General features: G+C 36.0%; 1 protein-coding gene, 1 long non-coding RNA gene and 1 other non-coding gene across 3 annotated transcripts; 2 read left to right on the top strand and 1 right to left on the bottom strand.

Moving 5' to 3' along the window:
• Nucleotides 1–7,930: 7,930 nt before the first annotated feature.
• Nucleotides 7,931–76,736, bottom strand: WDR44 (WD repeat domain 44). The gene is made up of 20 exons (XM_032475575.1): nt 76,249–76,736; nt 53,364–53,397; nt 47,535–47,609; nt 42,864–43,500; nt 42,248–42,378; nt 41,052–41,147; nt 39,638–39,774; nt 38,525–38,608; nt 34,974–35,080; nt 34,046–34,197; nt 32,360–32,498; nt 31,011–31,075; nt 20,211–20,324; nt 16,790–16,912; nt 13,939–14,130; nt 13,632–13,733; nt 13,304–13,419; nt 12,189–12,316; nt 11,665–11,799; nt 7,931–8,999 (listed from the first exon to the last, which is right to left on the bottom strand). The coding sequence occupies exons 1-20, from the start codon at nt 76,323–76,325 to the stop codon at nt 8,905–8,907; spliced, it is 2,739 nt and encodes a 912-aa protein (XP_032331466.1). The 5' UTR covers nt 76,326–76,736; the 3' UTR covers nt 7,931–8,904.
• On the top strand, nt 75,790–82,044 carry LOC116662165. Its single transcript, XR_004318158.1, has 3 exons — nt 75,790–75,841; nt 78,360–78,502; nt 81,608–82,044. It is a non-coding gene; the product is annotated as an uncharacterized LOC116662165 (long non-coding RNA).
• On the top strand, nt 80,888–80,959 carry TRNAV-AAC. Its single transcript has one exon. It is a non-coding gene; the product is annotated as a tRNA-Val (tRNA).
• Nucleotides 82,045–128,490: the final 46,446 nt, after the last annotated feature.

Raw genomic sequence — 128,490 nt, 5'->3', positions numbered from 1 at the left:
GAAACTACCCATGTATAGCTGATGAATATTATTCAAGTTATCTTGTATAATTATATAAGCTCTTAAAAATATATGCATAAAAATAGTTAAATACTCTAAAATATTAATATCGGTTATCTCTGAATTACAGTATTATGGGTGACTATTTCTTATACTTTTTGGTATGTGTCAAGTTTTCTACAATGAACAAATATTAAAGTAAAATAAATAATATTTTAAATTAAAAATGACTTCTTATGAATTTGTGTCAGCTTATAGATCAGGTATGCTAGCAACCAAATCCTCTCTACCGCCTAAGCATTGCTATTAGTCCCAGCCAGCAATCAGCATATATAACCCAACTCTGTTTCTCATGAATGCTTCTCTGAGGATTGCATTTTACTTTATCTTTAAGTCATGGTTTCTTTATAGGATTTGGCAAAAAGCTATAGATTTAGGTTTCTCACAAAACTAGAAATTGAATAGATGTGTAACAGATCTTCCTGTTGGTTATGCTCTTGTACTAATCTGAAGAGGCTTTATTAACAAGTTTTAATAGTGGGAAAAGCTTTCTATTAATGAAGGGTGTTCTGATGTGAACTTTCAAGGAAAGGGCAATACCTTATTATCTTTTATTTTTTATAGTTACTCATGGAGTAGGAACTCAGAAAACATGCAATAAAATGATTGAAATAATAATTGTAATTCCTTCATGAATTTCTGAGATCCAAAGCATATTACAGATGTTTCGAGGCAACTCAGGTGATTATTTGAAAAGCATTTGCCTTGAAGTTTTTCCTGTGTTGTTTTAGCCTCAACCAGCTGCTTCAAATTTGGTTCTCACAGACTTTTCAAATTTTAATAATTCAAATAAGCTCTTCAAAAGTACATCAAAAAATGTATTTTAACAGAGAAATTAGGATGAATTTTCCTACTAAATTATAACAGTTTTTGCAGAAATTGACAAGCTGATCCTAAAATTCATGTGGAAATGCAAGTGACCCAGGATAGCTGAAACAATTTTGAAAAGAACAAAGATGGAGGACTCAGGGTTCCCAATTTCAAAAGTTATTATACAGGTGCTGTAATCAAGATGATTTGGTATTGGTATATGGATAGGCACAGAGATCAGTGGATAGGACTGTAAGTCGAGAAATAAACCCTTACATTATGGTCAAGTGATTTTTGACAAGGATGCCAAGACAATTCAATGGGGAAAAAATAATCTTATCAAGAAATGGTGGTTGGAATACTGGATACCCACGTGCAAAAGAATAAAGTTGAACTCCTTCCATACACCATATATAAAAATTAACTTAAAATGGATCATAGACCTAAATTTAAGAGCTAAAACTATTAAGACTTTTGGAAGAAAACTTAGGAGTAAATCTCTGTGACCTTGGATTTGTTAGACAATGGTTTGTTACATGTAACACCAAAAGCAAAAATGACCAAAGAAAAAATAGATACACCCAAATTTAAAAGATATGTGCTTCAAAGGACACATCAAGAATGTGAAAACATAACATAAAGAATTGGAGAAAATACCTGCAAATCATGTATCTGATAAATCATCTGTCAGATATATCATGTATCTGATTTATATCCAGAATATATAAAATACTCTTACAACTCAATAACCAAAAGAAAAATAACAAAAAAAGGGCAAAAGGTTTGAATAGGCCTTTTTCCAAATAAGACATATAAATGGCGAGCAAGCACATGAAAAGATGCCCAACATCATTTTTAATTAGGGAAATGCAAATCAAAACCACAATGACAATGGACTTTTCACAACTAGGATGGCTATAATTTAAAAAATGGACAATAACAAGTGTTGATGATAATATGGAGACATTGGAACCGTTATACATTGCTTGTAGATGTGCAAATTGTACAGCCACTAGAGAAAACAGTTTGGCAGTTTCTCAAAAAATTAGAGTTACCATATACCCAAGAGAAATTAAAACAAATGACCATACAAAAAGTTGTACATAAATGTTCAGATCATCATTTATAATAGCCAAAGATGGGAAACAACGTAAATGTCAATAAACTGATGAATGTATAAACAAAATGTACAATGGAATACTATTTAGAAATGCAATGGAATTAAATATTGATATATGATACAACATGGATGAACCTTGAAAGTATTAAGCTAAGTGAAAGAAGCCAGAGATGAAAGGGCACATATTGTATGATTCTATTTATATGAAGTGTCCAGATAGAAAGTATATTAGTGGGACTGGGGCTGGGTGAACGGAAGTGGTAAGTGATTGCAGGGCTTCTTGGGGTGACAGGTACATAACTAAGACCATTGAATTGTACACTTTAAATGGGTTAATTTGATATTATGTGAATTATATCTCAGTAAACATGTTTAAAAGTTTTAAATGGTGCATGTGAAGGAATGAGTTTTGATCTTAGACATTTTAAGTATCTGTTTATGTCTAAACATTTTACACACACACACACACACACACACACACACACACACACACACAAGCCCTGTCTACACAGCCCATTCTACGCTGTGTTTGCTTCATCTTTGAGCTTGTCTGGTTTAGATGTATTTCATGTATAACCTTAAACTCAGGGCCCAAAAAATCATAGCCACAGGCTACGTAATTAATTTTAATATTTCCAATTTCCCTGTTTCCTGCTGTTACTACAGTTTTTTTAAAAATCACTTTTTAGATTTATTTTGAATACAATGACTGTTAGGGGCAGTGTTAATGGACTGAATTGTGTTGCCCCAAAATTCGTATGTTGAAGCCCTAACCCTCTAGTACCTCAGAATGCGACTATATTTGGAGATAAGGCCTTTAAAGAGGAGATTAAGTGAAAATGAGGCCTTAAAGTGATTTGACTTAATCCAATCTGACTGGTGTCCTTATGAGAAGAGATTAGAACACACAGAGACATCAGGTGCACATGTGCACAGAGGGACAATCCTGTGAAGAGGCAGCAAGAGGGCGGCCATCTTCAAGCCTACGAAAAGAGTTCTCAGCAGCCAAATCAGCCAGCATCTTGATCTTGGACTTCCAGCCTCCAGGACCGTGAGAGAATAAATTGTTTTTGTTTAAGCCACCCAGTCTGTGGTATTTTGTTATAGCAGCCCTAGAGAACTACTAAGGCAGGCTCACTGCAACCAAGTTATGGGGCTGTCACGTTAGCTGCTGCAAAGAGCCAAAGCACGAGTCCCAGTGACCGATGTACTTAATTTTTACAGTGTCCATCAGAATGGCTCTACCTCCATGTCTTTTTCAGCAGAAGAAAAGCTGTCTGCAAAAGAATGCCACTGCTTACTTACTAAATAAGTATGGCTAAGTACATCATCAAATCCCAGTAGATTTTACTAGAGGAACAGATAATTTAAATGAATCTAATATTTTAAAATGTAATGTGAGTGGAGAAAAAAGGCACTGACCTAATTAACTTTGAAAAACAATGTTGTGACCAGAAATTATGACATAAAAGACAGAAGACTGTATGTAAAATCTGTATTATAGTTGGTAAAGGTGTTTCTTGTGGGGGTATGGGTTAGTAATTCTGAAACTGCTGAATATGTTATGTTGGGATTGAACAAATAAGTAAGTAGGTAGTCAATGGTGGGAACCAGTGGCTCACTGTTGGAGGAGGTTATTCATAAGCAAGAGAGGAAGCTAGAATAATCCATGTGTTAATGGATTAGTCAGACACATCAGTAAGGACACACATCTGATTTAATAGAGATGGTTACATAGAAATGTTTATAGAAATGTATATATACAGAGATAAATATACATGCATATATTTTTTTGCTCTGTCAGCTATGAGAGCATAAGAGAAACAATACCTTAGTAGCAATCAGTACACCTACCACCCAGATCTCGGTTTCTAAAACCAGTCTCCAATAAAAGGAACCTGGACAAATGGCTGACTATAGGGCTGGGACAGGAAATATACAAAATGAGCCTGGAGCATGTTGGGAGCGATAGAAATTAAGGACGTATTCAAGAAAAAAAAAGTCAAAGGGACACAGAAGCCAACTTGAAAGAACTCTCAATGGCTAAGGCTGGAACAAGTTGAACAAAATAATGCAGTATTGGATTATAACTCAAAGTATAAAATAAATATCCATAAGTCCATGCTGATATAAACAAATAGTTGAATAAATAAAGGAGGAAGAAGAGACTTATCTCTTATACACAGCAATTTCAAATTAAGTTATACAGATACTTGCTCCTCAAGGAGGTGGGCCTTAACTCCTCCCTGCCCCTTGAGTTTGGGCTGTGCTTAGCGATTCACTTCCAAAGAGTAGATTTATGGAAAGGGAGGAAAAAAGTAACTTTATAGTGGAAATCTGACAAACATTTCTCAGCCAGGTGATCAGTCATGCTGATAGTATATATCCTTGATGTGATGTAATGAAAAGCAATTCACCTCTGTGGTCTTTCTCCCCAAAGTCCATAATCCCAGTTGAATCATGAGAAAAATACCAGACAAACCCAAACTGAGGGACATTAAACAAAATAATTAACCAGTACTCCTCAAAACTGTTGAGGTCATCAAAAGTGTGGAAAGCATCAGAAACTGTCATGGCTAAGAAGAGCCTAAGGAGACTGGACGAGCACATGCAATGTCACATTCTGGATGAGATCCCAGAACAGAAAAAGGGCATTAGGCAAAAACTGGTGAAATCTGAATAAACTGTGGAGTTTAGTCAATAGTAACGTACCAATGTTGGTTCCTTAACGTGAAAAATGTACCACTGTAATGTAAGATGTTAAAAACAGGAGAAAGTGGTAAAGGGAATATGTGAACTCTTTCGTAAATTTTTCTGAAAATCTAAAGCTATTCTAAAATAAAAAGTTTATTAAATTAAGAAAGCACAATTTGCCTAAATGCAGTAAGGTAGTCTGAATTGGATCTTGTAACTGAAAAAGGACACTAGTGGAAAACTGGTGCAATGTGAGTAAAGCCTGGAGTTTACTTAATAGTATTGCACCAGAGTGGGTGTCTTAGTTTTGATGACTGTACCATGGTAATGTAAGATATTAACATTAGGGGAAGCTGGGTAAAGAGTATATGGGAACTCTGTTTTTCCTTTGCCACTTTTCTGTAAATCTAAAGTTATTCCAAAAAAATTTTTTTAAAAACGAAAAGCAAGGTAGCTGTATGTACAAGCAAACTCTATCTGCTTGAACCACCCTAGATAACCTACTGATGGGATTTGATTTGTTGGAGAATCTGCAGTGGATCTCTCCCCTCATCTGCACACCACCTTCCACGCTGGCCCTGATGTACTGACCTGAATGTATTTCATGTGCATGGATCTATACCAGCCAAGTGGCTGTGGTTAACAGGGGGAACCTGGGCTCCCCAGAAGACTAGATGACTCAAATCTAGAGAGCAAAACAGAACAAAATGGGTTAAGCTTCAGAACGGAAGGGAACAGGAGAGCAGTTGAGGGGAGGGGATCTGTTAAGAGGAGTTAGCTCAAAACAGAAGACAGTTAAGATTTTAGGGGAAATAAGACAATGATTCTAGGCTGGGAGGATGGAACCAGAGACCAAGGAAGATGTTGGCATGGTGGGGATTCATTTTCTTGGCTTCACTTATGCTTACATATAAGGTCTTTTACCCATATTATCCTTGCTGCTTGTAATAGTAGATGAACAAAGACTGGCCTGAGAATCAATGGGCTGCCACGAGTTACTAGGAAGGGTAGAACAGAGAGGGGTTAGGATGAGAAGGGCCATTTCTAGGGCCACAGCCAGAAGATATTTCCAGGTCTCTTACTTGTTTCTGTGGCCATTTTCACCAGACTGTGAGCTCTTCTGGCACAGGGGTGCTGCCTTATTCTTCTCCAGTCCCAGCCATGGCCTGTATATAGTAGGTATTCAATAAACAGCTGCTTAGTGAAGAAGTAAGGCTGGAGGCTAGAAACCAGTGAACCTGGGAAAGATTTTCCTTTGAAAACTTATGGGGAAATATTAAATGCCAACATGTCTTTACCCTGAATCCCCATAATAAATAAAGGACTTAAAAATATTATGATAATTTAATTTTTTCATATCAGTGACGAGATCTGGCCTCTGACTCTCAAAACTATACAACTGAAATTGAACTTTTGGGGATGGATATATTAATGGTGAGCACATATTTCAAAGAATAAAAAGCAACTACCCAGCTGTATAATTTGAAGACCAGAGAAAAAGGCATGCTAAGTTATGTTGAGTCACTCATATTTTAATTCCATTTAAGGTAAACAAGATGGGGGGGGGGGAGGTTCAATATGACCCTTCAAAGCTCTTCTAATGAAATATAGTTTTAAACTTGTTCATCTAGCACAGTGGTTCTCAGGCAGCCACACCAAGTCCACAATGAAATTTTCACCAAAGGAAAAAGGAAAAATAAAAGGATATGGTTACTTTTTTCAAAAGTTAGATTTATCTACTTTAATAGACTGTTGGTCTAAGATGGTAAGATTGTGTTTGACTTTTTTTGAGTGACTTTTTTTAGTATTAAAATGTTCTCTCTTTTATGAAAAGGTGATAGGAGATGGTGGCAGTTTTAAAAAGTGTCAAGTAGGCAAAAAAATGTTGGTGCCCTATGAGTGTCTAAAATACTATTCGTCTATGAAATCTCAATATCTAGAAGGTGCTTCCCACATACTTGCATACTTTTTGAGGGGGAGTGGCTCAGGGATTCAGGAGAGGCAGTAAGAAATGTTACGGTTGTTGAGTACACCTACTGGCTAGGCACCAGGCTTTACATACACGCTATTTTTCAGTAAATCTTTACAATTTCACTTAGAATCATTCTCGTATTACAGATAAGGACATGGAAATTAATACAGAATAACTTACCCAAGGAAGGTATTAATAGAGGAAATCAAATCCAAGTTTATCTAATTCTAAAATCTGTGCTCCTTCCTGTAATAACATACTACTTAACATAGTGAGTTTCTAATATTTATTTTAGGGAGGAATATTGTTCGATTTTTCTCTGTATCCATCTTAATGCTACCTTTTCACTCACTTTCTAACTTGTCACTTTGAAGAGTGTATTTACACAGTGACAGCAAACATTTTAAAAATAAACTTAGAATTGTCAGTATTCTTCTCTTCAGCTTGCATCCCAACTATTTTTTGCCTTTCTGCTCAAGAAACCAAATAAAACCTATCAGGAAAGGGGGGAGGAAGGATATAGCTCAAGCACTAGAGCACATGCTTAGCATGCATGAGATCCTGGGTTCAATCCCCAGTACCTCCTCTAAAAATAAATAAATAAATAAACCTAATTTTACCCCCGCAAAAAAAAAAAAAAAAAAAAAAAACACACCAAAAACAAAAAGAAAAAAAAAACCTATCAGGAAATATATGAATATGGCAACACCCCAATTATCAGCCACTGAAACATCAAGCACCACAGCAGACAAGTCCTCAGGCAGAGGTCAGTGAAAGCCAAGCAGCCTGAAAGAGTTGAAGACATCAATCACACTGCCATCCACACCCTGAAACTAAGAAAATGACTGGTTAGACAGCCAATGGCATAACAACATCAGGTAGAGCACAGAAGAGCAAGCAGAGAGCTGGGGAGAGGCGAGTGAGAGAGGGGAGAAGAAAGCACAGCACTGGCAAGAGGAAGACAGCTGCATAGGGGTAAGAGCAAAGCAAACAGTATGCAGTGAACTAGAAAATCCAGGACACCCCAACACCATGATGATTAACAAGGATACTTCCCAGCTGCTCACCTACATACTGAAAACATGCAGTAAAGAACTTGTAAGCATATAGATGAACTCTTAGCAGTGTTCATTTTAGAACTAGAGATTTTCTTTAAAGATATGTAACTAATGCATTATAATTCAGGGGTCTAATATTTGGTCTTCTGCTTGCTAAAAATCAAATTATAAAACAAGACTCAATTTAGTGAAGTCAACTGAAAATAAAGTCACATGTTTAACAAGTGTTGGCGACCAACTTTTAATAATACATACTTAATTTTCAGAAACATATGCTAACCATCAACAACATGATCAGGGTTCTTCACCCCAGATGTTATTTCATTGGTACTTTATATCAATATTTACAAAGGCTTTCAAATTCAACAACACAAAACAAAACAGCTTAATTTTTAAAACTACAATGCTTTAAAAAAATGTAAACAGTTTATTTTTACATTATTGTAAAAAAGAAGACTCATTCCTTAACACGGCTTAATTTTTTTTTAAGTGAGCAAAGCCTGGTGCTCATGGATAAAGAATGAAAAGAATTTTTTTACATAGAAACATTGTGCTCCAGTGTGGCAAAAAAAAAATTATATATACACATACAAAGAAAAGAATCTTAAGTCCACAATTTAGACCACACAAAAAAAAGATCGTCCCCCAAATTGAGAAATTTATAAAAACCATTTACACATGGTTGTTGACCTACTGAAAACCTATATAACATTTTCAAAACAATAACTCAGTCAAAAGATATCACTTTTCTTAAAAATGAAATTTTGTGCAAAAGAAATTATTTAAGCTAGAAACAAGGACCACCCCCACATAAGAGGCCAAAAGAGCCACTGAAATAATTTAACTCTGTTAGATTTAGTGCATGTAACCAAAAGGCACACACATATGATTAATATATTAATATATTTTCATGCAGAAACCTGTGCATGTTCACAATTATATAACAAAACACAAACATAACAAAATGTAAAGCCTAATGTTTGGCAACGTTATTCTAGCCACACTCCTTTCTAGTCTGTCAGTCCAGGGTTTACTAGATCATTAACACTGCCTCTCAAAAAATATATTATATTTGAACAACTTCCAATAAAAATTAAAAAAGGATGTTAGCCTGAAACACTATAATATTTTTTTCAGTTCTGATACGTATAGAAACTTACTGATATATTTACTTTAAATGTCATTTCAAATTAAGATACATTTTTCCTTTTGTTAATAAACACTTTGATTGCTCCAGTAAAGTCAGCAGAAAGAAGAACTTCTGTGTTATCTGTCTTCATAATACCTTAAAAGCATAAAAAAAAAGTTTTTAGTTGATTTTAAAGGAATATGAAGCCTGCTGCCACAAATGACACATGCCCATGACCGTCCACCTCTGGGGCAGAAGAATGTCTCCCCGCCTTTTCAGTCTCTCTTTCCTGACTTGCTTCTGTAATCCGCTCATCCTCCTGTACGTCGCCTCTCTGAGGCTCACTGCCACTTACCTTGTGTCAGCTGGTCTTTCCCTGGTGTAGGAAGATTATAGTCTCTCAGGGCCTGGATGCCTGGATTTATCCTCTAAGTTGTCTAATACTTCATTTCGTGGCAAGAGGCTAGCGTGTGATTCAGCCCCAGGACTGGATGCTGGCAGGATGGACGGGATCAACTGGGCAAATCTTTTGCTAACAGGTTCATTAACGGGGTTGACAGGAAGGTTTACGGCAGAGCAGACAAACTGAAACTGCCAGGAAATGAAGTACACATGATGGCTCTATGAATGCTGAGGGCACCTTTGTCTTTCCAGTCTGTGCTGAGGAGCCATGTAGCTATGCTGAATGGCAGGAACGCTTACCTCTTACATTTGCCAGCAAAAGCATTTAACAAACAAAATTCAGTGTTAACCAAGTATTATACATAGGTAAAAACTGTAGATTTAAGAAGGACCGAGGGGGAGGGTATAGCTCAGTGGTAGAGTGCATGCCTAGCATACACAAAGTCCTGGGTTCAATCCCCAGTACTTCCTCCAGAAATAAAGAAATAAATAAAACCTAATTACCCCCCCACACACACAAAAAAAACATAAATAAAATAAATGAAAATTTTTTAAAAAAGGACTGATTAGTAAGGAAGAAAATAATCCAAACTTTGACTGGAAAGTTGTGTATAGGATGAGTGGGCCAAAATGGTTTACTTAAATTTGCTAAAAATATACCCTAAGTCTTTGAACATTCCAAACTACCCTTTCAGTATATCTCAAAGTAGTGCTGCACAGCAGAAGCAAGAAACTGAGGGATATCAGAAAGGCTAGCGAAGAGAACAATTCACCATATACATAGAAACGCTTTATAAGGTACAATAATAATGAAGATGATGTTTCTTACATGCCAGGCATTTTGCTAGGCACTTTATACATGTCTTCTTTAATTCTTATCACAACCTTGTAAATGAGGTATTAGCACCATTTTAAACATGAGGAAAATTGAAGCTTAATTTGCCAAATATGTCAGGAATAGAGAGAGAGAGGGCAATCAGATATATCTTATGATCTCATACCCTGAGATTAAGAGTTTATTCTTAAGAGTATACCTAGACAGGTAAAAAACAGCAAACACAAATCTGAGTATGATCCAAACTTGTGCCTCTTTAAAAAGGACCCAGTGAAGTAACTGAACCTTGTTAATATGGTGGTTTTTGAGAAGTTTAAAAAAAAGTACTTTTCATTTTTCCTCAAATGGTTTGCAAAGCTAGAATTTTCTGTGGAATATGTAAGGGAAATGTATAGAGTGTAAAAAGGTATCACTGGGGAAAAAGGAAAGAAAAAGAAATCCAATCAAATGACTTAAGTTAGAAGAGAGAAGCAGTATTTGATTGAGAAACAAACAAACAAAAAAAAGAAAATGAAAATAAATGTTTCCAAATAGGCATTTAGTAAAGGTGTAATAATTCTGAATTGGTTTATTTTTACATCTTGTAATTAAAAGAAGTGCTAGACTGAAGTTCATCTTTGTTATCAAAAATTTTCTTCACAGACAGAAGAAATAGTGTATTTAGTATAGTGTAGAGTACAAATAATACCACAAGGGAAATTACTTGATGTGAAATGTGATAAAAATGCTTGAGAACTTTTAAATATTCAAATATTTTTACACACACCCTTTGTACATTGTATCTATTGTTGTGGTTTTATAACTCTCTACAAGGCCTGGCTGTAATCTCTAAAGTGAGAAAACACATTTAATAAATTATTTTGCAATCGATTTTAATAATACAAACTTGTTTTCCTTAACAACTGGTCCAAATTTACATGGTATTACCTGACTCTTAACAATTAACAGGGACCAGTTTTATATAATTGGCACTCAATACTACTTGATGGTTTCTTTTCACTTCCTAATCTGAACATCTGATATAACTGAAAGTACTGCTCATTCTCAAAGCACACACATGCTGCAAAGGGCAAGAAATTATAGGCTTGTAAAACAGCTGTCTATGAGAAGCTGTAAACTTGTGGCAAGCAGAAAAGAACACTGTTTTCATTTTGGTTTAATTCACTTATTCTGCAAATGTTTATTAAGCACCTACTGTATGTAGGTAAGCACTGTGCTAGGCACTGGCACTACAACAATAAAACACAAAGTCTGTCCTCACAGAGACCACAGTGCAGTAGAAGAGACAAATAATAAATTATATTTATTTCCTCTTTGTGTTTCTCCAGAGAGAACAGTTGTTCATTAAAAAAAAAATTATGAAGTTTCAAAATTTTCAGTTTTAATTCGCAGGTGAATTTAAACAAAGTAAAACTTGCAAGAACTATGTTACCAAAATGTTCAGAAATGGACACCTGACAACTATTATGTTGTAAACAAGAAATAGTCTTCATACTCATGAAAAAATCGTAATACTCACAGGTCAATGAGGCTATTAAATGCTAACTAGAGAAAATGTAGGACAAATAAAACACAAGTACCTACCAGAGGGCATGGGATCCAAAACTTCGACATCTTCACCTTTATCGTTACCTTCCGATTTTTCAGACTGCACATCCAAGGACAACATCAAACTCGGATTTGGAGCAAAGATGGCTGATGTAACAACTGCATTATGTGCTGGGAAAAAAAATTTACTTCAGGGTAACTAATAAATTTAATTCTAAACATCAAGAAAAAAAATAAAATATGCAAAAAATATAACAGTGTATATTATATGCAAATATCTAAAAAGTAACATATAAGTAAATAAGAACTATTTAAAATTCCAAAATATTTTCTAAAAAAAACTCCATATACAAGTTCTGAGATTCCATGACTTCTCAAATTTTAGACAAGTGTAAGTTCTTTCTTGGTATAGAAGAATCAAACAAAGCCAATACAAATCAAAAGCAGTTATAATTGCCAAACTCTCTCTCTGCAATAATGCCTATATACATTTACTTATAGTTCATCTCCACTTTAACTTTATTCATTTATAAGACATACAAAAGTAGGCATTTACTTACCTTTAATACCTTCCCAAAAGTCATTACGATCTCTCCTGACTGAAGTAAACTTGCTTAAGTCATGGTAAGTACTCCAGATATAAACATACTTATCTTCTGAGCCACTAACGAGGTAACTAAAATCATGGCTAAATTTATGGAAGAAAGGAAAAAAAATCAAAGTTGTGGAGTTTTTAAAGTTTCCCTCTATCAGAGCTTCCTACTTTAAAACACCTAGGTATTTTTGTTGCAATACAGACTCCTAGTCTCACTCCAGAGGTTCTGAACATGTATGTTTGACATGGTGGGGCCAGAGGCACTAGAATTTCCATCAGAGTTCTAGGTAACTGCTGTTGGGTTAACACTGGGAGGAATGCCTACTTAAGAGAGAAGTAGAATACTTTACCAATTAAATTACGGGGTAATTACTGAGTAATTCAAGAAGAAAGGAGAACTAGTAAGAAAAGGGCTGAAATAAAGAGGGCTATAAAAGGAGAAGAGGTAGGTATTTCAGAAGAGCCTGCAGACCCCAAATTAAGAGTTCAAATAATGTGGGAAGGTATATAGCTCAGTGGTAGAGTGCATGGCTAGCATTCACAAGGTCCTGGGTTCAATCCCCAGTACATCCATTAAAAACATAAATAAACCTAATTACTACCCCCCTAATAAAAAGGAGTTCAAATAATAACGACATGCAAAGGTGTAAATATAGGACACTGTACTTTAGGGTGTCAAAATGCTTTATTAGCTTCTGTTCCTAAAAGGATCAAAACCATGGGTAAGGTGGGTAGCGATGGGGTAAACCTCCTTTTAGAAAGCTTACATAAAAGTACAAAATCACAAATTCTGGAACAGGGAGTCTTCTAATCCTGGCTCTGCAACTACCAGTGTGACTTTAGGCAAATTAATTTTTTTGGTCTCTGTTTCTTCATCTGCAGAGTAGAAGCAAGTCAAACTGTTATCTACCCAACAGGTGGATAAGGTAAGTTTTGCATGACTGATAATACGAGATACCAGTTGCACAAGTGCAAAGAAACTAACACCACCATATAAACCTAAGGCATATCTCAATGAAAAAATGGGAGCAAGGGAGAAATGTTCTGATCTCTTTCGGGAATTTCTCACTGCCGATTTACCTGAAACTTGCTTTGATCTGGCTGCTGCTGTTGACATAACCCTTATACTTCATGGACAGTGACAAATCTCTAAGATCATAAAGTCTGATTCTGGAGTCATTTGAGGTTACCAGTATCTAAAAACAAATCAAAGGAAAAGTTAAAAATACCATCTTTTAATCTGTTTTAAGGTATAACCAAAAAAGGGTGTTACACACATACAGAATATACTTCAAAACTAGAAAAAGCAGTATTCCATAGGAAAGGAAATATATTCTTAGCCAAGATATAAAGAACTTTCAGGAGTCTTAATATAATGTGGAGAGAGATGGTTTTGAAAGCTTAGTACCTTATTTTCTCCAGGTAAAGGCTCAATGCCAGTAATTTTTCTTCCAACCTTGTTGCGCCCTCTGGTGGATCGGACATGTATTTGTGTGTGGTATTTCAAATGCTAAAAAGAAATCACAATTTAAAAAGATCAGAATTAGAAAGAACCTCAAAGATTATCTAAGCCAACTCACAGACAGACATGGTATTATTTGTCCTAATTTATAGATAAGGCAGTTAAAGCCCATAGAGGCTATATCAACTTATCCCAAACCACAAAAGTGTTTTACTAAGTATTTAAGCGCAATTTAGACAAGATACCCATTTACCTCTGTATCATAGAAAATACATCTGCCATCATATGTTCCAATCACTGCATATTTGCCATTCTGACAGAAATTTGCAGCTGTGATCAATTTTGTTTGACCATCTACTTCATTCCACAAAGCCACTTTTTTGTCAGGTATGTTCCAAAGGCGGAGCTTTCCATCCAATGACCCACTTAGAAAATACCTGTCATCCTAAAAATGTGGCAAAAGAGAAAGCTTTCACTTTACCACATTAAGAGAAACGAATTAGCAAATAAATACATTAAGTCTTATCAGAAATAATGTTTAAAATATGTAGATTTCATTTAAAAAGTATTAAAGTAAGCATTACTTCATTCACTAAAAATAACAATTAGTAACCTCAGTATTCATTTATACTGAGAAATTATATTCTAATCATTAAACTGCTTTTTTCCGAGGTATGCATGTTAACAGATAATGGGTTGGAGTGTATATTGTGTAGGAGAAGGATTCTGTGATCAAATAAGTTTGAGAAATTCTGGGTTACAGAAAGTTAAACAGGATTATCAATTAACATGCATTCTGAATCTCTAAAAAGGGGATAAAGTATGCAGCATTTTTCAACTTAATTGGAAACACACAGACTTTGTGTGTAGGGGGGCGCTTGGTAGGGGGTCAGGTAGGAACATCTAGCTGGGCTAGTCCTTTCAAGGAATATGCTTTGGGAAACATTATCCTATAGTGGTACATCTGCTCATACCCTCCTTGGGATACATGCAATAGCTGGATAAAGGAGTAACTAATGCCAGTCAGTCCACTGAACCAGTCAGTTTCTGGAACTCTGACACCCTGTCAGCAGATAATCACTTCGCTATTTAAATTCGCAACCTCAAACCAAGAGTTTTTGGGGCAATTTGATCCCACAGAGGACATCTAGCAATGTCTGGAGACATCTTTGATTGTCACAGTTTACAGGGTGGGGTGCTACTGACATCTAGTGGGTAGAGGCCAGGAATGCCGCTAAACCTCCTATAATGCACAGCACAGCCTTCCCTCCCTCTACAACAAAGAATTATCCAACCCAAAATGCCAACAGTGCAAGGCTGAGAAACTGTGTTCAAAACTAAACCAGATCTACCACTAAACTGACCTAATTTTTGGTAACATAAGAGTTAAAGAGAAAATAATTGAGATACCAAAACAAGAAACAGAGACTTCTCCACTCAAGACCATTACTCTTACAGACCTCTGAAGCCTGTCAAGGATAACCTACACAGAATGGGCATTTTTATACTGTGGTGTAGTAGGCTCGACTCAACATCTACTAGTAGGAGAGTCGAACAACTTAAAATACTTCATCTTGGTCTTACAATTTGGAATTTGTATATATGCACATACATATATACACGTGTGTAAATGTATGTGTATCTCCATTTTGCTATTTCTTTTATAACTCATCTTGCTTCCAGGTAACATTATTTGATAGAATTACATTTCCTAAGAAAATGTCAACATCACCCCATTTTTCCCTAGCCCCTCTCAAAAACTCCTCAGGTCAGCATAATTTTAAAAATAAGGCTTTCACGTTTTCAAAATAAAACCAAATAAAAGTATAGAGAAATTATTGACTAAACAGAAACTGTAATAATAAAGCACTACATAGATAACAATCACCACCTAATACTCCTCTCTTGCCACCCTGATATGTTATAGTTAAAACAGAGGTGGGGGGAAGGATTTTGCTCACAGTTGCTGACAGGGGTAAATCCATCCTTTTGTTGCATCCTTGGGTGACAGGATGGGGGTATTATTCAGAAAGAAGCCTTGAAAGCTTGATGGTCAAAACTGATACAGTATTAACACAGATTAAGCATTTTTAATTTTCAACAGTCTTAATCAAGTCTTCTCTAAGGGTTTAGAACTATTACTGCCTATGTTATAAGCCTGCCCAGGGAGGGAAATTATATTGAGAGAAAAAGTCATTCTTCTCTCTTAATCTGGGGAAAAAGAGAAAGAAAGGTGAATACAAGTAAAAGGCTGCATTAAAAAGACAATAGGTGTTAAACATACAGAGATGAGGACATGACTGAAATGTATTAATGGAAATCATCTACCAGTGTAGGGGAGGGAAAGCCAACTAGGGGCAGCTGAAGCCCTCCACTTATTTCAACCTAGCTGGTGGAGCAGCTACAACATGCAACATCCCTTGTGCTTATAGCTGCAAAGAACTAAAACTAATTTAGCCTTATGTATTTGGTGGCTCTATCCCATAAGAGCATAGGATAGGGCTACAATTCCATGAGGGTAGATTTTACTCCTTTGGTTGAAATCATATGAAATACTTTGTTTCTAGAGGAAATATGTTGAAGGATTTTCTACACTGAAAATGAATAAGAACGGATCTCAAGATTAACAGTGTTTCCAGACATTAGATAGGAATTCAGTAAATCTTGTAATGAATTTTGGTCTTTGCCTCTTTCAACCTTTTCCTCTATGTCTCTTCCCTTCCCAACCCTTCTACAACTATTCCTGCCTATATGCTTTCCTTTCTCATTTATCCACCTGCTGTCTTTTCTTCTTCTGCCAACTCCAACATCTCTCCTCTTTAACAGGATACTTTATTTCTTTATTATACCCTGCATGCCGTATTAAAGATTTGGGATGACTTTTCACTGTTATATTTAGACCATAACTTTTCCAGTTCTTCTAATGCAGATTAGCAGAATATTTATTTCTTTTCTCATTTTCAAAGCAAAATGAAACACTAAATTCAGTTGCTTTTAACTATGGGGCTGTTAATAATTTTTTTCCTGCAGTCCAATTACCCTCCAGAGAAACTCGGTTCCCTCACCTTCCTTATAGTATAACAAAAAAAGGTGTAAACACTTACTCTTGGATGGAAAGCTATGGCAGTGACAAAATCTATATGTTGAAAACAACAAAGGCATTCTCTTCTGGAAATGTGCCAGAGTCTGACTGTTTTATCCATTGAAGAGGAAAGCAGAAAGTAGTTCTACGGATAAATTGACATTGATTATTTTATCACCATGTGAAAAAAAATGCACTTATACCATAAAAGTGAACTTTTGGTTTTAAGTACCTCAACAGTTTTGCCATTATTATTGTTATATGCAGCATAAGAAAGAACAAAAGATTATCCAATTCACTTGAACAGTCCCATTTTTTTCCCTGAACAATTAAATACTGTATTTCTTTGATTCTGAGACTTTTGCACATTACCTACTCTGAAATTAGGATGAATCTTATGACTTTTGTCAAAAGAAATTTGCTAGGCACCAGTAGAGGACTAAGGTGTGCCTTAGTTGTTAGAGCCTGCATATATTGGAACTTAGCTATGAATACAAGGCATCTATTCACTTGATTGTCACGTCAGTTATTTTCAAATCGATAACACTGGTAAATTTTAACTCACATGGATTCCCTAACTGACACTTAAAATGCCTTAAAAAAGATTACCCTATAATGTAGCACGGATATGAAAAGTTATCGTGTACCTGTCACACCTTAGGCAAGAAAATTAGAGAAAAGAAATTGTCAAATCTTTCAGGACAGATCACAGAATTTTCAAAGCTAGAAGAAGGTGGTGTAACCAATTTAAGCATTGTGATGGCCCATCACCCAGAAACCAAACACCTATCTGTCAAAAGCTTCCAGCTGGCAGTAGCTTTTTAATTTCTAAACACAATCAATTTAAGGAGAGAATTATGAGTTATACTGAATGAGGAAACCCAAATGAGACCCTTGTATTCTTTGTATATGTAAAGGTACTAAACAAATTGAAATAATGATGACATTGACTGAGTAATTACAATGTGCTAAACATTGTTCTTAGCACTATACAGCAACCCTATGAGGTAGGTACATTATTAGCCTCTTTTGCAAATGACAACACTGAGGTAGAGAGGTTAAATAATTTTTCTAGGACTACCCAGCTTGTCAGTGGCAGAGCTGGGATTCGAATCCAGGTAGTCTGGCTCTAGGTCCAGGCTCTAACCACTACAGTATTCTGCAGAGTGCTTACGCAGAACACATGTTATGAAAAACAAGATGCTTTGTCGTTTGCTTAAAATAATAAGACTCTTTAATGTTTAAATGTGAAGAGACTAAGCACAAACGTGGATTTTGGTATGTTACTGCACTAATACATGCATGCTACTTGGGCCAGTTTAAAAAAATGTACATTTTATGTGGTATATCTGTTTTTAAATAGATGGTGTACCTTACATTTAAAAATAGAATTCTGGAAGATTTATAATAACTTTTGAAATATCTAATAACAATTCTTTTTATTTTCAAGATCCAGTCAGTTCCAGAAAAGTTTTGAAGAGTACATGTAGTTTGCTTTATATTTCCTCTTGATTAATAACAAGTGTATATAAACTAAATCTATGGTCTGCTGTTAATTAAAACTGACTTTATCCAAGTCTTGCAATAGTCCATTGCTTTAAGCAAATGAAAGAAATATAAAGACATTCTTAAAGTGAAGATGCTGAAGACATGTTAAGACTTGTTCTATTATGCTATCTATTGAATCTATCTATTGAATCCATGAAATAGTTTTCTTAAACTAAGCATGATCTTGGGAGTCAAATTAGAGTCAGATCTAAGTTCTACTCACAACTAGTTTTGTGACCTTGGATGGGTCAAAGGCCCAGTCTTCTAATCTACAAAATGAAATATCACCTACCTCACAGGGTTGTTATTTTAAGAATTAACAGGTAATTCTTGTTACCTGGCACAAAGTAAGTCTTCAACAAACAGAAAACCCACCATAAACATCAACTGTGCTAGACACTGAAGAGAAACAGCAGTAAAAAAAAGATCTGGTCCCTACTCTTGAGGGGCTTAGAATCTTGTTGCCAACAAGACCTAGAAATGTACAAAGGTAGTTAAGTAAAAAGCATACAGATAAAGGCCTTAAGAACAAAAAGTAAGGTTTCCTGGAGAAGACTTCAGTGTGACTCTCGCTGAATTTTCAGTCTGCCAGCCTGCCCTACAGATTTCAAATTTGCCTGGTCCCACAATTATATGAACCAACTCCTTAAAATAAATCTCCTTATGTATATATATCCTCTTGGTTCTGTCACTCTGGAGAACCCTGACTGATACAGTGGCCAGTGGAGAATTAATTTCTTCAGTTAGTGCTACATTTCAGAAAAAAATACTGGTTTGCTTTAAGAAAGTAAAATGAGTACAGGGTTCCCAATTAGGTGCTTTGTACTTCTTATTCTAGATAAATAAGATTATCGGATTAAGGACACTTCAGATTTCCATCTTCTGACAACTCAGATTTCACACAGGGTGGGGAAGGAGTACAAAGATACAACGGGGGCTCAGTTTAAAACCAGACTACCAGGTGAGGCTCAAGCTTATTCCTGGAGCTTAGAGAAAGATACTGTGACAGATGGGCCATGAAATGCACCCACAACATCTAAACAAGTATGACAGGAGCAGTAATTAATAAGTGGAGTGATTCAAAGCTGGAGCTCAGGGAAAGCCTGACTTGCCAATATATACCAGTGATATCTTTGTGCTACATCAGGTTTTCCTGACATAGTTAAAATATATGGGCATCACCGGTATCCCTGACAGTATTTTGTAAACTCAGATAACTTTTCTCAACTTAAGGCTTTTAAATATCACTTTTCCCTACAAATTCTTAATATAGTTTAGATTCTGATTACTGACAAATTTTAATACAAAGAAAATGTAAGGTGTCATGCATTTATTACAAAAACTGCTTCATGCTTCAAACACCTTAAATAAAATTAAAAATATTTCTTAAAATTTTTGCCAATTTCTAAGATATTTCATCAGTGGCAAAATAGTGCCCCTCTACTTCTAAAATAATTTTCCTCTAAGGAAAACAAAAATCACAAATTGAAGACATACCACTGATTTGTAGAATATAATTCTTAAATCTAAATTAATAAGTTTACAAATATAGCAGATTAGCCCTAAAACAGTCTTGATTATATAGATAAGGCTTCACCCTTGTAGTTGAAGTCATATCCATTTTGTTGAGGATACTTACTTGCCAAAATTACTTTATAAAAGAAGCAAAAAGTACAAGTATATAGACAGATCCAGAGAGAAGCTGTTAAGTAAAGATTTTCTTATTAGCCTAATCTGACGTTTCTCTTTTTTAACTTCGATTAATTTGTAACTCCCACAAAGTATATATGAACATTCAAACACTGATAGTGTGACAATCATACAAATAAAGTATTTGTTTTTATCCTGAAATAGTTACATAGAATTAACAGACAATTCAAATAAGACTTTCTTACTTTAGACCATGAAAGATCAAGGAGATCAGCAGTATGGCCTTTATATTTGCAAAATGGCCGTTGTCGAAATGGTGCATTTTTATCATCAGGGTCTTCATCAGCTCCACCGCATACCTATTTAGATATGAAAACAAATGTTAAAACTAGAAAAACAAAAGGTTCATACTCTTTCCACCCCATGTGTTCTCTCATTATTTTGTATGACACCGGATTGAAATCTTGATCCACCAAAAGCCGACTCCCCTTTATGCTGCATCTACTACTTATCACCTCCTCACCTCCTTGTCCTAAGAAACCTGGATTATCTTTGAAGACATCATGCTACCACAATAGTTCCCTCCCTAACAGAGCCCCCACTTTGTCTCTTTTTTGACCATCCATTCCTTCAGGAGAGGCAGGAGCCAGCACATGGGGTGATCACAGTCGGTCTAAGCTAATTCAGATGAGCTCATTCCCGTTCCCAGTGATGACTGGATTAGGCGTGGGCATGTGCTATGATTTTCATCAGACACGAGGGCAAGTTTATCTGGGGGAGGGGGAAAAAAAGGGAGGCTTCTAGAAAGATTTCCTCACCCTTAAAAAGGGGTATACTAAAGGGACCTTCCTCTTTCCTGCCTCTGAACATCGTTGTCTGCAGGTGACACCTAAGACAGTAGTAGCCAGTATACCATGAGGGGAACTAGCCCAAGAGAGCAACAGATAAAGAACAGTAAGGCGGGAGGATGGCAGGACCTTATATCCCTGATGATACTACTGAGCTGCTGAATTAACCAACCCTGGAACTGCCTTACCTCCAGACTTGCTTCCTCATTGGTTAAGCCATTTTCAGTTGGATTTCTGTTATTTGAAGTCAAAAGCATCCTGACAGAGGTAGGTTGAAAATAATGCCATACATGTGTGCTGTGCATTTAGTTTTACAACATGCTTTTGTATTCATTATCTGAATGAATCCTCACAAACTCTGTGAGGTAGTTATTAACTTTATGAGGATGAAGAAATTAAGGAAAAAATGAGGCTCAAAGAGGTCAAAATAACATATTAAAGGTCACACAGCCACCTGTAAACAGCAGAACCAATGCAAAAATACAAGTCATTTAACTGTAAGTCCAAAGGTTTCTCCTCAAATGTTTTAAAGGATGTTGCATGAGCAAAAATATGGAGTGTCACCTAAGCCTTGCATATTTACGGAAGGGCAGGTAGGATGACAAGGATGGAGAAAAAAGCATATGGAGATATAGTAGGGGGGGATCAGGGTAGAATGGTACTTTGAGATCAGATAATAAAGAGCCTTGGATTTATGGCTTAAAATGTCAGATATTCTAAGGTGATGGAGAAGCAACACAAGTTTCTGAAAAGGAAAAATAACATGATCTGACTGATGTCTTAGAAAGAGAACCCTAGGCAATAATGTAAAAGATGGTTTGGAAAGAGAGAGGAGGCAGGAAGAGCAGTCAGTATTTTAAGTAAGAATAATGAGGGCTTGAATAAAACAGTGGCCACGGGGATAGATAAAAACTATCACTGCTATCTGTCTACAACTTTACAGTTTATAAAACCATCTTCACATCCACTGTGGAGGTAGACCAGTACACAGATGCCTGACCCTTTGCTAAACACTTCTAATCCTAGATGACTACAGCTACTTCCCCTAATTTTATGGCCAGATTAGTGAGCACTGCTGGAAGACATAAAACTAAACAGGCTTGCTCTGTTACATAAAATTCAGCTTTTTGCTTAATAATCATTTTCATTTTAGTAACTCTTTAGCATATTTCCTCTAGCAGTGATTCCAGATCTTTTTTTCCTCCTTAAACATCCATTTTCTTTTCCCTGTACTCTACATTTTTTCAAAATACTTAAATAATGTATTTTTTGATTATAAAGTAATATATGCTCAGGGTAGGTAAAATTCAGAAAACACAGAAAATAGAGGGGAGGGTATAGTTTAAGTGGTAGAGCGCATGCATGAGGTCCTGGATTCATTCAGTCCCCAGGACCTTCTCTACAAATAAACAAACAAACAAACCTAATTACCTTCCCCCAACAACAACAAAAAAACCTCACAGAAAATAGAAAAACTAAAATCAAAACCACCTATAATTAGCTAAAATTTTGACCATCTTCAATCTCATTTTTCAAAAACATAATTGAAATTATGATTTCATGATTCACTATCTTCCTTGTTATCATACGTGAGCACTTTCAGTATTTTACTCCTTGGAAACATTTACTAGCTGCATATGGATACACCACAATTTAATCATTCTCCAATTTGTTGGTCATTTAGACATTTTCATTTTTTTGCTAAATAAATAGCAATTCAATGAACATCCTGGAACATGAATCTTTATCCCTATTTTATTATTTGTTTATCCTAATATCAAGGTCCAAAGGCTTAAAGTAGAGACTTTTATAGTATCTTGTTGTTTAATAAAATTAGGTATGTTTATTAAAGAAAATTTTAGAAATAGTGAGAAGTATAAAGAATCAAATAAAGATGACCTAAAACCCTACCCCCTAGAGATAACTACTAGTAATAATTTAGTTTATTTCTCTTAAGTTTTAAAATATATAAATGTTTGTAGATTTTTTTCAGTCAAAATTGGGATAATATATCTAATTGTTCAGTGTGCTTTTTTCACTTTACATTTTATTTAGAATATTTTAAATGTCATTAAATAGTCTTTGTAAACAATTTAAGGACTGCATAGTATTCTACTGTACAGATTATACTATAGTTTCTATTTTTCAACTAGTAAAAATTTAGTTTGTTCAGATTTTAGCATTGTGAGAACACGAATATGAAAATCCTACTTACATTTTTGGACATATAAGATGATTTCTTTATGACAGAGTTTTAAAGGGAGAATTACCAAGTGAAATGCTATATAGTTTATCTATATTTTTCTGAATAGATGTCTATATGTAGAGAGATATTTATATCTCTATATCAATATAATGAAGTTTGATATCAAACTTTATCATGGACATTTCAATTGTATACAGTAGTAGATAAAATATAATAAATATTATAATAAACCCCATATATCCATCACCTGCTTTAATGATTATCAACATTTTACTTATCTTGTTTTATCAGTCGTCCCACTTTAATGGATTTGCTTATTTTTGCTGGAGCATTTAAAGCTAGATCTAAATACCCATGATTTTATTAGTAAATATTCTATATGTATCTCTAATTAATCAATTCTTTTAAAAAATAACTAAATATTATCATACCTACAAAATACCATTTGTATCATCTAATATCAAATCCATATTCAAATATCCTGATTATCTAAAAATGTCATTCTAAAGTTGGACTGCTTTGAAACCTTGTAAGCCTTCTCATACACTTACTATATATACCAGATACTGCATTAGTTACTTGAGATTCCAAAATAAATAAGATATTTATTATCTACTTAGAATCTATTCTTAGTATTTAAAAGCTAGAATGAGACTTTTATAATATGTCAGATTATTTCATTCTCTGTTCAAAAAGCTCCCATTGGCTTCTATCTTTCTCAGAGCGAAAGCCCACGTCCTCACAGCGGCCTCCATGTTATGACTGCCCCATCTACACCTCTGTGACTTGATTTTCGACTACTCTTCCCCTTGCTCACTGGCTCCAGCTACCCAGGCCTCAATGCTATTTCTTGAACTATAAGGACTCCTGCCTGATAGCAGTTTCGCTTGCCATTCCCTCTACCTGGAACGTTCTCCAAATAGCCAGATGATTCCTCCCTCACCTCCTTTAGATTCTCCTCAAATGACAACTTCTTAGTGAAGCTTGTCCACCTTATTTACCTCCCATCACTCTACTTTATCTGCTTTTTCTCCATGAACTTTATCGCCTTTCAATAAATTACAAAATTTTACTTAGTTTCTGTCTCTTACCAATAGAATAAGCTTCGTTATAATAGGTTTTGTTTCTTTTGTTCACTACTCTATCCTCAATTCCTAGAATAGTCAGTCATTAATACATAGTAGACACTGAATAAATATTTGTGGGCTAAATGAAAACATAGTGCCAGACCTTAAGATGCCAACTAGCGGAGCATAATGGTTAAGAGCATAAGCTCTAGAGACAGATCAGAGCTGGGTTCTAATTCTGGTGCTGTACCTACCAACTGTGTGAAATTGGTGAGTTACACAATATCTCTAAGCCTTCTTTCCTTCATCTATAAAACAGGGTTCTTTTTTTTTTTTTTTTTAAACAGGGCTCTTAATAGTACTTCAGAACGACAGTACCAAGGCTGTTGTGAGTTTAAATGAGATAAAACATAAAATGTACTTAGCAAAGTACATGGCACATTGTAAGAGCTTATAAAATGTTAGCTGTTGTTCGGCACATGAATTTAGATGACTTCTGCTTATTTTCCATGTTTCCTCCTTTCCTAGATTAGACATGCTAGGGAAAAACAAGTCACCTTGTTTTACGCTTTGGCCTGAGCACAGTAAGAAAAGAAACAACCATCACAATAAAAAAACTTATAAAAGCATCAAATAGCTTTGTCTTGCTTTTGCTTAAATTTTAATTTAAAGCAACTAAGATCCAAACTCGTTGGCCTATTATTCAAGAACACACATCACGTGGAACTCATGGACCTATCCCTCTACATCTGTGACTTCACACTTCACGCTCAAAGCCAGCAGCACCTAGTTGGTCCTACTCACAGCTCTTTCTTCTGCCAGGCATGTTCTTCATTTCTCCAAATTCTACCTACTCCTCAAGTCTCCAACCAAACGCTACCTCCTCCTAAAGCCTTCCCTGATCTCAAAGACAGAGGCACTCTGCCCTTATTAATTTCTGTGGCATGTAAATTACAGTAATCTATGTGTATGCCCATGAGTTTAAGTTTCTAGTGGAGGGCAGGCAGGCCCAGCATCCGTTTATCTTCACCTGCACCAGACCACTTTGTTCAGGGCGGTGTATGCATCCTGGAGAGTGCTCAAATGTTTGTTGCATTGAAAAATGAATGAACATCACATTTTAAAGCAAACCAACCAGAGTTCATGGAGTTATATGAGCGATGTATGTCTATCTGAACGCAATGATAAGAAAAGGAGCTGTGACTGGGGAGTCAAGCCGCAGACACAGGAACAGTGTTAAGGAGTGGTCTGGGCATAAATCTTCATGTGAGCTGAAATAATACCAGCCGAACGCCAACCAAGATTAGTGCTTAGGCTCAAAGAACTAACAGCCACAGAAGGCACCCCTATTAGCACTTCAGGATTAAAGGATGTCTGTGAATCATCAAACTGTGGGTGGCCACAAGCTTTATCTCAACAGTTCCAAACAAAGGGTAGGTATGAAAATGCATCATTTTTACCTTAATTATCTATAAGTAGATGTGATACAAATATCTGAAGACATGACTGATTAGACCAATTTTCCCAAAGAGTATTCCAAAAGAAAGATCTGGTCACAATATGAAGAAATGGGCAAACTGTGTACTCTGCAACTTTGCTTATGGCTTGAGAGAAAAAAAAAATCACTGGCTTGTTTAAAATTAAGAATTTATTCCTTGGTGCTTTGCTTCTAATTTCTATTTGACAGTTTCATGCAACCATGTTAACTGGACCTATCAAAGGCTAATGATGGTGAATAAAACCTTGTTTTCCAAAAAAAACAAAACAAAACATGTTTGGCTATTGTTACATAAATTGATATAGTATGTAGTAAGTGCTTTTAACAGGACTATGGGCAAAGTACGATGGGAACAGTAAGGGAACACATGAGTAAATTACTCATTAGGTGAAGCAAGGAATGTTTTGGTGAAGAGATCTGAGTCTTAAATGAATTTGCCAAGCAAAGGGGAATAGCATATATAAATACATGGAATCAACAAAAGTTCTGACATTCTTGTTGTGGCATGAACAACCAAGTGGCTCCGAGCATAAGGTCTGGAAGAGGGAAGGGTAGGAAATGACACTGAGAGCTGAGGTCAGGCTGATCTCTGAAAGATGGAGTCATTCATCTAAAGAATTTAGACTTAATTCTATAGGAAGAAAAAAGAGAGCCAAAACAAGTTTTTAAACAGGAAAGAAACGTGATCAGATCTTTTATAGGAAAGTAATTCTGCTGGCAGTGTGGATGAAAGACTGGAATCTGGGAGAGCAACTATAATGGTCCAGATAGGAGATACAGGCCTGGATTGCAGTAGTGCAAATAAAAGGAACGGCCAGATTCCAAAGACATTTCTGAGATCAAGCAGGCAGGATTTGGTAAATGAGCAGACACTGAAGGGAGAGGAGAGAGTAGAAAGTGATCACAGTTTCTAACTCAGGAGATGGTATGTGTATTAAACAATGAACTGATATCAAGTGTATACACCATCAAAGGAATGGTCTTCTCGGGAAAATGATACTTAACTCTGTTTTGGGCATATATCATCATTGCCAATATCTGTCTTCCCCAATGCATCACTCCTTGACATGAATTATTGACTGCATCTTTATATTTTCAGTGTCTAACACATTTTTGACATTTAATAATTGTTGACTGAGCCAAATCTAAACCAATGTCTCTTTTTAATAAAATACTGCATATGAACAATTTCACAATAATTGCCTCCCACTCCCTTATAGCCTTTTCATTCAAGTTTTAGACCCTCATGATTTTGAAGGGGATCAGAATATATCACCCCAAAATATGCCCCTTTGAATAAGTATTATTTTGAGTTGAAGGCAACTGAGAAGAAACAGACACAAGAAAATGTCTGCCCTCCTCCTCTCTACCTGAAAGCAGAGCATGAAATGCCCTTTGTGAAGGTGTCTTCCCCTCACCTCTCCCCTACCAGGAAGGGAAGAATGAATCTTATCTGTATAAACAGAACCTTACCAAATACTCCTTATCTTCCATTAGTTTCCCCCAGTAGATTTACCTTCCCACAATTTACCACCCCTAAAAGCCTAAATCCCTTTTTCTTTGTCTTGTCACTTTTCCACAAATGCATTGCTCTTGGCTGAAATGATATATAAACCCTTGGGTTTAACCACTTCTTTGGGCCTTCACTATTTTTCTCGGAAGGCCTCCATATGCATACATAATAAGCTGTTTCTCTTCTTAGTCTGTCTTTCGTCAGGTTATTTTGTAGATTCCAGCCGCAGATTCTAAGAAGGTAGAGGAAAATTTTTTCCTCCCCTATAGTCTACTCTCAAAAATTCTAAGCAGCAGGTAAATGTTGCAAAACCCATATTGATGTTCCACTAACCCAGTGCACCAAATGTAGATTTACAAAAAACATTAATTTTTAGGTACACAGCACACTTAACAACTTCTAGTGTCAAGAAGAAATGTTACAAGTCTCTAGTATAATGGAGCAAACTAAGCACGCCCCTCTTCCTTTCTTCCTTACGTTTACTGAGCTACTTCTGGAAATCAATAGAAACAGAGTGTAACAGCCAGAATTCTAGCTTGGCATGACCAACGAGTAGGTGAGTGATCTTGGTTCTGTACACCCAACTGTACAACAGGTATTTTTATGCATTTTATTTTACACGGATGCTAAGAAGGCAAGAGTAAGAACGTAGTTCAAAAGAGATAAATATCAGATATCACCATCACGAGAAAAAAAAGAACACACATATCAGGAAAATAAAGCCCACTGTGCTTACTGTGCCTCACTGCAGTGAGTACTAGGTTCAAAGATAGTACCAGATACCAAAACCCAAAGGCATACAAAATAGAGGCCTCTTTTAAGTATCCCCGTACAAAATGACAGAAGTGAAAGAAGCCCCAAATAATCTTTTCCTGAAGACAACAGATACAAATGATACCAACTACTCCAGAAAAAAAGCTCGGTACTCCAGGGGGTTAATACTTTTTGGGTCAAAGAACGACTATGCTCTTCATTTAAAAGACTTTGTATTCAAACTAGATTAGGAGTTCCTTAGGTTTTTTGGGGGGAAGGGGAGACAGAAGTGGTTAAAAATCTGTAAGTAGGATTGTTAAAATAAGCATAATACAAGATGGTACAAATAGTCCCTGTTTTTAATAGTAATCAATGTCTGGAAACTTTATGGTGAATTAAACTAATAAAAGCAAACCCTTTTCCCCTAAAGCAAAGCAGTTAAAATTTTCGCTGCTACATTAGTCAGTGAAGGCTTTATGGAGGAAGTGGGCCTTGAAGAATGGGCAAATTTTGAGCAGAAAAAAGGGAGATTGCAGGCATCCAGACAAGGGGACTGGGAAGGAATAAACAAAAGGCACAGAAGCAGGAATTCAACACTGATTCGGGCCTACCACAGTCAGGCATGGGGTTGGGCTGCAAAGAGACTAAGATCTGTGAAGTACAGTTCTTAGCCTTAAATCAGCCTTGAGCCTAGCCAGCGAGACAAACTGCAAGGAAGGCATGGTAATTATTATCAGTGTTAAAGCACACAGGACGTACTGTCAGAACAGTGAGGAACAGTTTTGCCTGCCTGAGTCAGGGAAAATAATAAGAGAAGATAAGATATTTGAGTTGAATCTTGAAGGATGAGTAGGGCTTCACCCTGTGAGAAAAGGGGACAGGGAGGGCATTTCTGGCAAAGCAAGCAACATGAACAAAGACATGAATGTGAGAGTGTGTTTAGGGTACAGACCCATATCCGGCATGGCAAGTAGGACGCACAGGTACTAGGGAATTAGAACTGAGTTAAAAAGGTAAGATGAGGTAATATCAGGAAGGACCTTATTCTGTAGGTGACAAGGAGCCATCAGAAGATTTTAAATCACAAATGGCAGTCAGATCTTTATTTTGAAAAAACAAAAAAAAAGCAGCTGGTAGCAGTAGAGACCAGAGACATAAAAAACAATTAGGAGGCCACAGCAAATATTTAAATAAGTGTCAAGGGCCTAGATGGTGTGAGTGATGAGGGGACTGACTCTATAGGTGAGGGTAGAGTACATAGAACAATTATCTAATTTGAAGTGTGGGCAAGGAAGAAAAAGTAATAGAGAGTTTCTGACTTCAGTTAAAAAAGGTAATTTATGGATGTTGATGCCATTAAAGGAGGTTCAAAAGAGGAGAAGCAGGGCTGTGGGCAGTTAATAAAAGTATATCCATGAATGATCATTAACATCTAGCCAGTTACTCAAGACAGACACCTAGGAATCACCCCAGGCTGCTCACTTACTACTCCAGCTAATCAGTCATTAAGTCCTTCGGTTACATCTCTCAAATTCAGCTCCTCTTTATGGTTTCTAGACCCACTGCTATCACAATCGAAGCACCCATTTTTCTCCTGGGTTGATAGCCTCTAAAGTGGGCTCCCTGTCTCTAGCCTAGAGACCCCATCCAATCCATCTTTTACACTGCTACCAGAATGCTCTTTCTAAAACAAAAATCTGAATATTTTAATTAACTTTCCATCCAAACCCCTCAAAGTCCATCCTCCCCCAGTACCTTGAGGATAAAGTTCATGTGTCTTAGTTTAACATAAAAAGCCATCCAAAATCCCAATCCTACCTACCTTTCCTACAGCTCTCACACAAGCACCCTTTGCTCCAGCCACATGGAATTTCTTGTAGTATCTTTAACAGGCCATGCTGTTTCGGCCTCCATGACTTTGCATTTGCTGTTCGCTCCGATATGCCCCTTCCCTCTTTCTTCCTTCTCTCATACAATTAACTCCTTACTCAAAGCCTCCAGGAAACTTTTCCTGACACTCTGACTCATAAGGCTAACTTGCATACTTGTGGAGTACCTTCTATAGAATACTACCATCTGATACTGTAATTGCAGATATATCTATTTCACTAGCCAGCAAGGTCCCTGAGGCTGGAGAATATGTCTCATTTGACTGTGCAGAATCTAGCAGTGTCTGGCACATGTAACAGGCACTCAAACAACATTTGCTGAGGGAGTTCAGTATCAAACTATTAACTGATGTGCTTGAAGAACATGTAGGTGGAGAGAGCCTATAGATATTGCTATGTGCAAAGGGCAGCATGCACAATAAGATTTCACTGTTGTTAAAAAAAACATAGAACTATTGGAAGGAAACCAGAATTATGGAGCTAAAGCCAGATCAGGATTGGAGGCAGTAAGTGAACATGCCAACTGAGAATGGCCAAAGGACAGAATCCTAAGAAAGAGCAACATTTAAAGGGGGTGGAAGAGGAAGAGACAGCAGAGATACAGTAAGAAGACAAGGTAAAACAGAACCACAGAGAGCTGAGAGGAGTATGATTAGAGCAGGGAAAAATTAGCCTCAAACAGTACAGAGCCAATGAAATCCCAGGAAAATAGTATTGAGCAGGTGGACATTTTAGTTTCTCTTTGTTTACATTACCCATGCTTCATTCAATAAACAAGAAGCATAGGAGACAGCTTAGAATAATATTTCGCATTCTGCTTTTTAGGTTTATATATGTAACCTTCCAGCTCTGAGGCCAAATGAAAATCATTAAGATATTTTAAACTACCCGACACGTAGATAAAGCATTTATTAAACCAAGAAGATGGAAAACTAAAATATTTCAGTATTTTTTTCTTTCCTTAATTATCTCTTATTCAGGTATATGTTACCATTATTATTTTTTAAATATCTAACATGGAATTAAGGGGAGGGAATTTTTCTATTTAAGTTTACATTAGTATGGTAGCTTGAGTAATACTAGCTAGTATCTGAAAACCTTTAAACATCACAATTTTTCATTTACCAATTCTAACAGAAGAAACTCTCATTTCTAATGCATCTCAATTTTAAGTGCTTTCAAGCATCTGTAATTTCTAATTAAAAATAAGGCACTTTGTGGTAAACAAATCATAGTATGTAACAACAGTAACCATAAAATAATGAACATACCCCTGTATCTGTATCAGATTTTGATGAATTTAGACTTTCCTGAGAAGGTGATGGGGACACACGTCCTAAAACAACATAATAATTGTAAAAAGGCATGTATGTACACAAGTACAAACACACACACACACACACACAATCAATCAGAAATAATGATACAGTAACACCTAATTAAAAGTCATAGAATATAACATTCTGAAAAAATACATTTTTCTAGACAAGCAAAGCATTAACTCTTAGGCACTAAAATATTTATCATTTTAATGTAAAATCCTTATAAAATAGCTTAATCATTTCCCCAATTCAATAAAATACTGTTAAAACCTCGTTACTATAGTAAAGACATTCTTGTCAATCATAACAAGTAGCAAGATGAACAATACAGGGGCAGAAAGAGTCTGGGCTGGGTTAAGTCTCCAAGGCTACTGAAAAGTTTTTCTCCTCCAGGCAGGGCAATAAAAGAAATGTATAGTAAATATAGTTTTACTTTTTGTCTACTCATTATCATGTTGAACTATGTATTACAACATACTGCAAGCAACCCCACAGGGCTGCAGTATAAGGGCCTCACTTGCCAGTTTAGTGGCTCTCCCTAGATTTCTATGCTCTTCAAACTGCTGCTTTGACTATACTCTGTACTCCTCCCTGTGGCCACCTGTATTCTCCTTGCTCCCATCCCTAAACTTCTTGTATTCAGCCTTGGATGACTGGGTGGGGAGGGGTTTGTGGAGGAAATGCATTGCAGTTAAATAATGACGATAATTACAAGAAAGGAATCTGGTAAACTTAAAGCTCCTATTTACATCAATTCTACATAATTTGCTGATAACTTACCATGATACAGAAATATTTCACATAGTTGTTTGTAATAATTGTGTACACACGTCATGTTCTGAGGTTTCTCTTTTCCATTTAATCTATTTTCACACAGCCTTTGATGTACTGACAAATCACATTTACTTTCCATAGCTGTGTTTCCTTAATCATTCTTTACTTATTAGATGTATATATTATTCTCATTCTTTTTCTAGACTAATCAGAAATTTCATTTTAACCTTGGCAAGAACTGAAGGTTGCCAGGGGAAACCAGGTAATTTTGTTCTCAATAGCTGATGATTTAACTCTGCACTATACCTGAAAAGAGATAAAGTCAAAAATTTTGTGATAGCTTTTTTCATTGGGTTTAGATGCTTTTTGCTGTTGATGTCTGTCTTACTCTTAGGTTTCTGGCTTTTATGGAAAGTAGTAGTTGCTGTAAATGATTGCCAGATAAGGGGGCATTATTATACCTAAAATGTAAAAATGCCAGATGTCTCTAGATTTTTTAACTCCCACCAATAAACAAAAAATACCTTCAGTATTGTATTTCATTCGCATATTGTTGAAATAGTCAAAAGCATTTTTTAAAGCCCATATTCTCACTACATTGTCTTGTCCAGCTGAGGCAAGTAATCTGCCACAGTGAGAAAATTTCATGGTCCAAACAGCTCCCTATGAAAATAAAGGAAGGTTCAAAGTTATTACTTTAAAAGTTGAGACATGATTTTTAAGCCAAAGAAAAAAATTATGCCAAATTATACATACTAAGATAATGCTCACATTACTAACACCACTTAAAGCCAACAGTCTAATGGTGCTATAATACCACAAAAAGGGACTTTTAGAAGAGAAGAGGGATAAGACAGTTGCAGTTTGCCATAATATATGCTAACAACTTCAAGATACAAAATCTTGTCCACACACTAATGGAAATGGGAGATCTGAGGTGGCCAGAAATCTTTATTGAAAAAGCACAAATCCTAGTTTGAGATCTCAGTCTCCTAGCCGAACTTGAGGGCGAATGGGATAGGAGGGGCCACAGCCCTCAGAAGAGAACTAACAACTGCTGACCCGGGCTGAGCGAAGAGTAAGGCCCACCTCAGCAGTGACCCTCATAGCACTGAGTATTTAGAAGAAGTGTTGGAGTGGTGTGGTCTCATTCTATTTTTCTCCTCAGAAACAAGGCTTTGCAGCATATGGCTAGAATTCCCAGATAGATACTGAAAACTGTGTGTGTGTGTGTGTGTGTGTGTGTGTGTGTGTGTGTGTGTGTTGGGGTGGGGTGTAAAGAATGTGAACCCTTAAATTGGAAGGCCTAATTCTATTACAACAAACGTTGTTACAAACACTATTATAACACACATCTATGCAAATCAAAAAGATTATCCAAGTTAAAGGCAACAGCTTATTTACTGGAATAACATTCATTTCCACAAAATTCAAGTATGTTAAGAAATTTGTCATTTGGAGCCTACTACAACGAGATGTTTACTTAAAACTGGAAATAATGAAAGAGAATCAATACAGTACAAGGAAATTAATCAGATTCCTTAAGGAAGTTACTATAATCCGCTCAAACATTTTATGTGAGGATTAGGAGCACCAAAGTTTAACTCAAAATCTGGCTGCCATCTGATAAATTTAAGCCAAATTTAGATTTAAAATCTAAATAGATAAGTAGATCATGACCCACAGCATCACTTATCCAGTTCTCAGTTTATTACTACTTTCCCTGTGTTCCTAGCATTTTCAGAGGGTAACTGAAATGTTCACTTGTAAACTTTATATCTACTCTGGTACTTTTTAACTCTGATAGACAACATGTACATCTATCTCTTCCCATGTTCTAGCTGTCACTTTACAAAATATACTGAGCTTCTGAAATATTCGTATAAATTATCTTAAATACACCAGGGAACATTTTAAACATTTTTTAAAGTGATAGATTACCCTTAACTGCTTTAAATTTTCATACCTTTCTTTGGTAAAAGAAAGTTTATATAGCTTTCTTAATGATACAGACTTAGAGTTTACTTATTCAATAACTCAAACAACAATTCAGAGATAGACTCTGCATTACCTAGTCATTAAATCATATTAATGTCAATTTACCCTTCTCGGCTCAGGCTAGCAAAATTACACACATAAGAAGAGATCAGCTTAGTATATGTCTCCATGAAAACAGATTCAATCCTGAAAAATAAAAAGGGGTTGCTTACCATATGTTCCCCACTAAGATCTTGTACCACTTTGATCTGATCAAAATCATAAGGTCCTTTGAAGCCATGAGCTGCTTTGAATTTAACTGGTCTTGTGTATGGCATTCCTTCATCATCACTTGATGAAGGATCATCTTGATCAGTATGAAACACTGAATAGAAAAGCAACAGAAATCACCACTAGCTAATGTATATATAGCTGCTGTTGTATTTTCATACCTACTGCTTATTAAGAAGATTCATTAACTGGAAAAGCAAAATCTGTCCATCACTAAACAGCATGTTGGTTAACAGCATGGAGTCTGGTACCAGATTGCCTGGGTCCAAATCCAGCTCTGTCATTTATTACCTGTGTGACCGTGGGCAACATACAGAAACCGTGCCTCAGTTTTCTCATTTATAAAATGGGGACAATAATGGTACTTAACCTCATAAAATTCTTAAGAGGATTAAATGAATTAAATACAGGTAAAAGTGCTTAGAACAGTGTCTGACACAGAATAAATACTATATAAGTGTTTATTAAATAAAACAAATGAATATAATTACAACAAAGGCATAGGAAGTTAAGGTCTGTGCAAATTTAGAAAATGTAACTAATTTTAAAAATATTTATAAAAACCGAATAGCCTTACAAAACTAATTTACAACTGACTATTGAATACTCAACTCTTCCAGGTTGCCACAGTCACAAAGTATGCACAAATTCATGTTTAAGATGCATAAATTCATTTTTATTCCCACTTATAAAACTGATTTTATGTGAGGTTTTAAAAGTGAGAGTAACATTATTCATTGAAATGCTAAGATTTTAGCTATAGGGGTTTATTACTCTCAATAAAAGAGAATGCTTCTTATACATTACAGGCTAAATGTAAATGATTACGAATCAACAGAATATTCAGTTGAAATATTCTATTTCACTCACCTTCATCTCTAACGCTTTTAACTTTATTTACAGCTCGTTCACCATATTCCTCAGCAAGGTGCTTTGCTCTCTTTACTGATTTTCCCAGGAACTTCTTTAATTGAGTCCTTACCAAAAATACACAGAAAACCCCACCAAATTACTTATTTACTCAACTAACTGTAAAAGTTCAACAATTCAGAGATAATTTCATGAGCTATGACTGGTAAAGTGTATTATTTTGAAATAGCTCCTTTTTTTATATAAACAGTAGGTCTTTGAGCTCCCAAATCCCTTGTTATATGGAATAAATATATTCGAGTCAATATGGCTACAAAGGAAATACAGGCAGTTCTCCTCAATGAACAATATCATATCATCTACAGCATTAGTTTTCAATGGTGAATAATAATCACTTGGCAGGAATGGAGTGAGAGGGGAATATTTAAAGTGCAGATACCTGGGCTCTATCCCCAGATTTTCTGATTTAGAGGGTCTGGGGTGAGGCCATGAATCTGCAATGAGAGTTGTTTTGAGAAGACTGCTTTAGAAAGTCACCCCTAAAAACATTTTACCAATAAAAAGAAATGTAAAGAGGTATTTACTTACAAAATAAAATGCTCTGGTAGCCTAAGATGGCTCCTTGTCCCTTCTCTTTCAGTCTAGGTGTTTGCATGCAATATAGTTAGGCTGAGCTTTCCCAGTACGTATTCCCAAACAATGTAATGTAAATGTGCATTTGTTGCTTTTTCAATTTTCTAAGTCTCAAATTTCATATATTAAAATTATAAAAAAACAAAGCACAGTACATGATATTTAAAACCAAAACAAAATCTACAAGCCAGGGGTAAATTCTTAACAATTTGTGGGAGCACATGATATTAAGAGTAGTATTTGAAAAAGCTGCTAAGCATATATACAAAAATGTTCACTGTAGCATTGTTCAGAATAGGTAAAAAGTAGAGATAAACCAAATTTTCATCAACAGAGAAATGGATAAATAAGTTATAGTATATCCTTTCAATGGAATGCAATAAAATAAATGAGGCAAACCTCAGTTCTTTAAATGTACCAAGCTCTTAGTCACCTCAGGACCTTTGCACATGTGGTTATTTCTGTCTGCAACAGTCTTCCCCTGGCTAATTTCTATTCATCTTTTAGGTTCCAGACCAAATAGCTCTCTTTTAAAAAAGTCTTCCTTGACTCTTTAGTCATATACGGCACCCCATATATTCTTTTATAGTAACTACTACAAACATAGTTAGAATCATCTGCGTAATTACACACTTAACTCTGTTTCTCTTATTTAACTGGATGCTCTATGAGGGCAGAGACTATGACTGTCTTCCTCACTATGGTATCTACAGCACCAAACTCCCTTGTCTGACATAAAGACTGCAATATGTTACTATTGGTACTGACATGAAGAGATGTCCACTACACAGCAGGTATCAAAAAAAGGCAAGTCAATAAACTACAGACACAGTATAACCTCACTTTTGTTAGAAAAAAAAATTCTATGGAGAATATACCTAATGATTATTCCTGGGGGTGAGAGTATGAGAAACATCCATTTTCCTTTTTACCCATCTCTGTATTTATTACTTTTGATAATCAGAAAACACAGAAGATAAACTCTTTCATTTTTTGAGGTATAGTTGGTTTACAATATATTAGTTTCAAGTACACAACACAGTGATTCAAAATTTTTATAATTATACTCCCTTTAAAGTTATTATAAAATATTGGCTATATTCTCCATGCTGTACAACACATCCTTGTAGCTTAATTACTTTACACATAGTAGTTTGTACCTCTTAGTCCTATCCTTATCTTGCCCTTCCCTCCTTCTTTTTCTACACTGGTAACCACTAACTGGTTCTCTATACCTTGATATAGATTGAATACAGATATAGAGATTAAAAACAGATAAACCATTTTAAAAATCACAATAAAGTCTTTGCTACCTATAATTCTGAAGTTATATTTTCTTAACTATACGTTTAGTACTACTTTAAACAAGAGAACAGGTATTTTAATCATTTTGGTTGAGAACATTTCTAAAATACAAACTTTTGTACCTTCTTCAGTGGCACTTAATGTTCCATAAGTTTCTTTCTTTAATAAATAAGGTCATTTATCATCTTTACTGTTCTTTAATATATTCAAACCCTTTCAAATGGATTGTAAGCAGGCCAGAATATTGGTTCCCCTCTTCAAGGTTTTATCTTCAAGGCAACAGGGTAAGGCCCAGGGAAGCCAGAACCCTGGGCCAGTCTTCTTTGGCCATCAGCTGCTTCAGAATACCCCAGAGTTCAGTGCAAATAATACCATATTCTGTATGTCATGACATGAGAAGAAGCTGAAAGCACTGCCATTCGGAACGGTTGTGCAATGCATGAGTCCTTCTTACTCTTCTGATTCCTCTTTTGCAATCAGAGTATTATCTGACATTCTTATGTGTTGACTTACATGCTGTCACAGTTTACTGCTTCCATTTTGCTGAGATCAGATACTAGATGACTAGATTTTTAAAAATTATGCAAGAAGTATAAAGGCTTTGAATAAACCTAAGGAGCTTTACTTTTTGAAAAATAATGAGCCTGAGTGCACAGATTAAGTGATATCTTTCTTGGATGTCTATGTGTCTCCTGAATAATTCCTAATTCTCCAGTTCCTGATAATTGCCACTGCTAGACAGCCAAGGCCCAGATATCTGAGATGTTACCATATACCTCTATTGTGGGTATACCTTTTCTGAAAATTCTCAATGCTTTCTTTGCTACACTTTCCACACTAAGAAAAGATCAGACTCAAGTGGAGAACTCACTTTGGGCCTTAGACTGAATTATCGCCAATTAAATCACTTCTGTATAATCAAGCAAAACCTACATGCCCATCATCATACTAGATTTTTGTAGAGGAAAAAGAATAATGACATGATCAGAATCCTTTTTCAACATATGGTCTAGTTCTTTAATATGTATTCATCTTATTTTTTAAAATCAGAAAACAGTTTAATATGACTGAAACATTATGCTGTACACCAGAAATTGATACACTGTAAACTGACTATACTTCAATTAAAAAAAACAGAAAACAGTTTAAGATAAAATAAAATAAATGGCAAATGTAAGTTATATAGGCTATAGGTGTCACTGAAATTGAGAAAAGGAAGAAATTTATTATAAACTGGAGTAGTCAGGAAGAATCTCATGTAGTTGGGTTTAGAAAGACAAATTGGATTTGGAGAGATGAAGAAAAATGGAAAGAGCAACTTTAAGGACAATCATGTTCTTCTACCAACACTTCTGGTACCTACCATCAGAAAAATACTACAAGCATGATGCAAAATTTACTGAATATTTACTGTATGTCAGATGCTATAAAAAAGACCAGATGCTACAAAAACAGTCTCAAGGAACTCATCATCCATTGGCCGAAGGCAGGGAGTGGAGGTAGTGGATGGACATATAAACTGGACAGAGCAGACTTAAAATAGTGTGGCAGTTCTCATTTTTTAAAAATAAATAAAAGCTTGAAATGAAGAAAAGGGATGTAGTATAACTCACGTTTTCTGTTTTAGCCTTCCACCATCAGTATCTGTTTGTTGAGACTGTAACTTCTCTTCATCATCAGACTGTGCCGCGTCATTACTATCAGAAGAAGAAGCCATTAAAGTAAGTCATTTCCCCTATACTTCTCAAAAACCTCTATGTATACTTACAATACAATTAGCTAATCAGAGTAAGAAAAAAAAATTAACATGATTTATATAAGTTTAATTTAAAGGATGACCCCAAGAATTAAATGACTTGAAAGATCAAAGAGTAGAATCTTTAAGCAAGGTGCAATGTACAAAACGCAAAAGCGTTCAGCTTAGGAACTTATGAAAAACCTATTTTGCTGTGCAAAATATGCTGCACAGAAATGACAAATTAATTTGTAAATATCTTCCCCCTTACTCATAAGGCCCATCACGTGAAAGCTTTGCTTTCACAGAAATTACTTCTTAGCTCTACACACATCTCACAGTAAAGTCAATCTCCTTACTCTAAAGCCATTTTCTGACCCTAAAAAGACAAAACAATTATTTATAAAATTTCTGATACTTAAAGCAAGGTTTCAGAAGACCAGGTGTTTATCCCACATGGCTTTTTAGCCTCAGTATGTTTTAATATTGTTTCCAGTATAATATAAATCATTTTAAAAGAAGAGAAACCCAATACTATGAGATTTAAGATATATGCTATTTTCGCCAAGTAATTTTAGAGTCTTCAGAAAGAATAAAATTGAATAAAGAAAATGTGACACATACACACACACAGGAATATTATTCAGCCATAAAAAGGAAGGAAATTTGGCTTTTTTGGACAACATTGATGGACCTTGGGAGCATTAAGCTAAATTAAATAAATCAGACTGAGAAAGATAAATACTGCATGATATCCCTTATATGTAGAATAAAAAAAAAGAAAAAGAAAAAAGAAAGACAAAAAAGAACTCATTTTGAAAAAATGATAAAGGTTAAGAATACATACATTAACTAACTCTATTTTAATTCTAAATTTAAAAAAAAGAAGGCTGAATGAAACCAAATTAGGAACTGTCATTGTTTATAAACAGAAATCTTCACCACTCTGAATGAAATACTGCAAATGGTAAATAATAACATTAGGCCATACCTTACATATTCCTTAGTCCTTCTCATGATGTGTAGAGTGAGAGGATTAATACCTGTTGGCAGTTTCTCTTCTGCAAGACTCAAAGGTATTTCTTCTCCAGTATCCAGGTTCTTAATCATTACACTGGCTAAAATTTCCTAAAGTAAAAAACAATACCAAGAGAACCTATAATTTAATTATCTCTTTGACTCTACAAAATCCTCAAAAATTTAAGCTAAAGACTTTCTAGATACATTCAGTACTGTGTATAATAATCTTTAACATTTTCAGTGAGATACAATTCATACACCACAAAATACACTTATTTAAAGTGTTTAATTCAATGGTTTTGAGTACACTTACAGAGTCGTGCAACTATCACCATTATCTACATTTAGAACTTTTCTACCTCCACTAAAAGAAACACCATACCCATTAGCTATCATACCTTATTCCTCTCTCCCAGTCCCTGGCAACCACTAATGTACCTCTATGGATTTGCCTGTTCTGGGCATTTCATATATATTAAATCATACAGTATGTGGTCTTTTATGATTGGCTTCTTTCACTTAGCACCATGTTTTCAAGGTTCATCCATATTGTAGCATGTATTGAAATTATATTCTTTTAAATTCCTAAAATATAGTTGATATGGATAGATATACAGCGTTTATTTATCCATTCATCAGTGTTGGACATTTGTATTGTTTCCACACTTTGGCTAGTATGAACATCTTTGTACATTTTTTGTGTGAACATGTTTTCATTTCGCTTTGGTGTACACGTAGGAGTGGTATCGCTGGGTCATGGCAACTTGATGTTTAATATTTTGAGGAACTACAAAACTGTTTTCCAAAGTACGATAATTTTTTAAATTGTATTGTTTAAAAGAAACAAAAGCTAAGACTTTGCTTCAAAACTTCATTCTGAATAAATCTGTCAATAGATGTATACTAAACTTTAATGGTAAGAAGTCAGCATTGATTCCGTGTACGCTGTACCTCACCTAACATGTATAAAACCATATACCTATAATATATGATGTTCTTTTTAAACCTGCTTTCTATAAAATACAAGCCTTGTTTTCAATACATTTATTTCACCATATAATTGTGAAAGTGCAAGTTTAAATCAGAGTTACAAAGTCTAGCGTATTAAAAAATCAAAAACTAAGATGATCTTCAATTTTTGTTTTCTTCTGTGTTATGATTTTTTTTGCCTAAAAGCAATAAACTTAAACTTTTAAAAATCATGGTGAAATATATATAATATAAAATTTACCATTTTAACCATTTTTAATTGTATAGTTCAGTGGCATCAAGTACATTTACACTGCTGTGCAACCATCATCACCATTCACCTCTAGGGCTTTTTCATCTTCCCATTATGACCTTTATATTTTATGTTTTCAAGAACAAAAAACATCTAATTATACCTCATCAGTAAGCTCTCTCCCAGAGTTGGATCTAGGTCTCTGAGGACCCATCACTTCACCTGCTATTGTCTGCCCATCAGGTGCTTTTCCATTTTCCTGAAATTACAATTTTATAAACAGAAAATAGACTGAGTCAATTTCTATAAATATTCAATTATTCATTACCACACACAGTTCTAAAAAATTCCATAATACAGATAATGGAGCCTACTGAAAATTTAAATGGAACACTCCATTTCAGTCCTTTATTCCCAGCATGTTGAAAAACATCAGGTACCAAAACTATTGCTGCTTGTGAAATGTCTCAAGTCGTCTTGAAAGCAAATAAATGTTCTCTTTGAACCTGGCCCAAAAGCAGTTCTCTACTAGTAGAATGCAGCACTAAGATTGCCATTAATCAGGGCTATACACATGGATAGCTCAAGGGCAGGGGTTGGCAAACTTTTTCTCTATAGAGCCAGCTAACAAATATTTTAGGCTTTTTGCTTCACACATAGTATATACTGCATATTCTTTTTCTTTTTTAAACAATGCTTTAAAAATGTAAAGACCATTGCTAACTTGGGGCCCCTATAAAATGAGGCCACTGCTGACCTCTGCTCGAAGGCTATGACAAGACTAGTGTCTTATCTCCCAGTCTGCTAACTTGTCCCAACGACAGCTACCATCTAAGTAACCCTTGAGTCCCAGAATTTGGCTGTGGTAGAAATTCATGTTAAATCCTTTCTATTGCCTTGTATATGGATACATAGCCTCGTGTATGAGGGTTTTTTTCATGATTAGGAAAAGGAAATTATATATATATAAAAATAACCAATTTTGACCACTATAGGTTAGATAAATGAAGACTGTAGTTGGTATTTATTAATATCAATAATATTACATATAGCAGCACCTGTCATTTTTTGAATGCCTTCTACATGCCAGGTACTTGGTATTCTTCAGCTCATTTCAATCTCACAAGAAACCACCAAGGAAGGTTTTTCCCCCCATTTAATCAGTGGGACATCTTAGACTCAGATGTTGAATAGCTTGCTAGAATCAGCCAGCAAATTAGTAGCAGAGCTGGGCAAGGAATGTAAGGAAGCCAGGTTTGGGGGACTGGAGAAGAAAGAATGTTCAACAATCAACAAACAAGCCAGTTGCAGAAAGTTGATAAAGTCTATCTCTATTAAATATAACACGAATTCACCAACCTGGGCAGTAACTATTTTATCTCCGCTGGTAGCACTTGCCAAATCAAGAGAAGGCTGAGAATCTTTGACTGTACTCTCTGAAGCCATGTTCGTAGGTAGGAGAGAATCAGATGTAACATTCTCCTTGGGAACTGCAATAATAATAGCAACAACTAATATTTACATAGGACCTTATACAGAGCTTGAAAAGTGCTTTAACCCTTATTTGTCTGATTCTTAGAACAATCCTATGAGGAAAGTGGTTTTATTACTTTTATTTTTTATACGGGGAAACCAAGGTTCAAACAAGTTATTTAAATTCCTCAAGGCTATACAGCTTATACATGAAAAGATCTAGGACTTGAATTTAAATCTTAAGTCTCCTAATTCTATGTTCTTTTCACCATGCCACACTGGCTTTCCAATGGTAACAGATTTGAAAGTCTGAAATGTTTAATTATAGTAATGTAACTTAACACCAATGTAAACATTTTGACTTTCTATTACTAAAATAAGTTTTATAACTTGGTCATCAATGTGGTTATATATAGCATGAACTGAAAAAAAATCAGAAAGTTAAACAGTTTCAACTCCAAAGACTCCCCACAAAAATAGTTATTTCTCAATTAATACTTGCCATCTAGATCAGGTGTCTTAAGAGCCTCAAACTCCAATTCGCTTTTCTTTTTTCTTGGTGGTGGAGCAGGTCGAGATGGAGGTGGAGGTCTAGGAGGTGGGAAATTAGTTGGAGGAGGTGGCCGTGCTGGAACAGGCTTCTTCGTACTAGCCACTATATCAGGTTCTGGAGTAAGCTGTCTTGGGGGTTTGGCAGGAGCAACTTCTTCCACAGCAGCAAAATCTTTAGTAGATAAGGAGTGAGAGGATACAGGTTCTAGAACATCACTTTCTTTGATTTCCACCGCTTCCTTGTTCAATACTTCTGTTTCAGTTTCAGGCACGTTAAGCTGTTCAGTTGAACTTATTTCAGTTAACTTAGTGGTTTCATCTACTGGCTTCTCACATGTGTCATCAGAAGGAAAACATTTTTTTGATTCTAATTCAGCTTCCTCAAATACATCTTGACTCTCTGCCTTCTGGGAATCTTCCTGTAGTACCTGATCTATGGCTAACAGTCCAGGTATATTGCTAAGATCTGTGCCAGCCACGACAGGACTGACAGTAGCCTGATCAGAATGTCCTTTTCCTTTGGAATCCAAAGAGTCATCTTCAAGCTGTAGTACTTTCTGACTCTCTTCAATAATACTTTCAATAATCTGATGAAAGGTTAAAAAGCAGTTTAAAAAAAAACAGTGAAGCTATTTACAAGAACATAATAACAGCAAATCATTTATATAGTACTTACTGTGTGCCAGGCAATGTTCTTAACATTTTATGTACTTTAATCTTTACACCAACCTTATAAGATAGCACTCTTCCTATCATCATTACACAAATGAGGGAGCTAAGGCATAGAGGGATCAAGGGATTTGTGCAAGGTCACAAATCTAGTAAGTGATGAATCTGGCATAAATGCAGGGTGTTTGGTTCCAGGAACTGTACTCTTAACCATTATAATAGGTAATCTGTGTTAGTATGTGTAATCACAAAAGTTCAATCAACCTTGTTAAACAAAGTTCAAACCTAAATTTACATTCAATTGCTTCATGTCAGTTTATTTACATATTTATTCCAAGTTAGTTTCAATAAGTCTGCTGGTTTGAGCCTAGTTAACAAACCTATGAGAATCAAAACCACCTTATATAAGAATTCAAGTTGTTTAGCTCTGAACTCAAGCCTGACATAGAAAGCCAGCAGATGGAGGGAGATTAATGTTCTCCAACAGACCACATCTAATCCCCCGCTATGCAGAGAGATGGCAAAACTATAAAAAGAGTTCAAACACTCAGCTCACCTTGCCTTTTTTCCCTTTTATTTCTTATGTGTACTTGAAAAATACAAACAGGCTTTCTGTGTCTTCTACCAACATGTAGAAGAAAATAAACTTTCTATCCAGTCCTGTCATTATTAACACATTAAATCTCCCAGCCCACTTACTTTCCCACCATGGAGCCAAGGATGACTTCCGCATTCTCAAGTCCTTGGCTCCAGAAAGTTAATAAAATGTGTCATGGGACCATCCTGATCTAGTTTACCACAAACACATGCTAAGTTGAACTGGATATTATTCTACTGAGGAATATTCATCCCTGACTTCCCAGCATATTCCATATATTAATTTTTATCAATCTTCAAATTTTTATCCTTGACCTACCTCGCTTTTACCAGAGGAATATCAACTAGAGTCCACCTAATTTGTCAACTATGTAGTTACTGAGCACTGAGTACTTTAGCAATAACAGAAGCCAGATCACAGTGGGTTTCAGAATAAATAAGAGGTGAAGACAGAGAGGTAGCCAGCACCATCACTGTTCTCAAAAAGCTTGGCTATACATAGAAGAGGGTGCAAGAAAGTGATCTAGCATTTTTATAAACTGAGGGGAAGAAGCCAGTGGAAAGGAAGGTAACGTTCTGGAGAAGAAAGGAAAGAGGGTCTGCTGTGTGTCAGATCCAGTACACACATTTTCTATTTAATCTTCACACAGGCCTTGTGATGTAGCTGGATTATCTCCCTTCTACAAAAACAGGAATCTTAGGTAAAGGCCTTAGGAATTTTGCCCAACAGCTTTGTAGTAAACTACAAAGTCAAAGCTGAAATCTGGGTTTTTCTCAAAAAATCCAGTGTTCTTTACATTATACCATTCTACTCCGGACAGGAAAAAAAAATGAATAATAAATTCTCAGCAAGAACATGAAAAAGAGGTAAAAGATAAAAACAAGTTAGCAGGTGAGGGGAGCAAGAGATGATGGAAAGGAGTGAATTCAGGCTTCTGAGCCCCTACCGTCTACACGTAGTGGGAACCAAGGTTATCTGCTGGAAGTGAGAAAATGCAGGTGGGCACAGGGAGCATGAGGCGAGTATCAGGGTCTGAAATAATCACCAGGCATAGTGGAAAGGCCTATGCCGCCAGAGGACTTCAAATGAGGTTGAAAACTTTAAGTCTTCTCTAATCCTTTATCTCTTCCTCTTCCAAACTCCTATCATTCTTACTGTTCATTATAATGAACTAGAATATAAATACACAGTAGTACATGAGCAAGCTCTGTACAAATATTTTCTCCACACCAGACAATTAGTTCCCTGAAAACAAGATCCATGTTTTCTATCTCTTGATACGCCCTCACAGCCCCTATTCACAGTACCCAGCCCTGTATTTTTTTTTCTAGGTTTCAGGAGGCAGCAAATGGGGAAAGACCAAGAGAACAGTGAGAATCAAGACCAACATAGAAATGATCATGCTAAAGCAACTGTTTGTTTCCTATCACCTCCCTGCGTCAAACAACTGTTTTCCTAGCAACTGTAGAATAAAAACCAGATGTTTTAGTATGACATAAGAGGCATTCCCATAATCTGGCCCTAACTTTGGTCTCTAGACTCATCATCAAACATTCTGCACATTCCTCATCTCCATGCCTTTGGTTATGCCTTTACTCTCCCATCTCTGCCTGCCCAAATCTTATCCATTCATCAAGAACCAGTTCAGATGCTACTTCCTCCTTCCCCATTCCTACCCCCAAGCAGGAAGTGAAGTCTCCTTTTGTGTTCTTATAATAGTTTGCAAGTTTATTTGGATACTCATTACATTCTGTTTTTGTGTTTATCCAATTTCTTCTACTAAAATGCAAGTTACCCGGAACATTAATGTTGGATACTTAATTCAACTGAAAAGGCTAGAACTTAAAAAGTAACACCCAGTGTCTTAAGACTCACTCTACTGCCCCATAGTGTTTACTCACTATTTTTTCAGCTTCTAAACTCTCCTTAAGGATCACCTTTTGGGGAGCTACTAACTATAGTTACCCATTTGTAATTTATCCTAAAAAAATTATTAAAAATGGAAAAAAAAGCTCTTGTGGAAAATAGAAACATTTCAGGTTTTCAACAATAAAAATGGCTAGATACATTACATTTACTTGATGAAAGCTGATAGACCACATGAAAACTGAGTATTGAAATCATGTAGAAATATGATGAAAATCTAAAACTAGTAAGAGGAAAAGGTAGAATACAAAATTCTATCAAAAACAACAACAACAACAACAAATTCTATCTACACTACAGTAAGGCCAAAAAAAAAAGTATGCAAATTAGTGAGAACCAGAAGGGAATGCCAAAAAATCAAGACAGCTGCTTGTTAGTGTAGAATTGTGGGCAACTTCTGATTAAAAACAAAAAAAAAATGGTGGTACCACTCTTGTCATCTTATTCATGCTGACACACAATACCATTTCTCCCAAAAAGGAAATTTTTCTTTTTAAAGAAAAAAGTATTATCACTATTAAAAAATAGTCCATTAAATTTCTAAATCCCATAAGGGTAGAACAGTGGATCTCCATTGTGGGTGATTTTTGCCAAGTACCCTGCCCCCAGACATTTGGTGATGTCTGGAGACATTTTTGGTTATCACAATAGGGTGGGGGGTAGGGGAAATGTACTGACATCTAGTGAGTAGACGCCAGGAATGCTGTTAAACATTCTATAATGTACAGAACAGTCTCCCCTTCCCTTGACAACAAAGAATTACTCAGCCCAAAGTGTTGCTGTTGAGAAACCCTGGGATAGAGAATGTGTCATCTTGTTGGTCTCTGGAAACCCACTGGGTAGAACAGTGCCTGGGGCAAAGAAAACACTCAAAACTAGTATAAATGAATGAACACATACCTTTCTTCCTCCTTGGGTTTTAGCCTGATACTGTGAACTACCCATTGTCAAAATTTTTACCTTATACTCAGTCTTTCCTCGTAAACCCAACTCTGAAGCTTCATACCATCAATCCTTTAAAAGGTAACAAAGGCACTAGCAGAGTAATGACTTCTTGTAACCTCTAAATCCTCAAGACATCAGAATTTGCTGCACTGAGCTTTTCAATACCTTTAACTCTTGGTACTAACCTGAAGAGTAGCTACAGCTTACTCTAATAAAAATAAAAGCATCAAAAATAAAGCACGTTATAAAACATTTTTCAAAACACTGTTTTAAGGATAAATTACCAATTACTTCAATTACAAAATGACTTCTAAAAAGCCTGATGCATCTTAAATCACAAATTCAACAGAGTCAAGAAACATTTACTGAACATCCACCACATACAGGGCACTATACTAAAACAATATAGAAAATGTTCTGCTTTAAATATACCATTTAAATACGACATCTGCTCAGCTAATATTGACATTTTATCTTACCAACCTTTTTAGACACATCTTGTTTCAATTCTTGTACAGGAGACTCATTTCCAACTTTGTATGTGGTGTTCTCTGTTTCCTATTTTAAAAAGGAAAGAAACAGACCAAATGATGATATCTTTTCTTTAAGACTCTGTTTAAAATGGGTACAAATTAGAAATCATAGCATTAACAAATCAAAGGCACACAGAGGGCTTAGATATCTGTATACTGATAGATGCCCAGAGATTTTATGCCAATTGGGACAATGTAGTTTGCATAAGGTTACCAATCAGTAATTTTCTATTTGTCTACGGCAATAGGATATTTTCCTTTAAATATGCCCAACCTTTTAACATTAAAAAACTATAGGAAGATAAGAACTACTAAGTATCTTTGCAGCTTAAAAAGATTAAGGATTTAAGGAAAGGGTTGAATCAGAATTGTTCTTTTTCTCAAAGTACTGCTCCATAAATATGAATAAATACAAAAGTACATAATGTAGAAAACCATATTCAGAGAATTGTTTTCTTAAAAGCAATGCTTTACATAAGAAGAATCAAGATTTAACTGGAAATTAAATGAAGTCCCCAGAACAGTAACAGATGAAAAATTTAAACCCACCAAAAATACATATATATCTACGTATACATTTATATACACATACGTACATATATATATATATTTGGGGGGTTAGAGAAGCTAGAAATGGATTTCTGCTGGAAAAAAATGTGGGTAAAATAAGATAATTATACATTTGCAAATCTTAACACAATATTCTTTTCTGTCTTAAGTTTTCTTTACATTTACAGAAGTATAGCAATTTGAACACTACTATTGATACTGAGGAAAAAAACTTTTCATAATTCTTGGTGTTTATCACAGAGCTTGTCAGAAGGTCACTATAACCATTTTTGGCAGATTAGTGACTAAAGATACATAAGGATGTATATGAGTATTAAGGTAGCAATTGTATAAGTATCAGGATATGATCATAATAGGCTCCATGATAAAATTACTCCAAAGATTATCATAACGCTAGAGATTTAATGTGCTAGAGAAATTTCTGAAGGACTTCCAATTCTTCAAGCTGAAAAGTTGTTTCATTGGATTCCTCCCAGCATTGGGGAAATACTACTAATCTTACACAGATTCTTTCAGATAAAAGTTGCTTGATGGGATTTGAAGTGTTAGGAAAAATCCAAACTCTACCACAGGCCATGAAAGCCTAACATGATATGGCCCTGCCAACATCTCTGACATCTTCTACATCTCACACCTCCCTCTCCCACCACAATCCCATAATTACACTTTGGCCAACTGGATGGTTTCTTATTTTCCTTAGGGTCATAGCTCAAGGATGAAGATTTCTTTGAGTGTATGTCACTTCTGTACTAATGATTTGTGAAGCTGAGTTAGCCTTCCCTGACCACCTTAAAATAGCCTTACCTCCTTAAATTTCTATCACATTATCCTATTTTTTCTTTTTCTTCATTGTACCTACCATCTGAAACGACCTTGTTTATTACTTGCTTATATTTTATCTTTTCCCTGCCCCACTAGAATGTAAGCTCCATGAGAGCAGGCAGGGACTTGTTTGTTTTGTCTACCACAACTTAACCAGCACTTAAAACAGTGCCCGGAAAAAGTAATCATTTGCTGAATGAATGCTGAATAATGCATGCTCAGGCTTTTCCTCAGTTAATACACAGGTCTTAAGCTTATGTATCTTTTTGTTGAATCTTGGTTTTAAACTGTAAAAAAAAAACCCTCTAATTAAAACCAACTAGTTAGATAATCTTGACAAGATGAGGGAGAGAGAATTCTTGAAGGCTGATGGTCAGTAAGAATAGTTAATGCATATTAGAGAAACCCCTTCAACTCTCCTATAAATTACGTATTATCCTCCAATAACTGTCCATTAGTAAGAAAATCAGAAGCACTGTACAACCTGATTCTGTGGATATTTCCCCTAAGTTAACCTAAGCAAAAATATATACTAATAATTCCTGTACCTCAATTTAATTTGTTTTAATTAAATACTTAAAAAGATCACAGATTAACATTCTTACACTGACCAAAACTGCTAAGCAGTGGCTAGACTTCTATTTTATTTGGCTTTAACAAAACTCTCTTGGACTTTGAACTTTTGAAAGATATCAACTCCTGTAAGGTAAACTGCTGCTGAGTCCTAATTTAAAGGAGTGACATGGCGCCTATCAGAGGATCTGATCTCTAGAGAAGTTAATCAGAAGATTTCTTAGTAAAACTTGATTTAGTAAATACAGTCATCTATGATTCTCTCCTTAGTGCTGTCTAAAGTCCAAGTCCTTCCCCCAATACCTCAACCAGGCTTTGGGGATAAAGCAATGGAAGCCAAGCATGTACCTGTAGACAACCAACACAAACTTAGCTAGACGTAAGCCAGTCCTCAATTATTACCTTTTTCTGGAGATGGGCTACCCCATTACTAAAGCACAGTTCCTACTAAATCCTAACTTCCCACCGTCAGGCCATTTCTCTAACTCCTACCTGTCACAACCTCAGAAACATGCAATTCACACCACTGTTTCTCTCCATCTGTGTTGAATATTAGAGAGCTGCTTGTATCCTTCTCATAATATTCAGTTACAAGATTTGAGCTTTTTAATTTTAATAAGCACATCCAACAAAAGACTAACTCAGCTTCACAAATCATTTGTACAAAAGTGACCTACACTCAAAGAAATCTTCATTATTATCTACTAAAGAATATTAAGCTAAAAATGTTAGTTATTAAAAAAATTTAGGTCACTTCTAGTTTTTAGTAATGAGGAAGCAGAAGCTATTAACTGTGACAAAAGTGAAATAAAAAAAAAAAGTTTTAGAAATGTGACCTCCACTCTTTTTTGCTGAGGAGAGGGGAAAAAAAAAAAACCAGGAAACAACGCTTAAATAGCTGTAATATCTATCCATCCATCCATTCCTATCAACACTATCCTGTTGGAGTCTCATATCTTGACATTCTGTCTCTTAATAGCTCTCTCTGCACTTAGTCTTTTTCCTCCAAACATTCTTCCACCCTTCTACCACTTATTTCTTGTTAATTCCCCAGCAAAAAACCTTGGAAAGCACAAATTGCCTTTTAAATATCTTGCTTCATAATTTTAAAGCCCAGAGTTCTTAGCCTGACAGTCAGGGCTCATGGAAGACTAGCCCCCAAGTTACTTTTTCAACATTTCACCACTGAAATGTTTACATTGGTCATACCAGTCTTTCAATGATCCCAGCAAATCCTCTGCCTTTGCAAGTTAATTAGTTCATACTATTGCCTAACATACAATGCTTTCTCAATTTTTCTTTGTCTACCTAAGCAAATCTCTTCCAGTTTTCAAAGCCTAGCACAAGTTCTACCTCCCCTCTAAAACTTTTCTCTGCTATTCCAGGTAACAGTGCTCTCATGACTCCTTTATTTCTCCCTGCCTCCTTCAAACTCCTTGTAGTACTTAAGGTCTATTCTATTCTACAAACATCAGTACTTCATATATTATCCCTTCCTATCTATGTCTCTTCTGTGAGATTGTAAAGTCATCAAAAATTGGGACTATATCAAATTTTTCTTTGGCTTGCTTAAGATATCAAAAGATATACTATTATACATAATAAGCACTCAATAACCCATGTACATCCATACCATAGAATACTATTTAACAATTAAAAGGAATGAACCCTTGATGCATGCAACAACTTGGATGGATCTCAATTATCTGAGGCTAATCTCAAAAGGTCACATATATATGATTCCATTTATAGGACATTCTCAAATGACAAAATTATAGAGATGGAAACAGATTAGTGGCTGCCTGGGGTTAGGGATGATGTAGGGGAGGTAGTGGGTGTGACTTCATAAAGGGAGATCTCTGTGGTGATGAAATAGATCTGCATCTTGATTGTGGCAGCGCTTACATGAATATACACATGTAATAAATTGACACAGAACTATACACTCACATTGTACCAATGTCAAGTTCCTGGTTTTGATACTGTATTATAATTAAGACATAACCCCTGGGGAAAATGGGTGAAGGATAACAGGACTTCTCTGTACTATCTTTGCAGCTTCTTGTGACTCTGTAATTATTTCAAAATAAAAAGTAAAAAGAACAATATCCAACTTCATATTTATTTACTAAGTATGTACATTTTCTATCTAATTTCATTCAAGTTAAGGACAATCTATGATTATTGAGATAAAATAAATTCCCCAAACCTATTTGTTATAACCCAAAAATATCTTAGCACTAAGTGGCTTTTAAAATCTACAAGCATAAACAGCAATTGTGGAGGGGGGGGCGGAGGGTACAGCTCAAGTGGTAGAGCGCATGCCTAGCATGCCTGGGTTCAATCCCCAGTACCTCCACTGAAAAATCAAATAAGTAAGTAAATAAATAAACCTAATTACTTCCCCCTGCAACACAAAACAAAACAAAACAAAACAAAACAGCAATTATCTCTGGATAGGGGGTTTGGGAAGTGGAGGGTAAGGAATGGAAGGGTAGCTACATTTTCAACCAACTACTTTTTGCACTGAGTGAATTTTTTTTGCATATTTTTTAAATTGAAGTGTAGGCAGTTTACAATGCTGTGTCAATTTCTGGTGTACAGCATAATGCTTCAATCATATATGAACATACATATATTCATTTTCATATTCTTTTTCACCTGCACTGAGCAAATTTTAATCATGTCCATGTATTATTTTTTAAAATGGTTTTATTAAATAGAGTCAATTCAAAGGGACTCTTACAAAATATAGGGAATAAAGAATTATGATATAACCTTTCTTAAGCACTCAGTTTAAGGGAAAAAAAAACAGCATTACCATTAGCATTCAAGTCTTTTGTACATCATCTCCATTTCTTTTACATTCCTTCCCCTTCTGAGATGACTGATATCCTAAACTTTGTGTTTATCATTCCCTTGCTTTTCTTTATAGTTTTACTATGCTTGTATCTTTAAATAATATATTCTTTAATTTTGCATGCTTTTGAACTTAATATAAATGAAATCTTACTGCATGTATTTTTCTGTGACTTGTTTTTTTCCTCCACTCAACACTATGGTGCTGAAATTCATCCATGTTACCATGTATAACTAATTTATTCATATCCACTGCTAAAGAATATTCCATATACATATACCATAATTTATCAAAAAGATCAGTACTCAATGTGTATAAATAGAAGGTAGGGACACTGGAACTGAAAAAAAATAGGGCATGTTTGATATTATACATGCATATGTACAGACATACACACAAACACAACCATACACAAATATACACATACAGTATATATTTCTATTTGATGTAAATAGTTCTGTTTGGTAATATTTTTGTATTTAAAATGGCTTTCATTGGCATAATGTCATATCAAACCACTTTACTTGGACATAAGGATAAGACTAATTTTTATATATATTGATGATATCAATACATGTGCCCAATAAGAAGTATACATGTGTTTCAGTTACTCCACTTGTTTTTCATGCAAATAATTATGTTTTCAATTAAAACACACACATACAAATACAAATATTTTATAATTTTTTATAAACCAAAGAAAACAATAATAAACCAAAGAAAAATCAGTGGAAATCTAAAAAATACTTATAGTCCCTTCCTTACAGTACAACATTTAAGTATTTCTAGAGTACCCAATCACACCTTGAGCAAGATACAATGACAATATTACTTAGCAAAAAATAAATTATAGATAGCAAAAGCAGAAAATGAAGAATTATGTAAAAGGGGAATGAATGAAAAGTTTATACGATCTATAGAAACATACTTATAATTTCAGAAAGCACAACTTACCTTTAATGTTGAAATCCCAGCCTCTTCTGGAGACCTGTTCAGAAATAAAAGCAAAGCGGCGTTCAATAGTGGAGATGAGAAGGGAAATAATTCCACAGACTCATTAAAGACAAGCTCACATTAAAATATATATATATATATATATTGTAATTGAAAAAATCTTCTATACATCTAGAAGATGTAGAAAACATAAAAAATTAAAGTGATCCATAGTCTTAACCACCAAGAGATTTGAGTTTGTACTTTTTGTCCTCCTAGATATATAATACTATAATTAGCATCTTTGTGCATAAAATTTTGTGCTTCTCCATGATAAATTTATTTAAAATAAATTTCTCTAAAAGTGGAATTGCAGGTGAAAAGTAAACACACTTTTCAGCATTTTGAGAAACTCTCAAATTGCCCTCCAGAACAGCTGTACCAGTTTACACTCCCACTGCTGCGAGTGCCTGTTTCTTAATACCCTTGTGTATATATACCCTAAATAAATAAATAAAATGCTTAGGATGACACAATATTTTAAACTGACTATACTTCAATTAAAATATATATATGTAAAACATAAATAAATAAAAGTTAAAACATAAATAAATAAAATTTGTACTTCTCTGATTTCCAATACGTATGAAAAGTTTCATATGCATTAGACATTTATTTTGCTTTTGAAAAGAGCCCATCTTTCTTCACAGCCCATTTTTCTACTGGAGCAAGCTCTATTCTTAAACACAGACTACTCTAGATATAATAATTTTAAAAAGTAGTTTTTCACAAATTACTCTCACCCCTACTACATTTTTCCTCAAACAGGAACAGTTTGACACCTGCTTCAAAGCATAAAGAAGAGACACATCTTTTATTTCAGGGTTATGCAGTAAGAAATACTTTTAAATGATTAATATTAATATGTCATTCCTAAATTTTTTTAAATGCAGTGATCACAGATAATACAACTTTGCGTTAAAAGGCACCTTCAAGATCATCTAATCATAGACCCTTTTTTTATAGATAAAAAAACCCGAGGTGCCAAGAGATTGACTTTCCCCAAAGTCACACATTTAGGGGCAGAACCAAGAGAAGCATTGAGTCCTATTATCATGCTCTTCATGTGCCAAACTGAGTAATCCATATTTGGTACAGGAATCTTTGACCTCTAATCAAAACAGTGTGATAAAAAATTACTTTTGCCACTCAACAGAAAATCAACTCCTTTATTCAACAAACATTTATGGAACACCTACTATGTACCAGGGACGAAAAGAAAGTTGATTAAGACACAACTCTAGTTTAAGTTTTTTTTTTAAAGCTTGTTTAAAAAACAAAAAAGGTAGCTATATAAAATAGTGCCCACCCATTTAATTGCAATTTCTGGACAACATAATTTTCATGTTAACAAAGGAAAATTTCCAGAAATGAAGATTTTTATATCTCCAATAATTTTGCTTCCCTGGCAAACATACACTGCTCTGTAACAAAATTCTATTTATCCAGAGGTGATCAAGAGCAAGGCTACTCCAATTTAAAAAAAAAAAAGAATAAAGATTCTACATTAAGGATGCATAAAACAAGTGCAATCAAAACAATAACAAAAATTTTTAGAACAAAAACAAAAAATCTTGAAGGGGCTCAAATTTCCATGTGGCACCTATTCTGAATGCCAATCAGGGGGGAAAAAATCAGAGACAAGAGGAAATAAGATTAAAAAAGCAAAAACAAAAACTTAAGTCTATATGAGGTAGAGAAGGAAAGAAAAAGAAAATCTGCCTTCCTGATGACCCCCCACTTTGAGAAACCTGACTAGGTTTTTTTAGCTGTCAAAAAAAAACAGAATAGGGCAGCACATTTATCTCTTGTATGTAACCGGTTTCATAAAGATAACTTTCTGGCTGATCATTCACAGGATCTAAATTACAGACCAATTGTTGACACACATGGAAATAGTTCGGATTGGATTTACCTATAGCTGTGTACAAACTATAAACAGTAATTTATTAATTCCTTTTGAGAGCCAAGAGAACACAGTGAAAAGAGCATGTGCTTTTGGAGCAGATAAACCTTGTCTGAATATTGTTTCTGCCATATAGCCTATGTATGATCTTCGTCAAATGATTTAATTGCTCGAAGCCTCAACCTTCTCCTCTGGAAAAGAGGTAAAACCATCTATACTCCATAGGACTACTATAAGGATTAAGTGAGAGCGCACATGGGGCACACACAGTCAGTGGTAGTTTCTTCAGCAGCTCTGAATTGCTCCATTGAAACTCACAAATAATGTGTCACCAAGTTTCTCCAAGAGACTTTGGCAGTCTGTCAGTAGTGGGGAGCCTGCGACCAATTTCTGGAACACAGAAAACATACCCTACCAGCCCGTCTATCTCCAGCCCATTTAACAACAGGGAACATGAAAAACACCAGATTATGCTGAGCTGATGATAAAAATAGGATCCTGCTTGCATTTTGTGATGTCATTAAACAAAAAATGAATAACAAAAGCCACTAATGTTTGTAACATATTTTAAATATTATAAAGTTAAGGTCTTGGTAGGTAGTAAAACATTTCATAGCTTCTTCCAGTCTAATTAAGCCTAAAATTGTCTTTAACAGGGTAGTCTGTAAGACCAAAATTATTCTGTGACACATTTTTTATCTATTTATAGAACATTAGCATCTAGTAAAAAAGTAAAAGCATATTTATAATTTGCAAAGTTGGCTAAAATCATGATGGGAAAAGAATAATTCATTTCACCATAAGAAACAGTAAATTATTATTTAGTATTCCCACAGGAATACTTAACAGAAGACTTGTAATAATAATCGCACAATGACCATCACTTACTAAGCATGTGCCAAAAATTGTGCTAAGACTTAACTTGTTTTAGCTTCTTTAGTCCCCACAACTTTCCAATGAGGTAGTTATATTACCTTCCCTATTTTACACAACAAAAAAACTGAGGCTTGGGTCAGATGAGGTAATTTAAATTGCACTTCTAGTAAATAGTTGGGCCAGAATCTGATCCTGGGCAATCTAACTCTAGGGTCCACTCTCTCAGCTACTTTGCAATATTGGCTCCTTTCTGTGCAAGGTCTTAAAAGATGACGGTTTTGAAAATATTCTAAGCGGTGCTATGAATGCCAAAGTAAAGGCAATTAGCGCTGCTTCTTGGGTTGGACTAAACTGATTAAGTCAAAGGCTCTGAATCCTGATCTGCCTTTAACAACTACAATTAATGCCTAATTGATTTGGCATGGCTGGGGAATAAAATAATGAAATGTTCTATATATAAATTGCCCGAGAGATGAAGCTTCTCTTTGAGTGCCAAACTTCCGAAAGCATTTTAATTATTTTTGAATTTCAAATTTCAAAAGCAGCTTGTAAATAAGTACATTATAGACTAAGCCTTGCCATTTCAGTAATCTTTCCCTTGAAAATACCTTCTTAAACAAAGGATTTACAATTGTCCATTTCTTACTGATTCAGAGTAATTATCATGCTCAAATACTACACTCTATTTTAATACAGTAATGCCCCTCCAGGGACCCTAAGGTGCAGGGAATTTATTTGCCTTCGCACTATAAGACCCTAGGCTACTATGCTTGGAATGTCTGTGTTTTATAGTTTTGCATCTCTCTACTCAATTGAAGTGTCAGTTCTTACAGCTGGCCAAATGCCTGCCTTTAAAAGCTTTCCTCCCCATCCCCTTCTAATTTTTGCTTCTAGTCTGCACTGAGCTGGGAAACCAGACTTTTAAAAATGGAATTGTATGGTAAAGGAAGAATCCAGAGATTCTGAGGGTCTCCCCAGACAACCATTCAACTCTTCTCTGTAATTCAGTGTCTAATTTCAAAGTAGAGATAATAACATTATAATATTTCAGAGTGATTATGTGCCTAAAGAAAATAACTATTCTTGTTCGAGTTTGGGGACTGGAGAAATAGGGGACTAGGTCAAGAAAATTGAGTTCTACTCTTGGCTTTCCCAACCAACTACCTGCAAGAGCTTTAAGCAGGGCTTTTTAGAGTTTCTGTAATTTTAGGAAATTTTAAGACCCTTCACTGGTTTGGTAATGAAGATGTAATTTTTATACCAAGATTAATGATCTAAACTTTATACTCTTTGATTCCTTTAAACTTGAGATATATTATAGAAAACATGGACACAGTCCAGCGCGCACACACACACACATCCAGAAATGTCCAGTTAATACTTTGATCCATCTAATCAACTAGAAAAATATTCCTTCACAATTTTCCATAGATAATGGAGCAAATTAGATTCCTCCTGTTTAAAGGTTAAGGTCAGTAATTTTTCCCAGAAAAGGTAAAAATGCCTACATAAAATACCCCACACAAGTGAGAAGTCTTAAGAAAACTCTGAGGTAACAGAGAGACATATTTAAGTATTGGTGGTTTACCCCACTTTAAATAAAACCTTTATAAGCCAAAATGAGAACTTCAAAAGTTCATTTTTTATTTCAAAAGTTTTCATTTTAGGGCATTCTTAAATCAAATGTTTTTGATGCATTTAAATACTAGATTAATACAATTTAATTGAAATAAGAAATCTGTTTCTTAAAAAGCTGAGCAAAAATATAACTGTAATGGGCTAAAACTTCCTTGATCACCTAATAGCGTAAAAAAAAAATCTTCCAACATATTCATACTAGTCACAAACACAGTAAATCTTTGATTTTGCAGCATAATTTCTGAAATTGAAGACAATATCTATCAATGGTACTATTAAACTCAAACATGAAAAACAATTTTTGAAATAGCTCCAAAATAAAGTCTACTTTAAACAAGTATTGGTATTCTACTAAAAATAAAAAAAAACAACACCCACATGGCTTATGGATCCAATACTTAAATTATTTTTAGTGTGGTTTCCACTTAGGTTTTGAATATAAAAGCAATTTTAAGATTAGTACTTCAGCAACTTTCAATACAAAGAGAATATTTTAATTAATTATATCCTGTTTTCTGTAGGAAAGTTATTTTCATGTACACACTATGTTGAGTTTATACTAACGAAGCTCATGTTTGGATATAAAATAATGTGACAGATGCTTTCTCCAGTCCCTATCCATTTAGCATTTTAATTATATGAGTTTTCCTTTTACAGCTAGGATATTTGTGTTCAGTACCAACGCATTTTAATACCTGCACAATATTCATTATCTTAAAAATGTTATGTGGCTTCAAAACACTGCTCTGGTCACTTTGCAAGATGGTATAGGAATTATTTTTCTTTTATAAACTATGACCTGATCCAGTAATAACCTTCAGATACCTGAGGTAAAGTTTCATTAGAATAATAAGGTGATTACTCCCAAAGGTGGGTGCCTAGTCCTAGGATTTGGATCTGATGACAATAATTACAACCTACCCAAAGTTGCTCACCAAGTTTCCATAGGAAGCAAATTCTATGTCAAATCTTTTATAAACTCTGACATAGTAATACTGCATTCAATACAACTTCAGTGAAAGGTACAAATATGCAAGCAATGCAACATTTTATTAAAAACCCTCTTAGCTTGATTTTGGAATTTGCTAAACTCTATTCTCTAATTTAGTATGTTGAAAACAGTATTCATTTACTTAATGGAAACAAATCAATCCAATAGAAGATGCATAGCAATATGCTATTTTTAAGAGATTTGGATGCAACATTAACTGTGGGTTTTCTGTCACAGGTTAGAAGTGAGCACACTACCTATTGATGTTATGTAGTGTTAAAAAGAAATTAATAGCAATTCTTTTCAAAATCCTAAAAGGATTTTAAAAAATCAGTAAGAAGGGAAGAATTTTTTTTAGTGTTTGAAGGAAGTAAGCACCATTTAGACCAACTATCTCATTTCACATGTGAGGAAAATGAGGCCAAAGGTTAAATTAATCCATTCAACATTTACTTACTGCTTACCACTTACCAGCACAGCGCTAGGCACTGAGTGTAAATTAGTGAACAAAGCAGACACGGTCCCTGCCCTCCCAGAGCTTATGCTAAGATCAAAGGCCTACTTAGGTCCAGGACCCAAGTCTCTTTGCTGATTCTAAAAAACTGCAGCCTGTCAATTTACTCTAATAATTCTAATATTCTCTTCCTGGTTTCACATAGGTAGGTAGCTGGTCAAGTGAAACTGGCCATTCATTAAAGCCTTAGTTATCTAGGAATACTACCACAAATTTCCTAGGGAAGACTTGGGGGTCCCCAAAACTGAAAGGGCAAAATAATATCAGTCTGGAAGGAAAAGGGCTATAAGTTTAGCTACACAGTGAAAGAACATGAGCTGGAATCAGTAGATCTGAGTTTTAGTCCTGAATCTGCCAGTAATAGTGTATGTGATCATAAAAAATATTTTGGGGGAGTTTTTCCAACTTTTAATTATAGCTATTTCAAACATATACAAAATTGGGAGAATAATATTATGAACCTACATGTACAACATGTTGACCACGGTCAATAATGATTAATATCAATACCCCTCCCTCCACTCCCCTGCCAGATTATTCTGAAGCAAATCTCAGAAATTATTTCATTTTTACTCATAGAAACTTCAGTACGTATCTAATAAAGAAGTCTCTTTAAAACATAACCACAATACTATTATCAAATTTAACAATTCCTTATTATACAAAGTCAACATTCAGACTTCCCAGATTACCTCAAATTTTTCTTGACAGTTGGTTCACTTCGATCAATATTCAAATAAGGTCCATGTGTTGCAATCAGTTGATATGTCTCTTTCAATCAGTAGGTTCCCTTTCATTCTCTTTTATTTCTTGAAGCTCATGTATTGAGGAACTAGGCTGTTCATCCTGAAGAGGATTTTTTGGGCAGTGACACTATTATGTATGATACTATAATAATGGATACATGCCATTATGCAGTCGTCCAAACCCATAGAATCTACAACACCAAGAGTGAATTCTAAGGTAAACTATGGACTTTGGGTGATTATGGATGTGTCTACATAGGTTCATCAATTGTAGCAAATGTAGGAGATGGCTATATATGTAAGTGCAGAAGGGGTATATGGAAAATCTCTGTACTTTCCTCTCAATTTTGCTGTGAACCTAAAATTGCTCTAAAAAATAGTCTTAAACAAACAAACAACACTAGGTTGTTCACCCTGTAGAATTTCTCACTGTCTGAATTTTGTTGATTACGTCTCCATGGTAACATGTCATACGAAATATTTTAAATGAAAATATGCAGAAGAGATTGGAGGGATGGAACAGGCACATACCCAAGGAAAAGTGAAAAAACCTAAGAACAGTGTCAGAAAGACTGGTGCTCAGAATGTGCTAGGATCTAAAAAAAATTACCAGAGACAGTTTTTCATTATTTTAATTTACATTCAGAACAAGAACAACAAAAAGAAAGTGCAGGTCTCCTTATACATGGATAAGGAGTATAATGTAAAAGGCTGATTCAATTCTTTCTTTTCCAATGAAGATTACTGATAGTGAAACCAGAAAGGGAAAAACAAATTTTAGAATGAGGAAACTGAATCCCAAAACATTCAAAGAGATAAAAGCACCTAGCTACTCTAAATGAGTTCAGTTCTCCTGTCCCAGACAAATTATATCTCAGTATATTCTGAGAATTTACAGAGCTCAATCTCTACCTAAAACCTCTGAAAAATCAGTGAGGATGGAAGAGGATGCTAAGGAAAACATTCTAGTAGTCAACACTGGAAAGCTGGGAGATGCTGCAAACTATGAACAGATTTGCTTGATGTCAATCTCAAGCAAAATTCTCAAACACATTGTGAAATGGTTTAAGAACCCTAGGTGTGGGGAAAAGAAACTAAGAGTCAGTAAGCATTCACAGAAAGCCAATCATGCAAAATTAATCTAATATCCTTTTTTGATAGAGTTACTAGCCTCGAATATAAAGGGAATACTGTACACACAGAAAAAATCTGGATTTAAGCACTGAATTTTATAATTCCTTCATGATATCCTTTTAGACAACAATACACTTAGGTGTATTGGTAACTGGTTGAATGTTACTCAAGGTGTGTTGATCAATGAAAAACCGTAAGAAAATACCAAATAATTTTTCTTGTGCTCTATCCTACTTGATGTTCTATCCTACTTGATGTTCTTACTAATGTCTTATATGAGGACACTGATGGCATATCTACCGAATTTGCAGATGGCACAAAGTTGGAGGGATAAGGAATATACTGGCTGACAGGATCCAAAAATATCTCAACAGGTTAGAATGGTAGGCCAAATCTTAACAGAATGTAATGTGATAGGGATAAATGTAACATGCATGATTGGGGAGATATGATTTAACAACAGATCATGTGAAAACATTTTAGGTATTTTGTTGATTGCTCAGACAGAGTAAAGGCTGTGATATGACTGCTGAAAAAGCTAATGTGATCTCAGGCTGAATTAACAGAACTATTATGTCCAGGGCAAGGGGAGTGGTAACTTCTACTCTACTTCTCACTGATAAAAGCATACTTAACAATATCATGTATCATTGGAATACTACATTTTAAAAGGAACACTGATAAAACAGAACATATCTAAAAGAGAGAAACCAATTTGGTGAACGTTCCAGAAACTGAGTAGAATGATACAAAGAACTAAGGATGACTAACGCAGAGAAGATAAGAAAGAAATGAATGCCTCTTTACACTTTTTTGGATTTATTTTGGAAAGTACAAGCAGTGAAACTTTCCACATAGGCTAATTCTGTTACCAAAACTTATGTTTTAATTTAACTTTTAAACTGTTATTCTATATTCAATATGTACAAGAGTATCATGTAGCATACACATGTAATTATGAAGCATAACAAATAAAATGAACTGTGACTGTACCATGTCACCTGAGAATGAGAACAGCATCCAGACCAGTGCAGCTACTGTGTGCCCTCTTCTGTGCTTTCCCTTAGTGGGAACCACCAGCCCACATGGGACTTATCTTTCCCCTTCTTTTTCATTTTTAAAATGCAGTATATCTCTAAACGATATACTGTTAAGTTTTGCTATTTCTGAGCTTTGTTTTCACTGACACACTTACAAAGAAAAAAGTGTTGGGCTCTTAAAATTAAAAATGCACTAAAAAATCTTGGTACTGTGTCAAAGGCTACCCTCGTCACTACACACTCAGTTGTATTTCAGTCTCACAACTGTGCCGATACCCACTAGTCTCCTGCTTTCCACCCCCGCCAGGGTTGTCAGAGTTAGCAATGACAAATACAGGCTGCTCAGTTAAATTCCAGTTTCAGATAAACAACAAATACATTTTCAGCGTAAGTATGTTTATGTGAAATTGAGATTTAACTGGGAGCCCTGTATTTTATTTGGCAATTCTACCCTATTCCTAAATTAAATAAGTGGCCAATTAATCTTATGGTCTGTTCATGTGTGATAAAGGGACAAAGTGGGAGGAATTGCATGGCCAATGTCACTGTATAAATATTAATCTAAGTATTCAACAGCCTTCACTGACTGGGGAAAAAAATTGCACATGTGTGAATTCAGTCAAAGCTTTTCAGGGGGGTGGGTATAGCTCAGCGGTAGAGCGCGTGCTTAGCATACACGAGGTCCTGTGTTCAATCCCCAGTACCTCCATTAAAAAAAAAAAAGCTTTTCCGGACAATGCACTCAGTTTATATGCCCAAATGCAAATATTGTATATATGCTATTATGTATATTTTCCAAAAACACTCAGTGAAGAGTAGAAAGGTGTATTAACAGCTTCGTTGTTTTGGCTTAGATTGAATTCCACAAAAAACAAAAACAAAAACAAGGTGGCTACTGTAAACAAACCAACAAATCTCTAGATACATAAATTGACTTATAACCATTATTTATAGATATTTGTATCATTTTGAACTGTCCTCAGACAACAGGTTAAAAATGAAGTTAGCCTATAAAGGCCAAATTAACATCAATAGCTAACTTTCTGGATAAATAATCAATTAAAATTATGTTGTCATTGAAAAGGGATTCATTATTCAATTTACAAAGTTATTTTAGGACACTCTTCACTTCATAAAAGGGGTATTAGAAATATTCCAGATACATTGTTTCTTTTTCAATCAAAAAACTGACAAGCCTTCTGCAATATGAGGTAGAATCTGCTTTTCAATTCTGTCAATACATGATCTCAACATCCTCCCACAACCTGAAGCACTAATAGCTCCTAGATTTGAATGGCAATCAATGTAAGTGTGTATTAAGAACCCATATAGATTAGATTCCTCAAATAGAAGCCAGTTGCATTTCCTCGCCTGTCTTACTGCAAAACCGACATTTTGAGATGAGGTACTGACATGGCTGACTATTGTAGGAGTCTAACATGGTTTTTCAGAGCTTCAGCTAGTGGTTTCTCTGAAGGCAATCATTGGATCACCTTTTCCAATTTTAAACACAAATCTTCATCACTCATGCACTGTGGCTTTAGGATAATCAGGACTTAAAATCACGGTGCCAGTGCTTAAGTCTACTTTTTAAAAGAACACCGAATTTCTACCGTTTCAAAGAGCCAGGTCCCATAAACCATCCTACCTCTAGTTTCTCACCCTTTAGCTATAGACACATTCTCTGCCTTTTGGATTTGGTGTTTTTGTTCCCTCTTACCTGAGGGTTAACTAAAACACACACGCACACACACACACACACACACACACAATCTATACGCCTTCTGAGAACAGGGTGGAAGGAATGTGCAGACTAAATGTACATTTGCCACCTGCTTCACAGTCAACTAAACAACTAGGAATTAAAAGACCCATTACCTAAAGCACACAAAATGTAAGAGTAATCTCACATTTAACATTTCCATTTCTAGACTTCTCTTTATACTGAGTAAAAAGGACACACCAGCAATCGGGCAACACAGAGAAAAATGGACTAACGCGGTCTTCTTTTCTTTTTCTGTCAGTAAGAGGGCTCAAATTTTTATTTTAGGTTCTGAGAATAAAAGGTGGTTGGCTCTGAAGAGGCCTCTTGTCAGGCTGCAAAATTCCTGACAGACTCTAAGAAGGTAAAAAGGAGCAATGACATGGAAGGAAGAGTACAGAGTGAGTCAGCCAGAATAAAGCTGGTGGCTTGGCAAACATTGTTCTTATAAGAAGGTGACTACCAAGGGCTTAACAGAGAATCGCCTTATAGCTTGATTTTGTTTTTACCCACATTGTCTTTTTGTCTTTGCCATCAGGAAAATATAAAAGTAAGATGACCTTAAGTAGGACATCAAGGAATTGAATCGAGCAAAGAATAGCTTGCCTGTACAGAAGTGTCGGGATTCTAAGGTTCTTGAGGTGAACAGGAGATGAGTATAGATAAGGCCCCAGCAAGTCATTAAAGTAAGTGGGTAATGAAAGGGTTTTGATCTCTAAAGCCCAGCAAGTTGAAATAGGAAGATCTGATGGCAAACCAAGGCCAACGCAAAAGTGCTAAGTCTAAGCTAAGAATCAGAAGGGTTCTGGTGCTCACAAAACACTGATGTGAGGATTTCTTCCCTGACTTAGGCAAGGCAGGAAAGCAAAAATCAAAAGCAAAAACAAACAAAACCCCAAGTTCAAGTTGAACAAAAATTAAGAACAGTTCAAATTTAGAGAACAACATACTGCTTTATTTTTTAAATCTTATTCTAAGTGCATAGTTTTAAAAAATTCGGTATTCACTGGAATTAAAATGTATATAATGATGCATATACATCATTAATTAATGCATTTGTTAATTAGTTATATTCTTATGGCATGTTTTACTAGATTATATGCTAGCATAATACCCTCCATAAAAGGGGGTTTCCCTAGATACATGGTAATACTGGTTTATTAACAAGATTAACAAAAAGCCAATAATATAGTTATGGCAGTTATCTAATAGGGAATTAACTGAATCCTTAAGATGTGGATTACTACTTTTATTAGCCTTCAAAAGACCATTTCAAGTTTTAAATACTATGAAAGCCAAGAAGTAGAATATATCTAAAATACCTAATAACTATTTTATCAATGATGTTAAGAGAAATAGATGGTGAGAAAATTTGGCACAATGGCTCTGTTTTCTGAAAGTAGGTTTTGTCGCAACATTTAAAAATGATCTATAATGAAATCAAAGGAAACTTTATAATGAAATATAAATCCAGTCATATTTAAAGTAATTACAAACTTAAAGTGGACCCTTAAGCAATAATATCTTGTCTAAAACGACGTGATTTTTTCAAAACTAATTTGCATAATTCATATTATTTTATGCCATATTCCTGAAAGAACAGCTTGATAATCTGTTTACTGACAAAATAACAGAAAAATATATCAGTTCCCTGGGCCTACTCAAGAATTCTAAACTAAAAACATTCTACCCTGCACATTTACAACCATTCAGTAAGTACCCACATGCAAACAGTAACTCCAGGGTAGGACAGCTATATCACAACGTCCCAATTTGTCAAAGTGGATTTGATAAAAGTCACATCTATTAATGATTCAAAGTAATTTCTAGTAAAATCGCAACAGAAACAGAAAACTAAATTTATGACTGTCTGGAGAAGTCAATACTAATGCAATCATGCTAAATCACTTTACTTTTTCAAAAGTAAACAAGATATTGGGCTACAGGCCATATTACAGAAGCTTTATCAAGTTAATGTGCTAACATGATTTTGTAATGTATCTAAAACACCTAATGGTGTACTAACCTTAAAAAGCAAATGCCAATAACTTGTAAGGTCACCCATATAGAAATTAGAGCTCTAAAGAAACTGTCACAAGCCCTTCTTTTAAAAAATTTAAATAAATCAATTCTATTATCAGTGAACTGATTATTTAGACTGCGATTCTTTGATTTTCTCCTTCTGAGTTCACTATTCATTACCAAAGATGGGAGAGGAACAAAAAAAAAAATCAAACCAAACCATTAATTATGTTTCTTAAATTACAAAAAAAAAATACTGTTATCTCTGATAAAGATTTGACGGGAAAGGAAGTTGTAAACTAATGACTAAACTGAGGTTTTAGTGTAACTGGTAACATTTATTTTTTTCTATTTTTTTCCCACGGGGGGAGGTAATTAGGTTTATTTGTTCGTTTGTTTGTTTTAAGAGGAGGTACTGGGGATTAAACCCAGGACCTCATGCATGCTGAGCATGCACTCTACCATTTGAGCTATACCCTCCCCCTCTCCTTTTCTTTTGTAACTGGTAATATTTAATTATTCATGTTCTCCCTCAATATCATGAATAATAGAAAATTGGGCATATTTCGGTAAGATTTAATATTAAGCACTTTAGTTTATAAATTCTACTTTTATGCTTTATGTATCCGAATTTCTACTTCTGCATTCTTTAATGAAAGTTGTATTGATAAATGTTCTAGAAAAATCTCAAACTACCTAGAATGCTTACCTACATAAAACAATCTGTAGGTCAAGTTTATTATTTAAAAAAGATTATTCCTTATTTACATCTTAAATAGTAATTACTGAGAATGTAATTTTGCTAATTATCTAGCTACTATGAGTGCATTTTCCCAGTAATATGATAGCCAACAGAGGTCTGATTAGGTGGAAAATATTAATAACTACCACATGCATTCATTGTGACTGCTAGAAAACACCTTTGAAGGGGAAGGGAAAAAAAAGAAAGAAACATTGTGTTTCCAATTAGTGGCTTGTAGCCAAAAATATGAATCAGAGTTAGACAAAAAAAAAAAAAAAAAAAAAAAGGGAAAAAAACCCCTGTGGCCTAACTAAACAACTGACAACAATCTACAAAACAATTACAGAAAAAAAAAATCTGGGATCAAGACCTTTTGATGAGGTACAGAAGCCCAAATCACCAGTGTTTCACATATTGTGGGGTTTTCCCTTAGGAACAAAGAACATACCCTTTGAAATGCAGTTAGCAGTGTCTGGGATCCAGCTCTTTCAGTAGCAAGGTTATTTTCTGACTTAGCTACCATACCATAATCAATTCTGTCAAAGCTTAAAAAGAAAAGCATAAAAAATACTTCTTGTTGTTTTAAACAGTAAATTATACATAACCAAATGTCAGGAAAGTCAGTCTTATCATTCTAATAATTGACATTTAAAATATAACATCGCAAAATGTTTACAGTTTAGAAAAGGAAAGGAGGGAGGACCCTAATGTTTTGCATCTCCATTCAAAACCATCATCTGATTACCACAAATTAGTGAAGTTCCACTTTTGCTGGCTGTCCTTGAGCCTAGTTTTTTCTTATTTGCAAAATTAGGATAATAATTGTCCTACCTATCTCACAGAACTTTTAAAACGAATGTCCAACATTAGTTGACATGGCATTACCATTCTTTGCGTGTTTAACAACATGCAGTACTATAATGTTTCTTCCTTATTGCGAATACACTCATCCCTGAAAAACAAAAGTTGCTAACAAGGAACGATCTGATTGCAGCATAACTGGCAACACCTCCCAAGGCTTCACTGTTAACATTTAGTATTTATTGCATACAGGATGTCCCCAAGTTACAAAGGTCCCACAAATCCAAAACTTGTCCTTGCCTCAACCCGTTCCCTTTCTTCCCTCTTCACTCTTACAGGACCTGATGTGGATGTGGATGTGAGGGAGTGGTGGGGGGTGAAGATGTGAGAGAACCAGGAAGTCAGAAAGTAGAAGAAACTGTGAAGAAGTGGAACACCACAGAGCATGCCTATTCACCATCCATATCGCCACCTAAACCTTTTGTAGCTGCTACACCTCAACTGCAGACATTTCTCTATGCTGGGAAATAAGGCAAAGGTTAAAAGTCAACAGCCAGTAGCTATGACCTGGGATAAAAAGGATAGTAAAGTTCACTTAAAGGAAAAAAGACTGATCTCAGTCATTAGCCTTAATCTCTAAAGCCAATCCCATAAAGATAAAATACCAATTGCAAAATATTGACAAACTTACTCACTTTCACTCACGAAGATATTAGTTTTATCAAGCTACCTATTCATTCTGTTCACCTACCTTCCACTAGTCCAATGACCTACCCAACCCGTGACACTAACCAGTTCCACTTACCAATGCGTCTGCTATATCCAATTGAACCAATCTTTCCCTTATTCCTTTCCAAAGGCCCATCCATTCACATATATTTCATTCATCACTGTTCTTTCTCAGTTGTAAAGAACGGCAAGTTATTATGTTGGGGAAATCTCTGTACTAATGACTTTGGGATAAGCTAGGAAGGAGAAAGTTGGGGGTGAATTGGGTGGAACTGGGGCTGGGAGAAACATTCAAACCACCTGCCATTTGAGTAGATAAGCATATTTTAAAATAGAAAATTTTAAAAACCACACAGATTGTTCATAGTCCTGCTAATAACTAGAAAGATGATTCCCTCATTCTCCCAATTTAAATAAAGACTTTCAGGAACAAATTTAAAGGAGGACTATGGATATTAAGTTCATCCACGGCTAGTCTTTTTAGTTCAAGAGCAATGCCAGAAAGAACACTCCCACTTCTCTTGAGCCTACTTAGTAACCAGGATGCCTGCTTCTGAGAAACTGGGTTTGAATGCAGCTCTACGTTCTATTTACTGGTTCTTTAGAGAGCTTGATCTGTGGTTCATAAGAATGTCTATGGTTCAGTAAGTTTGTACTGGAATAGTCCATTACAATTAGTAGTGGTCAAGTAGGTTTTATACAGGTATGGCCTGCTCTGTATAGGCTACCTACTGGAAAACATTGTTAAAGTCAGTCGTTTCCGAAAATTCATTTCCATTTTCAGTAGTTTCCAAAAACTTTATGCTTCACCTTCGGCCTTCTTTTTAAAAAAAATTTTATCTCCCCCCCACCATTCTTTTTAAAAATTTTAAGAATAAGGGCCCTATGGATAAAGTAAAACCTTTTCTGCTCCTAAGTCTATTTGTGCAATTAAAATAAAGTTCTCCTTAGCGCATCATCAGAATTTAACCAGTTTTGAATAGGATACACTAATTTTAAAATGAAACCATTCAGTGGGAGGGTATAGCTCAAGTGGTAGAGCACGTGCTTAGCATGTGCGGGGTCTTGGGTTCAACCCTCAGTACCTCCTCCAAAAAAAAAAAAATAAATAAGTAAACCTAATTACCTCCCCCACCAAAAATAAATAAATAAATAAATGAAATGAAACCATTAAAATCATGATTTAAATAAAAATTCAAGCCAGGAAAATTTAATTTAATCATTTCACAAACTTATAAGCTTACTACATAATATTCTAATTCAAATTCAGAAACAAACACTTTTTGAAAAGTACACACAATATCTTAAGAGTAAAATTCTAATTTGATTTAAAAAAACACTACTTATTGTTATGTACGGAAATGGGTATCAATATTGGCTAAATCACTAACAGATTAACCACCTCAGTTAACTCAAGAGATTAACTGTGCATGTTATTAGAAGTTATTACTACACAATACAATATTAACAAGCACGAGCACCAAAAATAAACATTAACACAAACACTAATAAACTACCATACAATCAGTTCATATATCCTAAATGTTTTTTCAGCAGCCTTATTTTTAGCAAGACAAACATATTTATAATTTAAAACTATTTTAGTTATCTGAATTCTGAGGTTTTTAAGAGATTACAAAATGTGTCTGTCAAGTAAATAGAAATACATAATAAAGACCCAAACAACTATTCAGTCTTTACCTTTTTTCCCATTTATTCAAAGGCTGAAAAAGGAAGATAATCTTTCCTATTAAAATTCTAAACTGTTTTCTCTAATTAGAATTAAAAAGTCCATTCTTTCTACAACCTATAGAAATCATTTTTGTTAGAAGCCAGATTATTTATTTGGTAGTTGTTAATGAATCAAGGTAATTTTAAGTCACTTCAGCTAGTTTGTGATGATATAAAAAAAAATCACATCTGCACATATCTCTTAAATGGTCACTCTTGATCTTAAAATTTATTCTAGCTGATATGACAAAGGGATGGTCATTGGATGGCAATGATGCAATGCATTCAATCTTCAAGACAATGACTAACAAGGGAAATGAGAAAATTAGTATGAGAAAAACGCTGCCTAAATGTGTTCTTGTTAACTTCTGTGTGTTTAAAATGTTTGGAGACAAAAAGGTTTTGTGGACTTAGAACCAATTGACCCTGATGGAATGCCAAGCTGTAAACTGCCAGACAGCTGCAGCTGGTAATAAAATGCTAAGACCCAAAGAGCTTTAGCAGAACCTGATTATATGGTAATCCTAGTATTTGAGAAGGCAAAAGAGCTAGAAGAATAACTGATAGGCTGGTTGCTATAGTAACCAAGATAAATTTGTATACTGACTGGGGAAAAACATTGGGGTTGTCATCAGGTACGAGGCCCACATTATGTCTTATGTGCTTTTTCCACAATTTTGAATCACGAGATGACAGACCAACACAAAGACCGCTCAGTTTGAAATAAGAGAATAGATAGGGCTCCGCTCTGAGGACTAAGGAAAGCACCCAATTAAAGGTTTAGCTTGTTAGCAGAATAATATCCGACAGCTAGGGCGGAACAGACCTTGTGAAAGTTTGTAGCAATTAGCTTAGCTCTGGGTAGAAAACAGAAATGTAGGTTAATTATCAATGCAAGTTAAATATCAGTAGGGCATCATAAAGTACCCACAATTTTTATTACTTTAAATTTTGTTTGAGGTTTCTTATGGGCTGTTAGTTTCTGACAGAAAGGATTGTTTAATTCACTGTGTAGGTGTGTATCTAAAACGATAGTAAATAGTGTGATTTGTCTGATCTTAGTTATCCATCCCCCAGGAAGCAGCCTTATAACCTGGTCTCTATACCTTGGCTGCTGGGGCTGTCTTTACCACCTACTCCATCACCACCACCCCCATTACCACTTCCTTCCTCCACCCACATACCCCAGGAAGTAATTACGAGAATTGCAGGCAGAGTATGAGGAAACAAACAGCCTCTTTAAGGAGCTTGCCTGGCAAATTCACCTGACTTTGTCAAAATCAAAACAGTGAACTGAAGAGAACACATGGATTGTCATGTAATGCAATGGTTACACAATAAGTCTCAAATATCAACAATTAGAAGTTATTTTTTGTTCTGTAGGATCACCATCAAACTGTTAACATCCTAAAACTATCCAGGTTTTCAACATTTTTAAAGATCAATTTTTACCTACCCCACTTTATGAAGTAGGTTATCACAAGAACAGATTAAAGTTTTCAGTTTACAGGAGTTTGTACAGATTCAAATTGAGCCCCCAAATTGCTGTACTGCTTCAGACTGTCCTGCCTCCACTAGTCACCAACTGACAGTTCGAGGCCACTAAATTTAGAACTTGAATTTACTAATTAATATGCAGAAGGCTCTCCCCCCCACCCCGATCCTATTTCAATAGGATGTTACATGGGTGACATAAAACAGCGTATGTAAATATATTTCTATCAATCCACAAAGCCAATAGCAATCAAATATAATCCATGATTAAATATAATCTGTGCTTAAATGTTAACCCATGAACAGCCATTTTTAAGGACTCTTTCCTTAAGTGACCCATATCACACAAAATTTTTTTTATTGAAACTTATATCAAATTGCAATTCAGAGAGAAGTGTTTCTTTTTTTAAACATTTTTAAACATTTTTTATTGATTTATAATCATTTTAAAATGTGTCAAATTCCAGTGTAGAGCACAATTTTTCAGTTATTCATGAACATATATATATTCATTGTCACATTTTTTTCTCTGTGAGCTACCATAAGATCTTGTGTATATTTCCCTGTGCTATACAGTATAATCTTGTTTATCTATTCTACAATTTCAGAGAGAAATGTTTCTGATGCCTAAGTGAGAAGCTGAGTTTTCAACAAAGACAGTTACGCAACTTTTTATTTTTTAGACCAAACAATTCTTTGGGACAGTTTGATCTCAGTTTTTGACTTAAAAATCAAGATTTCATCATTATTCCAAATCTAAAATGATAAACTGGTGGCTGACTCTAATGAAACTCGTAAAAATAAAATAAAACAAATAACAGCTCCTGTTCTTAGATCAGCTATTCTGTCACTGTTTTTTCATCCTGACTTAGAGAAAATTAGTGGGCAAAAGTTAGGATCCTAAAAAACAGTCCATGTCCTCTGACAGCAAGGCATGAAAGGATCAGAATCATGGTAGATAGCAACTGACCATCTTAGAAGTCCCACTAACAGGGTAAGTGCCAGAAACCTGGGATACCTGGCAATACTTTCCCTCCTTCTATAGATAAGGCAGTATGGTATAGATGAGGATTCAGGAGACCTGGGTTCTAGTCCTGAGTTTGCCACTAATCAGCAGCGTGTCACTTCCCCTCTCTGAGCCTAGGTTTCTCTTTCAGTTAAATGGGAGGGCTGAGCTAAATGATCTCATGTCCGTTCCTACTCTAAAAATGTTACTATTCTATGCTTCTTTCCAAGGCCTTGAAAATATTTTGGTTGCCAATAAAACAAGGAAGAATGCTCAAGATGTCATATTTATTTTTATAACGTGTTCTCAGTGCCAGCTTTTAGTATGTGTATGTGTAATCCACACAAATTAGTAGGAACATTTATTTCATATATAATTTACCCAGTAAATATTTAATTTCAAATCTACAAGTCTTGAATCAGGTCTTCAAACTCTCTTCAAATTAAAGATGAGGAAATGAAATGACTCATAGTCCAGGGCTTTTTTTCTACCATACCAAACTTCCTCCTCCCTTTCCTGCTTTATCAAAAGACAGCACGATAGCAGAAAAGAACACTAGACTGTGAAACTGATCTGGATTCTAGTCCCAACTCTGCCATTAATTTGCTGTGGCACCCTGGACAAGTCACTTTCCCTGTCCAGGCTTTGGTTTTCACAACATTTTATATGAAGAAGTTTAACTAGATGTCCGTTCTAGCTGTAACATGCTATGATCTTATAACGTTTCTATCTGACATAACAAAATACACATTCCTGAAAGACAAAGTGGAACTTTCTAGCAAAGAAAACTGAAAAGCTGAGGCTGCTAGTTTTAAATATATGCATCAGTTCTATTCAGCAAGTTGGTCCTAAAGCATTTTACTCCAGAATCTCTTGGAGGAGGTTACCCTTTATACACACACAAACACAGAGCACACACCCAGTGTGGAGCAGTTACGATATACTAGAAAAAAATACTGGAGTAGGAGTCTGAAGAACTGGTTTCAAATCTCAGCTATCACTTACAAACTGTGTCTCCTAGGCCAATTCATTAACCTCTCTGAGCATAAGCTTCCTTATAAAAATGAAGATGAGAATAAGGAAACCTGACCTAAAATGTCAATCAAAATAAAGCACTATAAATGTGGTGTATATTGCAAAGATAGACAAGTGGAGATGATCTATCACTGTGGAAAAGTAGGTTGCATTTGAATTAAGTCTTTCTATAAAAAACTGGGCTGATTTTTAACTTATTACATTTGTTTTCAAGGAATAGAATAATAAAGCTGAAGACACCATTGGAGGGGGAAAAGAAGAAATAAATCAATTTTAGGAAATGGATTGTTTATTTGGATTCTGCTGATTAACAAAACATGAGATAACTCTCAACTGCCTACTCAGTTTACTACAATTTGGTGAAATGGTCTGTGTATACTAGAACACACAATAGCAAGGAATATTTCTTACAATATTTCTTACTCAGTCTGTTAACCTCTTAGAGTTTGTACGGTGTATCACTCCAGTTCATCTCAAGGGAGAGAAGATATTTCTGATGACCAGATATCTAGTGACACCATCTGTTTCCACAAATCCAAGATTTCTCACTGCATTTCTAGGTTATTAGTTACCCAGCCAAGTCTCCTCACAGTACCTTATGCAAATAAGAAAAACTGTCACAAAAGATAGAGGAAATGTTAATGACGCCAAACTTGTGCAGTCCTCCCAGTACTGCTAGTTCTTTTCAGATGCAATTCTCCAGATGAGTCTAATTCTCTTCCAAATCCCCTCACTAATACAAGATGGAGCCGTGAAATTCACAGAGTAGTTTTATCCATAGAGCTCAGCACCTTCAATTCTTTGGTCAGGTTAGCATTAAAATCAGAAGGCTAGGTCCCAAGAGACTTTTTCACTTTTCACCTAGTATATCAAAGGATCGAAGTGCTTGAGAAGGTATATTATCCCATGAGGGAAGAAGTGACTCTATCAATTCTATCAAAATGACTCATTCGGTTTAGATAAGTTAAATAACTCCAAGTTCTGCATACTTCCTCCCAAAGTAAGCACTGTATGAAGTTAAACGTGCTAATTTCAACATAAGAAGGAGAAGGGAATGAACATTTGAGTTCTTTCTCTGTGCTAGGACTGGACTAGATAATTCACACAGGTCCTGATGTAACTGTCCTTCAAAATTAAATCTGTTATATTCATTAAAAAGGAATAATATTCACATAAGTCTAAACTGATTAAATCTTGGAGGTTACCCTTTATCGTCTATTGTTATTTCCCACCCCCTGGCGCTAACACACACACATACTACAGGATCAGGTGTCTCATTTAACCTGAATGATAGTTCATTACTTTAAGGGGAAAATCACAAAGATAAAATTTAATTTCAGGGCACTCCAATGTATTTGGAAATCCAAGTGAATTTTTTATCCTCTACCATCTAGCTATGAATTTGTTTTAGATATTGAACTTAAAGGACATTCACTGCCATCTCAAGTTTGGTAATTGCTACCCAAAAATCCTGTAATGGTGATACGACGGTTGATGAAAACACACAATCATCAGCAATCTACCAACGCACATTTGTCTCTGATTTCGTTGCTGTAACTTTTGGGGTATACATTATATATAATACATATTAGGTTTTAGAACGACTTCTAGAATGTACAGATAACTTTATTTACATCAAGGTATTTCTTCCACGGGGTAAGCTTGCAAATAGAAGGCAGCTGACTCCTGGAACCATATTAGTAACTTACATCAACATACAAATTTTACCAATTCTCAAGTTCTTACAGCATGAGAATGTATTTCACTGCCTCTAGCTCCACACAAGTCCGCAGAAGAGTTCGGTGAAACCGATTTAAACACTACTCCAACTTTGAAACGTGAGGAGTGGGAAAGCACAAGTCAAACGAAGCATTTCAACTACTGTACTTCCTACACAGAATCTTCCATATTAATTACCACTAAAATGTCTTGCAGAACTAGATAAAGAGCACAAAGCTGTGGTTCTCCTTCTAACCAAAGATTACTCAGCACTTGTTTGTATCTCTGTAGTCGGTTGTGAACATTTACGTCCGGCTACTCTTTAAAGTAGCCGCATTCTCCCTAATGGTAAAGGACCTTGTCTTCGATTTCCTTTGCCTCACGGTAAAATGCTATTTTAATAAAACAGTGTCGAGCAAGAGTACATCAGCTAGAGGACTTTCCTAAGTAAACACCCAGTCTTCCCGCCCCCCCGCCCCCGCTCCTTTTCTTTTTGTGCAACGAAAAGAGGACGGCAAATAGGGAGAGTTACAGCCACCTCTGAAACGAATAGGTAAGTTAGCGGCAAATGAAAGAAAAAAAAGACAATGCAATTTCCCTTGTTACTGTTCCTTTTATCTATGGTCCCCAAGGCCAAAACGGATGCTTCAAAGGTAAGCTCTGAACCCCACAAATATAAATCTTCGGTTCTCGGGTTCGTAAACTGACCCACCGCGCAAAAAGCTGGACGAGAAAGGGGCTCCGAGAGAGCCCCCGGGGCCGATCACCAAGGAAAAAAGGCGGAGGTGGGCCCGAGGTGGGCGATCGCCCTCCCTCGACTCCCTCTGAAGTGCCCCAGTGAGACTGAGAGGAGCAGCGGTGGCGGACACAGCGGGACCTGGGAGGGGTGTAGGGGAAAGACACAGGAGAAGCCGGGGGACAGGAACGCCCGGCTTCTGGGACATAGCTCCAATTACTTACCCCACAGGGTAGCCTCCCCCTAGGTGCACATCTTCAGGGGCATCAAAGAATTCCTCGGTGTCGCTTTCCGACGCCATTTATAGGACACACCCGCGGGTGAGGGGGCCGGCGCCGCCTGGAGGGAGGGTGACTCTCGTCTCTTCCTCGTTGTCCTCCACCCCGGTGAGACCGTGGGGAGGTGGGTCCCGGGCGAGGATGAGGAGGGAGCAGATGATCTGAAGTGGGGAGCCGGATAGGGGCAGGGGGCCGCCGGCAGCTGCTGGACTGCGGGAATGACCGGCGCAGCGGTCTCCTGAGGAGGCGGCGGTGGGTCCAGGGACTGTTGCTGCCGCTGCTCCCGGAGATAGGTGTATAAGGAGAGCGAGAGAAGAGGCGGTGGCTCTCCTCAGTGGGGGAGGGCGGACACTCCGACTACACCAGCTCCAATTTCTCCCGCAGCAGCAATTACAGCAGCTGAGAGAGCTAGTTGCCCGCAAAATACGGACGCGCACCTACCCTCGCGAGATTTCGGGAGGGGCCGGTACAGCGTGGGTGGGGCGAAGAGGTGGTGGGGGCGGTACCAGAGAGGCAGCGCTCAGATTTCTTCTACTCGGGAAGCCTATCAAAACAGCGCAAGCGCGTTGAGGGCGTTTGGTGCGGGCCGGAAGTAGCCGGGAAGGGTAGGGATGAGCGTACTGAGGGGAGGAGTCTAGAACCTGCGTAGGCGCGGCGCGGTGCCTCCGCTCTGTGGGAGCGCGCCTGACGTAGGTGGGGTCTTGCGGAGTGTCCTACCCACTAACCATGCTTTTTCAAAGAGAGGCATTTTTAGAGTGGTGATTTTGGGTCTGCCTTTTTTTCTTGTGAGGACATGCTGTCGGAAAAAGTTGGCTTCGCAGTTTGAATTTACGTCGTTTTAATTTATCCAAGCCCGGAATATTCTACCCTAGGGCGTCGGCAGGTCCACCACCTCTAGCGTTGCGGGCATAACCCGTCTTACTACAAGATCTCTAATTGAGATCCCTAGATACGATCCTGCCAGAGGGTGAGTCCACGAGAGATATGTGAGGAGTGTACCAGTTCCATGGAGTAATGATGGATTTATGGCTGGAGCTGAGCCAGTGTAGGGCCTCCGGTTACTTTTTCTCTACAAATATCTGTTGCTGCCCACACTTAATGTGAGAGAATTCTTACTTACTGGCCAAGATGTGCGTCAGCCAAATGGTGAATATATATTGAGCAGATTCCATTGCAAGGCCAAAAGCTAGTTACTTAATTCCGATCCTCGACTGCCCAGTGTCCAGTGATGAAAATAGAAGGAAACCAAGATGTTCTTAACGCATCATTGACCATCGAAGTGGTAATACTGACTTTCTATATGATCGCGAGGCACATTAATTTTTCCCACTGACTTGACAGAAAGGCCCTCTGAGCTGTTTGCGCAGCCTCAATTGTTGCTCAAGATGGTAGCAGAAAAGACAATTGGGAACAGGGGCATTGCCCTAAAGAGTCTGGAATGGGGCTCTAGAATCATCCATGTAAAGCAACCAGGAAAAGAGCTGGGGTTGTCTGGCGGACTTGTGTAAAACCAAATGCCATATACTGTATATTCTGTATACAGGAGTTCAGGGAAAACACTGCATAATCAAATAGGGTAAATTTTTTTTTTGCAACAAACCATGTGGTTATTCATAGGGAGTACATAAATACCAGTAAATAGTTTCCTTCAGTGCAGGTCAGCCACTACTGCCAAATTAGTTTAGGCCAGGTTAATCTGACTGTCAAATAAGTTACTAAATATACAAACCAAAATTTTTTGGTTTCCAGAGCTTTTTGAACTTAAGAGTTGCACATAAGGGATTTGTGGATCTTTGTGAGGACATGACTTTTGTCACAATCCAGTAATTATTAGCTATTATGTGTTTTAAACATGTTAATTTCCTAGGTATAAAAATATATCTCAAAGTACTAATTTTTTATCTTGTTGCTCACTAGGAAAGATAATGCTTTTTTCCTTATGGATTATGGAAAGATTTAAGTGAATAAACTATCTGAATTTATTTTCTTCCTAGTTACCGAATAGTGAATTTACATTTGCCTTAAAAATTAAAGTTTGGTGTCATATACTATTCTAGGTGCTGAGGATAATTCAAAGATGAAGAAGAGGACTTTTTTCCTGCCTTTCAGGAGCTCACAATCTAGCAGTGGAGAAAAATACGGAGTCCTAATTTGGTGCTTTTTTTCACTATACCATACCACCTCTCTTGGACCTTTTAAGGTACCTTAAACATTATACTTAGAAAAAGGTTAAAATGAAATAGGAATGATAAGCTGATTACATTTTTAGAGCTATTAAAGTTATCTATTTAAATGCTTTTATCAATTGTATGAGAAAGTGAATTTCTGGGAACATGAAAGCACATGTATACCATCTATCCTCATTTTTAAAGATGTCAAAAGATGTATTTGTTTTGCCTGAAACATCTGTTCTTGAGTTTTAAAGCGGCAGGTTTTAGGCTTAGTCCAAGGCAGTGGTTTTGAAGCTTTTCTCCTTATTAGAAATGGAACCCTTTAATCAAACCAAATTTCATGCAAAAGCCCACATATCATAAAAATAAAAGCTATTCTAGGGGGGAGAGTATAGCTCAGTGATAGAGTGTGTGCTTAGCATGCACGAGGTCCTGGGTTCAATCCCCAGTGCCTTCATCAAAATAAACAAATAAAAACCCAATTACCTCCTCGTCCCAAATAAATAAATAAAATAAAAATAAAAATAAAAATAAAAATAAAAATAAAAGCTATCCTAGTTGAATCAGGGATATTTCAGGTCCCTGCCTGCTTGGCCTTCTCTGAGTCTCAAGAGACTGTCTTAAGGCTCCATTAAAAAAAATGTGAGGGGTGGAGGTATGCTCAGTGGTAGTGTGTGTGCTTAGCATGCACAAGGTCCTGGGTTCAATCCCCAGCACTTCCATTAAATAAATTTTTAAAAAGTAAAAAAATGTGAAAACTATTGCACCAAAGCAGGGGTTGGCAAATTATAGTACTGGTACACTGGACAAATCCTTCCTGCTGTCCATTTTTATAAATAAAATTTTATTGGAACACAGCCAGCCCTATTTGTTCATATATTGTGTATGTCTGCTTTCAGAGCAGAGTTGAGTAGTCGGGACAGAGACTCTATGGCCCTCAAAGCCTAAAATATTTACTGTCAGGTTTTTTGCAGAAAAATTTTGCCAACCCCTGATCCATAGGATACTATTTTCTAGGGTACCCCAGCACTGAAATTGCACTCGAATTAAATGGTTATTTGAATTAGTTTCACAACAGAATTGTATAATGCCATGAAATTATACCTATAGATAAAAATGACAATCAAATATTTTCCGACCTGGCTCACTCCCAATGACTATAAAAACTATACAGGTCTAAGGCTAAGGTGAGTTTAAGGAACCTTTGTATGCCTCCTTATCTGCATAGCATAAACTCTACCTAAGGGTTTTAACGGCTGGGGTCACAGCTAGGGTATGGAACAACTTGTCTGTGGGATGCTTGCTCTCTCCTCTTGTCAGTAATAATACAAAATGGCTGTATCCTTGGGGCCAGTTTTGCTCCAACCCCAAGGGTAATCACTCAGAACATCAGTGATAAAACTGTAATGCATGTAGGCTTTGTTATAAATAAGAGTTAAAATGATAACTCAGGGAAAAACTTTTTATGTATAGGGTTAGGTGATTTGAAATACAATATTGACATGAAAAGATTTAATATTGCAAACTTTATAAGAGTTTTAATGAATTTTAAAGTATCAGAATCCATAAAAAAAATCATTCTGAAACTGGCCAAAATTTTTCAGGGCCAAAATTAAATTCTGTAATCATCAGCTTTCAATTATCTGTTTGAAAAGTCAGTTGTGTTACAGATTATAATAGTAAAAATTCAAAAAATCTATTTGGCTTTAGAATTTTTATATCTCTTTCAGGTCCACTCCACCTTCCTAATGATGGTTTATGTTAACATTAAAATGAATTTTTAATCTCTGAGCACACAAGAACTGAAAGTAGAGAAAGACAGTCTAGAAATGTGTCAAGAGACGCAGAAAGCCAGCCTGGGACTGAAAATGTGTTACTATAGTGTAATGGAATATTTTGTTGCCATGTATTACTGTTCAGGACCCTGGAAGAAAGCTAACTGGTATTATCTTAAGCAAAAAAAAATGTATTTATTCACTTACATAATTCAATACAGACTGCTATAGCACTTGTCTGTTCCTTTGTGATTAATATAGTAGAGAACATTTTAAGCGTAAGGCGAATTTTGCATTTGTTTATGTGCAGTTTTGTCAACCAGAAACATTAGGTGAAAGCAGAAAACTACACCCTGATGAATCAAGTTGCACTGAAATACATAAAATGCACACAGACAGACTTCAGATACCTACCAGCCACCTCAGTGCATTGTCTGTTTTGAGCCACACCCATCCACATCTAGTGTTACAGCTTTCCATCTGATTTCAGATAACCCTCCTTCTACCACTTAAAATAACTCACAAGTTGCAACCCTTCTGATACCCATTTCCCCAGGCAAACTTCAGGTCTTTTTCAAAATAAAGTGGCATATTTACTGTAGTATTTATGTATTTCTTAACCATTTAACATGTAAGATGGGGGGTATAGCTCAGTGGTAGAGTGCTTGTCTAACATGCAAAAGGTCCTGGGTTCAATCCCCAGTACCTCCATTAAAGATAAATAAATAAATAGATAAAAGCTTAATTACCTCCTTCACCAAAAAAAAAAAAAAAAAAAAAAAAGCAGTACATGTAAAACTGGACCACCGTTTCTATTAGGCCTGTATCTTTGTGTGTGTGTGTGTGTGTGTGTGTCACTGACAAAGTGTTTGAATGTTGTGCTCTTAGCCCCATTTCCCCCATAAGCCCTGTGGTTTTATTTATTTATTTATTGAAGTATAATCAGTTTACAATGTGCCCTGTGGTTTAAATTGAACAACTTTGCATAGTGCAGTAATTTTTAGGAAAGCATATGTTGTCTTATAGCAGCGCTGACTGTAGTCCAGATGAAGTAGCTTCAGGCATGGCTGGATCCAGGTTCTAAGCAACCTCAAAACTCTCTCTTTCAGCCTGCCTCTTTGCTTATCTCTGTTTCTTTTTGTGCTTTGGCTTCAGTTTTCCTATCACAGACAGCTTCCTTTTTGTAGTCAGCAAAGGTGGTTGCAAGCAACTTTAGTTTATAATGTCCTGATAATTCTCAATCCCAAAGGAAGTAAGATTTTCTCTCTCTCAGTGTTGATATATTAAATCTCAGAGTCTGTGTTGATTGGCCTTAGGAAACCCCTCTAGCAAAGGGAATAAAGAACTCTGATTTTTCAGGACTGGGTCAGCTGATTCCTTGCTACACGCCATGTGGGGAGAGACTACTGTGATCATCTTCCTCACTAGGACCACATGGAGTATGCGATGGAAATTTTTTCTAAGAATGGGTTTCTAGCAGACAGGAACAATGGGCTAACCACAACAAGTTGTTAAGGGGTAAGTCTCTGTATTCATTGACATGACAGGAACTCATGATGCATTAAATGAAAACATGTTATGAAATAACTGCATGAAGAGTAATCCCAGTTATATAAAGTTATTTATCTATGTATCTATATGTATATTAAGCATAGAGAATTCTGGAAGAATGCTCACAAATGATTGATGGTGTTTGTCTTTTACAGACTTCCCCAATAAGTGGTCACTCAGGAACATGGAACTTACTAGTTACACAATCCATTTTTTGATGAATGTTAACAAATGTCTTCACTATATTTAGCCCAAATCTGCATTTCTGTAATTTCCAGGTTATAATTCTGGCTATTAAATCCATACAGAACCTTTTATCTATTTAGAAATGGTTATCAGTCCTCTTAATGTTTTTTATCTTGGAAATATACATTTGACCCTTGAACAATGTGGGGCTTAGAGGTGCCAACCCTCTGTGTAAGTCAAAAATCCACATATAACTTTACAGTCAGTCCTCTGTGTCCGTGTGATTCTGCATCCACGGATTCAACCAACCTCATTTCATGTAGTACTGTAGTATGTATTTATTGAAAAAAATCCACATATAAGTGGACCTGCACAGTTCAAATCCATGTTGTTCAAGGGTCAACTGTATGCTGATGTGTTTATACTTAATGTGTTCAGAGATAAAGATAAACGGGAATTTCAACTGCACAATTAGAGTGGTACATTAAATAAGTATGTGATAATATGTGTACATACTAAACATGTCCACCTTATGTACAGGGTACCTGTCTAATGGTATGCCCCCTATGTGTACCTAGTGATAATATGTTACATTAGAATAGCTGTTTATACTTTCTGAGAGAGTTTTACATGTCTTACTCAATGGTAAAATAATAATTGCTGTCATTAAGTTAGTGCTAGATATTGTATTAAGTATTTTGCATGTATTATTTCACTTAATCCATGCACTATATGGGGATTATACTACTATTATAACCATTTTATAGGTAGGGAAACTGAGGTTAGAAGAATTAAGTAACTTACCCAAAGTTTCACAGCTAGCATTTAGTGGTCAAAATTTAAGCCCAAGGTCACACTTTTATTTTATTTTACATCTGTTGTTATTATCTCTGCAGAGTTTCCTCTGGTTTGGCTAGCTTGTAGCAAATGAGATGTGTTAATGAGTGAAGTGTCTGAAATAATAATATTACAACAAAAAAATTAAAGTAATTGATTTATATTTTTTTTCCCCATTTTTATGGTATTTGAATGGGACTATCTCAACATTGGGGGTTGTAGTAGACAGAATTTTAAGATAGACCTCCAAGATTTCCTAGCTCCTAGTGTACACACGTCTTCTCCCAGTTATTCAGTTCAGTGCTAATCCAGGTGCTGCTATGAAGGGATTTTGCAGATATAATTAAAGTCCCAAATCAGTTGACTTTAAGATAGGGAGATTATACGGGTGGATCTGACCTAATCACATGAGCCCTTTAAAAGCAGAGTCTTCGAGTGGTGGGAAATGAAAGTCAGAGAAATACACTCTGGCAGACTTGGAAGAAAGCAAACATCTGAAAAAAAAAAAAAAAGCAAGCAAGCAACAATCAAGCAAGCAAACATCTGTGCTGTGTACTGCCTTTGGGGGCCAGGAGGTGTGGAATGTGGCTTCTAGGAACTGAGAGTAGCCCCTGCTGATAGTAAGGAAATAGGGACCTCAGTCCTCTAGCTGCGGGCCCCGAATTCTCTTAACAACCTGAATGAGGTGGGAAGAGAACCCCAAGCTCCATATGAGAAGGCACCCTAGCCTACACCTTGATTTCAGCCTGGTTGGACCCTGAGCAGAGAGCCTAGCAACACTGTACACAGGCTTCTGATCTGTAGAACTGTGAGCTAACAAATTAGTATTTTTTTAAGCCACTAACTTTGTGATAATTTGTAAGGGAGCAATAGAGAACTACTCCAGAGGTAAATATCCTTATCCTCCCTCTGCCAGTTAAGAACCACGGATCTAGGTAGATCATGCAAAACAAGCATAACACATCAACAGGTGCTGTTTGCTTTCTAAAGTCCTTGAGTGCACTTGGGAATAAATATAACACTGGAGTGAACATTAAGGTGTAATGTAACAGAAGAAAAAAACAGTTCAGAAAAAATAACCTAACATGCATTTAAAATATGAAAGAAGTATCTTGCTTCACATACACTCACACACACAGTACACCCCAAGTTCAACCCTGTTTGCAAAGTATTCTCCAGAGCCTCAGCAATCCTGCTACCATGAGATTTTGCAGACTCTCTGGTTCCCCTGCTTCTGTGGTCTTTAACTATTGAGTGAACCTACTTGCCTTTAGAATTTACACTTAGTTTCAATGTTAGTATTAATACTGACCTTCCAGTATTTTTATCTGGTTTCGCTGTGTTTGCTTGATCATTCATTCATTCAGCAGAGCGCTTACTGTGTTCCAGGCATTGTATTATTAGTGGGTTAACAGTGGTATGGCTTAGTCCTTCTGGGCTGGGCTTTTCATTCTGCCATCTAAGCTCTTGATTTGCACATTGACTTGTCGCTTCAGTACTCTGTACCTGGAATCTGACACATGTGATCCAGACCTCTGGGAATTGGGCTCCCAGTAGTCATTGCCCAGTCCCTGAATAACTAAAACCCTAGCTTTTCATTTATGGCTTTTGCTTATGTTCCTCATCTTTGAAGACTAAATTCTGGTCACCAGCCTTCTCCAGCCTACCTTGACCACAGTCTTCCTTCCTGTGTTCCCTGGATAGTGCTAACCTATGGGCCCGAAATCTATCTTTTCATGCCAGATCTTTTTGCCTACTTCAGTCATCCTGTCCACCTGGGTCACATTGGCTGGCCATTCTGGTTGATCAGTATCTCTTCAATCCTTAGACCGGTTTGCCCATATGCATCTTGAAGTTGAGAAATTTTAGCTTTTCAAAATTTTAACAAAGTTTTACACCTCAAAGGACCATTTTGTCAAAAGTAGACAATTTATTTAAAAACTAATCATGAATCTGACCTCAGTCTTGAACAAAAGTGTAAAAGTCATGACCTCAGAAGAGGGATGGGGGGTGAAAAGGGAATAATCATTTGTTCTGTACCAATGATCTGGCTGGCTGGCATTTTACATATTATCTCAGTCATTCAATTCTCCAATCTTCTTCCTGCTGTATTTTTGTTTTAATTTTATGGGTAGGGACCTGAAGCACAGTAGCAGTCAGAATTTGAACTTAGGTGTACCTGGCCCTTAAATACATGCTTTTCCTTGTATACTGCATCAAAATACATACTTTTGTCTCTGTTTTTCCTTTTGAAGGTTGCAGAATGGCCAAGCTAGGAGTTAGAATTAACAGAGCTTACCTGCCAGATAGCACTTTAGACTCTGAAGGAAAGATCTGCGTTGACTGCACATACTCTCACTTCTAGTATTCTGGAAAGAAAAAAAAACATAAGGCTTATTCAAGCAACTGCACTCATTGTCCTTTGCTCCTTTTGAAGGACATGAATGGATATCCTGATTGTGGTCAATCCAGGATTGTCATGTGGGCAAATGAAGGGTTGGCATTAGCCTAATAAGTTTAGTAGACAGAGTTGAGTAAACTTGCTAAATGTAGCCTAAATCTGAGGATTTGTATATTTCACTAACTTTGGAAAAATTTCAGCCATTCTCTCTTTCTTTTAGATTATTTTATTTTATTTATTTTTTGAAGGGGGGAGGTAATTAGGTTTATTTATTTATTTATTTATTTTTAATGGAGATACTAAGGGTTGAACCCAGGACCTTGTGCATGCTAATCATGTGCTCTACCATTGAGCTATACCCTCCCCCCTCAGCCATTCTCTCTTATTCTATTTAATATTTCCTTCTAGAACTTCCATTAGATGCGTGTTGATCCTTCTCATTATATCCTCCATATGTCTTCACCCGTCTTTCGTATTTTCTCTCATGTGTATTTTGCTATTTGTGAGCACACGTTTATTGGATTTTTCTCTTTGGAGATTGAATTAAAGTGAATTCTTCCAGAGGAGAGTTGCACTTACTTTTATTAGTCACCTGGGAATACTGCCAATCCAGAACTATTTTAAGCTAAATTTCTGGTATGAGGCATTTTGGCCAGAGAGGTAATGTGAATCCTGGACCCAGACCTGCCTGGAGTTATGATGTCATAAAAAAAGAGAGAAAAAAGAGGGTAATTTTATCTCTCTCTCTCTTTTTTTCTTTTCTACTCAGAGCCAAAACCAAGACAAGCACATATCTCTATAATCTACCTCTGGATGGTAGTTTTTCCCTCCTCTTCATCCATTGAGAGCATCACCCCTTGGGGGTCTGACTTTAAGTAGAGAAGGAAAGGGATGATGTGTGACTGATCCAACTTCTAAACTTTCCTGGGCCCCAGGATTTGTCCTTTTTGTCCCTTGCACTTGATTGGCCCATTAAAACCACTAGGATTTTTAAAGCTCCAAGGTTATTAGGAACCAGTAGCTATGCAAAGGTAGATGCCAACTTCGTAACTCCCTTTTTTATTCTGGGTTAGTGCTGACTTATCCTTACTGGCTCTTATTTTTGCACCATCTCAATCATCAGCCCTGCATTTAAAAGACTATATTCAATCTAGCATTTCTATCTATCTATCTGTCTGTCATTTTAAGATGTGCTAAACTGGAGGTATTTCTTCGGCCATGTCTTCTGCTGTATTACCTCAATTCAACTCTATTCCACAGAAAGATGTCTGGATAAGTGGATTAAGATCTGGTGGAATTATCGTGGAGGCAGTCCTTCAGGCAAAAAGTAAAACTGTATATAGAAGCTCTGCCTTTGGGTTTATATGGATTAGGCAATTGCATAGTTGTGGATATGTTTTACTAGATTTATTATGCCTTTGAAAAAAATAAGGATGTTTGAGGTCCTGGATCAGGCAGTGTAACAGAACTACTTCTACCAGCAGCAGGTCCTGAAGCAGATGCTTTCTGGACTAGAGAATTGCAGAAAGTAGACTAAGCACTATTTGGGTGGAGAGTGAGAATCCATTCTTTCCAGAAGAGCGTAAAGATATCTAGTCTGCCTAGGAAGTATAGAGACTCAATTTTTTTTTAACATTTTTTTATTGAGTTATAGTCATTTTACAATGTTGTGTCAAATTTAAGTGTAGAGCACAATTTTTCAGTTATACATGAACATATACATATTCATTGTCACTCTTTTTTTTTTTGCTGTGAGCTACTGTAAGATCTTGTATATATTTCCCTGTGCTATACAGTAGAGATTAAATTTGTTTGAAATTGAGCTACTTTATTACTGAGGAGCCATAACCTTTTGTCTAAGAAGGGGTTATTGATTTCTTTGATTGGAATCTAAGTCTTCCTCCTTTCGGTATACATCAGTTAGTGGACAGCTATTCAATGTCCATCATTTTGGTTGAGGGGTGAAAGTCAATGAGGCTAATAACGGAAACCCATTTCCCCTGGCCATATGCCATATGTGGGAAACTCAAAGTCTGAGCCATATCTCATACTAGCCCTGGGAGAGACTCTGGATACTATCAATCTCTGAGGATGCCCATTGTAAATCTAAAAATCATTCCATCGATCAAAAGATAGACAGCAAGAAGTGATTAGGTAGTAATACCCTGAGCTGGTGCTGCCCCAGGAGTCAGGGTTGGTAGTTGAGGATGTTTATAGGGTTATAGAGGAAAAGTTGTGTTATGGACTTGTGTAGTAAGAGAAATAGAATTTGTTTTCAGTTTGTTTGTTTGTTTATTTATTTATTTATTAAACTTTTTTAATGAGTTATAGTCAGTTTACAATGTTGTGTCAATTTCCAGTGTAGAGCACAATTTTTCAGTTATATATGAACATATATACATTCACTGTCACATTCTCTTTCGCTGTGAGCCACCACAAGATCCTGTATATATTTCCCTGTGCTACACAGTACAATCTTGTTTATCTATTCTATGTATGCCTGTCAGTATCTACAAATTTCGAACTCCCGGTCTGTCCCTTCCTACCTCCTTACCCCCTGTGTTCAGTTTAGGTTCAAAACCATGAGTGACAGAAACTAACACAACATTATAAATCAACTATACTTCAATTAAAAAAATTTAAAAAACTCCAAAACACGAGTGGCTCTTCCCAGGAAAATGTATCTAAAATGCATCTCCCATTGTCTCACCCTGAAAAATGCTGATTTAAAACGTGAGAGACTCCAACTGTTCCAGAGAACACAGATGCAGAATGCTCTTTAGACCAGTAGTTCTCAACCTGAATTCCCTACTGAATCCGCAAACATAAGTCTTGCCAAAATCTCAGGTACCCTGGACAGAAGGCACATACTACTTGAGAAACTCCTCAGTTGATTTTCATATATCCCCTTCCCTCCTCACCGGCTAGTACAGTAAGTAGTCAGTTGTTTGTAGAACATATTGGAAGGAAATAAAGCTTAACGTAGAAATCATTTAATTTTCGATACTTAGAGCAAATGCATGGGATTCCTAATAAGCACTCTGAAGCAAGAATTGGATCTCCCAGGTCAGTCAGCATCGGATAATAACAACTTGGGAGACAGACAGTGATCCCCAGATCCTGGAAGGACGATGTACACTGAGCCTTCAAAAGGAAAATATGGAGATTGTATCAAACCCACCATAGACCCTTATAGTTTGTTTTATCTAAATATATGCAGTATGTAAACAAGCTCTGTGTGTGTGTGTGTGTGTGTATGAGTAGGTATATAGTTCTTGTTATTAGAGTTCAGTTCAGGTTCAGTTATTCTCAACAGATGTTTTTGCTGTCTTCATAAAGTCAAAAATTAAAGAACTTTCCACATACTATTTTGGGTGTATAACTTGATGACCATGGTCAAGATCCTAACACCTAACTAAAGTAAACAAAGCTGTGTAAACAGCACATCTTACTGCAGTGGTTTTCAAACTATGTGCTGTCCTAGGGAGCCAGTTAAAATATAGATTCTGAAACTTCACTCTAGACCTATTGAATTCTGATTTCTGGGAGGCCCCTGAAATCAGCATTTTAAGGAGCTTCCCCCAAGTGACTGTGATGTAGGTGCTCCTTAGATAATACTTTAAACAAGATTTATTTGAAGAAGCTTCACATCATATTTTCATACTGTAAGGATTGTCATTTGGCCATCAGACTGAGGATTCCAGCCATAAATACTCAGAGAGACATCTATAGAAAAAAATGCCTTCCTTCCTCAAAGTGACTGTGAGATTGGGGAGAGGAGGTCTAAAACTGGGACTATTAAAATTTAAATATAAGAATCTTAAGTATATGTAATGATTAATGGCAATTAGTGTGTTGGGAAGGATGCTTTTGAAGATGTGTATTGTTCAAGCCTGAATAGGGGAAAAATGAAACTACAGGGAGGTAAAGAAATGCAGCCCTACATTGTGGGTGGGTGATACCTAGGGGTAAACTTGTTAAAAAAATAAATCCAAAATCCAAAGGTGGTTTTTGGAAAAAACGAAAAGAGAGGGAAGAGACAGAAAACATGGGATGACCAGAGTCAGGGACAGAAAGAAGCTCAGGAGCACTGGGTACAGAATATGTAATGGAAGGCGGCAAGTACAGCAGCCAGGGAGAGTCTGGAGAGAGGCAGCAGAGAGAAACTGACGTGCATGATGCTACCATCCTGGGAGCAGGGACCGGCAACAGTGTGGGAACAGGGCCTCTGTCACAAGCAGGGAGAAAGAGATAGAAACAGGGCATCCTGGGAGCAGCCAGAGGGAAACTAGCCAAGTGGGTGATGAGAGGTGGTCAGGAAGTTAATGCTGCTTCAAGCTGAAGCCAAAACCCCTGTCTGTTGAGGGCCAGATAACAAAGGCCTTTGCCCTTCTAAAGACCAAAAAGGAAATTAAAGCTTATATTGTAATCTGGGTCTGGAAGGTGGGAGTAGTGAAAATTAATTAGAAAAACTAGACTTGAAGGTTGGGATCTAGTGACTGTTGTCACTTCTGTATTATAAAGAGTATTGGCAGTGAATACTGGAAGGACCTACTTAGTGGTTTAGCCCGTGCAAAGTTGAACAATACTTTGCCATTACCACAAATGTAAATAGCTTTTCCCCAGATTTTCCTCTCAGTACTTTAAGTTTACTCGTGTCTGGAATAGGCCAAGGGAGCTGGTCAGTAGAGAAAAAACGAGGAGCCCAGCTGGAGGGGATGCAGGTCCATTTCCTCCCATCTGCAACCCCAACAGAGCTTTCAGTTAAAGCAAGATGCTTACTCTTTAAGTCCTGAAAATAGGAAGAATGTTTGCCATTTTTATCTCCAAACGATCCTCCTTAGAATAGAGCTGAGGCAGCCATCAGTCTCCTGGCCGTCTGTAGCTATGTCTGTGCTCTTACATTAGAGTTTGTTAATATGTGTTCCAACTACTTTTGAACCTTGGTTTTCGTGATCAGACTGCACATACACCAAGGTACTTTCTTGCTGCCAGTCCATGGCCTGTTCAGGTCCCTGTTTTGGATAGGAGTTCCGGCCCTTAAAACCCTATGTGTATCTAGAGAAATGAAGTGAGAGGAGTTGAGAAAGCCTTTAACAAGACACCCCTGCCAAAGCAGGGTACAGGTTAGGAGAATGTATGTCCCAGACCCAGCTCAGGTTAGGCCTTCACACTTCCCTATGGGCCAGAAACCTCCAAACTGGTTGAGCACTCTTACCTAGGATGAAGACCCAAGTTGTCTGGTGTCTTTGTTGTGGAATGACAACAACAGGTGTCCTGTATTTCCATGGTCTCTTAACTATCTCTCTTCTAATCCCAGAAATATCTTCAGGTTTTTTGGGCTGGGCTGGATGAGCTGTCCTCGGGACTTTTTAGCTAAGCAGCTGTTGATAAGAATGTGATGGTGTAATGAAGGCATCTAGGGAAGCTGCTCTGGGGATAAATTGTCCTTGGTCACAGGATCGAGTTCTATCTAAAAAAGAAAATTTTAGGTGGCTTCATTGCACTCTGTGTCTCCTACCAGACCCTAGAATGCTGCTGCATGCCAATAGTAAATATAGACCCACAAAATAGGAGTAGCTAAAATTATAAATAACTTCTAAAGAGATTTATTAAGTCCTCTATAATGGTTTTATAATAAATTATTATAGGAAGCTAGAATTATTATAAGTATATCTTTGAGTAGGTTGAGGTAGTTGTCAATGAGGACAATCATGTTCTTTTACACTATTAGTGACAATATTTAGTCTAAATCAGCAAGACAATTCTTATGTTCTTCTGAAGTAATGCTACATCATATTTTTACAGAAGAGAATTATATGTGGTTATTATATAGTAAAAATATTAATGGAAACTTGTATTTTTATATTACTAGGAGGCTTTATTCCCTTGGTCATTCGTTTCTTTCCCACTGGTACTAGGATTGTAAAATTGAATAAGACAGTTTATTCCCTCAAAAACCTTAGAGTTTAGAAAAGAGGACAGGTATGCCTAAAACTGCTTGAAATACAGTGTACTTTTAGAGATATGTGGTAGCAGTGGTTCTGAACCTTGGATACACATCAGAATCACCTGGAGAGCTTTGAAAACTCCTGATGCCCAGGCAGCACCAGAGTGACTGCCTTTGCCTGGAAAGAGAAGGAAACTCCATAGCTGAATTTTGAAGGATGCCTAGCTTGCCAGGTTAAAAAGAGGAGGAAGGGCATTGTAGACAGAGGAAATAGCACTTGCAAAGGCACAGATGGGGAACTGCAAGTTTGTAGATATCAGATCTTAGCAAGCAAGAGAGGGGGCTGTGTTTGGAGAAGTGGGCAGGAGCTAGATCTTAAAGAGCCCTTGAGATATTTGTACTTTATTCCATATGGAGCCACTAAAAGGTGTTAAGCGGGGGATTGCCGTGTTCATGGTCAGCCTTTTGGTTTTAAAAGCTCTTTCTGGTGGCAGTGTTAAGGGAGGAGGAGACAACCCCAAACTGGGTCAGAGAGACCTGTTAGGAGGTTATTGTAAAAATCCAAGTGAGAAGTCCAGTGGGTCTGGACTAAGGCTATGGCAATAGAGATAAAATGGAAGAAATAGATATGAGAAATACATCCGTTTATATCAGTTTGGAGCATGGAGGGAGGGGACACATAGGACAAGGAAGCATGAGACTGTGGAGTTTCTCCTTAGGTGACTGGGAGAATAAAAACATCATGGACAGAACAGAAGCCACAAGGGGAAGTCACTTTTGGGAGGCATGTGTTTGATTTTAGTGTTTAGTTAAACGTGAAGTGGTGGACAATCAGGAAGAAATTGCTAGGATGCCCTTGAATATACATTTGAAAAGTGATCAGGGGAGCAATAGAAAAGCTTAGATTTGTACTCATCAAAATGATAGGGGAAAAAATGATAGAAACTGAGGGAGTAAATGGATTCTCTGAAGTTTGACAATTTTGTTTCTTCCCTCTTTCTTTTGCTTGCCATACCTGACAGCCCCCTAGTGACAACAAGCACTTACTACATTTCTTTAAAGTGCTTCCTCAGTTAATGTGATCATGAAATAGATCTTCAGAACCCTGATTTGGTCAAGATATTATTGTTTTAATTTCTCAATATTAGTGTGTGGCAGCACATCTATGCAACAAGGGCCTCAGGGGGTCTCAGTTTGAGCCTAAAGTTGCTATTCATCGTGATTCTAGGAGATTCAAGAGGACTTGAAATTGACCTACCAGAAATCTAATTTATACGTGGGACCAAGGAGGCCCCTGAGGAAGAATTTATTCCAAAGCAGCGGTATCACATTAGAAACACCTAGAAAGCTTTGAGAAATACTGATGCCCATGATGCATCCCAGACCAATTAATCACAACCTCCGAGGGTGGGACCTGGCCAGGCATCAGACTTCCTCGGGTAATTCTTTGCGGCAGCCAAGATGGAGAACTGTAGCTCTAGAGGATGAGAGCGTAGAGATACACAGGGCTGAGTCGAGGATACTGGCCAGTGCAGCAGGAGAGGAGTGGTTCTGGGTAAAGCATGTTTCTATCAATCAAGTTGCCCCTGGGTTTAGCCCCCAGGAGTCATACCTGTGGCCATACCTGAATTGCCATACTTGAGACCTAGGTCTAAGGAGCTGCAAAAGAGTAAAAGCTAAAATAATGGTGTCCTCTAAAACTCAGTAGGATGGTAAAAGCACAAGAGGTTAAGAGCTTTGGCATTGGCAACAACACTGTCAGGACTGGTGATGCTGATTCCTTCATTCAGCAAAATTTTACTGAGAGCCTGTATTTTGTGCCAGGCTCTAGCTGAGGTGCTAAGGTTACAGTGGCAAACAGGATTGACAAGGTCCTTTCTCTCTTGGATCGTGGATTCTAGTTTTGTTGGTGGAAATGGACTAACAAAACAACATCAGGTAGTGAGAAGTGCTGTGCAGAATATTAAATGGAGTGATATGATAGAGAACAGCTGGCTGTTTACTTGAATTGGTAGGTCAAGGATGGTTGCTTTCTGCAGAGGAGACATTTAAGGTAAGGTATGAATGACGAGAAGGAGGCAGCCCTATGAAATGCAGGGAGAAGAATATTCTAGGCAAGAGGAAGAGCAAATATAATGACCCAAAGGCAGGAGAAGCTTGGCATGTTTGAGGAACAGAAAGGAGGCCAGTGTGGCTGGACTGGACTGAGGAGAGACTAGCACAAGATGAGGTTTTAGAGGTGGTCAGGGGCCAGATCATGTACAATCAAGTGAGTCATGGTAAAGAGGCTGACTTTTAATCTAAGTGTGTTGGAGAGTCACTGAATGGTTTTGAGCAGGGAAATGATAAGAGCTAATTTATATTTTAAAGGCTCATTCTTACTACTGTCATGGAAGATGGATTGGATTGGTGTGAGAATGGAAACAGGGAGAGCAATTAGGGTATTTGCAATGACAAAAGTAAGCTATGATGGTGGCTTGGGCCAGGGTGATAATAGTGGGCTTGGAAGGAAGTTGACATATTTGAGATATATTTTGGAGGTTGAATCCATAGGACTTAGAGATAAATAAGACGTAGGGGTGAGGGAAAGAGAGGTGCCAAGATGATGTGATGGTGGCAGCAACATCGGCAGTGGCATCGTTGAGGGCAGTAGCTCTGTCGGCAGTGGCACCTTGAGTGTTTTTGACAACCGGCATTGGCACTTTCAACGCAGATATCAGCTCACGTGACCTTCATGGGCATTGTTTGCATACTAGCTACTCTTGGTGGTGGAAAGAACAGGAGACATCATTACTGGAGGAAAATGGCAGGCACCACATGGCAGCAAAGCAGACTCATTTACAGAGCATATGTGAGATAGCCTCTGGGGACTTAATGCCAGAAATATTTGGGAAAGATTTAAGAAGAGTTATTTTTAACTTCTGCAAAGCAGATGGGAGTGAAGTCAGAGATATACCATTTTGTGATTGTGCTTGTGAGCCCATATTATCCATAAGCTGCTTTGACAAAAGTAATCTGGATTATTTTAAAAGAAGTCCCAATCAAAGCTCTGCTAAATTAAAGATTATCAAATATATGTTTTGTAAAAATTTCCCCACCCACTATGTAAACATTAACATTTTTATATTGCAATTGTATAAGAAATCTTTAGACACATGCTTATAAAGATTCAAACAATACAGAAATTAAATGTTATAATTGTCAGTCTTCCTCCATCTGCTCTGCAGTTACATTACCCCACAAGAGGTAACCATAATGAACAGTTTAGTGAGTTTCTTTCAGAATATTTTTCTATGCTTTTATATATATATGCTTTTTTGATGTTTTTATATATTAAATATATATAGATTATTAAAAAGCATATAGAAAAAAGCATATATAAGTGTATAAAAGCACATGAAAAAAGCATTTATATGTCATTTATATTTACAAACACACTTACAGTTTTTTAATAAATAAAATCATACCATAAATGTTGATCTGCATATTGCTTTTTTTTATGTTACAATGAACCAGAAGCATCTTTCCATGTCAGTGAATCTTCTTTTTTCAGCAGATGCATATATTCCATTATATGAATATCTTATAATATATCTAATCAGTCCCTTATTGATGGGCATTTCATTTTATTCTCACATTGTACTTTGTACACCTATGCTAGTGTGTCTGAAGGTTAGCACTCTAGAAGAGGAATTGCAGGGTTGAAAAATGCATTTAATATTCTGCTGGATATACAACTAGATTGTACTCTAAAAAGAGTGGACCTAATTACACTCTCATTGATAGTATTTGAGAGGCTCTCTTTCCCTACACCCTTATCAACACTGGATCTTATCAATCTCTTTTATCTTTACCAACAAGATGGGGTGAAAATTGGCATTTCATTATTGTTTAATTTGTTTTTCCCAAAATATTAGTGAGATCAAATATTTTTCATATGTTTAATGTCTGCATTTTTTAATGAATTTTTTATTGATAATCTTTACTCAGTTTTTTGGTGGGTTATTTGCCTTTTTCTCATTGATTTGTAGAGGCTCTTCATATATTTTAAGTATTAATCCTTGAAAGGGAATATATATATGTATAACTGAATCACTATGCTGTACACCAGAAATTAACATAGTATTGAAAACCTACTATACTTCAATTATAAAAGATCTTAAGTATTAATCCTTTCTTCACAAAATAGAAAACTTTACTTCCTACTCTGTTTCTTATCTTTTACCTTTGTTTATGTTATCCCTTGTTTTACAGAAGTTTAAACTCCTGTTGTAATCAAATCTATCAATCTTTTAAATTTGGTGTTTGGATTCTTGCTAAGGAAGGCCCTCCCAATTGAAGATTATGTAGAAATATCCGACTGCATTTTATTTTAATACACAATTTTTCTTTTAAGTGTTTTCTTTCTTTTTTCTATTCTTATTACTTAAACATTTTAAACTATTAAGTATATATTAAAATAGTATAGGCACAATAATAAAAATAAACCCCTGGGCACATGTGATCCAACTTAAGAAACAGAACGTAATCTGTGGATCATCCTCAGCTGTGTCTCCTTCCCTCCCCACCAGAGGTAATCACTATCTTGCCTTCTGTTTTAAACATTTCTTTGTTTTTTCCCTTTACATATTAACCACCTATGTATAATGTATTTCATTTAATTTTTAAAAACTGAGTAGCAAGCACTTATCTCACTATATTAGGAAAGGGCAGTATTGCCATTATTAAATAAAGGCTTTCAGAGGAAGAGTCTGGGGCATAGCCTGTCTTCAGCTTTCCTAAGAGTTTCTAGGAATCCTTTCTGAAGGAATTCTTGGGCGAAGTCCTAAGTGAGCGCTGCTGTGTTACACAGTGGTGTACTGGAGCCGGCTCCTACTTGCTGATGATTATATTCTTGGAAAATGTGTGTCATGTTGGCAGCTTGAAATTGGCCATAATGGGAATATTTACATCATGAAAATTGACAAATTATAAACTCAAGGCTTTTTCTTTTGATTAAAAAGCAAGCCACTTGTCCTGAGAAACAGGGTTCACAACAGTCAGGGCATCTGGCAAGGTTGTGGTAGCGTGAAGCAGGTTTTGAACATTCTGCAGAAAGATGACCAGACAGAATGGGCTGCCCTATATTTTTTAAACTCACCATGACCAACCTTCAATTCTCAAGTATAGGTCAAAGCATAACACTTCTGTGTGTATATGTTGGGGGTGGGGGTGGGGGATGAGAATCTCCAGTGTTATTTGAGATCTTGCCTGCTTGAAATGTCTTTCATCTACCCTGTCCCTTGATTTTTTGGCTGAGTATAGAATTTTAGATTGGAAATAATTTCCCTTCAGAATTTTGAAGGCATTGCTCTATTGTCTTTGAATTTCCAGTATTTCATTGAGAGGTGGCTTAGTGATAATGATTCCAATGTTTAAGTTATGGCAGTGGAAGTGGGCAGCTGAGGCAGCCTGGAGAAGAACATCATTGGATGTGAGGAGGTCGAGAAACTGATTGACTAGAGGGGTTCGATGGTCATCCACGTGAAAATCAAAGTCACCAAGAATGACAGCAGTAGTTTTGGAGAGCAAGATGTAAGATTCATAGCAAAGTCTGGGATGACAGCAGCAAGGTGATTTTTAATGAGGAATGAAATGCCCATGAGAACAGGGGCAACAAGGAGGGCACTTTACCTCCAAGTCTAGTGGTGTGACTTGTGTGGAAGAAAAGCAGCCTCCACTTGAGAAGGCTTCAGGGAAAGCACTGTGCTCAGGGAAGTGTGAGGTTTTCATGAGAACAAGAAGGTGAAGGGAACATTTAGGGAGGAGACTGAGGATGTGACAAAGTTTAATGTTGATACAAGTAGAGTTCCAGAGGACACAGTCGAATAATTAGGGAGGGTAAAGAGAGTGAGAGATTGGGTTATCTTAGAAGAAGAGAGCTGCATGAAAATTAACATAAATTATAATAAAGGAGAGGTTTGGATGTCTGGTGTGACAGAAGGAAATAGGCTATGTAAGGCCCACTACGCAATTGCTGGATGATGAGGTATATACGTGTAACATTGTAATAGATACTTAAATATAAAATGAACATTTTAATAGATTTTAATGTAGAGTTTTAATAGTCAATAATAATTTGCCTGCAGAAAAGCTTGAAGCAATTTGCAATCACTCTCACTATAGGGTTTAAGAGAGTCCATTTCTCTACACCCTCCTGAGTAGCACTGAATGCACAATTAACAAGTATTTGATTGTTTTTATTTTTGCCAACCTGAGAAAAATAGAAGATTGCATTGTTTTTATTTTGATTACTAGTGAGGCTGAACATTTAAAAATGTTTTATTGGAAATTTGTACTTATCTTTGAATTGCCTGTTTGCCTATTTTTTCTTTGGATTCTCTTTTGCTATTGATTTTAGGGAACTCTTTATTCTTTATGGATATTAATCCTTTAATTTGTTAATGTATCTTATCCCAGTTGTACTTATTAGTATTTTAATAAAAAACACTTGATTTTTATTTACGCTGTCATTTATTGTACAATTTTAGATTTGTATGCAGTCAGAGCTGCCATTTTTTATAGCTTCTGTGTTTTGTGAGTTGCTTACGAAGCTCCTCCTATCTCAGTATTGTCACATGTGTCTTGTATTTTCTTCTATTCTTCTGTATGTTCTTTTTTACATTGAGATCTTCAATCTGTTTGGAATTTATTTTTGTATATAATAGACTCTAATTCTCCCCAAATGAATAGAAAGCTTTACTAACCTCATTTATTAAATAATCATTTTCTTCCCCTCTTATTTGAAACACCACTATTATTGATACAGGAAAAAGAATGTGGGGCGGGAGGATGGCGTGTCTCAGGTCTAGGTTGAGTCCTTGGGACTCACCTGGACAAGTGTGGGTCCTTGGCTTCGTGCAGGAAAGAATTCAAGAGTGAGCCACAGCTGAGTAAAGGTAGATTTATTCAGAGAGATACATAGTCCATAGACAGAGTACAGGCTGTTTCAGAAGGCAAGAGAAAGGCCACGAGGTGTGGGGGTTGCGTGCCTAGTTTAAAGTAAAAGTAGATACATGCTCCATAGACACTGTGGGCCCTCTCACTCTGAAGGGAGAGCGGCCACGAGGTGTGGGGGCTGTTAGTTTTTATAGGCTCAGTAACTTCATATGCTAACAAGTGGGAGAATTATTCCAACTACTTTTGGGGAAAAGATTGGGATTCCCAGAAATTGGGCCACCGCCCACTTTTTGACCTTTTATGGTTAGCCTGGAAACTGTCATGGTGCCTGTGGGAGTGCCATTACCTTGTTAATATATTATGATGAGCGATGAGCGTATAATGAAGCTCAAGGTCTACTGGAAGTCAAATCTCCTGCTGTCTTGGGCCTCAAGGCCTGTTGGGAGTTGAATTTTCCATCACCTTGGTGCTAATTGCTGTGTCATTCCTTGAATGGCTGTTCCCTGCCCTCTTCCTCCTGTCTCATTATCACATACTAAATCCCCAGATGTACATAGATATGTTCCTAGACTGCATTCATTGCTGTTGCTTTATGTAAATTTTGCTTTGTGGTAGAGCAAGCCCATTCTCATTATTCTTTTTCAAAAATTTCTGGGATATGCTCTTACAGAGGAATTTTAGCATTAACTTTTAGCATTTCCAAAAATTTCTTTAGGTTTTTGATAAAAATTAGATTTAGATATTAATGTAGGAAGAATTGTTTTATTTAGAATACTGCGTCATCCTATCCAAGAATTTGAAAGATTTATTTGCTTTAGTGAAGTTTTATGATTTTTTCCATATAGGTTTTACACATTTTTAAAAAGTATTTTATAGTTTTGCTATTGTTCTAAATAGGTTTCTTTATTGCATTTTCTAATTAGTTGTTATAGTTATATCAAAAGCAGTTGATTTTTGTGTAGTCATCTTTTATCCTGACTGATATGATTTTATTGGCTTTTGTTTTATACTTTTCCTGTTAGACCATCATATCATCAGTAAATATTCCAATATTTAGCACCCCCTTCTTTTTCTTCTTTTTATTATTATTTTTTTTTACTAAAACCAATGTGGTAAATGTGGACATTTTTTTCGTGTCACTTAATCCTGATAGCTCCAAGGATAAATGGCTGCTAAGCCTGTATCTCTTGCATTTTAAATTCAGATTTGGGTTTTAAATGCTAGCTGGATGTTTCCTGGAACTTTAAACTCAGGAGATCTAAAACTGAATAAAATCCTAATTGCTCACACCTGCCCAAACCTGTGCCTAGTATTCATTTCTTCATTTCTGTTATTCAGGTTTAAATGACTCAATTATTCTAGTCATTCAGGTTCAAAATCTTACTCACCCTTGATTTTCTCCCTTTCCTCTCTCTTGCTACTTTGTTTAGAAATTTCTCTTGATTTGGCTTCTATCCCTTGCTATAACACATATCTATCTCCTCCTTTCTATTTTTACTGTTACCCCCTTCAATCTAATTTACAGACTATTTTTTGGGGCCCTCAATTTTTAGATACAGTACATAGAGATGCAAATGTAAATAAAACAAAGTTTCTGCTCTTGAAGGGTTCACAAGGAGTGGGTGATGGTTCTTAAAATTAACTAACTACGGTACAATGTAATAGATGCTACAAGAACTACATGTTTAATAACCATAGTAGCCCAGAGGAGGAAGTGATTATTTCTGCTTTATGCTGAGACAGAAAGGGTTGACATTTGAGCTGAATCATGAAGAACAAGTATAATTTTTTTAGGTGCAAAAAGAGTGGCAGAAGAGGCATTTTTGGTAGAGGAAACAGCATGAATATATGTCTTATGTATTATTCAACAAGTATTTATTGAGTGTTGACTATGTGTCAAGCATTGTACTGAGTGTGGAGCTTTAAGAAGCTCTTAGTCTTGTGGGAGATACAGATAATCACAATAAGAAATTATGTAGAATATAGGTTATTCTTTATTAGAACAGTCAATTCACTCAATGAAGATTTCCTTTGGGCCAAATATTTGGATATAGAAGCAATATATACACATGGTAAACAGTCAGCCAAATTTGACAAATTTCTTAAAATATGTTTATGACTGGGTTTGTAGCAGATTCTTTTCTTCCTCAAGGCACTACTTTATTGCTGGATTGGGGGAGGAGGATTGGTTTAACAGTCAAATGATAGAACGCAGTTCATTTATTTGTTAGTTTAACAAGCAAGAAATTATTGAGGGTCTCTTGTGTATCACATATTGTTAAACCTTGGGGATACACAGAGAGAAAAGATGGAGTCTCTCCCTAAGAGAGAGCTAGGGATCAAATGGGTTCACTGGCACACAAAAATATAATTATAACACAGTGAACTAAAAACTGTGATACAGCTTCATATTCTGTATCATAGGAAGTTGTATGAAAGATGCTTAACCCAGGGAAGATTTCCTGAAGGTGATGATACTTGAGCTGAGGGTTCAAGAATGTGAAGGAATCAGGCAGATGAAGGGGGTGGGATGGCTGAAGCATTTTTAGAGGGAAGAGCACCAGGAAGCCAGAGAGATAAGTGGCATGGTGCAAGTGGAGAACTACAAACAGTTTGAATTGCCAGAACATGAAATGCAAGGCAGAGAGAAGTGAGGAATTTATTAAAGAAGTAAGAAGAGGGGGAGGGTGTAGCTCAGTGGTAGAGTGTGTGCTTAGCATGCACAAGGTCTTGGTACCTCCAATCAATTAATAAACCTAATTACCTACCCCCCCAAAAAAAGAATTAAAAAAAAGAAGTAAGAAGAGGCTGGATCATGGATGGCCTTGTAAGCCAGTTTAAAAAGTTTGAACTTTATCCTACAAGTGAAGGGGAACCAGTGGGCGATTACATGGTCAGGTGTGCATTTGCAGTCATCTAGCTCTGTTGAGGATAGATTTGAATGGAAAAATTATTAAAAAAGAAAGAAAGAAAGAAACAAACAAACAAAAAACCCTCACAACAGCCAGGTAGGATTGGCATGGAGACTAAAAGTACACAGTATCTTTGGGGGAATTGTTTAGTGTGAAGTAGAGTGGTGCATTGGAAGAGACCTAGGGGTAAATGGAACCTGAAAACAAAATAAATTATGGCCAAATTGTGAAGGACGTTGATTGCCAAACTAACCAAAGAGCTTGAACTTTATTTGATAGGCACTAAGGAATTTGAAATAAATGTGTGTCATGGTCAGATTTATGTTTTAGGAAGACAATTCTGCTAACAGCAAGATGAATTGCTTTAGGGAGAATAGCTTTAGGGAGAGCTACATACTATTATCAATAGGGACAATTTCCCAGGGGTGTTTGGAAATTAAGAATAAGTAGGGGAACTGCAATATTGTGATTTGTAAGAAATATATATTTGGTCATTAAGATGACCAAATTAAAATAATCATAAATACGTGGTCTGCATTCATGATTCCTGGCTCACAGCTCCCAAAACTTTTGGAATTTAAGAGCAGTTGGGAGCATCTTTTGTCATAATATTTCGTCTATTGTCCTCAGTTCCTGAAATCGCTTCAGAGACATAAAGGTGAAATGGGTGTCTTGTTATTCATAGTAAGCTCCTTTCCACCACAACTGGTTTTATGTTAATGAGGTAACTTTTGGAAAGCTTGGAAGGATGGGGGCTGGTTGCCAGGGGAACCAGCCAAAAAGATAGAGTTGGAAATTTTAGTCCCACCCCCTGATTTCCCGGCAAGGGAGGGGAGCTAGAGGTTGTATCAGTCTTCAGTGGCTAATGATTTACTCAATCATGCCTATGGAATGAAACCTCCATAAAAGCGCATAAAGTCAGAATTCAGAGAGCTTCCAGGTTGGTGAACACTTGGCGATTTGGGGAGAATGGCACACTTGGAGAGAGCATGGAAAACTGTGCCCTTTCCCCCATTCCTTGTCCTATGCGCCTCTTCCATCTGGCTGTTCCTGAGTTATATCCTTTCATATTAAACCAGTAATCTAGTAAGTAAATGGGTTTTTTGAGTTCTGTAAGCTGCTCTAGCAAATTAATCGAACCCAAGGAGGGAGTTGTGGGAACTTATGATTTACAGCCAGTTGGGTCAGAAGTACGGTAACAACCTGGACTTGTGATTGGCATCCTGAATTGGAGGGGATTGTTGGAATCTCCAATTTGTAGCCTGTTGGTCAAAAGCACAGGTAATAACCTGGTTTTGCAACTGACACCTGAAGTGTGTGTGTATATGTCGGGGCAGTCTTGTGGGACTGAACCCTCAACCTGTGGAATCTGATGCTATCTTTGGGTAGATAATGTCAGAATTGAGTTGAATTGTAGGACACCCAGCTGGTGTCCCGAGCATGAGCATTGATTGATGGTGTGGGGGAACCCCCACACATTGAAATTGGGAGCAGAACTCCAAATAGGAACCCTTTGGGCCTTGTGGGTCTATCTTGTACTTTCTGAATCAGAGTGTGATTAGTTTTATTGTTGTTATATATTTAATAACTCTCTACCCTCAGTATACCCTATGCTGAAACCTTGATTAGTTTATCATTGCATCCTCACCCTCTCTTATGGTATATAGCACATAAACAGTACTCAGTGTTTGTCTGTTGAATTAATGTACCCTTGATCTGGGTGCATATTTCATATGTGTGGGTGTGTGGGAGGATACTTGGGAAGGTATTTTTCCAGATGACTGTGGGAGTTAACTGTGGCAGAAGTGCCTTTCTTATGTGTGGACTTCTCTCATTTGAACATAAAGAAGGTCCTTTGGGAAGAATATCCATCCTCTCATTTGCTTTCCATCTCTACAAAGGGTCTCTGGACCTCAGCCATTAATTGTTCTACTTAATGTTCTTTGGCTCTCCTTATTCTGTTATTGTAATTCCACAGGATGCTTGGTGGATACAGTTTTTAGGTATTCTGACTTATGTGATAGGGAATCTGATGTGTGATCTCGCCTATATTGGATGTGAAACATTTCTTTACAAATACTGTCCTCCTTATTTGTCAAAAACTTAGTTTTCTGATTTGCTAGTTAGGTTAGCCAATGGTGTTCTGACCTTAGCATCACAGGGGCTTGAGGACTTAAAAGTAGTATATCTGTAGCTAGAATACAGGAATTCTTGTTTTTACACTGTTCTTAACTTCAACCAAAGCCATATTCCTTAAGAAGTAGGTTCAGGAGTAAAGTAGTATATTTTGAAAGAAACATGATTAATGACTCTCTTCATAGAATTGGGGGTTAGTCTGAATAACTTAGCACGTTGGGGTAGGGTAGACAAGGATAAAGGCATGGGATAACAGGGATTCCAGTTGCTGGTATGTTGTGGCTGCAGCCAGGGACTAGATAAAAGCCTTCCTTCTTGAGAAGGTCTGTTAGTAGGGTTACTAGGGTGGAGGTGGGAAACTGGGGGAACTACAGTAACTGGTGATGTCCTTAATAGTTTAGGGGGTTTTCCACTCCAAGATAACTGATGCTTTGTCCAGCATTTGGAAGGTGTCCCAGCCAAAGAGAACTTGTCCTCTACACTTGTAAGTTTTTTAAAATAAACATCTCTAGGTTGGCTCAGGAGTGTTACTGTGACAGCTGAGATGCAGGGAGTTCTTAAGACTAGTGAAACTTTGGCCAGGAAGTTGTGAGGAATCCTAGTGATAGTCTTTGGAAAATAGTGAGGATGTGTGACACAGGACAAGAGGGCATTATCAGATAATCTATCTCTCCTAGATTCACCTGGGAGGTGCCTTTCTACTACCACTAACTCGAGTCCAGATGAGTATGTGCCTAGGAGGTTGAACTTTGGTTAGACCTAGTTCCTCAGAGTTGTAATGTCAGCAAATAAAGTTTACGGTGGCTACTTACAGTTACTACATTGAAGCCACAGTGTTATGGAAAATGAAGAGCACTATATTTTTCTTCTTTATCAAGATCACTAAGACATTATGACAACTTGTTAATCATTTGGGAAATAAAGAGCCTTGTCTCCTATCTTGTGCCAACAGAAGTTTCAAGTATGTTACATAGTTAAATGAAAACAATGAAACATAAAGTTTAGGTACATATTCATATAATCAGCATGGAGAAGGTCCTTCTAAGCACAAAGACAAAAACAGAAAACAGAAAAGGAGGGAAAAAGGTAGATAGGTATATTTGATTTCATACAAATTTTAAAAATTCTGAAGGATAAAAAGTACCATAAATTAAGTGACAAATGGCAAACTTGGGTTAATATTCTTAATATATAAAGAGCTCTTATGAATCAATAAGAAAAATATAAAGAGATGCATAGAATAATGGGCAAAGATCATGAATGGGAAGTTCATAAAAGAACAAATAAATAAAACCTGTCAAATTCACTAATACTCAAAAAATGCAATGTAAAGGATTAAGATAACAAGATTTTGCACAAATTGCCAAGTTTAGTGCCTACTATTGAAGGACTATCGGAAAGAACATCTCATATACTGCTCTTGGGTATTTAAATTGGTACTAGATTTTGTAGGGTAATTTGGTAGCATGTATTAAGTCCTTAAAATGTATGTGACATGGATATTTTGTGAAATAATTTTTAGTGTATTTCCTTTTTTTAATAATCTGATAGCTTTCCATCAAGTCCCCAGGGAATGGAGAGAGTGAATGCCATGTTGAGAAAAAAGGGACGTTTTGTGTTGTCCAGATAGGGAGAAGTAAAATATAGCCCTTTCTGATTCCTAGAGGAGTGGCCTAGGAAGGAGAGGGGGGTGGTCTCAAATAAGTTTGAGAGATTCTTTGAGCAGTAGGGCCAGTTCTTCACATCCCTAGGTTCAGACTGGGAAAATGGCAAGCTCCGCTAGAGAAGTATTGTGTCCGTCATGATGCTACCCAGATAAGAGGTTAACAATGGCATGATGGCATAGTAAGCTGGAAGAAGGGAAAAAAAAAATCATCCCTTTGTTTCTATAACACCAAGATTGACATAGCTGGAACCTGGAGAAAGCTCTGGAAGGTTGCTGGGACATGGGCCAGCTTACTCCCCAAATGACACTGGGATAAGATGACACCAAGCAGAGGCTGTGAGTGACCAACTTCTAGAGATGAGTTGTAGGGACAATAGTCATGCCTGTCATACTAATGTTCCATACCAATAATCTGTGATGGAGGTGCCATATGATAAAATCAAGAAGGCAGACCTCATTAGTCTCAAAAACCGGACTAGGTAAAGACATCAGCAGCAACCCCCATGGGCTTTGGAAGGTACCCAGAGACAAAATGGAATGAAGGACCAGCAGAGACTCAAAGGCCAGCCAGTGGCCAGGGTCTTACCCTTAATTGCCATGAGGACATCTTGGGAAGGAGAAGGGAGAGAAACTTTGAAAATCTGAGCATTTATCCAAAGGAGATTATTTGAAATAGAAAAATACTACTTTTTAAACTTGAAGAGTTAAAAATATCTTTAAATGGCAAGTTTATGTCAGCATGCCTCCTGTATTATCCACAGGGACAAGAGTTTTAAAGAAACTTTCTTTTCTTTCTTCCTTCCTTTCTTCCTTCCTTCCTTTCTTTCTTTCTTCCTTTCTTCCTTTCTTTCTTTCTTTCATTCTTTGTTTGGAGCAGAGGTAATTAGGTTTATTTATTTATTTATTTCTGATGGAGGTCCTGGGAATTGAACCAGGACCTCATGCGTGCTAGGCATGTACTCTACCACTGAGCTATACCCTCTCCCCTAGAGAAACTTTAGATAGAAAAAAATAAAGATGCTACACATATTTGGTCAATGTGAACTGTAAAGTGTAAATTTCATGTTCATATTCTTTAATCCAGCCATTACACATCTAGTAGTTTATTCTAAAATAATTTGACAAACTCATACACACTTGTATACATACAGATGTAACCAAATATTCATCATAATATTGTTTTAAAAATTGAAAAACTGGAAACAACCTAAATGTTTAATCATCTGAAGAATGGTTACATTATAGTAAATCCACACAGTGACTGACAGTATCTCTTAGCGTAATGTCCTTAAGTCATTATAAAGAATAAGAAAAAGCTGTATGTATTAGAATGGAAAAGACATCTACGTCATATTGTTAGGAGATAAAATCAGGATGAATAATATTATATATAGGATGATCTCATGCACATAAAAGTATTTAGTGATCTATATTCACATAGAAATATATCCATATTCTATAGGAAAATAAAGATTTTGGGAAAATTAAAAAAGTTGTACAACTGAACATAGAGTGTGATCCCATATTTGTTTAAATATGTATACGTAATATATAACTTATGTGTATTTATACACACACACACACACACATAAAAGAAAGTCTTAAATTACCTGCACCAAATTGTTAGTAGTGATTACCTAGGAATGATGAGATTACGTAAAATTTTCACTCTTACACATTTCTCCGTTGCCTAATGCTTTCCCCTAATGAGCTAATATTTTTATTAGAAAAATCAACATATTTGTTTCCTTTTGAAAGTAAAAATGTATAAGTTTAGTGACATGAAAAATATTTTTAATGTAAATATAGTAAAAGCAGATTACTAAAAATGTGTGAATTAATATTTGTTTTTACAAAAATGAGTACATGTGCATATAAATAGGATATTTAACAAAATATTGAGAGGGGTTATCTCTGGATCTTGGGATTAGCAATGATTTTTATATATATTTTTTGATGAACATATTTTCTAATTTTCCTCTGATAAATATATTTTGTGAAATTAAGGGGAAAAAAGCACAAAGTATCATAAAGGCAGAGCTAGAGTTGATGGCAGATTTGAGGCAGTTTATGTGTCTTGCAGGGAAAATGTGATCATGCAGGACTGGTTACCTAACTGGCCAGGCCCATTGCAAAATGAAAATGCTTTTTTTCAAAAGCAAGAAAAAATTGTTGTTAAAGTTCCTAAAATCTAAAGCTTTTTTCTTTATTCCACATGCCTTCTCAGCTTGATCCATTGTCCCATTGAGCTTCACTTACGAAACGTAAATTCAAAGATTAAATTATTAAGAATTTCAAGATGGCAATAATGTAGCATTAAATCAAGCACAAGCCTTCTGAGTGGGGCCCTGTGTGACCACATAAGTTTCACTCCCTTGAATCTGGCCTGATTGTCACCAAGAGGTGGGGAGCGTGGCTCTGAATACCATTGGCCAGAGACACCCATGAAACTATGGTAGTGTCTCTTCTTAGCAGCTGCGGAACAGTTTGGAGTGACATGCTTAGTTGGGACACAGATTAGGCCTCTCTGGTCCAGGCTCTGCTTTGCAAAGCTGTTAGTTTACCTAAGCGTATATTTGAAATCCATTTCTACCTATCTTGCCTTCTGTGAAGGACTCGTGTTTATTAGACGTACAGCATTGACCCAACCAATTGTCCCTTTATTTGTGGGCTATGTGGTTTCCTAACAGTGACAGTGTTCTGTTTCGGACAAAGGGACTTGTCCCATCAATGTTTAGTGAGAATTTTAGCCAACTCTATCACATTTTCCCTTCTTGCTTTGGAGGTACTTCTAAGTTTTGATTTCAGCCTCATGTAAGTCTTTTCTGAGTCTTGCTACCTTCTAACTCAACACTCCTTACTGCAGTTCTATAACATTCCTTACCAGTTCCTGACAAGCAGGACTGGAAATTCTCCAAGTCCAAGCAGCTAGTGGCAGCTTCCCTGCAGTTCTGTCTCATTAAGATGAATGGAGGCTGAGCAGAGATGCAAGGCAGAAATGACCTGAGCTCCTGAGTTGAGGACCCCTAGGGAGAGGATTCTGTAGAAATAGGATGGGGGCAGTAGAAAGGTGAAGAATTAGAACATAATTGTTAGAATATAGTTTGAGGAAAGGTAAAAGTGATTGAAAAAGAGGTCTGTGGAGAGGAGTGAGGACTAGGGAAACCTGGCCAATTTTAAACTTGGAGATATGTTAAAAAATAAATGCCAAACGAGGATTAAAAATTGTGATATATTTTAAATATATACATTTTACATTGGTTTTTCTTAACATGGACGATATTGTACAATATTATTCAGAATAAGGATTTATAGTATATTATAGGCTGTTACTGGAAATAAGACACAAGGTTAAAGTTATATGGTGAATGTCTTAAAAATTTTTTAAATTGTGGTAAAATAAACATAACGAAATTTACCATCTTAACCAGTGTTAAGTATACAGTTCAGGCATCATAAGTGCATTCACCCTGTTGTGCAACCGATCTCCAGAACTGTTTTCATCTTGCAAAAATGGAACTTTATACCCATTAAACAACTCCCCATTTCCCCCTCCCTACAAGCCCCTGGTTAACCACCATCCTACTTTTTGTTTCTATGAATTTGACTACTTTAGATACCTCATAAAAGTGAAATCATAGAGTACTTGTCTTTTGTAACTGGCTTACTTTACTTAGCATAATATCCTTAAGGTTCATCCATGTTGTAGCATCTGCCAGGATTTCCCTCTTTTTTTTAAATGCTGTTAACTGTTATTACATGCCATTGTATGTATATATCACATTCGTCCACCGATGGACATTTGGGTTTTTTCCGTCTCTTAACTGCTGTGAATAATGCTGCTATGAACATGGGTGTGAATATATCTCTTTGAGACTCTGCTTTCAATTCTTTTGGATAAATACCCAAAGTGAGATTGCTGGATCATTTGGTAATTCTAGTTTCAAAATTTTGAGGAACTCCTATATTGTTTTCCATAGTGGTTGCACCATTTTACAATACCATAAACGTTGCACTATGGTTCCAGTTTCTCCACATTCTCACTAACACTTGTAATTTTCTGTTTTTTTTTTTTTTTTAATAGTAGCCATCTAATGTATGTGAAGTGACGTTCCATTTTGCTGCTGAGTATTTTTCCTTACTATGAGTGTACCAGTTTTAACTATCCACCTGTTGAAAGACATCTGGGTTATTTCCAGCTTTTGACTATTATGAATAAAACCGCTATAAATATTCTTAAATAGGTTTTTGTGTGAATATAAGTATTCATTTCTCTGGGATAGATGCCCAGGAGTGCATTTGCTGAATCATAGGATAGTTGCCTGTCTAGTTTTTTAAGAAATTACCAAACTGTTTTCCAGAGTGGCTGTACCATTTTACATCCCTACCAGCAACATATGAATGATAGTTTCTTTACATCCTCACCAGTATTTGAATGTTGCAATTATTTTTTATTTTTGTCCTTCTAATAGTAGTAATATCTCACTGTGGTTTTGATTTCTACCTCCTAATGGCTAATGATTTTTTAACATATTTTCATGTGCTTCTTTGTCATATCTATATCCTCTTTGGCAAAATGTCTCTTCAATGTCTTTTGCCCACTTTCTAATGGATTATTATTATTATTTTTTTACTGTTGAGTTTTTAGAGTTTTTTTATACATTCCATATATTAATACTTTGTCATACATGTGATTTGCAAATATTTTCTCCCATCTGTAGCTTGTAGCTTGCCTTTTCATGTTCTTAACTGGATCTTTAACAGAGCAAGTTTTTCATTTTGGTGAAGGTCAAGTTACCAATTTTTCCTTTTATGAATTCTGCTTTTGATGCCAAATCTAAGAATTCTTTGTCTACCCTAGATCCCAGAGATTTTCTCCTGTTTTTTTCTAAAAGTTTTATAGTCTTACACTTAAACCTGGTACGTTTTGAGTTAATATTTGTATAAGGCATGAGACTTATATTGAGTTTTCATTTTTTGCTGATGGATGACCAATTGCTCCAGCATCATTTGTTGAATGAAAAGGCTAAATAATACAGTTACATATTATACATAAAATGTATATTGCTAATGAATATTAGCATATATATTTTCCTCTCTATATATTCTGGTATTATTATAATCACTCTTGCTTTCTTTTGATTAATGTTTGCATGATATAACTTTTTCCATTCTTCTACTTTTAACCTTACTATTATAGCTATTTCTTGTAAATAGCATGTAGTTGTGTCTTTTTTTTTTCATTATAAGACAAGTTGGGTCGTGTCTTTTAACCCACTCTGTCAGTTTCTGTTTTTTCCTTCCAATTTTATTGAGATTATAATTGACATACAGGTCTGTATATGTTCAAGATGTACAGCATACTTATTTGACTTACATACATTATAAAATGATTACTGCAATAAGTTTAGTGAACATCCATCATCTCATATAGGTATAAAATAAAGGAAAAAAATGTTTTTCCTTGTGATAAGAACTCTTAGAATTTACTTTTAACAACTTTCATATATAACACACAGCAGTGTTAATTATATTTATCATGTTGTACATTACATCCCTAGTACTTACTTATCTTAAACTGAAAGTTTGTACCCTTTGACCACCTTCATCCAGTTCCCCTTCTCTCTGGCCCCCACCTCTGGTAACACAAATCTAATATCTTTTTATATGAGTTAATTTATTTGTTTTTGAAGTATAATTGACTTGCAACATTATGTTCCTGGTGCACAACATAGTGAGAGACTATATATATTACATTATATATATTTCTGTATAATACAAAATAATCACCACCATAAGTTTAGTTACCACCTGTCACCATACAAAGGTCTGTTTTTTTAATTGGTACATTTGTACCACTTAACTTTATTTGTTGATATTTTGGAATTAAATCTGCCATTGTATTTTTCGTTTTTATTTCTCTCTTTTCTCCTGCCTTCCTATGGGTTACTTGAACATTTTTAGAATTTCATTTTAATTTACGTATAGTGCTTTTGAGTTTATCTTTTGGTGTAGCCTTTTTAGTCATTGTTTTAGGTGTTATGTTATTTCAGGTACACGTAACTTATCATAGACTATTGGTGTGGATTCATTTTACTGGTTCAAGTGAAGTACAGAGATTTTACCTCCTTATGTCCTTTTACACCTCCCCATTTATACTATATTTGTCTAAAGTATTTACATACATTAGAACTACATCAGACAGGGTTATAATTTTGCTTCCATCTTCCAGTGTAATTTAGAAGACTCCAGAGGAGAAGTAAATTCTATTTAGCCATATTTTTGCTTACCATATTCTTTCTGATGTTCCAAGATTCCTTTTTAAAAAATCATTCCTATTCATTTAGAGAACTTCCTTAAACCATTCTTGTAGGGAAGGGCAGGTGGGGACAGATTCTCTTAGTTTTCCTTCATCTGAGAATGTTTTGATTTCCCCTTCATTCCTAGAAGATATTTTTGTTGGATGTAGGATTTGGGTTAACAGTTCTTTTCTTTCAGCATGTGAAATATATCATGCAACTTCTTTGTGGCCTGCATGGCTTCAGATGAGAAATCCACTGCCATTCAAATTGTGTTTCCCCTATAGGTAAGGTGGTGTTTCTCTTGCTGCCTTTAAGAACTTTCTCTTTGTTATTAGTTTTCAGAAGTTTGACTTTTGTGTGTCTTGGTGTGAAATTCTTTTGAGTTTATTCAGTTTGGGGTTCACTCCTTGGATCTGTAAGTTTATGTATTTTGTTAAATTTGAGAAGTTTTCAGCTATTATTTCTTCAGGTACTTTTTCTACCCTGCTTTCTTTTCCCTCTCCTGGGATTCTCATGACATGAATATTATAGTTTTTGTTATAGTCCTAGGAAGCTTTGTTGATATTTTTCTGATCTATTTTCTCTCTCTTGTTCGATTTGGGTAATTTTCATTATTCTGTCTTTGAGTTCACTGATATTTTTTCTCTGTCCCCTCCATTCTGCTGTATAGCCCATTCATTGTATTTTTAATTTAAGTTATTGTATTTTTCAGTTCCAAATACCCTATCTGGTTCTTTACTCTTTTTCTTTGCTAAGATTTTCTGTTTTTTCATTTGTTTCAAATATGTTTATAATTGGTTATAGAAGCATTTTTGTGATGGCTGCTTTAAACTTTTTGTCACAAAATTTATTTTTATCTTCTTGGTTCTTGGTATGCAGTGTGATTATTTACTGACATCTGGACATATTTGGTATTATGACACTCGGGATCTTATTTAAACTTTCTCTTTTAAGTGCCTTTCTTTGACACCACTCTGGCAAGGGAGGAGGGGCACTGCTTTGTTATTGCCAGGTGGGTTGTAGGAGTCCACGTTCCTCAGTTGGCCTCTGTTGACAATCGTGGGAAGATGGTTTGCTCCCTGCTAGTGCTAGGTGGGGGTGGGAATTCTGGCTCCCCCAAGGCCGCCACTCATACCTCCTTAGCTGCTCACCACATGGTCTCCAATGACACCATGGTGGGGATAATGAATGGCTTCATTAGCACTGGGCAGTGGTGAAAGACCTCTTTTTTTTTTTTTAACCTTTTTTATTGAGTTATAGTCATTTTACAATGTTGTGTCAAATTCTAGTGTAGAGCACAATTTTTCAGTTGTACATGAACATATATATATACATTGTCACATTTTTTTCTCTGTGAGCTACCATAGATCTTGTGTATGAAAGACCTGACTTTTTACCAAGCCTCCTGATACCACCCCAGCATGCTCTGTTACTGCCAGGCTCCCCATGTGGTCTCCACTTCTACCTTTGCAGGGCGGCTTTCTCTCATTATCACCTACCAGAAATGAAAGTCCTGTCACCCTACTCGGCCTTCTCTGACACTACCCTGGAGAGAGTATTGGGAAGTTTTGTTACAGGCTGGAGAGGGAACAGAAGTCTAGGCTTGCCGCTTGCCCTTTGCTGCCATGGGTTAATTTTCTTCTGTTATATTTGGCTCCAGCAGAGTAGTTATTGTCTAAAAGTTTTCTGTCTTGCTGGTTTGCCCCTCTCCTGGTACTTTAGATAGACAGAACAGTCTTTTCTTAGGGCTTTTTGTGTTTGTGCCCTTTGTAGTTTCTGGGATGCCAGTTTAGTCGGCTCCAAATCTGGTATATGTGAGGCAAAAAGAACCCAGGGAACTCACTCACTCATCCTGTTGTTCCTTGTGTCCCAAGGTCCCTAGACCTTCTGCTTTCTCTCCACCTTTTAGAGCCTTCTTTTGTTTATTTTATATATAATGTCTAGGATTTTTAGTTACATTTAACTAGAGTAATAGGAAAAAGTATGTCTACTTTGTGGAACCAGACTGGATTTATTTTCAATCTGACCTCAGTCTCCATTTTGAAGTTTCTTTACATTTATTGTATTTACTGATACATTTGGATTTGTTTTCACTCTCCTATTGTATATCATTTATTTGTCTTGTTTCCATTTCCTTTTTTCTCTTTTCCTGTTTTTGGTTTGGTTGAGGCTACTTTGTTTCAATTTGAGATTTAAACTTTTTTTTTGGTGTTACTCTTAAATTTCTAACATACATATTTGAGTAAACAAAATCTCTTTACTAATAAAATAAACATCTCTACCCTTTTCCAAAACAAAACAAGAACTTTAGAATAACTCCACTGAATACCTCCCTTTGCTCCCCCAGTGTTGTGCTTGTTACTGTTGTCCACCTTATCCAAATTAGACATTATTTCATACAGCCAATGCTTGTTTGGCCTTGACCACATATTTTCTAATTTCCTTCTAAGTTATTTCTTTTTTAATATCAGCCCTTCCTTTGGAGTTCATGTTTCTTCCTTCAGAAGTTTATTCATTGGAATTTCCTTTAGTGAAGGTCTTTTGGAAAACTTCTAGTTTTCATTTGTCTGGAAATGTGGTTTGTTTGTTTGTTTTCCCTTGTTTTTGATAGATAGTTTTGCTGGTTACAAAATTCCAACTTGACAATTATTTTCTCTCACTGCTTTGAAGATATTATTTTATTTTCTTCTGACTTTTTTTCTTGCTTTTGAGATGCCTGTAGTCAGTTTGGTTTTCCTTTATAATAACCTGTGTTTTCTTTATGGCTGCTTTAAGGTATTTTTACTTTTGATACTTGGCAGAATTGTGTTTAGATTTGTGTGAGATAATAGAAAAAATATGTTGGCCTCTGCCTTTGGTTCCTGGCACAGAGCTCCTAAAACCCTTGTAATTTCCTAAGTGATAAGAGCACTAGGAGCATCTCTTGTTCTGATACCTGCCTTTGGCCCCATTCCTGACACAGGGCTCATAAAGTCCTTGTAAATTCCTAAGTGATAAGAGCAGTGAGTAGCATTTTTTGTTCTAGTGAGGTGATTCTGGGTGAGCTCTTGGCTGGCTCCTGGATGGGGGCTGGTCACCAGAAAGACCAAGCCATGATTAAAATCTTGGGATTTCCTCCCCCCATTCTTCAGAGAGGGGAGAGGGGCTGGAAATGGAGTGAGTAATTGATCACACACAGGTGAGGAAAACTCCATAAAATCCAAATAGTAGGGAGTTCTGAGAGCTTCCAGGTTGTTGAACACATCCACACTGGGAGGGTGACACATCCCAACTCCGCAGGGACAGAAGCTCCTGCACTTGGGACCCTCCCAAACCTTGCCCTATATATCTCTTCATCTGGCTGTTCATCTGCATCCTTTATATCTTTAATAAACTGGTAAAGGTAAGTGAGTGTTTCTCTAAGTTCTGTGAGCTGCTCTAGCAAATTAGTTGAGCCTGGGGAAGGGAGTCATGGAACCTCTGTTGTAGCAAAATTGGATGGAAGTTGTGGGTAACCTGGGGACTTACTACTTATACTTGGCATCTTAAGTAGGATAGGAGCAGTCTTGTGGGACTGAGCCCTTAACCTATGGGATCTGACACTATCTTTGGGTAGATAATGTTAGAATTGAGTTAAATCACAGGATATCCAGCTGGTATCACAGAAAAAAAGACATAAAAAACTCCACACATTTGGTGATCGGAAGTGTCAGAAGTAAAGTGGTCTTTGTGAGTATGATGGCTATTTAAAGGAAAGGAGAAACAGGAGGAAAGAACTTGAGTCCTTCCCAACACAGGAGGTAGATTGAACTGTGGTTTTTCCCTGCATAGAAAGGAAAAAATCTTGACTTTTTCCTTTATAGTTTGGAATTTCTTTTTTAAAAATCCTCTTTATGGTTTGTGCTTTCTGAATTTGAGGATTTATAACTTTCATAAATTCTGAAAATTTGTCTGCTAATGTCTCTTTGAATATTGGTTACTGACAAGTGCAAAAACACCCAGGGCTGGTGGAGTATTAACATCTGATTACTGTTCTGCTATCAGCTTCTTTTTTGTTTTTGTCCTCTGAAGATTTACTCTTCTCTCTTGCAGGCTGAGTTTTGTTATGCATCAAAAATAATAAAGATAAACCTACAGAATTTCTAGTTATTTTGTAGCAGGAGATTTTTTTTTTAAAGAGAACTAGTCTTCCATATTCCTGGAAATGGAAGTCCACAAAGGTCTTTCCATCCCTTTGTCTCTGAGACTCTATTATGACTTTATTGTAGGTAACATAGAAGAGTTAAACTCAGGGTAACATTGAGAGTTACAGTTGAAGGCTATTGAGAATATTGGGTTGGAGGCAGCTGCCACGTGTGGTCCCATGAAGCTGAGCCCTGGGGTTGAGGGTTTGAGAGAGGTGGTAAGGAGTGAGGTGAGCTTTGCCCTCTCTTTAGTTTTTTGATTTCCCTCGTTTCCTTTCTGACCTTTGCTAGCTGCGTTAAGTGTTCGGCACATTTTTAAAAGGTCTTTTAGCCTCAATTTCATCATCTGCCCATTGAGAATAATAGCTTCAATGTTGTAAGACTGTTGAAGAATTAAGTGAGATGACATGTATAAAATGTTTGGCTCAGTGTGTGGCACAAAAAAGATGTTCAAGAAACTTAGTTCCTCCCTTTCTCTTTATTAGCATCACTTTCTTTTTCCCATCTCCATTTGTCAGCCAGCACTTAGGCAAGATAGGACTAGGACTGGGTGGAAGAAATATTAGGTAGTGTTTGGCAAAGTAGCAGCAGAAGAAGGCCCAGTGAAATGGGAAAGAAAAGGGAAATGTTGACTTCCACCCCAATGGGGCAGCCATTCATGTATATAATTTGATGGCATGGAATCAAAGACCCCTTTGCATCATCTGCAATAGTCTTGTCACTCTTATGTTTATAAACAGTGTTTCAATCTCATGCAATTGTAGTTTATCCATGATTCTTAGAAAACAGGCATCAAAGAGAAAAGAAGGAGAGGATGGGAAAGAAAAGAATATAGACTTAAATCACAACCAAGAGAATAGAGGATATAATTCATATAACTTAGAATAAATGGAGTGGAGATTTAATGACATAAAAATACTTTTTGGAATTGCATTAATTGGAAAAATATTTTTCAAAGGAATAACTTGTCATCTGCAAATTATTGGCTTTTAGTTTAGATCAAAAGGCCCTAATCTAAGTAACCAGCAATATAAATGAAAACAAAATATACATCTATTTAGCATGGTATGTGCTGTAGTTTTAAGGTATACTACTAAGGATTAAAAGTAGGGTTTCAATCTCTCTTCTTAATTTATGAGTTTCTCAGTGATAGAGTTAGATTTTATAATAATTTATATAGGCTTGCTTCATGTTTTAATTTTAACCGTGTTTTACTGATCCTAATCCAAATGCCAGTCTTAGATTAAGAATCCGAAGAGGATTTAAATTATGGGCTTCTGCTGTTTTTCGCTTGCCTGATTTACCAATTGCAGTAAAGGAAGAGTTATAGCTTTGCTAGTCTCTGGAAGACCATGACTAATACTAGAAATAATAATAATTGTAACTACCCCTAAATCAAGAGAAACAGCATAAAAGCAGTAACTGATTTGGGATGTGGACAGTAAATTTATTTCTTTTGGAGTAAGAGTGAAAAATAGGTAATTTGCATATAGTTTAGAGGAAAAGATATAGGAATGGTTTTGTGATAATCAGTCATTGTTATTCAAGAGGGACTAAGAGAAGAGAGATTATTTTGGAAACTGGTCAGGTGGTGGGGAGGGGTGTGTAATTCAGAGGGGGTCAGGATATAGCTAATTTGACTAGTATGTATCTTTTTAGTACATCACTCAAAAAAGTCAGGATAATTGTTTTAGAGTCCATATTTACTAATATGACTCCTTAACTCTAAAACAATATTCTGAATTATCAGTATTAGGTATATTAACTAATTAGTTCGAATTATGTTCTATATAGTATAGAATGAGGATTGTTAGCTGTGTGAGAAATTTTAATAATTTATTATCTGAAAGAGATTTGAGTCTTAAGAACTTTGGACTAACATCTCCTCATAAATGTATCATCTCCAGGCCTTTCCTGCCGTACCCCTCATCAAGCCTTAGGAAAAAAATCTTTCCCATTTCTCTTCCTTAGCACGGCACTCTTTCAGTTATCCTAAAGGCATCAAAGCTGTAGTATGACAGGGGAGAAAGGTGGAACTCAATTGTAATCTAATTAAAAGCCATTTACAGTTACATAGACTATTGACAGAGTCCAGCCTAAGTGGGCAGATGTCTCTCATTCATCAGTGATTGATTTAGAGATACTCTGAAATCAAGAAATTCATTTACTGAGATACAAACAGCAACCTCATTTAAAAAAAAAAAACAAAATTGCCACTATTCTATCTATCCCTCCACTCATCCATCAACAGAAATGCCAAATTCTTTTCCCAGTAGTGGTTGAGTTCAGGCTCTGAAAGTAGTCTGATTTCATATTGGGTTCTACCATTATTGGCTATGTAATCTTTGTCAAATTTCTTAGCTCCCCTGTGCTTCACTTCTTCTACAAAATATGGATAACAATGTTTTGTCCCTTAGGGTTGTTGTCAGCCTTAAATGTAATAATACGTGTAAAACACCGTATCTGGTATATAGTGAATCCTCAGTAAAAGCTGTTATTGCTCTATCCTGAAATGAAAAATAACAGCAAAGAGTTAATATCTATGATCAGCCTTTTGTCAATCTCAACAAACACTATTTTCATACAATAACATACCTTAATGAGAGCAGTACCACCATTTTAACCATTAGTTTGGGAGTAATATAGTCAAAATGTAATTTACCAATCATTTTGTGGACATTAATCAGCTGCCAGTCAACTGCATATCTAAACAGACCTATTTCATGCATTTTTTGTATATATATATTTTTTTGTTGAAGTATATATAGTCAGTTTACAATGTTGTGTCAATTTCTGGTGTACAGCATAATACTTCGGTCATACATGAACATACATATATTCTTTTTCACCATAGTTTACTACAAAATACTGAGTATAGTTCCTGGTGCTATACAGTATGAACTTGTTTATCTATTTTATGTATTTTTTATTTATGCATTTTTTTTACATTATCTTATTTTTAAATTGAAATATAGCTGATATATGATATTATGTTACAGGTATACAGTATAGTGATTCACAAATTTTTAAAGATTATACTCCATTTATAGTTATTATAAAACATTGGCTATATTCCCCATGGTGTACAATACATCCTTGTAGCTGATTTTATACCTGATAGTTTGTACCTCTTAATCCTCCACCTCCATCTTGCCCCTTCCCCTTTCCTCTCCCCACTGGTAACCACTAGTTCCTTCTCTACATCTGTGAGTCTGTTTCTTAGTGCATTGTTCTTCTATCAAAACAAACAAATCCTTTAATGGATCATACAGACTTCATCTGATGACTGAAGCCTGAAAAGGGGATGGTACACCTAAAAACAGGAAAATACTAGTAATGGTGCACAACTGAACTTTCGTAGTGGAACAACATGAGGCAATATTAGCTAAGTAATCCTATTACTGGAATCTCTATTGTGTTTTTGCTTTTAGTCATTCTATTCTGTGATACTTTGAGTAAAACATGTTGTTTATTATTTTAGTGTTAATCACATTTTCCTGTAATATATAATTGAAAATTCTGTTGCATTTGGAAGTTGTAATTTTTAAAGAAAGAATCAGGGGACAAAACTCTTTGCAGAGCAATGTGGTGCCCAATTTGGTAGGGCAAATCAATGACAAAATGAATTCCTTATTTAGTAAATTCTGCTTTACAGTAAAGTTTTCAGAAACTTGGCAATTGTGTTCAGTTAAGATTAACTATATAAACATTCAGTGCCATAGCGTATGATTAAAGGGGAAATCAGAAAATAGTTTTTCTTTCAACCCTTAGACTATAGCTTGTGTGTTGTAGCTAGAAATAGAGCAATGGATTGTTACAGAGAGTGCTTCTTTAGCAATTCCCTGTGGCATGTGTTTAGCTTCCTTCCCTCCATGGCTAGAGACGCCTGTCCTTTTGCCAGCTGCCACGTTCAGTTGTCTCAGCTATTTTGGGCTCCAGTGGGTGATTTCAGTGGGGAAATGATTGTACATCTCAGCTTCTTAAAATGTCCTGTTCAAATGTATTATGAAAAAATTGGGGGTGGAAATCATAATCTTTCTGAAACAGTTTGTTTGAATTCTGGGGAATTGGCCAGGTTGTAAACTTCAGAAGCCTGCAGAATGTAGTTTAAAAAAAAATTGTTTATTAATTTTAAGTACCTTCTGTGAAAGGGGTTTCAGAGTAGCTTAGCAAACAAAAGAATGCTATGGACTGTTTGCAGTAAAACATTGGAATCTTCAGACATTCTTATGGGCAAGGGGAAATAGGCGAGCAGGGTGTGAGTGGAATGGTAGATGGTACAATCAATTAGATTGGTAGCTCATTACCCAGAGAGATAGATTAATGTGATCCTGGAGGGATCCCTAGTCTCACCAGCAGGACTCTACTTAAGACCTATCATGTGTTAAACATTTTCATCAATAACTTGGGTGGAAACACAGAAAGCACGCTTGCCAGATTAAAGTATATCATAAAGATGAATGCAACGGATCCAGAATCGATACAAAAAGAGTTTGGCCAACTGTGTTAAAATGATGAAATTTAATGGGGATACATGGACAGGTCTATACTTAGGAATGGTGATGTATTATTAATTGGCAAAATAGTTGTTCATACTTAATATGCTATTGGTTTCTTCATTACCTGTGTAACCATGGGCAAGTTACTTAATCCTGTTTTTATATATATATATATTTTGTTGAAGTATAGTCAGTTTACAATGTTGTGTCAATTTCTGGTGTACAGCACAATGCTTCAGTCATACATGAACATACATATATTCATTTTCATATTCTTTTTCACCATAAGTTGCTACATGATATTGATTATAGTTCCCTGTGCTATACAGTGTGAACTTGTTATTTATCTATTTTATCTATAGTAGTTAGGATCTGCAAGTTTCAAACTCTCAATTTATCCCTTCCCACCCCTTTCCTCCCTTGGTAACCATAAGTTTGTTTTCTGTCTGTGAGTCTCTTATCCCGTTTGAGTCTCAGTTTCCTCATCTATAAATATATGCTCATGGTAAAAAAAAAAATCCAGTAGTGCATTGGGACAAACAATGGAAAGGAAGTCCCCTAGACCCTCAGTTCCCAAGTCCCTTTCTCTAGACATAAAAAAAAAATTCTTTGAGTGATAGTGTGTATGTGTGTGAACCTTCTTTTTTTTAAAAAAATGCATAATATGTACAATATTTTTCTCCCATGATTTTTTTTACTTTATCTTGTAGGTAATTCTATGTCAGCACATATATAACTACATAATTTCCTCCCTGTGATTAGCTTTATTTATATAGTATACAGATTAAAAGCATAGATTCTGAAGCCACACTACCTGGGTTCAGATCCCAGCTCTACTACTTACTGGCTGTGTAACCTTGGGCAAGTGACATAACCTCTGTGCCTGCAGAAGACACAGTGCCTAGGACCTATTATATGTTTAAGAGTCTATGAAAGTGTTCTCAGTTTAATTTCATTTAAAGTCGGAAGAACAATGAGTATAAAACTAATGAATATATAATAATGAATCCAGGCTGGATTGTATTTGTCTTTATATACCAAAGCAGTTGTAAAATATAATTGTGTCCCACAGAAACCAAAGTGCTCAGGGCCCACGGAAGTCATAACATGACCCTCTGTGCCTGGGTTTCAGCATTTGTGAAATACAGATTAAAAATAGTGCCTACTGCACAGGGTTGTTATTGCAAAATACCCAAGTTAATATTTGGAAAGCTGATAGTGTTTAGCACATGCTGATTTCTACATGTTTATTAAATAAATAATTAAAAAAAATAAAATATGGACATAGTAAAAAACAAAACTCAAGGAATAGAAAAGTAAATCTCTTTCTAATCACTGATTCCCAGTCCTTCAATTTCCTTCCTCAGAAATAGCCACTTTTACCACATATAGATCTGTTATTTTTTTAAACTTTCCCCTATTTGATGGACATTTCGGTTTCCAATCCTTGCTATCGCGATCAACACTGCAATAAATACCCCTGTACGTGTGTCATTTTGCAAATGTGGGAATATAACAGTAGGATAAATTCTCTGAAATGTAATTGCTGGGTCAATTATTTTAAATTTTGATAGATATTGCTAAATTGTTACCTATGCTGGTTGCACCAAATTACACCCATCAGAAATATAAGAATACATGTTTTCTTGCACTTGCTTCTAAATAATGTTATCAAACTTTTCAGTCTTTGATAATTTGATAGGCAAAAATGGTATCTTATTATAAGTGTGCATCTCTTTAATTATGAGTGAACTTCAGTAATCTTGACATTCTAAAAGCAATTTCCTCCTTGTATTTGTGAACTATTAGTCCATATCCTTTCTATTGATCTTTTTCTTTTTGAGTTATAGGGGCTCTTTATCAAGGAAACTAGGACTGGGTCTGTGATGTGGATTGCCAATATTTGTAAGCTTGTCTTTTGACTTAATTTATAGTGGGTTTTTTTTTCTGTGCAGACCTTTTAAATTTTAATGCATTTAAGTTTGTCAATCTTTTCTTTATGGCTTCTGGATTTTGTGCCCTGTTTGTAAAGTCTTTTCTCCACTTTGGGATTTTTTTTTTGAACTCCCATGTTATTTTTTTATTCTTTTAAAAAATGTTTGAATCTTTGCATCTAGAATTATTTTGAGATAAGGACTGTTTTTCCTTGAAGAAAATTTTAATTTTTAATGTAGTCAAATATAAAAAAATTTTCCTCATGGCTTTTATATTTTGTGTCTTATTTAGCTGGACCTTTCTTATCCCAGGATCATAAATGTATCTCATTTTTTCTAATGTTTTAGTTTCTTAAAAACTAATTCCATCTGCAGTTTAATTTGGTGCAAGGAATGTGGTAGGGATCTAGGGTATATGTAACCAGTTGTCACTACACCATTTGTTGAATATGACCATTTCCTCTACTGACGTGAGATGTGCCTTTTATTCCTAAAGTCCTGTATATATTTGGCTCTATTTCCGGACTGTATTCTGTTCCATTGCTATATCTGTCTGTTTATGCATCAGTATCAAACTGTTTTAAATACCATAATGTTAAGCAAATATATATTTATCCCTAGTTTATTAAGAATATTTTAAATCAGCAGTAGATGTTGAATTTTGTCAAGTACCTTTTCAGCATCTATGAAAACAATAATTATTTTCTCCCTTAATCTATTAATAAAGTGAATTATGTTGATGGGTTTCCTAACACTAAAAAAATTTTTTCATCCAGAAATAAACTCACTTGGTCACTGGTGTGTTCTTCTTTCAATGAGCTATCTAATTTTATTTGTTTCTATTTTGTATAGTATTGTTGCATTGATATTCATAAGTGAAATTGAGCTCAAACTTTCTTTGAAATTTGAAGAAATTTGGATTCTTGCTATGAAACAGGTGGAATAACATTGGAGTTATCCGGTACTTGAAGATTTGGTAGAATTTATCTGAAATTTCTGGGCTTCATACATTGTGGGGATACTCTGACAACATTTTCAATATCTATCATAGTAATTGATGTTTTTCATTCCCTTCGAAGAGTTAATTTTGATGATTCTAATTTTCCTAGGAAATAGGCCATGTCACCCAAGTTTTCAAATTAATTTGTATAGAGTTGAGTAAATTACTGTACAATAATTCTTTTTACTTCATTGGTCTGTGGTTACTTCTCTATTTTCAATTTTGTGATTTTTCTCTTTATTTCTATCAAGTGAGTTTTAAAAAATGACTTTCATGACATAATTCACATTACAGTTCACCCATTTAAAATGTACACTTCAATAGGTTTAGTATGTTCACAGAGATCTACACGTAGCACCACAATCAATTTTGGGAAATATTGTATACTCAGAAGAAACCTTTGGCTATTAGTAGTCATTTCTAATTTCCCTCCAAGACCCTCAGGCTTAGGCAACCACAAATGTCCTTCTTTCTGTATAGATTTGCCTATTTTATATATTTCATATAAATGGACTCATATATTATGTGGTCTTTTGTGATTGGCTTCTTTCACTTAGCATGTTTTCAAGGGTCATCCATGTTGTTATAAATTTTAAAATGTAGATCTATATTTTACAATTTCTCTTGTTAGTTTACCATTTGTATTAATCAGCTGGGGCTGACATAACAAAATATCACCAACTGAGTGGTATTTTAAGCAACAGAAGTTTATTTTCTCACAAATCTGGAAGATCAGGAAGTCCAAGATGAAGGTGTCAGCAGGGTTGATTTCTTCTATCTCTTGTTGGCTTGCAGGTGGTCACCTTCTTGCTGTATCCTAATGTGGTTGTTGTTCTATGTCTGTGTCCTAATCTCTTATAAAGACACCAATCATAGGATTATGCCCACCCTAATGACCTCATTTTAACTTAATTAGCTCTTTAAAGGCCCTAGCTCCAAAATACAGTCACATATGAATTATTGGGGATTAGGGTTTCAAAATATGAATTTTAGTGGGGAGGATATAGCTCAGTGGTAGGGTGCCTGCTTAGCATGCATGAGGTCCTGGGTTCAATCCCCAGTACCTCTATTAAATAAATAAATAAAGCTAATTACCTAACCTCCCCCCCAATTTTTTTTTAATTAAAAAAAATTAAACAATGAATTTTGATGGGACAAGATTCAGGCTATAATACCATCTTTTTTAAAATTTACTTTTTATTTGTAGGGGAAGGTAATTAGGTTTTTAATTAATTTATTTGTTTATTTATTTATATGGAGGTACTGGGGATTGAATCCAGGACCTCGTGCATGCTAAGCATGTGCTCTACCACTGAGCTGTATCCTTCCCCCAGGCCATAACACCATCTTAAAGAAAAAATCAAACCTGTATAGGTTAGTCTGCTTCTACATATATTTTTGATCAATTTGAGCTAAGTCAGTCAAAATGCTCAGTTTGTGTGTATGTGTACAAAATCTCAGTCTCATTTAAAATTATTTTTATGATTACAAAATTAATATATGTACATTATACACAATTCAAATGCTACAGAAATACCTAAACTGAAAAGTGAAAGTCTTCCTTAGCCTCTGCTGTCAATAGTATACAGCTTATTCCTCTAATTTTTCTTCCTTACATACAGATACCAACAATGAAAATGGATTCTATTCAATATAGCATTTTATAGCATATTTTCTCATTTGATATGGTATGCACATCTTTCCATGGTGGTACTGATGAATCTGTCATTTAAAAATATGTATAATGCATTTTGTTTTATCCATATACATGATTTATTTAAATACTTATATTGATGAATATTTGGATTGCTGCCAACTTTTAGCTATTTCAAAAAACCATGAACAATATTGCAATGAATATCCTTGTGCATTCATCTTTGTACTCTTATAGGAGTCTGTCAAATAGTTTTCTAGATGCTGAAAAACTATATTTAAAGGTTATGAACATTTTTACATAGCATTTTTGACTTAGAGGCTGTTCCTGCAGAAGGTGGAGCATGTTGGCAGAGACTACAGGGGAATCAAAACAATGTTTAGAGGTCCACTTTGGACACTGTTCTGTCCTGTCTTTTTGAGGGGCTCATTTTGGGTCATTTCCATATCCATTTTTGGGAAATTCTGATATAAAATTATCTTTTAAACTTTGGCTATTAGGCTTTAAAAATTGTTTTTGAGAAATACACTACCTATATTGGAAAAACCTATGTATTTAATATTGCATTGTTTGATGCAAATCCTATTTTTTTTTCCTTTTGATCTTCTAACAGCTAACATATGACGCATTTCCATCTCAGCTACAGGAGTATGAATTATGAGTATGGTAATTCTCCTTTTCCATTAAAGATAAAGAACCCGCTTGTGGATACATTTTGCAAAACATATCCACAATGATGTTGCCACATAATCCTGAAAGTGTAATTATTCTGTATCTCTGTTATGTGTGATGTATTTCTGTTCAAAATTTATTCACATAGCACAAAGTTTACATCTCAGAACTATGATTTGTTTACAGTTAGCCTTCACACACAATATGCATGCTATATTCATGATCTATGCTAAGATTTTTATACTTGTAAACATACAATATTTATATTAAATATAGACATACTTGCAACCCAATGTACAATAAATGATACCTGCCACAGGCATGAGACACAGGCAAGAGGACTGTTCCAGTCTCTCATTACATTTTGTTTTCTTCTTTTCCTGTTACCATGCCAGCAATCTAACAGTTTTGTTGTCATTGTATACTGCCTAGATTAGCCTTCTACTTCAAATCAACAAAGCCAGCATTATCCAATTACAGGCTAAGAACGGCCTAATCTTCAAGACCAGCTGCCATAGGATGGCATATGCATCCCTTTAATCAAAATTACAACATCTTATTCTTTCAATTTTGCCCATTGCGGTAATAGCAATGCTGAGCAAGAATACAAGAAAATATCTACATTTTGCACTGATTTGTTAATCGCTTCTCCCAGCATTTTGACATAATGTAGCATAATGCTAAATTCAGAGAAAGCTTGTTTGAAAATAGCTGTATTTTTTTCTTTAACTGTTGTTGCTTTGAGTTTTCCTAATGAATAAAGTTGTGTTCAGACTCCCTTGATTTCTTTTTTACTGTCCTTATTTAAAATAAATATTTTTACTACTTATAATAGTAATGCATGCTCACTGTAAAGCAATACAGAATTAAAAATTGCAGTATATAACAGATAGTGGAAGTAGGTTGCAATCCTCTCCTGTAGAAACTCTCTAAAGAGATAATTGTATATTTTTTGCATGCTTATTCCAACATATATGTGTTATTTTAATTATTCATATAAAATATACATATGTGATTTTTATGCCTTGCTCTTCTCTCTTTTTAAACTTGTTTCTTAAAGTAAGAATTATTTCAAAAATAAGAATAAAAAAAATGAATGCATAGGTGCCCACCACCCACCTTCATAAAATCTTAATATTATGTTTTAATATTAAAAGAAAACCAGATTTATAAAATAGAAACAAAAATGTACAAAGTTGAGATCCCCTGTCTTTCTATCCTTCCTTAATCTCATTTTCCTTTCTTTACAGAGATAAGTGCTATTACAGATTTGTATATATCATTTTGGTACCCAGAAACAATAAGTAGTATTGTTTTCTGGGCTTTTAAAACTTAATATGGATTGTGTCATTTTATATATATATTTTATATATATAAAATTTTGAAACTTCCTTCTTTTCACCTAGTTTAGATTTTGCTTACCAACCGCTTTTCCTTGCTTCTTTTACCCCCTCTACCTCTACTTGCCAATCTTTTGGTGGATTAATAGAGCTTTCTGTGTTCCCTTTACTTCTGCTGGTTTAAAAGCTATGTATTATACCGTTGGTGGGAATGTAGTTTGGTGGAGCCATTATGGAAAATAGTATGGAGATTCCTTAAAAACTAAATATAGACGTACCATATGATTCAACAATCCCACTTCTGGGCATATATCTAGAGGAAGCTCTAATTCGAAAAGATATATGTACACCAATGTTCATAGCAGCACTATTTAGAATAGCCAAGACATGGAAACAACCTAAATGTCCATTGACAGATGACTGATAAAGAAGCTGTGAGATACACACACACACACAGACACACACAATGGAATACTACTCAGGTATAAAAAGAATAAAATAATGCCATTTACAACAACATGGATGGACCTAGAGATTATCATACTAAGTGAAATAAGTCAGAGAAAGAGGAAGCTGGGTAAGGAATAAATTGGAAGTTTGAAATTTGCAGATACTAACTACTATATATAAAATAGATAAACAACAAGTTTCTTCTGTATAGCACAAGGAACTATATTCAATATCTTGTAGTAACCTATAATGAAAAAGAATATGAAAAGGAATATATGTATGTATATGTACGACTGAAACATGCTGTACACCAGAAATTAACACGTTGTAAACTGACTATACTTCAATAAAAAGAAAAAACGCTATATATTATTTTTATCCCTTTAAGATGTCTCAACATTTTATAATGCATACTTAAATATACTTTTTCTAATGAAGTGAGCAAATTATTCTGTCTTGCTTACTACTATAAGGATCTTAGCACACTATATCCTATTCATTTACTATTTCCCCTATATTGTTACTGTTTAAATTATTTTCCAAACATGCATAGCCTCTCCCACTGTCAACATCCCCAGCCAGAGTGGCACATTTGTTACATTTGATGAATCTATAGTGACACATAATCATCCAAAGCCCATAGTTTACATTAGGGTTCACTCTTGGTGTTGTATATTCTATGGGTTTGGACAAATGTACACTGACATATACCTACCATTTTAGTATTATGCACAATAGTTTGATTGCCGTAGAAATCCTTCGTGCTCTGCCTGTTCATCCCACCCTCTCCCCTAACACCTGGAAGTCACTTATCTTTTTACTGTCTCCATAATTTTCCCTCTCCAGAATGTCACATGGTTGGAAACAGACAGTATTTTGTCTTTTCAGATTAGCTTCTTTCACTTAGTAATATCCATTTAAGGCTCCTCCATGTCTTTTTGTGGCTTATTAGCTCTTTTTTTCCCCTCTAAAGTGGTGGATAATATTCCATTGTCTGGATATACCAGTTTATCCATTCAACTACTGAAAGTTATCTTGGTTGCTTACAAGTGTTGGCAATTATGAACAAAGCTGCTATAAATATCTGTGCAGGTTTTTGTGTGGACATAGGCTTTAAACTCCTTGGGGTAGATACCAAGGAGCACAACTGCTGGGTCATATGGTAAGAATATGCTTAATTTTGTAAAAAATTGCCAAACTGTTTTACAAAGTTGGCTGTAGCTTTTTGCATTCCCACAAGCCATGAATAAGAATTCCTGTTGCTCAGTTTTCTAGCCAGCATTTGGTATTGTTAATATTTTGGATTTTGGCCCATTTTAATAGGTGTGTAGTAGCAGAATCTCATTGTTGCTTTAGTTAGCAATTCCCTAATGGTGTATAATGTTGAGCAACTTTTCATATGATATCTTCATTCCTTTACTTTTAACCTATATGTAGCTTTATATTTAAAGTGGGTTTCTTGTAGACAGTATATAGTTGGGTCTTCGGTTTTTTGATCTCCCTTGACAATTTCTGCCTTTTAATTGTGTATTTTGACCACTGACATTTAAAGTGATTATTGATATAGCTGGATTAATATCTACCATATTTATTAATGTTTTCTATTTGTTGCTGTTTTTCTTTTTGTCTTCTACATTTTATATGGCTTGT

This window comes from Camelus ferus, chromosome X (assembly GCF_009834535.1).
Source record: "Camelus ferus isolate YT-003-E chromosome X, BCGSAC_Cfer_1.0, whole genome shotgun sequence".
NCBI lineage: Eukaryota > Metazoa > Chordata > Mammalia > Artiodactyla > Camelidae > Camelus > Camelus ferus.
The sequence above is the reverse complement of the archived record's forward strand: the minus strand, read 5'-3'. Positions and strand labels throughout refer to the sequence as shown.

What these genes read in the sequence shown, in the direction of transcription:
- WDR44 (XM_032475575.1), bottom strand. Translation starts at nt 76,325, where the DNA reads ATGGCGTCGGAAAGCGACACCGAGGAATTCTTTGATGCCCCTGAAGAT. An exon ending in GGAAGGCTAAAACAGAAAAC is followed by an intron (nt 35,081 to 38,524) that starts GTGAGTTATACT and finishes ATTTTTGGTAAG; the next exon opens with GACTCAATTAAAGAAGTTCC. An exon ending in CTTTACCTGGAGAAAATAAG is followed by an intron (nt 13,420 to 13,631) that starts GTACTAAGCTTT and finishes ATTTGTTTTTAG; the next exon opens with ATACTGGTAACCTCAAATGA.